The 101,120-nt window shown below is 40.5% G+C and overlaps 9 protein-coding genes across 14 annotated transcripts; 4 read left to right on the top strand and 5 right to left on the bottom strand.

Annotated features, from left to right (window-relative positions):
• Positions 1-4,125: 4,125 nt before the first annotated feature.
• Positions 4,126-5,037, bottom strand: LOC115751142 (cyclin-dependent protein kinase inhibitor SMR6-like). Its single transcript, XM_030688888.2, has one exon. The coding sequence runs from the start codon at positions 4,729-4,731 to the stop codon at positions 4,390-4,392; it is 342 nt and encodes a 113-aa protein (XP_030544748.1). The 5' UTR covers positions 4,732-5,037; the 3' UTR covers positions 4,126-4,389.
• A 9,670-nt stretch (positions 5,038-14,707) lies between these two features.
• Positions 14,708-32,988, top strand: LOC115751120 (titin homolog). The gene is made up of 26 exons (XM_030688847.2): positions 14,708-14,750; positions 15,255-15,391; positions 16,857-18,383; positions 18,494-18,674; positions 19,024-19,328; positions 19,409-19,822; positions 20,028-20,195; positions 20,365-20,520; positions 21,037-21,195; positions 21,277-22,425; positions 23,352-24,668; positions 24,762-24,866; positions 24,971-25,432; positions 25,513-25,596; positions 25,676-26,143; positions 26,253-26,306; positions 26,402-26,884; positions 26,976-27,068; positions 27,170-28,309; positions 28,420-28,539; positions 28,638-29,573; positions 29,681-29,803; positions 29,926-31,128; positions 31,238-31,393; positions 31,490-31,693; positions 31,956-32,988. Exons 1-26 carry the CDS (start codon positions 14,708-14,710, stop codon positions 32,667-32,669), a joined length of 11,901 nt encoding a protein of 3,966 aa, XP_030544707.2. The 3' UTR covers positions 32,670-32,988.
• Positions 32,989-33,909: 921 nt separating this feature from the next.
• Positions 33,910-40,956, bottom strand: LOC115751121 (pescadillo homolog). The gene is made up of 13 exons (XM_030688851.2): positions 40,748-40,956; positions 40,537-40,622; positions 39,407-39,655; positions 39,195-39,320; positions 38,331-38,415; positions 38,124-38,234; positions 37,616-37,709; positions 37,183-37,448; positions 36,100-36,207; positions 35,882-36,003; positions 34,621-34,840; positions 34,276-34,497; positions 33,910-34,181 (listed from the first exon to the last, which is right to left on the bottom strand). The coding sequence occupies exons 1-13, from the start codon at positions 40,769-40,771 to the stop codon at positions 34,092-34,094; spliced, it is 1,803 nt and encodes a 600-aa protein (XP_030544711.1). The 5' UTR covers positions 40,772-40,956; the 3' UTR covers positions 33,910-34,091.
• Positions 40,957-42,270: 1,314 nt separating this feature from the next.
• Positions 42,271-48,455, bottom strand: LOC115751122 (mitogen-activated protein kinase kinase 3). The gene is made up of 11 exons (XM_030688853.2): positions 46,915-48,455; positions 46,629-46,768; positions 46,291-46,545; positions 45,896-46,114; positions 45,650-45,787; positions 45,287-45,454; positions 44,525-44,638; positions 44,113-44,220; positions 43,318-43,409; positions 42,775-43,161; positions 42,271-42,700 (listed from the first exon to the last, which is right to left on the bottom strand). The coding sequence occupies exons 2-10, from the start codon at positions 46,728-46,730 to the stop codon at positions 42,801-42,803; spliced, it is 1,557 nt and encodes a 518-aa protein (XP_030544713.1). The 5' UTR covers positions 46,731-46,768; positions 46,915-48,455; the 3' UTR covers positions 42,271-42,700; positions 42,775-42,800.
• A 2,361-nt stretch (positions 48,456-50,816) lies between these two features.
• Positions 50,817-52,594, top strand: LOC115751072 (LOB domain-containing protein 25). 5 transcript variants are annotated; one of them, XM_048272879.1, is made up of 3 exons: positions 50,817-51,201; positions 51,821-52,215; positions 52,252-52,594. In XM_048272879.1, exons 1-3 carry the CDS (start codon positions 51,196-51,198, stop codon positions 52,346-52,348), a joined length of 498 nt encoding a protein of 165 aa, XP_048128836.1. In that variant the 5' UTR covers positions 50,817-51,195; the 3' UTR covers positions 52,349-52,594. The 5 variants fall into 5 exon arrangements, with proteins under 5 accessions (XP_048128836.1, XP_048128832.1, XP_048128834.1 ...); XM_048272875.1 differs by having other exon boundaries at positions 50,819-51,201; positions 51,821-52,594; XM_048272877.1 differs by having other exon boundaries at positions 50,822-51,201; positions 51,816-52,594.
• A 9,962-nt stretch (positions 52,595-62,556) lies between these two features.
• Positions 62,557-77,913, top strand: LOC115751070 (protein RST1). Its single transcript, XM_048272166.1, has 26 exons — positions 62,557-63,073; positions 63,198-63,482; positions 63,667-63,750; positions 64,222-64,498; positions 65,232-65,482; positions 65,876-66,059; positions 66,196-66,383; positions 66,479-66,579; positions 67,283-67,358; positions 67,796-67,927; positions 68,027-68,108; positions 68,610-68,682; positions 69,096-69,258; positions 69,382-69,512; positions 69,605-69,696; positions 69,911-69,999; positions 70,084-70,290; positions 70,397-70,474; positions 71,304-71,486; positions 72,438-73,325; positions 73,408-73,722; positions 74,691-75,350; positions 76,255-76,396; positions 76,499-76,617; positions 77,240-77,608; positions 77,777-77,913. The coding sequence occupies exons 1-25, from the start codon at positions 62,681-62,683 to the stop codon at positions 77,600-77,602; spliced, it is 5,556 nt and encodes a 1,851-aa protein (XP_048128123.1). The 5' UTR covers positions 62,557-62,680; the 3' UTR covers positions 77,603-77,608; positions 77,777-77,913.
• A 1,210-nt stretch (positions 77,914-79,123) lies between these two features.
• Positions 79,124-87,678, top strand: LOC115751071 (zinc finger CCCH domain-containing protein 41). The gene is made up of 5 exons (XM_030688777.2): positions 79,124-79,548; positions 82,087-82,940; positions 83,778-85,013; positions 86,126-86,503; positions 86,950-87,678. The coding sequence occupies exons 2-5, from the start codon at positions 82,155-82,157 to the stop codon at positions 87,391-87,393; spliced, it is 2,844 nt and encodes a 947-aa protein (XP_030544637.1). The 5' UTR covers positions 79,124-79,548; positions 82,087-82,154; the 3' UTR covers positions 87,394-87,678.
• Positions 87,679-89,206: 1,528 nt separating this feature from the next.
• LOC115751168 (pentatricopeptide repeat-containing protein At5g40400) lies at positions 89,207-91,786 on the bottom strand. The gene has a single exon (XM_048272579.1). It carries the CDS (start codon positions 91,683-91,685, stop codon positions 89,742-89,744), a length of 1,944 nt encoding a protein of 647 aa, XP_048128536.1. The 5' UTR covers positions 91,686-91,786; the 3' UTR covers positions 89,207-89,741.
• A 416-nt stretch (positions 91,787-92,202) lies between these two features.
• On the bottom strand, positions 92,203-95,455 carry LOC115751169 (probable galactinol--sucrose galactosyltransferase 5). 2 transcript variants are annotated; one of them, XM_048272560.1, is made up of 4 exons: positions 94,034-95,455; positions 93,051-93,596; positions 92,344-92,949; positions 92,203-92,305 (listed from the first exon to the last, which is right to left on the bottom strand). In XM_048272560.1, exons 1-3 carry the CDS (start codon positions 95,288-95,290, stop codon positions 92,377-92,379), a joined length of 2,376 nt encoding a protein of 791 aa, XP_048128517.1. In that variant the 5' UTR covers positions 95,291-95,455; the 3' UTR covers positions 92,203-92,305; positions 92,344-92,376. The 2 variants fall into 2 exon arrangements, with proteins under 2 accessions (XP_048128517.1, XP_030544785.1); XM_030688925.2 differs by having other exon boundaries at positions 92,203-92,949.
• Positions 95,456-101,120: the final 5,665 nt, after the last annotated feature.

The raw sequence follows: 101,120 nt of genomic DNA on the forward strand, positions 1-101,120 counted from the left end.
TTGGCATTTATCTGTCCGCCATCTCTTGGACGGTTTGAAGGATAACCCTAGAAAAATTGCCAGATTAAAAAGTTACCGAACACCCCTGCAATTAGTTTTCATCACACGGTTCGAGGGAAACGATGATGCTCTTCTCTGGCTCTCTGAAATTGGGGTCAAAACAAGGTCGAGGTAAAACGTGAAAATCTTATTATTTTTTTTTAATCTGATGTTAGGCTAAGACTCTGCCAGGACCTTTCTTACCTTATCATTGGCCTTGGCCCTTTTGCCAATTAATGCTGATGACCAGGCAATGTCGTGTGCATTAATAGATGGATAATCCAATTTCAATTATCTTCCTTCTTTTCGTCGGTACCATGGATGACCAACGCTTTTGCTTTAAAAATTAACTTTTGAAGACAAGTAATTTATTTTACTTCTTCAAACGACTTCAAAATTATTTTTAGAGCAAAAAAAATTAAATTACGTAATCAAACGGAATTCTGCTCCAAAAATATTGTCATGTGCTCTCAAGAAAAAGTTACGAGTCTAGTCATCGGTGTCATAGATATCGTTAAAGGGTCCAAAAGATCACTAAAGCCCGTAGGGGATTGACATTTGACTGGCAATTCCGGTTTAAATTAGCAAAATGATAAAGTTCATGGACTAGTGCCACGGACGCGGAAGATGCTTCTAACATGGCATTTGCCGCTTAGTCTTGTTATTGAGAAACGAAACACGTCTTTGGAAATGATTGCTGTAGAATCAATCCGGAAAAAGTTCCGACAGATTGTGTATGCGTGTGGGCGAGGAACGTTCGCAAATTGCACAGGTCATATAATTTATGTTGACCTAGTCAAGAATTGGAAATGATAGCTCGTCCGATTTTGAGAACAAGTGTTAAGATTGATGCCATGATTAGTGGCGTAGATTGATCGTAAGACTTGTCATGATAAGTCAATCTGCCCAACTCATTCCGCACACGACTTAGGACTCTTCCGCACACGTACCCACGTCAAGGTCTAGAAAATCCTTTTTCGTGTACTTGTTTTAAGAAATTTGGAAGACGGGGTTAGAAATTATTGGCGAAATTTGCTTGTCAAGTCATGATGGGATTGAGAATCAATATTCAACGTGTAACCACTGTATTTACCATAAAGATCATAGACCATGCTTAGCAACTATGCTCGACTATTATTTGTTTTAAGGCGAATGAATCTCCCGTAAGAAACTAAGTCAAATGTCGATTTCTATCGTGGCTATAGGATTTCAGGGAACTTTTTCTTAAATGACCGAACCAAGTAAAGCTTTTGTTCAACTTCTTTTTTCTTTGTCTCTTCCACCTACCTATTAACTCGCTATAGAAAAGATGGAGGGAGAGAGAGATAGAGAGATGGGAGGGAGAGGGTGGGGCTGCAATGGGGTGGTGCCAATGACGGGAGAGTTGGCACGACTACAAACAATGAAGATGACAATGCATAAAAGAGAAGTAATCACTTGATACATCGAGATGCACTCTTCTTTTCAATGAGATAAATTCAAATCGTAAATATCCATCTTAAATTTAAGGCCTTCGCAATCCTCACTAATATGATAAACTTCATTTTGGGTAATATGTGATCTCAACAAATTTGTGTTCACACACACACACACACACACACACACACACACACACACACACATGTATGTATGTATGTAACTATCTCGAAAAGGTTCCATGCAAACTGCAAACTAGTTGCAAAAGCTATTAAATTTTACTAGCATAACAGTTTTTTGGTAACTCTGAGAATAACAATATGTTGTGGGTTACAAATTCTTAAAAGAGTGGATCCCGCAATATGTTTTAATTATTTGTTTATCACTTTTTGTTGCTCACAACATGCTGTCAACCTCATAATTGAAAAAAAAACTGTGACTTAAGTATATTCCACAGATGTTAGCGGAATTGGGCCATGCATATTTATCCAATACAAAACACCCATGATCATATATAATCAAGACAAAGCAAAAACCTAGAAATGCTTACTCTAGCTTTTGGCTTACATGCTTTGATAAAAAGGGTTCCAATCCCTAGAAAGCAAACCGTATTTTGTTCCAACGCCTAAATCGAAGCCCTAGATTAGGTCAACAACAAGTTTTCATCGCTCACTTTTTCAACCAAATTCTTCCTTCGCGCACACAAATTTCCCTCTATATTCCCCCTCAAGTAGACTAGTCGGTGGCGCTTTTCAATGTGATCAACAACGTGCCACATCTTGCACAAGACTAGACGACAGGGAACCCTTCATTTTTATTCAACATGTTTTCCATATCATCAGGTCCACAGCAATGCTGCCAAAGAACTACATCAAAGAAGGGGCCTGCTTGAAGACATTTTGATTCAAGAGGGTATTTGGAACATCTCCCCCAACCCCACATAGGATTCTCAAAGATTGGTGCTGTTTGGGGTTTGAATCATGTGTAATATATGATATAAGATATGGGGGATTCAGGAGGAACTTGGGGCTCTGTGTACATGTATAATTCCATATGAGGCGGGGTCCCCATCACGAGCTTGTGGGGACATTGGGGAGATGAAAAAAAAAAAAATAGTGGACGGACATGAAATGTGGTACTTCGTGCGTTTGAACGGATAAAGAGAGGGAGGGATTTTGTCTCGCAGTCAAATTAACAATGATGCGTCCGTGCAGCATCTCTCGGCCACGAAAACGATTTCCCATCGCCCGCCATACTATTTTCACCATGGGAACTTGTCGGCCATTCTTTGCCCTAGCTTGGTCGGGAAAGTTTGGGTTGTTATGAAGTTCCATGCACACTACTATCGGCAAGAACAATTTAGAAAGAGAGAGAGAGAGAGGACGATCAATTCAACCATATCCCATTTGGTAAGACGGGACTGGTAAGAAATGGGGGCTTTAACAAATGACTCTCTCCTGCCGATTCTTCATGTTTTGTCGGGGGAGAAGAGAAGCGAACGATGCTACAGACGGTGTATCAAGAATTTGAGCTGGGACACGGATAGAAATTTTTTTAAGAGTCCTTCAACACTCGAGAAGGAATTCGTGATTACTTTCGATGAGAGAGGCTATTTTTATCTTATTCCGTTCTATGCATCCCAATAAAACAAATTTACATAGTTGCAACGATAGATGTCGCGTGGATTCCTTCCGATCAGTTTGATCAAACCCTATCGAGTTTTACGTGCGAAAGGGATCTTTTCAAAATCGATGCCTATCTATTTATAAGAAATAGTGAAGTGGAGGTTTGAAGGAACTGTGTTAAAATGGTGCCGTTTGACTACTCGTTTCGGCTTCGAATGTAAAGTCGGGCCAATGAAAGCCCGACACACAAATTACATGAACAAGGACAAATAACGAAAAGAAAAAAAAAACAAAGATGAAAATAATATAATTTGAGAAACATATTTGATATTCTTCACTACGTCTATGGGAAGGACTCTTTTTCTTTTTATATGGAGAATTTTGCTTCGACGTGGTTGTCGATTTGTATTGACTGGTTGACTGGTCTTTACCACAGTAATAATGGCCAAAGCCATTCGAATCCTAACCCCATCGAGATAAGAAGAAGGCTGAGGATAAGGAGGAGGGCAACCTGGGAGTGCTGAAGGGCACCAAATAAATATGTGTGCTCCATTTTTATTTTTATTTTTTTTCGGGGGGGAGGGAAAGCCGATTTAGTTACGAAGGGTCAAAATCGAGAACTCCGGCTATGATGTCAAATTGAAATTGAGCACACGGACCATTCACTTCACAAACTTGAGCAATTAGAGCACCACGTCGAATATACTTCATGTAGTAACACTCTTTCATTCTAGTTATTATTGAATCAATAGATGCATATGCTTCATGGTAAGTTCGGTCTCTCCAATTTTTTTTTTGACAAACGAATCATCAGCCCAATTTGTTAATTTCTACTTACTCAACCATTATGTAAAACTTTCTGAGAGACATTTATGTACGAGGATGAAATTTCGGAATAGTCGAGAACAAACGTACGAAACAGAAGCATCCACGGACCTTCAACGTTCAGACCACTCTTTTGTTTCGTTTTTCTGTGTATGGGAAGGGTAAAGACATCCACAATCCAAAATAAGAAAATAAAAATAAGAGGAAAGACCCACGAAAATTAAGCAAGCAACCCAAGAATTTTGATGAAAAACAAACTTGTCAACTGAAAAGAAAAGAAAAAATCAATACAAACTATCTCACGAAGTCATCATGACGTAATAAATCTATAGTACACCGTCAGCTTCTCTTAAGAGAGGAGATTAGAAAGACAAAGGAACAATCAATAGAAACTCATGACAAAAATATCAGGTAAAAAAAAAAAAAAGAACTGCTTCATCCTGAAAATTAACCAAAACTACTTTCTTCTTCTTCTTCTTCTTCTTCAGTTTGTCCTCTCAACATGGCGCTTGAACACTGATTCCAAATCGGGAGGGTTGAAGAACTCTCTGACGCCATTAAAATGACACCTCGACGACGATGGCCGCCTCTTTCTCGGGGCGGGCGGGCACTGCAGTTTCTCGGGTATCCTGGATTCTTTCGACGTCGGTGTCGTCGAGGGCGTCTCTCTCTCTTCCTCGTCCGCGTCGTCTCTGTTCGTCCTGGGCTTCGGCTCGGTGCTCACGGGCTTGAGCGAGGCTCGTATGGAGATTCCGGCGATCACCCACTTTCTGCTTCCTTCGGATTCTAGGCATGCGCCCACTTGTGGCTTCTCCGAGAAACCCATGATCTTCAGCGGGGAAAGAAAGAAATAGAAGAAAGCCCGAGAAAAAAAAAAAAAAGGCTCTCTCTTTTCCTTTCGAGCGTAGAGCAGGGGAAGAACAGAGCAAGCACAAAGTGAAGCAAAAGACGGAATTTTTTTTGGTAATTCGGGAATCAGAACAAAATGGAGAAGCTGGAGGGCTCGGAGAGGAGGAGGAGGAATAAGAGAAAAGGGTTTTGGCGAGCGAGAGAGAAAAAGAGAGGCAGAGACAGAGACAGAGAGATCGTGTGTGAAAATGAGAAAGAGCTTACCAAGGAGAGAAAGAGAGAGATTATATAATGTAGACTTTGACGGTGTGAAGTGAACAGTGAAGGAAAGAGAGTGCCCGTGGCCGTGAGAATTGGGGGTGATGCTTTGCATTTGTTTATTTTTCTAATGTCATTTGAACACACTTGAGGAAAAAAAAAATTTACTTTCTCTTGTGTTTTGACATTTTTGCATACCCATTACAGATTTGTCAAAAATGAAAAGGTAATGTAAATTCTAAAATATGATAAAATTTATTTAAGAAAATAGGCGTCGAAATTTATTTACATGAGAGTATTTTAGGTTCGAATAAAAATGAAAAATTAACGAGAAAATTCAATACAAAAAGGCACAAATTTTTATTGCTCTCGTTGACGAGAAATTCTCATCCTGGCCAATTAAGAGAGAGGATAAAAGAATTTCTGGCCAAAAAGAGAGAGAGAGAATAAGATGTAATTTTTGTGGCCAAAGGGGGAGGAATTTATGTAGGAGAAAAATAAAAGGAAAATGAGTTTTGTTGGGAGGGGGCTGCCCGGGGATTTCACGGGCAGGAAGAAGCGAGAAACCGAGTGAAGGGGGAGGGTTTTTTTTGGCGCGAAAGGGGCTTCGGTTTGGGCTTGCAACGGCTCTTTTTCCCGCGCTTTGACGAAATCTTTCGCCCAATTACCCATTTTGCCCCCCCTTCTTTTGGGTTCCCTTTCCGATTTCCCCTCTCTGACATTATTTCCCTCGGGCTCTCTGCTTTTATCTATTTTGGGGAAGTGGGGGTGATGCCAGTCCGGGCCCAATCACCCCGGGCACAAACCCGAGAAATAAAAAAACGCATTTGACATTGTCCCACCAATTTTACCTCCCTAAGGAAAAAAGAAAATCATATCACTTCTTTTTTGTAATTTTCTCGTGCCTAATTTAAATGGAACACGGTGCAAGCGCCGCCGACACACTTCCTATGCATGTTAAATGATCCATAGTTCGATTTAAAAAAAATGGATCGTGACACAAATGGTCTCCGAACTTTGATACAATGTGTAATGTTATCCCCGAATTTTTAATTTGATCAATATGGTTGATGAACTTTAGCCCAACGTGCAATGTGATCCCTAAACTTTTGATTTGATCAATTGGTCCCTGAATTTTTGAAATTCTTCGACTTAATTTTTGAAATATAAGAAAATGTTAAACGAAGGCCTTCCGCTAATTCAAGTCTAGGGACAACTTTGTACATTTACTTATAGTTTAGCTACTAAGTTGGACATGTTCAAAAAGTTTGAGGATCACATTGTACAAATTGAAAGTTCATGGACCGCGATGTACATTGAGCTAAAGTTCATAGACCATATTGACACATTACATATTGGACCAAAGTTTATGAAACATTTGTGTCATATCCCATTCCAAAACATCGATTACGGACTATAGGTGAAAAGCGTTGTGCTGGAAATTAAGATTTTCTATTTGATTTTGGGATAAGTACAATAGACGTCCGCAAGAGTGCGATTGAATTGTAAAAATTTTAGAAAGTGTAATCAAGTCATAAATTTTGTCAAATTTGTACAATCAAGTCTTTCGGTTAACTTCGTCCAATTTGACTAACGGAAAATACTGCCGTGATTTTTATTGTTATTTTATCTCCCATGTGTGTTGTCCTACGTGGCGTTAAGGTTAACTAAAGCATTAAAACCATGTGGTTTTGATTGGAATCCTCATTTTTATGCCAAATTTTAATTATAAAAAAAATTCAATAGTTCTTTTTTACAAAAAAGACAAATTTAAAAAACACAAAAAAAAAAAGAAGGGAAAAAAAACCATCGGCGGAAGAAGGACTACGCAATCGTCCGCCTGTATTTTTTTAAAAAACTTTTAGCTTTTTATTTTTAATCAAATTTAACGAAAATTTATGTTAAAATTTGAGATTTCGTCCCAAATGATGTCATTTAGTGCTTTAGTTAACCTTAGTGCCTCGTAAGATGCCAAGTAGGAAATAAAAATAATATAATAGCCACGTCAATATTCTCTGTTAGCTAAGTTTGACGGGATTTGATCACACAAATTTGACAAGTTTTAAGATTTAATTGCACTCGTTGAAAGTTTTACGACTCAATCGCACTTTGACAACAAATTTTAGAACTTCTGCTGCACTTATCCCTTTGATTATTTAACAAGTGTGTGCGGACAAATTCTTCTTTCATCCTTTTCTGAGGGATGAATGTACCATTGCATCTAAATTTCTTTAATCTTTATCGCGGTTCCCTTCTTCAACGACCCTGCGAGAATGCCAGTGACTGTTGTACATTGAGCTAAGTTATACATGTGGACAGTATTATAACGACATTTCGTACTAGTTCTGATTTTCACATTCGAAGTTCTAGCATTCTTCTTCTAAAAATAATTTTTCTAGCATACCTCGTCCTTAAAATCTTTGCCAGATATTTTATCCATCTAGGAATGCAAGTTTTCTTAAAAAAAAAAAAAAAACTAGCCTGGTTATTCTGCAATTCATTTTCAGCTGTTTCTTGATCTGACTTGAAATGAGATGATGGATTTTATCATCGTCCACCGTCCACCGCTCTTGCTATGTCAAATCCCTAGCAGCAAATGGACCTAAAGGCAGGACGTGAACCACGACCGTATCTGACGGGCGCACGTGAATTTACACATAGCATCTCAAAAACAATATGAAAAGAACAAAACTATATGTAAATTATTTATATACAGACAATAAGATAAAATGGCTTGCGATAAGGATTTGATGAAATCTGAAAAACTGTTCAAAAAGTTGTAAACTCGTTGCACTTTTGTCAGTTCAATCCCAAATCTTTTAATTTTACCAATCGAATCATAAATAGTTTTTGTGTTTTGCCAATTGAATCTACGCAACCAATTTTGACTAAAAATCGCTGACGTGGACGCCAACTGTCTTATGTGACACGACCGACGCCGACATGCATAATTTTTTTAATATTTTTGTGAATTATTTATTTATTATTCCTTATTTTCTTCTATTTCATTCTTTACTTTTTTCATTTTTTTTCCTTATCCCCTTTTCCCTCCGCCGGCCACGTCCGGCCTCATTGATGGCCGACGGAGGTCGTCCGTCTCAAGCGAGAGCCGCCCTCTTTGGCCTCTCCGACAAAAGGAAAAATGGAAAATTTAAAAATATAGAAAATAGAAAAAAAGAAATAGAGAAATAAAGTAAAGAAGGAAAATAAAATAAAAAAATAAAAAATAATTATAAATAATCCATTTCAGCACCGGCCTCGCCACGTAAGACTGCTGGCGTCCACATCTTTGTCAGCGATTTTCGGGTAAAATTGACTGAACGAACTCAGTTGGTAAAACGTAAAAATGGTTAGAATTCGATTAGAAAAATAAAAGAAATTTAGGCTTAAATTTACGAAAGTGTGACGGATTTAGAGTTTTTTGGACAAATTTCGTGAGCAAATCTCGTGCTACAATTTAGATAGCAGACTGTAAGCTGAGCGAAAAAGCACTATCGATTGGCCATCGGGCGTCGGGGATACTCCCACCGGCTCAATCATTGATCTGCATGAGGCCGCATTGAACGGCACCATTCAATGTCCCAAACTCCGCAAACTGGTCCAAGCTGGAAATACACCCTTTTCCTTCTTTTCAAGGAAAAATGGAACGCGGTTTTAGAGCCACAACAATACGTGGCTCTAAACAAAAGAAGAAAATCTGGCAATAATCGAAGTGAATGAACGGAAGTCGATATCGAGAAATTGACTGAATTGGGTGTTTGCGAATCAAGAAATGCGAGAACCTGGTTCGTTTCCGACGCAGACAAAACTCTTAGAGATTAAAGGCAACGAACCTTTCGAATTTTTCAATTCGCAGACGCTAGTCCCGTTGCATATTGTCCATTTAGGGTTGGACCAAAAGAATTAATCTGGTATGGTAATGCTATTGCTATTTGATTGTTTTTCGGCCAAAAGAAAATGTGTACGGAGGAAACGCAATAGAAAAAGAATATTCTCAAGAAGACGACCGTGCAACGTCACGCATTGACAAATGACGAAAGCATTAACTGGCCGCCCTTGGCGGTCTTGCCTTGCTCGGATGGCGGCATTCGTCGCCGACCACGACCGTCCAATGAGGAGAGTAGAACCACGAAATGAGCGCTGACATATTGCCACGTAGATAATGCGACCATCTCTCTCTGTATTTTTTTTTTTTTTTTGGGCGGGGGTGTGGATCAAGGGTTTTTTTCCAATTTAATTTTTTTAAAAATAATATTTACAAAAATATTTTTTAAAAATAAATATTAACGGATTTGGGCCTAGCTCGGCGGTTGGGCTGCCGAGCGAGAGGTCCGCTTCGGCAGCCTAACCGCCGAGCAAGGCTTGCTCGGCGCACTGGCCGCCGAGCGGCCGGCCCGGTGGGCCGGCTTGGCGCTCAGCGGAGCCAACCGCCGAAGCGACCCACTTGCTCGGCTAGGTTGGGCTGCCGAGCAAGCCCATCTCCTTTTTTTTTTTTTTTTATAAATTTCGTTTTTTAAGTGTTTTAATTATTTATATTTATAATATTTTCATATTTTTTAACATGCTTATATTTATTTTATTTATATTTTTTTTTGCGAAGCTTATCTTTATAACATAATTAGTATTAATTAATACAAAAAAGTATTAAGATTTATAATTCATAAATAATGTTGTAATTACGTAATTAATTGAAAATATTCACATAAGGAAAATCCTCAATACCAAACGAAAAAAAACCCTAGGGTTTTTATCTCGCGGCTAGGGTTTTTTATCTCAAAAATTGGGCTCTATTTTTTATACTGCGGCTAGGGTTTTTTTTCGTTTGGTATTGAGGATTTTCCTTATGTGAATATTTTCAATTAATTACGTAATTACAACATTATTTATGAATTATAAATCTTAATACTTTTTTGTATTAATTAATACTAATTATGTTATAAAGATAAGCTTCGCAAAAAAAAATATAAATAAAATAAATATAAGCATGTTAAAAAATATGAAAATATTATAAATATAAATAATTAAAACACTTAAAAAACGAAATTTATAAAAAAAAAAAAAGGAGATGGGCTTGCTCGGCACCCCAACCGCCGAGCAAGTGGGTCGCTCGGCGGTTGGCCCGGCGGAAGCCTGCAGCCGCCCACCAGGCCGCTCTCGGCGCACCACCGCCGAGCAAGCCTTGCTCGGCAGCTTGTCGCTGAAGGGACTCTCGCTCGCAGCCCAACCGCCGAGCTAGGCCCAAATCCGTTAATATTTATTTTTAAAAAATATTTTTGTAAATATTATTTTTAAAAAAATTAAATTGGAAAAAAACCCGTGGATCAACGGCAGTCTTGCGTCTTGTCACCGGCGGGGGTCATAGATAAAGCTCGTGGGATGAATAAACGGAAAGAAAAAGAAAGGCGAATGGGAAAATCCGTATAAAAACAAAAGAAATATCTTTGTTTTTTTTTCTTTTTTGAAGATTCGAAGGGACAACCGACGCCGACCACTCTCTATCTCGCACCGTCGCACGACGCTACATCTACTGTGCACTAGTAACTCCAAGGTCGAAGTCACCGGACTCTCGCGAGGATGCTAAGGATACGCAGGGCAACACTTTTATTTTAGAAGTTAATTTTTAGTGAAAAGTTAACTTTTTTACTTTTGTTCAAACAGTTATTTTTTAATCAGAAAAAAAGCATTTACTAACATGACAAATTTCTACTTCCGAAACAAAAATTAGTTTGATAACTATGGAAAATTTTAATTTCTGAAATATTATTAACATAAAATATTTATACGAAAAATTATTATCAAAGGTCGAAAAATTTCTAATTCATTTTTAATTTTTTCTAAATTTCTTTAAAAGTAATTTATATTATTAATTTTTTATATATTGTTCATTTTTTACTCCAATGGCGGCGATACGGCGTTGGGCTGCAGTCGGCGGTGGTCATGGGGGCGGTCGGCGGCGGACGATGGTGGGCGATGGTCGACGACGGTGGTCGTGGGGGAGGTCGGAGGCTAGCGGCGGTAGGAGGCGGTGGGCGGCGATAGCGGAGGCATGATTGAGAGAGAGATGAAAATGAAAAGAGGCCGAAATAAGAGAGATATTAAAGTTTGAGAGATTTTTACTTATGAAAGAGAAGTAATTTTTTTTAACTTCTGAAATTAGCTCAAAAACAACTTTAGAAATAGAAATTTGCTTCAAAAGTAAAAATGTAATGTTGCGTAACCAAACAGATTTTTACTTCGAAAGTTGCAATACCAAACGGATTTCTACTTTAGAAGCATTTTCAGAATAGAAATTCATTTTCGGAAGTGTTACCATGCGCGCCCTAAGAGATTGTAACTTTTTTCGCATGTGTGGATTGGACATAAAAATCAATCTCATTTCTTGTATTTGGGCTTATGTTATTGTGCAAAACAAGTGCAAAAGCGAGAAATCACTTGATTAACCATGTCCGACAGTGTAAATCACGACCTCTTTCCCATGTAAAACGAGTCGCAAAGCAATTAAGATCAATGGTTAATACCACGAAAAATTTAAATTGAAACACTTGTGATAAATTTACGCCAAATCAATTTTTTGACTACCAAAAATTTCAAGCTGATACATTTATAATAAATTTACCCTCTGTTAGTTTCCATTAAATTTTACTATCAATTTGCTCAATTAAGCGACACGTGTCGGTTGACAAGTGTACTAATTTGGAGTTTTTAGGCTCTATTTATCACGTGTCCACTAGTTTTGGGTAAATTTATCACATGTGTATTAGTTTGAAATTTTTTGTAGTAAAAAAATTAATTTAGGATTGGAGTTTCATCACTTGTGTATCGGATTGGAGTTTTTCGTGATAATAACCTTTTATCTTAATTGCTTTGAGACCCATCTTGTGTGCGAAAGAGGAAGGATTTGCAAAGTTAAATCGGGGAGAGTGACGGAAAAAATAACCAAAAAAGTCCTAAACCTATTGCAAATATTTCAATACAGTCCTAAACCATTTGCAATTGTGCCAACTCAGTCTATCTAGCCAATTTTGACTGTTCGACACTAACTTGGATACCTGTTGTCAAACGATACAATATTTTATTTTTTTTAATTTATTTACTTTTCCTTTTCTTTCCTCTTCCTCCTCTAGCACCTTTGCCTAGTCATGGCGGGGTCGGCTCGCCAGATTTAGGCAGGTGAGGTTCGGCCTCACCGGCCATTGCCTCTGGTCGGTTGCTAAGGTCCGGCGACCGGTTGTAGGAAGAAGAAGAAAGAAAAAAAAAAGGAAAAAGAAACAAAAAAAATTAAAATTCAAAAAGAAATATGATAGCGCTGGCCAACATACACATTAAAGTTGGTCGATCCAAATTGGATGGATAGAATAAATTGACATAATTATAAAAAAAAATTTAGCATTGAATCGATAAAAAAGGTTGATATAATTACAATAATTTTAGCATCTTTTAAGGATAGATTGTGCAACTGGAATTTTGTCCTGTCTCTCCTGTTTTGCGCCTTCGCTCTCTTGATCTCTATGTCACATCGATAGACAGTGCATGTCCAGATCACCCAAGTCCGATGTCCACCAAACCAAAGATAGAGAGCAAACCCCTAAAAGAGAACCAACAAAAGAGAGATTAAAAGAAGAAGAGAAAAGCCAAGGATGCATACGAAAGCGCTTCAGCCACTTCGTTGGGCCTCTCATCTCAACGACCAACCCATTACACAGTTCAGCCAGCCGAAAAACGACAGAAGCTACCAATCCCTTCTATCTATGAAAAGTCAACAAAAATGCACGCATCTACCAGCCAGTCAAAGGTGCGAGCTCAGTTTTGATGTTACGCGGGCGAGAAAACCCCGAGAGACGATGACACTTTTTGTGCTCGCCATGCAGATGAGATAGACTCGAAGCAATTCGAGTCCGACACGTATCGAACGCTACTAGGATTCGATTGTCGTTTCGCTCCGGCGAAAAGGGCTTATAGCGACAGAGCGATTTTGGTGGGTGCGTGCCTAACTTGGATGGATCATTCCTGTTTTGGTGAATCGTGCGATCGGTGATGTGCGATTTCGAAAGATTCTTCGAAAACGATCACCTTGGAGGAGATTCTGCCTTGGAAGCAAAACTCTTCCCTTCTCTATCCTGTCGAATTCCAAAGGGCCAGGGAGGCTTCTGAAGCTCGGATTCACGAGGAATTAGAATTCCAATTGCTGCCGACAAATCGCGTAATGAAAACCCCAAATCCCATCCAATTTCCCAAGATTTTATTTTATTTTATCGGAAGCAATGTTTTCATTTCACTCGAAAACGAGGCACATTGCTTCAAGATAAAGATGAACATCAAACAAAGCAAGTAAATTTGAAAGATAAATCAATTTGGTATAGCTTACAGAGGCTAGTTCATTTCGCTCATTCTACCACAAAGGCGGGTTTGTCATAGCATCAAAACTCAACCGGCAGCCGATCAATGAATCTCGCATCAATAACGAGCATATACCGAGATATCCTTCTCCATTCACGACTTTGCCGAAAAGTGGTGTGCGACTAGATTCGATGTCTCCAGCACCAGTTGGTGCAGTTGTTATCTCTAATTTCCCGAAATTCATTCCGTCATCAAACGCAGAAGAAATTTTCAAGATGGGCCAAGCTGAGGTCGCGACCGCCCAACCCATCCATCTCGATGGGCGGCCAAAGAGTATCAATAATGCGCAGAGCTTTGGGCGGTTCGATTGAGATTGTTTCTTTGTTATCTTGTGCGTTTCCACGTAGGAAAGGCATTATCTAATATCTCCTTTTCCTCCGAGCGCACATGATGTCGCAAAAATTTTTTTTTCCAGAAAATCGAGTGGCGTTATTACGTAGGATATACGGAAAAAGAAAGAATTCAAGAAGGAACCCGAGAATTTTTACTAATGGATCGGAATCTGGTGGACCCAAGTCCACGTGAGCGGTTTCAGTCTTTTGCATGATTGATCTCCATCCCAGCATGGCCATCACCCTATACATCTATATGCCGGAATCATGATCAGATCTCGAAATCAAAATTCGACGGATTGATATTTCGAGAGGAAAAGATCTATCGAATCGATCGGAACCTCCCCCTTGATAATAGTCGAATTCCAAACAAATCGAGCTAGGCAGATCGTACCCGGTGTAGCGCGTTCGATTCTCGAGACGTCTAATTGATTGGACCCCTCACGAACGGCCCCAGCAAGCCGGCCCGGAGTCGTTGAACACATCATGCTTGTGATGTATTAAGATTCCAAATAGATGATTTAGGTGGCATGCCCACCATATCTTGCATTATATGTTTTCGGTCCATCCCACCCCGCAAGAATTTCTGAGCATGGTTGCTTGAAAAGTCTAAGCAACATCATCATCATCTATCTTATCGTTAATCCCCCCCGTTAAGTACCCAAAGCACCACCATGGTCGAAAAAGGCTGGCCCGATTGAAAGCCGCCTGGAATTTTTTTCCAAGGTCTTTTGTGTCATCCTCGTTCATTTGCCTTTGGAAAAATGAAATGATTTGTCGATTTTTGAAATGGTCTCGCTGATGTGTACCGGCGGAGGTGACAAATGCCCATAGGCAAGCGAGCAACTAGCAGTAGTTGACAAGATATCAGTGAAATTTGACGTCATGCTAGAAAGTCCAATTCGGAATTTTAAACTAACACTAGTTGACAAGATATCATTTGCATTTAAGATCCGTTGTGAAGCGATGTGGAACAACGTTTCAACAAAGACGCGTTTCAATCAGCTCAGTAGCAGCAAATGCTCACGCGAGCCCGACAAGAAAATGCAGTTCCACGCATTCACCGAGTAGGTTCATTTTCATTTTTCACCACAACATACTGTTCCATAAGCTGTTCTGAGGGGGGAATTGTGGAATGAAAGAAAGCCCTTCCGTCTCTTGAACTCGTGAAGCTAAAGTGGATGGTCGGGTTGAAATGAACATTTCACAAGAGACAGATCAAGAAAAAGTAACAGGAAAATTCGGGAAGTGTAATGATGCAGTTGATTTAACTGAACCCGACCCTCTTTTTTCATAAAGTTGAGTTAATCTCTCTCTCAAGGCATGTGCACAAAATCAATCTGTAGGACCATCACATGCTTGGCCAACTCACCAAAGTAATATCAGATACAAAGTGGCAATTTTGTCAGTTCTCTCGCCTACTTTTGCTCTATCCATCATGCAATAATCACAGCGATGCTAATAATGATCTTTAAATTCTTGCAGCTCAGCTTCAAGAATTGTCATAGATAAGGGAAAATTAAGAAAGAAAAACAGTTAGCTCGCTTGAAGAGGCTTAGCACATGCAGAGTTCATGATAATCTGCTGCCCGGAGTACCACCATGTGAAGCGACGGCGACGGAAAACAAGATCGCAGAAGCGGTGACGATGGTAAGGAAGATCTTCTCCCTGCATATGACATGTCTGCCTGAACACATCATTGATGTACCATCGGGGACTGCATTTAGAATGTCTCTTGCTGTATTAAGCTTCTCGGTGCTTCTGTTAGCAAGCTTTCCTAGTTAGCATGCGTAAGACAGGTCGAAAAGTCGGCAATACCGTCACTCAGATTAATCAAACATGTTGGAACTCATGGAAATCTCGATCAGGATTGAGAAAACAAAGCAGAACTTCACGAGAGATAGAAGCTTTTTAAGGATAATGGGATATTTAGCTCAGTTACTGAGCTTTAGCACCGGAGTAATCTCCAAGCTGTTTGTGGACACCAGTCAAACAGGAAAGGAGTGCATGCACTTTAGTTCACAACCCAGATGAACAACGAGCGAATTGGTTGATCTGACTCGTGAGTGATACTGATCTGAGGTTTCCTGGCTTATGTCTCCTCTCATAACATTTCTCAGAACATCAGACATAGTGGGAGACCCTGCAGTATCCTCAGTCTCAGATTCTGCATACGAGAGAAGTCTAAGGTAGTTAAATCTTAGTGACCAGAGTGCCAGACACGAGCAAGTTAATCCAAAATCTCAAGAAATTTTCCATCTTTTTGATTAAGGAAGAAAACAAAGACTGACCCAAACGCCAGGCAGCACCTTTTTACTGGGAAATGAGCTAATAGATCCATTCAGCTGCATCAAAACTCTGCTTGATGATTAGCTATACTAATTTTTCCGACCGACAAACACTTATGACGAAACAAAAGAGGAGCCGCCTAAATGACAGATTATCATGCGATTACGATGAAATATCGGTTGTCACGTATTTTACTTGTAAAGTGGCTATGCTTGGTTTAAATAAAACGTAAGAGCAGCACGATCTCTGCAAGGAGTACTAATGATCCTGTGATTTCTTTCGTCGTGATATTGTATCTAAAAGGTTGTGGGTATTTGAGGGGGAAAACATCAGTTCGCATGTTAAATCATACTACTGGATTCAAATGAGATTTTACAGACAAACCAGCATGTATAATCATCTATAGACAGTATGTAATCTCCAAAGATGTATTCGCCGCATTTTTTTTTTTCCTTTTTTGTGTATGACTTCTGAGGGCATCTGTTTCCAACGTCGATTAAGCAGAGCAACTAAATCAGGCTAAATGACACTGGCGAGACCAACTAAAGCGTAAAATCTGTAGGTTACGTCACAAGAGTGCATCATGACACATCCAGAGAAATTCTAGTTAACTATTGGACTGATAAAAATGCGTAATCTAGCTCGAGTAAACCTTTAATCATCTCAAGTTCAGGACAAAACGCCTTAACCTTTTTATTTGTCTCCAAAACGTTTTATATGGCTTAGACAAAACTGCTACCTCTCACACTAGTAGCTTAGAAAGGTGTCCCGTCAATTTTACAATGGAGGTAATATCTCTGCAAATGATTGAAGACTCTGTTTGTAGGAAAGTGAAGGGGAAAAGAGAGGCATCACATGTGAGCTCCTTGATCCAATCCCCACCAAATTTTCCACAGAGGAACCAACGAAATCCCCAGGCATGCAGGACCTTCCTGCTGAAATCACAGAGCTCTTGATAAATGCGCAAGACCCGCAATCAAGTTGTGATTTTGCGGAAAGCACGCCTGTGGACAGAAAAGACATTGACAGAGCCTCAGAGGGGGAGAAGTTTTTAGAATCGTCTTCTGAAGCAGCCATTGTTAAGGCAGAGGATAAAAACCAACTACAGAGGGCTGGAACATTAGAAACTGATGAAAGGACGACAGATGAGGAGAAGCATTTCCAACAAGAGAAGAGTGACCAGGATTATGGTACCGACGATGTCACAAGTGCCGTTTCCCGCGTTGCAAAGACGGTGGAAGCAAATTTCAATATAATTGAAGAGCAAAGAACAGAGGAAATCTTGGACAAAAATGTTGACACAGGTTGTGGTCCTAAAGTTGACCGCACAGACAATGTTGCGGACATGGATCCTACATTTGTTTCCCAAAACGTAGGAGAAAACATCCTTGATGTAGAGAGTCAAGTATCGGAGAAATTGTTGGATTTACCAGCTGAACAAAAGGCCCCTCAATCACTGGATATATGCAAACAAACAGAAGATGAAAAGGTGGAGATAGACAAAATCATACAGAATGGAGCCAGAGATGCCTCCATCGCGGCAGTAGCAGCAAGTTCAGATACTCCAAATGAAGACAGAGAATTCACCATAACCAGCGATGAGGGAGACAAAAAGCCTGAGGAAACATCCACCATGGTGGCTGCAGACATGTCAATGAAGCACGGACATGAAGTGGATACAGTCGAGCTCAAAGAAACCACCAGCACTGAAAGCCAAGATATTACTGAATTAAGTGCGGAGATGAAACATGTGATGCCAGCAGGAGAAAATGAAGAATACAAAAGCAACTCAACAGAATCTGCTGCCGTCGTAGAACCAGTAGCACATTGCTCACATCAAATTGACAAAGAGGTTGCAGGCCATATGGATGTGGAGGAAGCAAATGATTTGACTCAGGAGACAATTATCCAAGTTGTTCAGAATACCTTGGCACAAGATGAGGATGGCATGGACCGAAAAGAAAAGCTTGACAGTTCATCAGCAAAACATGTAGAATCTATGCAGAGAGATTATAGCAATTCGTTTAGTACAGAAGCTTCAGAAGGGGAGAGAAATGATAGTGGACATTTGACAGGTGAGGTGGTCAAGAACGTCAGTGGTCAAGGAATAACTGATGCTAAAGATCACATTGCAAAGGAAATACCACCAGTCAATGCAGAATCAGAGGGAAGTTTCTTACAGCAAAGTCTACAGGGCAATGAGCAACCTGCAATTAATACTGAGGTGCTTCACGAAGCAGTTTCATGTATCAAAGAGGAGACGCATTGCAAGAGCTGTGAAGGCGGCTCTACCAAAGAAGTAGATGAAGACAAATCTGTGGACAACTCGCCAAATGATGAAGAAATACAAGAGGTTTTAATTTCATACTAGTAAAATCTAAATAAGTTCAGAACCTTTAAAATTATTCACAAGATTGGCACAATACAAATTCCAAAGCTTAACATTGTATAATTTATTTGCAGAACTCTCCAATAAACCCAGAAGGAGACCAACAAAGAAGTGAAGCGGCTGATCTGGAAATTGAATGTGAAAAAGTTACTGGAGAGTGGGAAGCATGCAAACCAAAGGAAACAGAAAATAAAGATGGATCTGAAGCATGCAAAAGCACAGAATTTCAGGATGCAGGGCATCCATTTAGAGAAGGTTAGTTCCTGAACAAGTGGCTTGTATGGTGCATTAAAAACTACAATAAATTCAAGCGTCTCAGACAACCGACTATGCTAGAGATTTGATAGAAGAGAATAGGCTGTTGTGTATATACCGAATGCAACGTTTAATGTCATCACTTTATTGTCAAGGTTTCAGATGTTACCCGTTTGATTATTGGGAATGAGACAGCAAGGAGAGGATATAGGAAATAAAACGAAAAAGAAAAACTGAATAGTGATTCATGTCCAAAATGCCATGTTGCAGATACTTTGAAAAAAGAATAAGACCTTTTTAATGGTTTGTATTCATGACTGGGTACTGATGGCTTGAGAAACATGTGCAGGACATGATCCTGAAGATGTAGCAACTGATGTAGCTGCCTCAGGTAATATCCACTGTACAGGAAGTGTTGCTGATGAGATAAATCAACCAACTTCTGAATCAGAAATTGTTCTGGAAACAGCTCCAACATCCAGAGCTGAACATGACAGCTGTTGTGGAGAGAAGGAAAAAGCTACACAAGCGGACGAACATGAAGAAGTCAAAGCGAAGTCCTGCAACACCGCAGACCTCACAGATGAAACCATCAGAACGAGTCCGGCTGAGAACTTTGATACTACACAGAAAGAAAACGAATGTGACATCAAGGTTAGCTTCGTAGCAACATGTGTGGATCAAATGTGTTATTTTTTGTGTGATAAAAGTAACCTGAAAACTTCATAAAACAGTCATCGGAGGAGTCTGAACCAGCTGGAGCAGATAGGAGTTTGGAAGACAACACATCGCAAGGCAATGAAAGCTCTAAAATGTCTCTTCAAACTTCACCGCCGATGCATGGGGAAATGACAAAGGAAGTGGAAGGAAAAGAAAAAGGGACAACCGCTGTCATTTTAGCTGATAACAGCAGCATCACTGGGCTGGATAAGGTTATAGCGGATGCATCAATGCCTGAAAAAGATTCTGAAGAAACAGCGAACAAGAATGTAGGGGCAGATGAGTTCAAAAGATCGTTAGATGAGATACCTGAACCAACTGAGGCAGATAGTCCACAACTGGGCGGAACCATTCGTTGCCATGAAGAATTGTCAGCAAAAGGAAATGATGAGGACAACGTCAAGTATGAACAAAATGAGATAAACAAGGTAAAATTAGGGCATTTTATTGCACTTTTTCTTTTTCAAGACGGAGACCAGTGATATCTCTGTCAAATGAGTTCACACTGACTAACTCTTAGCATGCATATTTAGGAAAAAACTCTTAATATCTACGTTGTCCATTCCTCAATTTTAAGCATCTTTGTCTGGTCTCTCTGATCCATATCCATTAACAAACTTCCCCTGTGTGCAGATCTATGAACAAACGGGGATATTTAGCACAACTGAGGGTCCAGAAGATCTAATCTTGCTTAATGACGACAAGGAGACTGGAGAATCTACAGGACCAGACTTGATTGAAGAGGATCCTATTCAAGAGAGGACTACCGAAGCAACAGCCCATAGAGAGGACAATGTGATGGTACAACCACAAGCACCTGATTCTTGAACTGCCTCCAGTATATCGAATAATGACTTGAACCCCCTCCTAAGCGCAGAAGACATGGACACTCCCTTGTTTCTCTGTAATCTCAATGTGTGTGCTTTTCCTCTATTACCTTTGACTTATCATGGACCATTAACTGCAACAGGGATGCCAGGTCAATCCATCAACTGAAGAAGCTGTGGGCTACACCAAAAATATCACAGAGGAAACAAATGCAGCAAGAGACTTTGAGGTACTTGCAGAGGGGATTAGTGAAGGAAGACCTTCAAAAGATGATCGAGAAGAAGATACTAACAAGGAGGTTGGCAACATCAAAATTTGATTCTTCACATCCTTTTTGAAAGTTACAAGATTTCCATCTTCCACAGGATCAATCAACTTCCAGTCTCCTAAAAGAGTTTCTAGGTTCTTATGACTTTCCACAGAGAATAATTAGTAAATATAATATGAGCTAGCTTTAAGTTCTACCATGTGGTTGAAGGAACCAAAGACAAATTCCTTCTGTCATCTCTTGCTTGTACAGGCACTGGGTGCATTTTCATGCTAAACTACCTGAACACATGCAACTCTTTCGATAACAAAATGCCATCTTAAGCAATTCTCCTCAGATTTGTATCTACATCCGTGTAATAAATGCTTGAACTACTATAAGGTCTAGTATCAATTCATGTGACAACTCAAATTGTGAAGAACAATTTTAGCAACAAAATACTAAAGCTTTTGTATTCCAGTATAGACAATCAAACTAAAATTGGTATCTTTTCTCGAATAAGTTTTCCATCCCGTTGACAAGATATTATTGATTAATCTTGTCCAGGTACATACACAATTAGTTACATTCACTTCATGCAAGAAAACGGATGATCATCAACAAGAGGAAGACGCAAAATCCAAATTCTCTCCTGCAGTGGATGAACAAGAGATTGAAAACCAGAAGTCAAAGTCTATGAGTGAAGCAATCTCCTTAAAAGAAGAGGTGAGATCACATTAAATGTCTTTGAAACCATTCCCTGTCATTTGATGTCCATAAGGCTAGCTCACGAAATATACTCAACAGGATAAAGACACGAAGGTCTTCACAGAACAGGTGGAAGAAGCGCACTCACTTGATAATATTGCCAACACTGAAAAGGACAATATGGAGGCATGTCATAAGATCCAGTCTACCAGCACTGATGAATGCACAGAAAAAGAAATGCAGCCAATGGAGCGTGATGAATATTACCAATCAGAGTCCCCTTGTGCACCTCCTGAAACCAATTCTGAGGTCATTGGAGCAGCTGAGAGGTTCGAAGTGCCTCCTGCTAACGGTTCCCAAGCTGCACGAGCTTCTGCCATAAAAGATGGCGTTCCGGCCAATGATAATGAATCAGAAGCAAAAAACCATGCAGGAAGTACTGATACTGCTTCTGGAGTAGATGAGCTTCCAACATCGGCAAAGCAGGAAAGAAGGTTGGAAAATACAGACAGCAATGTTATGGAAGATGACTTGACTGACTCAGGTCAGGAAGAGGGGGAGATTCCAGCAACAGTTGATGCTATAAAAGAATCAACAGAGTGTGAAATATTGGATAAAGAACCTAAAGATTCGAAAGATTTAGGCGCTACTGAAAAACCTGCTGTGGACACTTTACAAGGAAGCCTCTGTTCAATCCTGAAGACTGAAGCTGGTGAGGAAGAACGTGAGGCTTCTGCAGAATATGAAGGCCCGGACAAGAACGAAGACCATCTATACGGAACTCATTCAACCGAAGGTGTCTTGGTGCCACAAGAGGATGAATCTACAAAGATAGTCTCTGAGTCTGAGGAGGTTGAAACTGCAAAGGGGAGTGCTCAGAAGGAAGTGAGTGAAGATCTACACGTTGCCCCTGAGGTGCCCTTTGCTGTACTCAATACAGCAGAAGGCACATATATCTCGGCCACCAATGCAACAGAAGAAACAGAAAACCAGATTCAGGTGGACCAACATAATACTATACCAGATGAGAGATCTGAAAACACACATTTAGAAACGAAGGAAATTGAAGGTGAGACCTATGATGAAGACTTGAAGCACCAGGAATCATTTGCACCTGAGACAGATATTAAGAGCAGAACCCCGGAAGAAAAGGTTTCCACAGAGAATGACGAGGACAACTTGAAGGAAGATTATGTGCCAGATAAAGAAGCATTCCACTCTGAAGTCAGTACCACCGTTGGAGAAGAGGTAAAGAGTGTCATTTTCTTTATTGTCTTACACTAGATGGAATATGCAGCTTCAATTGCAACTCTATTCTGTTTAAAGGTTCTGCAGAGGCAATTGAACACATTTCCCATCTCTGAAATTATTCCATAGTAAGATGCTTAAGATAGATGATCCTGCACTTCATAAGACAGCTAATTTATTTATTTATTTATTTTTTGGTTAAGATAAGACAGCTAAATTAAAAAACCAAAAATTTATTTCACGTCACTACTTGAGCGCCCATATGCACGCCACGAATGTGAAGATACTGGCATAAGCTAGCAGGGATGAAAATTTTATTCTCTGCTACTAAGATATTAGAGCACAATTTCATCCAATTATGGGGATAGATACAGCACTTAATAAGAAAATGTATGAAAAATCAAAATAAACTTACAGAAACTACTAAGAAAGCAATCTAAAAGTTGAGAAGCATGATTTCACACATCCCCATGACATTAACGTCATAATCTTATGTCCAAGTGGCGGGACAAGAATAGGACTAGTAAGGAAAAAACAAGGAGAACATGAACTCAAGACTAGAGGCTTGTTCTTCATATGGATACAAGATGGTCATAAATTCATCACATTGTGTCAATAAAATTAGTCAGATAACCATAATAGTTTGCAAGAAAAAGAGGTCAAACAAATTATCCAACTGAAGTTTCAATTCTATTTCAATTTCCTTTTGTCTATATCTTATCAGACAACTGAATACTGTCACTGAAAATGCTAATGAAAGGTAAAATAATGCCTTATAGAGGAAGTAGCTAACATAGATGAATTTTACGAACTCCAGATGAAGTTAAACTTGTTGAAGTCAAAGCCTAGTTGCATCCGCATAGTACCACAATTATACTAGTGATTTCTTATCGTCAGAAAGTAACTTAAGCTACCATAATTAACAGATGGGAGCTGCTGACACGATATCCACTCAAAATCTCAAAACAATGGAGTTGACTGAACAGACAGAGACAAGGAACATGCAGATTGAAGGACATTCGAGATTGGGAAGGGAGACATTTATTGCGGGACAAGTGGAAGAAGAGGTACAGGACCAAGATAAAGAAGATCCAATCGGTCTCGTTATCACACCAATGGAAACCATTAAGGAGGATACAATCAAGGAACCAGACAGTGTTATCAATAGCGATATTGCTGCTGTGGAAATCGGACAGGAAGAGGTGAGACCACAAAAAGAACAACTAGATGAAAGACCCAAAATGGCATCTGGTATTTGCTCGGACATGGGGCCTCCAGAAAGAACAGAAACTGACCACAGTAAACATGGTGAAGAGGTTGATGGAACAAAGTGTTATGAAATTTCCATCAACTTGCAGCCTAATTCTTCAGAAAGCGATTCTAAGAGCGCAGAACGGGAGATTACTGTTGTTGAAAATCCAACTATAACAGAAGAAGAAATTGAGCTACCTTCAGATAAAAAGGATGAAACAAGAGCTTCAGATGTTAAAGAAAGTACTGAAACGGAGAACTGCTCATCTATTGAAAACACAGATGCAGAAGAAACAGAAAAGCATGAAGAAATATCTGAAAGGCTAGCTACATCCGCTACCCAAAATGGAGAACCAGCCGAAGATGGAAGCGCTCCTAATCAGACTATCCCTCGAGAATCAACACTTGAGCTCCTGACACCAGCTTCAGTCTCTCTTCTGGAAGAAAAAGAAAATGGACCTAAAACTGCAGATGAGAAGATCACGGATGACAGTGAAGACGAGGTTGAAATGCAATTGAATGAGAGTCTACAATTATCTTCTGGTACAGTGCAGACAGACGAAGCATGCTTTGATAAGAAAGAACCTAATAAGGATGGAGTTTCCAAAATAGATAGTAACGATTCTGAGAGTGAAAAAGACACTCCAAATGGACAGAAAGATGGCTGCATTCATGGAGAAGAAGTTCTGAAAGTAGAGACTCAGGAAAAAGAAAGCAAGACCGCAAATCCTGATTCTCCAGAGGTCAGAGATACAACTGCCGAAGTTAGGGTTGCCACAGAGGAAGCATCTAGCATTGTATCAAGCAAAAGTGAAAATGTGCATGAAGTCATGTCAGATGTTCAGACAAATGAAAGTTTCACAAGATTAGAGGATATTGATTTGAAAGACATGAAGGTTGAGCCAATCATTGCTGATTTCGAGCCCGAACAGAAGTGTGAGAACACAATTGAAGCAAATGACACATCGCAGAATGCGATCGCTGATGAAGTGGTATGCAGAAAATTTGATGAGTTGATCCATGAATTTGACATTTTCAATCTCTCGTTAAATGTCTATTAGCCATTCATGAAATATGTTGTACAGGTGCTTCAAGGACAATTAAAACCGGAAGAGACTCAAAATGGGGAAGAACTTGAGACAGGGAAAGGTGATAAGAAATTATTACTAGAGAGCTGCAAAATTGGTGAGGTTAGTATATGAGCACAAACAATAGCTTTGCCAGAGAATGCTGTCACATGTTGCTATTGTCTTCCTATCCAAAAAAATGAGATGTAGATTTATGTGTTAAACAGATGAAGGACTTTGTCCCAGTACTAGAAGATACTCAAGCCATAGATCAAGCTGAACAAGCACAAGCAGGAAATGCAGATAATGAGGAAATTCAAATCAGAAAAATAGAGAATGATGACGAAAGTATCTCTACTTCAAAAACTGAAGATGCTACCAAAGACGTCATGAAGGAGGTTGTAAAGGAAACAGCAATCCTTGATGATTTCAATGGCCCGACTACAGTTGCAGTTGAAACTGCAGAAATTGGCATTCCCCCAAAGGAAGCATCTAGTGGTGTGTTCAACAAAAATGTGCATGAAGTCATGTCAGATGTTCAAGAATATGGAAGTTCCATAGAATTGGAGCATGACGAAATGAAAGGTACGAAAGTTGAGGCAGTCACTGCTGATGTCAGGCCTGAAGAGAAGTGTGAGGATGCAATTGGAGCAAATGATATGTCACAGAATGGAATAACCAATGAAGGGGTATGATTTTCCCATAGACTCTTCACCACTTATGATTTATCCAATGTTCCGTTGGTCATAAATCGAAATGTGTTGTACAGTTGCCAGATGAAAATAAAAGGTTAGAAGAAACTCAAGATGGGGAACAACATGAGAATGAAGAAGGTGATATCAAAATCAGTGAGGTTAGTGCACACATAAACTACAGCTTCCCTTGAGAAAGCTTACATACGTACTTTTCTATCCACAAACATGGTTATGTAGATTTGTTCTATTCAACAGAAGAAAGACTACATTTGCCCCATACCAACTGAAGTTACTGAAGAAGTAGATCAAGATGAACAAGCACAAGCAGGAAATGCAGAAAAAGAGAAGGTAAAAGACAGTATTTCTGTTTCAAAAACTGAAGATTCAAGGAAAGACTTCGACGAGATCATAAAGAAAACAGATACCCTTGATGAGCTTAATGCCACTACCATAGCCGCTGTGGAAACAGCTGCCGAAATTAGCATTCCGAGGGAGGAAGCATTGGGCGATATGTTCCGAAAAGGTGAGCATATGCATGAAGTGATGTCCGACATCCAAACAAATGAAAGTTCCGTAGGACCAGAAGATGCTGAAATGAATGCTATGAAAGTTGAAGCAGTCACTGCCGATGTCGAGCCTGCAGAGAAGTGTGAGGATGGAATTGAAGAAATTGATATGTCGCAGAATGCAATAACTAATGAAGGGGTATGACTAAAAGTTGACAATAATTTACTTGATCTTGGTTGGATTTTCCATTAAATTCTCCATCAATTATTCAATGTATTGTTAGTTATATTTGCCACTTGTCATACAGATGACTGACGCACATATGAAGGCACCACTGCTTGAGAGCTGCACCATCAGTGAGGTCAGTGTGCACAAAAAATTATATCTTTCCTTGAGAATGCTTACAGGTTGCTATTATCTTTCCGCGATGAACATGAGGCTTTATTTGTTATACAGAAGAAAGGCTTCGGCAAAGCACTAGCTGAAGTTACTGAAGCAACAGATCAATTTGAACTGGAAAAAGCAGGACATGCAGATAATGAGGAAATTCAAACCAGTGAAAGCATGATCCATGACAGGCTAAAAGACTGCGTCTCTGTTTCAAAAATTGAAGATGCAACCAAAGACGCTGAGAAGGAGAGCATTACTGAAGCAGGTGCCACTGATGAGTCTAATGCCACAACTCTCATTGCAGCGCCAGAAACCACAGAAATCGAAATTCCCACAGAAGAATCATCTGGCTTTGTGTTAAGCAAAAGTGAAAATACACATGAAGTTGTTTTAGATGTTCAAGCAAATGAAAGTTCCATGGGATCAGAGGATGCTGAAACGAAGCGTACACAAGTTGAGGAAGTCATGGCTAATGTCAAGCCTGAAGAGAAGCGTGAGGATGCAAGTGAAGCAAATGATATGTCTCAGAATGCAATCACTAGTGGAGGGGTATGAAAAAAAGTTCAATGAACATTTAGTTGGTCATGAACTTCCCATCTAATAACCTCTTATCCAATCTGTACATTAAAATGTTGTCCAGGTACTTGACTGTTATACAAAGGAAGGAGGTGAAGAAAACGAGACTGGGGATGGTGACAATGTATCATTACTTGGGAGCTGCAAAATTAAAGAGGTTAGTATGAGCACAAACAGGAGCTTTTCTTTAGAATGCTTACATGTTGCTTTCATCGTTTTATCGATAAACATGACAATATAGCTTCATCTGTTGAACAGAAGAAAGATTTTGGCCCAGTAGTAGCTGAAGATACTGAAGCAACAGATCAAGTTGAAGAGGCCGAATCAAAAAATGCAGATAATGAGGAAATTCAAACCAGCAAAAGCAAGACAGATGACAAGCCAGAAGACAGCGTCCTTGTTTGCAAAACTGCGGATGCAACCAAAGATGTTGGCAAGAAGATGATACAGGAAGTAGATACCCCAGATGAGTTTAATGCCACAACTATAGCTGCAGCGGAAACAGAGATCGCTATGCAGGAGCCTCAGGCAGAGGAGACTCCTGTTGGGACATCCACAGTGCCACCAGAGAGTGTGACAGTTCAAAATTCAAATGCAGATGATTTTGAGAGAATCCGAATGGTTTCTGAACTATCTCATGATAGTAATTCTGCACATGATGAAACAATTGATGGAGCAGAGAAGACATCAATGAATGAAAAGCTCGGCTTGGTTGAAAATGAAGCAGAACCAGACGGGACTGCTCACCAAGTAACTGTATCCAAAACTGATCAAGGAAAGACAGTTTTTAGTGAAGAAACAATTGCCGATCAGACTCTCTCAGCAAAGAAACTGGAGTCGCTAGTTCAGACACCCGTGTTTGCATCGCTTCCAGGAGGAGGGGAGGAGAACATGGAGAAGGTTGAAAATATAGAAGGACATGACAAAGTGGCAGGAGAGATGGAACTAAAGGAGAATCTAGAACTGTCTTTCCCTGAAGAGAGGACAGACACAGAATGCTTGGAGAGGGCAGAGCCAAGAAATCCCGGGGTCACTGAATTAGAGATTTCAGCAAATGAAAGTACACAGGATACAAATGAAGATGAAAAAGAACATAACACTCATGGTGAAGCTCTAAAAGCAGCCCCCGAAGAAAAAGAAAAAAAGACAGAATTTGCTGATTCTCCATTGCGAAGTGTTGAAGACAAAGAACTTAGCGGACCATACGAGAACGCATCTGATGTAATGTTCAAGACAAGCAAAACTGCACAAGTAGACATGTCAGAAGTTCAGACAGTGGAGACCTCTGAAGAATCAGAGGGTGGTGAAATTCAGGATGTGAATTTGGAAGCGGTGGCAATTTCAAAACCTGCAGAACAGAATGAGGATGCAATTACAGCAGAAAATGTCGAACAAGAGGTATTGAAATACATTAAAAAAAAAATAATGCTAATGAATTTCTTGTTCATATTTGAATCACGTTTTCATTTCAGAGCTCATTCTGATAATGTTTGATATTGCGGGAATAGATGCGAAATGAACAAGAAAAGGCTGATGGGAGTGAAGAGACAAACGAGCAAGAGACTATGACAGATGTCGATTCAAAGGAAACTCATGGAACAACGCCTGGAAACAGCATAATCAATCAGGTAAGATTTAGCATAAATTAACCCTTTTCTTTTCTTCAAACTCATGCTGCTACTCTTTTTCTGCTGGAACTATATGGATACAATGTTCTGTTGTACAGGACAAGCACACAGGCTCCGTATCAGAAGGAGAAAAAACACACTGCGATGAGCAAACAAATGCAGAAAAGCTAGCAAGCACAAGTGAATCATATGCCACAGTAGCATTGGAAGAAGATAACATTCTCAATGGAGGAGGTACCTACATTGCACAAACCAAAGATGCACTAGAGGATTTTGATGTCACAAGAGAGATCAAAGAGGAAGCAGGCAGTTATTATGACAAGACTGATACTGCAGCAATGACCTCTCTGAGAACAGAGACCAGCACGCTGGCGATCCTGCAAGATGACAAGCCTTTGGAGGCATCCCCTGATGACTTAGAGGAATCATCACCAGAAGCAACAGAGCCTGGTCTAATTCTCAGCAGCAAAAACATTGACAAGGAAAATCTTGATGAGACCTCTTCAACCTCTGTTTGTCGACTATCTGATAGAGAGAAAGAGAATGAAACCACTCAGAATCCACATGTAAGTGAGTCCAAAATCAATGTGGCGGGTGAAAATGACTCCTTGTTGTTCCTGGTGGAGAAAGAGGGTGAAGCAGCAACCACGGATGAGAATGTTGGAGAAAAGAGCTTAGATGGAGAGATGGTGCAGATTAATGAGAACATAACATTGACAGATGAAACAGAAGTGTGCTGCAAAAAGGCAGACTCCATAAAGCATGCAGATACTGAATTCGAGATCCAAGACAATCAAGTCACCAAGGACACATCATGTGAAGAGGACAAGGAAGGGAGCAATCAAGTTGAAATTGTGAAACTAGAGCTTCCAGAAGAAGAAAGCGAGGGAAGATCTGAGATTTCTGCATCAGCTGACCAGGGAAACATGGGTACTTTGGCAAAGGCTGCAGCTGATGATTTGGAGCCTGAAAAATATTGTAACATTGCAACTGAAGCAGCTGATACTCTGAAGGACGAAATTCTTCAGGAAGAGGTACAAAAGGAAACCTGTTAGAAACTTCCGGATGCATTTTCCCTTATCCAATTGTACATGTTTTCTTATAGCTGCGTTTCCATTTGGTTCTCTTATCTGTCAAACAGGTGTTCATTGGTCCAGGTGAAGCAGATGAACATGAGAACTTGATGAAAGAGCATCAGGTCGAGGAGAATTATAACCCAAATGAAACTGTTGCCGTGTCACCTGGGAACCGTGCAATCTGTGAGGTTAGGTTTGGCATAATTGATAATATCTTTAGACATGTTATTTTACGAGAAAAAAAAAATCCTACTCCTGCTATAACAACCCCCCCCCTGCTGTTATGACGTAAGGAATTATCTGTACACAGGAGGCAGACTCCAATGCAGTATCCAAGGAACATTTAGAAGCATCATATTCAACCGAAAAGACCAGAGAAGGAAGTTTGGACATTGAGGAGATGTCAAACAGTAAATGTGATGCACAAATCCAGGGAGTATTGCATCAGGGAAAGACACAGGAAGAAGAAAATCCAGGGTCTGTTGCACCAACTGAGCATGCAAACAAAGAAAGCGAGAAACTAAAGGATCTGGATAACTGCTATGATAAGGTTGACACTGCACCAAAGACCTCATTAACATCAACCCCTAGCTCCTGCATGGCTCCTGAAGAAGAAAAGCCTGTAGATGACTCTGGTACCGGCTTTGACAAGGAATTGCCCAAAGAAGTAGAGATTGAGACTAGTCTACTCAAAGAAAAATTTGAGACCCAGCTTGAAGATGAGCATTTAGCTACAGAAGATGAGAATGTGAGGAGAGAGAATGTGACTGCTGAAAGTCTGAAGGAAGGTGGACTGGGGAGAATAACAATAGCTTCTGAAGCAGCGCTAGGTTCCAAAGATCCAGGTACGGATGTTATTGATGCAATGGAGGAAACAACTGCAGAAGAGCTAGATGTGAGTGAAATCAGATCTCATTGCCTCGAATTAGTTCATGAAGCAGACGCAACATCTGAGCAGAATACATCAGCAAAAGCACTGGAGGTGCCGCCAGTCTCTGCATTGCTTCAAGAGGAACATAAAGATGAAAGGAAACGAGACATACAGAATGTGCAAGAAACTGACACTGTGCTATTTTCCTCAGCAGCTGAAGCAAAGGAAGAAATCTGGCAGAAGGAAAATGGACAGTTCGAACCTCCAAAAGTCCATCATCCTAGAGGCAGTGAAACCATACAGGACGACCTAACTGAAAAGGATAATGAATGTTGCAGTACACAGGATGAAGGTTTGGAACCAGAGACTCAAAATGAAACCAAATGCACTGATTTTCCATCAGATAGTGAGAAACTCATGGATCTAACAAGTGCAACTGAGAGTCATGAGCAAGGAGTTTGTGATGACTTGGTCAAATCTGTCTCACAGGTTAAAATACAGGAAGACTTTAATGAACCAGAGGACACTGGAGCTAAGGAAAACCAGGTCCATGCATTGGCACGGGATTTAAGAGCTGAAGAGAAAGGAGAGGAAACATCAAAAGCAAATGAAACCTCACAGGGTGAAAATGCCGAAGAGCAGGTATGATAGACAATTGAACCAACAAATACTATTATGCCTATGCTGATTAGTAAATCTGCGAAGCTATAGTGTTTATGCTAATTATTAACTAAGGATGAAAATATATCAGATTGTTGAACAGCTTGAAGATATTGACGGCTGTCCTATGAATCAAGAAATAACTAAAGGGAGCTGTGAAGAAGATGAACTGCATCGTGAAAAGTATGTAGAAGGGAAAACACACAACACATTCCATAGCAAGGATAATGAACTGCAATACCAGGAGGTCAGCAACTGAACCAAACTTAATTTATTGATACTTTGCAAAATTCTGTGTCCATCAAGCTTCAGCCTTAATCTGTATGATGCTTTTCCTTTGCAGGACGAAAGCAAGCACAGTGCAGTTGACAAAGATAATGCTCCGGAAGAATTTGACAAGGTGCATGTTGAGAGTGGGACAGCTGATAAAAACTCTATCGATGAAGCTGAGGGAAAAATCACGTCAGAAGGAGCAACTGAATCAGAGGACCAGAACAGTAAAACAAACTTTGGAAGCGGCACGACAGATGCCACGATATGTAACAAAGTAAGAACTAATGAAACCTCAACTCACTCCCATTGCATAACATAATACTCTGTACCAACCAACAAGGCGTGAGACCTTGCTCCTGAGATCAACTTGTTCCTTTGCCTGCCAATTCCTTAGAAGTAGAATTTACTCCTTGAGAGGAAAGAAAAATGACTTGACCGTCAAATCTCAAGAAAGCACTGTAATAAGATAGTTAAATCTATTTAAGTGTGGAAAATATAAAAGGGATAATTGACATTCCGTTACATCTTATGTGTAGGAATCAAGTGTGGAGAAGACTCAAAAAGGAAATGACTTGGGTCTTGAAGAAGCAAAGGAAACCGATCCTGTTCCTGAACAGATAGAGTATGCCTCAATCGCCATGCCTGAAATGCCAGTTTCAGGGGAAGCATGTCCGAGTATGGCACCAGATGTTACAATAACAGAAGGCAATGAAGACAGATCACCTACAGCGAAGGAAAGTATTGTTGAAATCATTCAAAACTCCGAAGCGAAAAATGTGGAACTTGGGCATCCTTCGAAAGCTGATCTTGAACTGAAACCAATTGAATATGGAGGAGAGAGAACGTGCAGTTCTGATGAAAAGACAAGTGAGGAGGACATGCCGAAAGACACATCTGTTGTCTCATTGTCTGACTTCTTAGACAAGATCCCAGAAGGCAATTCGCCAACCGCTGAGCCTTCATCTAAAGAGAGAAGACCAACAGATGAACCAGACGCTGTGCCTCCTGAAGAATCGAAAATAGATGCGGAAAGAGATGAGCATGAAGAAGACGAGCACGAAAGGACGGAATCGGGGCACGATGCTCCTGTCATGGTGGAACGTTGCAAAGACATCAACGTCAAGGCGCCACATAAGAAATCCCATAACATACTATCAGGGGTCACCTCGAAGGTCAAGCACTCGATATCGAAAGTGAAGAAAGCCATAACAGGAAAATCTTCTCATTCGAAGGCACACTCACCAAAGTGAGAGTGTCGATTCCCGCCCGTGGAAAAGAACCAGAAGAAGAATCCCTCTTCATGAGCAAATGGGCATTGCATATTCCTGTCTCTAATGTCATGTCTGTAGCATAAAACCTGGTCTGCTTTTACGCAGGCCCGAGTGTGTGTGTTTACGACCAGGATTAGCGAGTGATTGTGAGATTGCGGGTTATGGTATTAGCGTGTCTAGCCATGTGTGTTTACGCAAACATGGTCTGCTTCTACGCAGGCCCGAGTGTGCTTCCAATCAGAGTTAGTGGGCGATCACGCAAACGGCTATGAGATTTGCAGGTCGGGGTGTTACCTTGCACCGCCATTTTCTCTGTTTTCGCTTCGCAGGAATCTAGTTGTGTTCATGAGCAAGTGAACTAGAGCTTCTCGACTGAAGCTAACATCCATGCAGATTTGACTCTGAAGAGAACGATGAAATCGAGCAGCGATCGAGCAAGGATTTTAGGATTTAGAGGATGAAGGAGAAGGTAGTGACGCGGGAAAGAGACCGCCCATCTTTTCGTATACTAATCATAATGATTCTTTATTATACCATGGTATTTGATTTTTGCTGTAGTGTTTGCATCTAAGAACTTTCTGAAGACGTTCAACAAGTATCTAGAGAAGAAGCTACGCCACAATCAAAGCTCCAAAGATCCACCGGGCACCGCAAACAAAATCTTAAGTATGCCAATGCCACATTGGGTGAAGAGTGACGAGCGATAGAAGGCGACCTCGTGACTCGACCTGTATGCAGTAATACCACCACCTTTGAGAGGGCGTAGAGTTTCGGATCCAGGAGAGGAATCATTTTCCTGAATTTAACCATATATTTCCATCTACTAATTTTTATTCAGTAAGTTAAACATGTCTACAACCGAGTCAAATAAACGTTGACAAATTATTGAAACAATCGAAAACCTTGAAAAATCAAATAAAGGCAGATATATCCCTCAAATTAAGTTTTGATAATTGTGTATAAAACTTAATGATTTTAACAGTAGTACTCTCGTACCAGTGTTGGCGGGTCACTCAAGTCTTGCACGTTTTCCCAAAAAAAAATTACCAAGAACAGCTCGCAACTACATGTGCTCAGAATCATATGTAGAAAGTAATGCATCAAGCGGGCAAACATATTTTTAGCCCCCATTTATTTGGCAAAATATGAATGATTTAAACAATATTACTCTAAAATGATCACTTGTATAGCTACCAAAAATGAAACAAATAGAGCCTCAGCTAGTTGAACCTCGCTCTCAATAAGCTTTATGAAGAAAATAATTTACACATTTCTATCATCCATATTTCTGCAAAATTTTAGCCAATACCTTTGATTGGCAGTACACTGTTCTTCCAACGATAAAAAGCACAATACATAAACATCAAATACTCCGGAAAAAACTCAAAATTCCAGGCCGAATTATTTCTCCTTTGACGACTGACCTGCTTCACTTTTCTTCTTCCGTTCTTTAAGAAGATCGACATTAGCCTGTTTACGTTTCTTTCCTATCTGCGTAGAGCAAGGGCCGAGTGTCATTGCATGACAAAAACTGCAGACAAGCCAACAAATTTAACAAGGAAACACAGTAAACATTCTAAGTTACCTCCATGGCTTCTAAAAGCCTCCTCTTCTTCCGTGACATCACAATCTTCGACATATTTGCACTATCATCAGCAATTTGTTGCAGATCAGGAACAGGTTTCTCCCTAGCTTCTCCACTTGCTGCATTGCTCTCCATGTTTTGATTAATCATGGATGAAGAATACTGGGCTCCCTCTAGTTCCAATTTTAACTCGTCATGATACTGTTTTTCGAGAGTTGCCATCTGGATTGACAAGAATTTATGAGTTTGACAACTTGTGACAAAATCTACAGTGCAAATCTGTCGAAACAAACAGTAATAATGCTACAGTAGAAAATCACGATCAGCCATCAGGAGATTGAATACCTTCCGCTTCTTCTCAGCAGCTTCATTTGCCTCAGCACGGTCAATGATCCCTTCAACCAACAGACGCTGAGGATCTTCCAAGTCTTCTTTTACGGTGCCTGGCATTGGAAGAACCTCATTGCTGGCAGCAGCCTGCAAGTGCTTAATGGTCTCTGCATAGTCTGGGACATAACCCTCAGCTTCATTATCGACAAAAGGCGACAAGTGTGGTGGAGGAACCCTGCTTGCAAAAAATGACATCAAATGCTAGAGAACAATGGAATAAAGATGCAAAGAGGCTATGGAAAAAAATAGCTGAAATTCATCAACTCCTAGATGTCCATCCAACTAATCTAGAGCACTAGGCTGGACTGTGCAATGGACGGGACCACTTTATGAGGAGTTTTAGTAGATATGTGTAAAATAGCTAGTGTAATGAAGGCAATGAAAGACAACAAAATTATATTTTAACAACGAGAATTAGCCTGAGAGGTGATTAAACAAAAACAGATAACGTTATTTTCATACACTCAACATTAGACTGACAAAAGTTTTTTCTACGAGTGCCCTTCTGAGTCTGGAGCAGACCTATCACAAAATCCTATAGCTAGTCCCAACAATGGATGAAATTATTGGTCAGATGTAATCCTTTTTATTGTCAATGATTGGGTCTATATTCTAATATAGCAACAAGCCCACTTTATTATTGTTGCTTTTTCCGGAGAAGATTCCTTTATTGTTGCTTTTTCGGAGAAGCTTCCTATTTCTTTCTTTGCATATACCATGATACAACAATAACCCTTACAGGCTAGCCTCAAGTCAAGTGCATCTACACTATTGATTGGAGTAAATCTAGCACTGATGTTGAATGAATCAATTTAAGCTCGTGGCTGGTTCATTGCAGGCTAGACCTAATAATATTTCACAAGTGGCAAGTTTTCCAGAGGTTCCCATCTTATCCATTTAAATTTATGGCGAGTCCCAGACTCTGGATATATTGTGAAGCGTAACTCCGACCAAGCATGCTAATATTTGCAGCACTGCATTGGCACGTCATGCAGTTTTTTGCAATCATGGTGAGTACAGAATACTAGATGGATAATACGGGAGAAAGATGAGGGACATATCATTTGAGCATGATAATGTTGGGATAAGAGAAGGACATTATTTGAGCACCAATTTAGGAAGGGAAGAAAGAGGAACAAACAAGTTTGTTAGAACGTCATGACTCAGGAAATAAAAACAATGCTTAAATAAATTTCAAAGAGCATGTCCACTTTACCTTCCCACCAGGTAACCCTCAGTTGGCAAGATAATTCTTGCATTCACACAGTCGTAAATCCATTGAGGCTGGACGTACTCTCTAGAAAGAAATATATGACCTTGAGTTGGTCTATCAACAATCTGCACAGCAAAATGAAATCATCAAGCATTGGGATACAAAGGAAATGATAATAAAATAAGGAGAAAACAGAACATTTGGGAGCATTAATAGGACACCTGGTGGGTAATGCTCTGATCAGCTTCCCTAAACGGAGCACCATCTCTCTCCCAAGAAACAATACCTCCAAAAGCAGGAATAACGAAAAGCAACGACTCTCTGGGAACCTTAATATCATATGAAAAATTAATAGAAGCGGGTACAGAATGATATAAGGTCAGCAAGGAAGATGCACCTAAGGTGAACAGTGATCAATTCGTGAGTAGCAATGTAGATGCATGTGAACAATATATACTTTCCTTCATCACTGTGACAACTGCCCACTCTAAAACAATTAAGATCTAATATCTACCGTGAATGTTGGTTTTCATAGAATTTTTACTGGATATTTGCTCTCACATCCGCTGGAAACTATTCCAGCATCCACAATATCACAAAATACCGCACTATCAGCATGCAAAACTAGAACAAGCTGGAAATTTTAAATGAAACAGGCTAACACGCTATAATAGAAAGATACTCATGTAAGTGAGGGAAGCATGCTTCTTAACTTAGTCAAAAGGATGGATATGAAAGGTAACATAGACACAATTCGGTAATATTTTCTGCGTCACATTCAACTGGGCATGCTAACGCAATTGGTGCAAATTGCAGTCACCACTTGAACCTCATTATTCGGTTTCAAATAGCACAAAAAAACCATGCAAAAGAAGAATCCAAATGTAAAAACTCATCAAAAAGAATTTTCCAGATATCTTACTGTTCAGACGCAAAATAGTCTTTTTCTCAAATGAAAAACAAAGCTATTCTATACACCATCCAAAGTGTATTCCATTCATTTTCTAGGCACAGCTTGGTATTCATTTTTCTCAAATGAATGCACACACTATGTTCACTTCTTTTCTAAAAGTCACATAACCAACTTCCCTTACCCATTCCAAGATGAAAACATCGAGTTAGTACTTATCCCTCCCTATCTATTAACAAAGGGAAGAGGGAAGAGAGACACTTTCAATTCCTAGCAAGCAAATCTACACTTCTACAAAATATCAAATGTGAGGAGACAAGAAGGTTTATTGGTAGGATAAATGTATGGACTACCAACAACAAATATCTATATGCCAATGCAAAATTGATCTCACCTCACGACCCAAGAAGAACTTCATATCCTTAAATAGATTCTCACACTCCTTCGTATCTTCATCCTCCTCGTCCTCACCAGCAGCATCTTCAACAAGGTGCATTAGAGCCCCAGGCTCATTATGAGGAAGCTGATGTTGAAGTTGTGCAAGCCTTAAATCAGATTCATCATGCTGCTTTTCATTTTCTTGACTTTCCACTTGGTTAGATCCAGAGGGCCGGGAGGATCTAGTATTAGCATCAAGATATCTTGACAATGCATAAAGTTCTGCAAATTTTTGTGCTAATTATTACCTCAACAGTGAAAAGTGCAATACCAACAGATGACTCAGAAAACTAAGGCCGAAGTACACAAAAAGATTATCATGGATAGAAGTTTCACTATTCCCCACAGATAGCCAATAGCTCTATTTAGATAACCTTTAGAAAGAATACCTTCAGCTAAAGCCTCCAGTTGGGGATCCAGGATTGGTGGATACTTCACACTGATTGAATGATAAAGCTTGAAATTCACAAAAGCAACAAGAGTCTGCAGTAATGAATGACAAGGTCAAAAAGAGAGACAGAATGCAGACTTAATAAGATCGCATATTATTGTTACGACAGGAAATACGAAACAAACAATTTAAGGCAATAACCACTTGGCTATCATGACCATCTAGCTTAAAATAGAGTTACATCTTCGATTTATGTTCCACTCAGCACAGAGGTACTGACATTTCATCAACCCATAAAGAGGCAATTCAATCTATGTACATCCAGATCCACTCTACTTGAATCAGTTTGTAACAACACACCTAAATCCAATCTAAGAGATTCAAACAAGACTCTTAATTGATGAAGCTTCTCAGGTCGAATTATAAGAAGACAAAAGAGAATAACACCACTTCATGTCATCAGCTAAACTAGAATAGGAGGTGAAAACAGAAGCTCAAGACATGACCTCATAAAATTCCAAAAAAGTTAGCATGACATTATAGTCCACATCGTCAGGCAGAACTTGTTGCAAGGCGTGAGGTGTTAACCATGTGATCTTCTGACCCTCAACTTCAGCCTGCGCAAATGAATTACCGCGGACGTAGCCTTGCTCAGTAAGAATTTCATGCAACATAAGAAGTAATACGGTTGATCAATAAGTAACCTGTAGTACCTGATAATATATGCCTTTCACAGATATGAAAACTTTTCTGAGCTTATGTGTTCGAGCAATATAAGCTTGCCATTCATGACTCAACCTAACAGAGAAGAATGAAAGTAGGTTTGATCAAACCAGAAGTGAAAATTAATCATTTAAAGAAAGACATTAACCTAGACTGATAATACATCCCGATATGTGAACCTCTACTGTTATAACAGGAAAAGTGAGATTTCAGCTGACTAATATTCCTATGACAATCCTTGCCTAGACATTTTTTGGGATTGAACAGGAAGACTACGGATTTATGTTTGTTTAGATGTTTACTTAACTCGAGTAGTCTCTGACAAAAGTAATTTGGCGACATTCCATAGTCCAATGAAGCTTAAACTGAGAAAAGCTGCGCCACCCTATTATTCTGTCCTTCCACACTTTTCATTTCATCAACGATTAAAGCCACCAATTGCCACATCATCATTGTTCTACAAAGTAAACATGGCATATCTCACAAACTTGTCCTCAATTTCAATTTGAAATCATCCCTTAATTAACCTATGTGGCTAGAAATTTTCCTTTGAGCCCTAGATGTTTCTTCAAACTCCCTTTCTTCCCCTTTCTTGTAAGAAGTCAAAACTTTTAGGACAATGTAATGCTGTCGGCATTATCAGTCCCAGCTTCTTATAAAAGTGATCAGGCTGCCCTGACCAACCACATTGGAGATTTTGGCATTGGGCAATTTATTAATTTATGCATCTACGAGATGCGAAGTGGTTCCTTCTCTTATTTCAAATTTAAAAGCACTGTGATGCATGTGGAAAGTGTGTACAAGAGGGCTAGTAACACAGTCATTGTTTTCCCTGACGAAAGTACGAAACTAACTTTCGACAATTGTGGATGCGCTTCACTTCGATGTTTTCCCGCTCCAAGGCTGGTAATGCCGCAAAAAGGTGCACCATGGACAGGCAGTCATCCAAATCTCTAAGAGCATCAGCAAACTTAGGATACCTACATTAAAAGTGCAAGCAGCCTGTAAATGTCGGATGAAATATGAAAGTTGCAATGGTAGATAACAGAAAACATATTCAACAAACCTCTCCAATATGAGTCTGTCAAGCGTGTAAGTAGGCTTTCGAGTGCGAAGACGCTCATAAAGATCCTTATTTTTCTTTGCCACAGCTTTCTTAAGTTTCTTATCGTAAGTTCGCATCTCCCTGAACTTTTCGAGCAACGGATCATGTTTAACGAACATGATATCCTTCAAGTGATAATAAGTGTGGTGGTTCCCCTTCACTTTCTTCTTAGGCTCCCGGGGAAATACACCTTTCAGGATGCATAGTCTCCTATAATTTCCAATAAAAGAAAAAAGAGTAAATGTCCGATGCATAAGCAACAAACATATATAAAAGAGAATTGTTTTTTTTCAATCAACAGAAAACTGCAAGATAATGCAGTATAACGTCTCGAGAATCTCTCCTGTTTTCTGAATCAACATTACAAGTTCAACGTTCACATAAAAAATTTCACAGTACAAGCACAGCCTCTGCAAGGTTGTTGATATTAAGAATTATAGTTTTGGTCTCCAATACATTGTAAGACAGCCATAGATTCATATCCATGAGAACATACAAAAACTTCAAACTTAGCTTGAAAGTTCAATCAGTGAGATAAGCATGGACATTAAAACCCACCCCCCCAAAAAAGAGAGAGAGAGAGAGAGAGAGAGAGAGAGATGTCTCCTTCAGTATGTGTAACCATGTAAGAAAAATCACCACGATTTCATTGGCCAAGTTGTATAAAGGACTATACCTGTCACATTTACTTGCCGAAAGAACAAGAAAAAGAGAAATGGATAAAACAGTGAAAACAAGCAGCAACATAGCCCTGTAGTACATGTTCCAATTACCCGCAGACCACATCCACCAATAAGCTTCAGTGACATGCTAGAGGAGAAGTCCGCAGAAAAATATTAAAGAACACCATTAGCGCAACTACCTATCGGCGAAAAACAACCTAAACATTGAGATTTCGAGCATGTAAGATCGATTCATGCCTGCAAGACGGATGTCCTTTAAAGGAAAAGGGAATAAATTAAGGACAAAAGTTATGTCCTAAAACTATTGTTAGCACAAAGAAAAACAAGCTACTGTCATTTCCTTTCCCCTGTCTAGGTAAAAAAACTTAAGCACCAAGAGAGAGAGAGAGAGAGAGAGAGAGAGAGGACCTGAAAGTGGAGAGATTGACTTGGAGGAGCTTGACAGCTTGGGACCTGGTGACGTACTTTGCGACGTTGCCTTCCTTTTTCTTTCCCTGAACGCGGAGGAAATTCGCAAGGCGAAATCACATGAGCTTATCGACTCGACGACACGAATCGCCACACGAAAGGATTTCAGAAGCTGCGCGGAGATAGAGAGGAGACGGAGAGATCGACTCACCGGAGGTCTGTAGTGCTTCGGCATGATCGCAGAGACGTCGGCGCAGGAGAGAAGCGAGCAGAAGAGTGGGAAGCGGCTGCTCAGAGCGAAGCGAATGCTAGGGTTTATGCAGGTTAGGGACGACCGTTAAAAATGGGCTCCGGCGACTTTTCATTTTTCTTTATTTTCGCGGAAATCATTTTTCATTTTAGCTCCTATTGAGGGGAAAAAAAAAAGGACAAAAATTTTAATTAAGGGCCGAAGTACTTTCGCTTTCTTAAATAAGGAATTAAAGCAAATTTTATTTCAAATAAATATTCGAAGTACCTTCATTTTCTCAAAAAAGGATTTGAAGTATATTTTATTTCAAATAAGGGCTTAATTTAGCTCATTTTTTATTTCTCAAAAAAGGATTTGAAGTAGTCATAAATTCTTAAAAAAGAATTTGGTCTCAAGAGCATTTTTGCCATTTTTCGCTCTTTAATTTTTTATTTATCTTTTTTCTTTTTGCCCCATCGACAACCGCCGATGGGGGTTGGTGAAGGCTAGCAATTGTCGATGCCTCAATGAGGGCCGGCGACTTCCATGCTCGGATTTGGGAGAGGGCCTAACCCTCTCCCGGTTTTGGAGAGGGCCAGCAGGCTCTCGTCGAGGCATCGCCGACCTTGCCGTTCTTCTTTGATTGCCTACTGGTGTTGGGATGGTGGGCAACCCTCCTGCTTGTATTTGTACGTTGTGGGTTTTTTTTTTAAATAAATAGAAAAAGGAAAAAATAAAGAAAAAACTCAAAAGGGAGAAAATGGTGAAAATATCCTCTAGGCCAAGCTCTCTTTTGGGACTCTATGGCCAGCCTTTTTTAAAATATGATATGTCACTTCAAGCCTTTATTTGAAACAATATTCACTTGGAAATATTGATAAAAAAAGAACAATTTTTGAACACCTATATTTATTAGGCCAAAATAACATCGTTTGAGCTTTTATATTTCATGTTTTAACCACGTCATCGTTTCATAGGTGAGAGAAACTATTAAAAAAAGTCATGTCATTATTTTTTGCTATTATAAATGGACGGAATTAACGAAAGTACTTGATAACATCAATTCGACAAGTTTTAGGAAAGTTTAAGACTTACAATGACTCAATTGCACTTTCGTGACAAATTTAGGACTAAAGATTAAGCCTAAAGATAAGCGGACAGCAAGTATGAACTGAAAAAGAATTAGATTATTATAGAAATTCGACCAATCTTACGAGATTTCTGGTAAAGATGGTACGAGGTAACTTCGTTCAGAGTTCACGACAAAATCTAACAAGCAGATCATTCAGGCAAAAAAAAAAATAAATAAGCAAGCACGACATAAGAAGTAATTTATGATTTTGTCTTGAAGCATCATCAACACCAAACTCTATCGAGAGAAGTCAATTAATGCCTCGCAACAAGTACAAAGCAAATTCTGACGAACTAGGGCAATTATCAATATAAGGGAGAGGACAAGCAGCTTTAGAAGATGATCATCGCGTTCTGTCAAATATGTATATTACAATAACAATACATTTCAATTGAGTATATTTTGGAGTATCCGACAGCATCCGCGCAACTCCTCTGCTTGTGAGGAGGACTTGACCAGCTGTTCTTGAAGCCCGGATCTGCCTAATAGGCCGAAGTCCATAGTGATAACCCCAGGCATTTCTTAGCAGGGGAAGTAATGGTTTCCCGTTATAACCAGAAGAAGAGAGAAATAGAACAAACCACTTTTACTGCAACTGCATCATAAGTATGCTGAGAAAACAAAGCAGTACATCCATGAACTCCATCAACCGTCAAATGGTGGTACACAACAGTCCCACCGACACCACGCAATGAATTCGGAGTATTGATCGTCACTTCTGAATCTCAAAGCTCAAAACAGAAACATTCCTGAATGAATGCCCACAGAATTTGCCAAATCTCATCTCTTATGGCGATGTCGGTCTGTGTAGCAAAGGTGTCATCACCAACACTTAAAAGGAATTTAACGTAAAAGCTACAATAACCAAATCACTAACCTTGGTTACCATCTGCTCTCATTTCTCTAGCTCGTTATGTAAAGCTCTTGCTTCACTATAACATAGCATCCAATTTGATTGCCTGGTTCAACCATAAATTGCTCCTGGAATCTACCCATTCGCTTAGCAGAAAGATCAATGGATAAATCTTTGAAATGTGGCATGCCTTCAACCTGGACTCCATCGCCACAGATGAGGAATTGATTCCCTATAATAAAGGAGCCTGACACGCGGATTGCAATCCCATCTTGACCATAAATACGGCACTGCAGTTTTTCGACAACATGGACAAGTCTTTCAGGAGGCCAATCACCAGCTAACGTTTTCCGGATTTTCGACAAGCTTCCAAAAATATCATCCGAACCAAAAAATTGCTTGCCTGAGAAACTAAAAGAGGAAAATTGTAATAATATCAGCAAGTTCTCTGAGTATGGATTCAAACTCTAATGCAACTTCAAAATAACATCTCTATTAAAACAGTTGAATCCTAATATGCAAAGAAAAAAATTCTAGCAACAAAATTTAGAAAGAAGAATCTCTTACCTAAAAGTTGATCCTTCACTGTAGAAGGTCTTCGTATGATGCCAAAGTTCATCAGGTCCATCGAATAGTAGGTAATAGTGTATAGACAACATCTGGTTAGAAGATCGAATTTATGTTAAAATCCATTTAACATACTGACTGAAACAATTCTCAAAATGTACAGACAGATGATCCAGTCCTCGTTCAACTTAGGAGCTACTTGACAAATAACCAAACATATTAATTCAAGCATCACTTTAACTCTGTCAGTGGTTGAAATATATGCAAAAGTCAATAGGAGAAGGATTTGACGCAACAGAGAAGAAATAACCAACTAGACGTAAACTTCAGGTCCTTGTGAGCAAATGTACTCTATTATCTAAAATGCAAGCCCAAGTAAGACGGTGCATACTCACTGAGAAATGAAATGCACTTTTTTCCTATATCTTGGGCAGTCTGGTTGAACCAGTCCAAGAGTCCATAAGAATTTGGGAAAATTGTAATACCAACTTCCCCTCCATTAAAATCACCGCGTGAAAAGGTGCCACGTCAAAACTTCATTGACAGGGTCACCAACAGGTGTCACTAAACTTTTTACAAGAGAATAGTTTTTGTATGACCTTTTATATATACGTCAGCACCAGCAGGCACAGCAAAAGATACAATGTAGTCACTGTGTTCATCATTACAAACGTATCTAGAGCTCTTGAATATTCCTGTGTCTGACAAGACAAATTGTCTATTAAGTCTAAACCATTCTTTCATGCATTTACAAGTTCACTGAGATTGTGCACACATATGTAGAAGAGAACTTACATCTGCTAGGTCTTTCATCCTTTCTGTTGGATCGAAGATGCTTCTAACAAATGTTGCTAAATCAACATTGGTATGCTCATATTTTGTGATGAATGGGTGCATGAGCAGCTGCAGAAAATGATCACACAATTCAGATCAAAGGATAAGAAAGGAGTGTCATCAGTAAATGCATCTATCCTACAAGATGCAAGACATTACCATGAGGTGGAACTTATGCAATGCAGGATGATACTAATGGCATATGGAGAAGTATGACTTCGCTACATATTTCCGCAAGGACCTCAGGAATATATAACTCATCACAAAACCTACTCAAAGACTGAAGAAGTTCCATGAAAGGTGTAAATGCCTCACAAAGCTCAAGCAGCTTTCCAAAATAGTAACTTTGGTGCCAAATTTACTGCAATCTCACTTGTTCAGCAGTTGGTCGAGCATCCGCATCCTTCTGCAGACATGCATCAATGAAAGAGCAGAACTCCGGTGAAAAATTGCAGTCCAAAGGCGATGGTGATGGGTCATCCAAAATCTGCCATAAACACGAAAAAAGAAAAAAAAATCATGTATGACATTGCATGGAGCCCACAACGTAAATCGAAGGGCACATGCAAAACTTAACAACTCTCGAACATTAACACAATTGTGCATGATCATCATTCATCAATTGAATTGTGCCACAAAAAGGGTTCTGTGAAAGAATACTCATCCATGGTTGTTAAAATACCAATAAAATATAAAATGGATTGTAATTGGCCAGGATAAACTTATCAATTAAATCTTGAATTAGCAGGATTCTATTTACATTGCCCATTGAAAGAAACCCATGTAAACTTAAACTCAATATACATCTACAAGTATAAATGCAGGACATTTTGGACTATATAAATGTAGAACTCATGAATTTTGACTTCTACAGTAAGATTTTAGAATTCCGTTCCTCTTTTTGATGCTGCACAAATCGTATCCATTGTCCATCCTATTGCATGTTACCCACATTTTTTTTGGCCAATTTGTTTAATTGGCGGGAATTTCTATGATTCCATTTCACATTCGAAGACTCCAATCCTTCAAAAGACCTCTATCAATCCTAGAATGATCTCATGTCTCTTCAATGCAATCATACATCAAATGCAAGCAGCATAAAGTACGAGTCCACTTCTTCGAATTTACATGTCACCTGCAACATCAGATTGACTGGTCCATCCGTAGCTGTATATGGGAACTCTCCAGTACCACACTCAAACAGAGCAAGACCGAGGCTCCATATATCAGCTGGATAAGAATAGCTCTTATTGCGAATACGCTCAGGTGACATGTATGTCACGGTCCCAACAAAAGTAGCACACTGGATAATCACAAACAGGAGACATATCAGCAGGCTATGGCATACCACTTTTTTTTGGTCAATAAATACGGCATATCCTTAGAGGTATGCAAAGTTAAACTTGTAGAAAACAGTGGACATCTGTTTTGACTTCTAAAGGAGCATATTGCAAGAGAATAAACAGATCATTTGTTAACTTCAACGTCTATTGCTTACCATTGCCATGGAATTCTCTAAGCCAGCACTGATACCAAAATCTGTGATTTTTGCCTCCCCTTTGAGATTTACAAGCAAATTTGCAGGCTTAATGTCCCTATGAACCAAGTGCCTAACTCCATGCAAGTAGCTTAGACCCTGCAGTGAAAGGTGATAAAGGAAATGAAACCCAGATATATAAGCTTGGCCAAAAACGAGGCACCATGTCAAATAAAGAAAATGCTCAAACTGCAGAATTATCCTTACATGGAGGAGCTTTTGAAACATAACTGAAAGGACAGGTTCTGGAATACGTTTCTGCACTCGTAAGATATCTGCCAATGATCCTCCATCCATATACTCAAGAGCTATGCTTATTTGCCCAGAGTCTGGTATATAATAAGCCCCATGAAATTCCACAAGACCTTGATCACAAGGTGCCTCACACAATGTCCGTATTTCGGTGAGGAGCTGCTGTCTTTTCTCCTAATACCAAAGATGAAACCCAGTTAAGCTCCCCCAAATTAAAAAAGATGGAGAGAGCAAAAGGACAGGATTACAAGACAAAGAGAAAGAAGTAAGAAGAAGTTTGGCTGTTTTGTCCATCAATCAATAAATAGTATATGAAGCTAACTGCTGGAAACAAGCTCGGACTTACATACCTTTTCAAATATATTGATCTTTTTCAAAGCAATAATTCTGTGGGTGGGTATGTGGATAGCTCTCTGGACTACACTGCTTGCCCCACTGCCTATTGACCCAAAAATCCTCATCTCATGGGAAGCACATTGATAGGTTTTCTCACTGCGATCCGTCTCATCTATGGACCGCGATGTGCACTTCTGCAATCCAAGCTCGTTGATGTTGTAGACGCCATATGATCTGCTTAGTAAATTAACAGCTCCGCCATCTGACAGCTTCATGAACATATGAAGCGCATAAGGGCGACGCAGGACAATATTCCCCAATATTACAAAAAAAAATAATAATAAGAGGATACCATGTAAGAATCGGAAGAGTCCAAGCTTGACGCGGTAGAGAATCCCTTCTCCGCATCAAACAATGGCGTGAGCTTTTTCTTTAACTTCTCCAACTCGGCCATAATTATTGCTGCCTAACTTGAGCCCTTCCTCGCTTTATCTGTTCATCTCTCACGAAAAAAGAAAAGAAAAAAGCAAAAGCACATGGTCGCCATTAGCCATATTCATTCAAAATCAATCCACAAAATCTAGATAATTGAAAATCAGTCCTAAAACTATTGTATGGAAACCAATCAAGTCCTAAACCTTTTGATTGAACCAATGTAGTCCTAAACCTTTGAGGGGAAGTGCAATCACGTACATTCGGCCAAGTCTCGCCTAATTTATTTGATGTGACAATTCAGTTATCGTCAGGCGGGGCAACGCATTATTTCCAACGAAACAATGTGTTTCTGCTTAGGTAAACGGCATCGTCCCTTGGTCAAGCAACTAAATCCCCAAATCCCCAAATTAATCCCTCTGACGTGAACCCTAATTCCCCTGAGAACTGGATCGCACCTTTTCCGCAAAGCAGAAGACTCAGAGACCATGAAACATCGGAAGTCTGAATTGAACAACAGAGGAACAATCACTTGTCACAGTCCCAGACCGAGGTAATTTGACTTCCATTCACTTTAACCCCTAAGCCATTTTTCTCGCACCAATTTCTGCTTCCGAAATGTTCAAAGTTTCAGCTAAAAATCTCTTCTTGTTCGCCCAAAATCATCTTCGTCTTCACGCTCATCATCCGTTGATTGATTGTCTCGTGAAATCACTTGATCTTCATTCTGAATTCGCTGTTTCTATCTCTCAGGAAGTCGGTGCCCACTGAAAAGACATAGGAAGAGCCAATTCCGTGCTTAGGTTTCTGCGCTCCTGCAGATTCGGTAAAGCGCAGATGGCGAAATTGGTCATTAGTGGCCCATCACTCCTGTTGAATGTGGAGTCCCCACTGGAATTGGGGTTTCTCAGGGATCAGGAGAGATTGATTTCGGGGTTTGGGGCTGATTAGGGCTTTAGTGCAGCCGTGACAGTGAGGATGTCCGGCAATGATTGGACCGCCAAGTCGGATAAAGAAGGGGAAACTTGACCATAGGACTAAGTTTTAGAACTCGATTGCTTTTTCGTACAATAGGTCTATGATTGGGCGATCATCCCACGAAATCTGCCGGCAAACTACGTCACATTTCGTAATCTTGCAGTAAGAACAGAACTACAGTTGGTTGGGCTGCAATCTAACTGGGAAAGCACGAACCTCATTAAGCCATGCCATACCAATTTAGCAATATTCGGCACATTCATAATCAGCAAACGGAAAGAAAGAAAAAAAAAAAGAGCGTTCATCTCAGAATTTAAATCTAAATAGCTGCCTAAAAAGGAAACAAAGTCCAAAACAAAGACTCTGCACGTTCAAAGTTCTTCGCAGCCCAAGAATTCGGACAACAAAATCCTTAACACGACAGAATGCATAAACTAACTTCTCACATGAAAAAGAGAGCAGAAGAGATAACAGAGAGAGAGAGAGAGAGAGAACAAAGAAGCACAAACTATACCTTGAACAAATCACCCGCCGGCCAATTCAATCCAATCGGGAGAAAACGCAAAAAGTACAGGAAGAAGAAGAAGCGAGTGTGTGGAAAGTGAAGTCTCCACCAGTTCGAGCTGGCCCCTTGTTCCAATTCCCGCGCAATTGGCGTTTCGATTGAACCGCCGTGCGTTTTTTAAGCTTCTCCACACGGATGATCTCGACGGAGAGAGTCGGGAACTGTTTGCATTTGACCCTCCCCCAAGGGCCCCAGTCCCCTCCCTGTCCGTATCTCTCACGCGTAAAAAGGCAAGGAAATACTCTTTGAACCGACCAGACCGGAGCGATTGAGGCCGGACCGCCGTCTTTGCCCAACTAACGATTCGGATCGGCCAGGGACTGACCCGGGAAAAAACGGGAAAAAACTGTGAGAAGAGTCCATTTGACTCGGTTCGGTTTTCCCACGATTCTTGTGCGGATATTCTAGGGAGGAGCATAAACCTCCAGTCCTAAGTGGGCTGGCTGATGCAGTTTGGGCTGTTACCGGGCCGAGCTTACAAGTTCACTCCTATCTCGCAAGTTTCGGACGAACTTTGGTCTTGCCAGGATTTCTTTTCCTCAAAATTTTCTTAGTGCCACATCATATTTCATGTACTTGTAATCATTGTTAATGATCTTAGACGGACAAGACCGTAATGAACCCGACATCATCTTCAACGGGGCAAGTGCACCGAGAGCATGTCGATGTTCACAACTAGTAAACTAGATTCGGAATGGATCTGACCAAATTAAACGCCTTGATCGGTAGGGGGTTAGCAGTTTCAAGTTTGATATAAGTTCCACATAAAACCTAAAACCTATCCATCTATATAAATTTCTTATTTTTTGGAACCCGAAACCTATACTTCATATTTTGAAACCTACCATGTCACAAGTTTCGGAGTCTATTCCAAGTTTCGGGTTTCACCCAAGTTCCACATGTACTCTTAGTTGAATGATTGAAGTGAATAATCACATTCAATGACTATTACCTGCTGCTAAAATCCACTGACTACAACTCATTTTTAGACACATGATAAATATGAAATATTAACAAAGTAAAAGTCTCAATGATAAAGTGATTTCGAATTACGTACTCATCAACGGATACCACGGAATACTGCAAGATGATGCGAAGACATATACCAACAAAAAATATAAAAACTTGCTCTAAATTCTAAGTTTTGATTCGGGTTCCACCTACCCGTAACCTACCGTTAGAATACGTTCCCTAATTTTTTGAACCTAGAACCTACTCTCCATACCTCGGAACCGATTGGTTTCCACCGGTCATGTTATCCAAATTTTATTCTGGAACCATACTCACCCTTTGTTAATCAACAATTTCGATTCGATCCAGAAGTTCAGAATATATCGGGCCGGATTAGGACGCGGCTTTAGTTAGGATTGCGCTCAGACTAGATGCGGTGGATTTTGCTTGGTCCTACAAATTATTTTTGGCGAAGGCGGCAAAACGATTAACCGGGCGAAAGGGCAAAGGAGCAGTGCAGAGGCTGAAGGCTGGAGGCCCACTGCTGTTCCTATGGTGTCCTGTGAGTTGCTGTTTCCCTCAAACTCTCTGTCAGACGATCTCTGCACAAAACGATGCTGCTTCCAGATATTACTTTTGAACTATTCTCAATCACAGCATTCAGGGAAGGCATTGGCGATGTTTCCGCCTATATTGCTTTCTTTTCTTGGTGTGCAAATACTGGGCTTTTAAATAAGCTAAACAAGAACGATTAGGGTCCGTGTTAGGCGCCAAGGTCAGAAAGATATGTTAATCAAGACGTAGCGCGGAGTATATGGTTAGGTTAATGAAATCAGTGTAAGCGTGGGATCGTTAAGCGTCTTCACCATGATTAGCTGTTCCGGAGCATTCTTAGAGGTTACTTAAGGGAGATTATGGATCGAAAGAGACAAGCCGATCAAGCGAAAAGGAATATGCAGCTGAGTGTGCACATGAAGAAATACGCAACCTCGTTTCATTTAACACTAACATTTGCGTCGGTTGAATCAGGGCGATAACCGGTTTTTCCACTGCTGCGTCGCGTGAGATTTCAAAGGGAATACACAAAGGAACTCTTTGCCCACAGCAATTAAAAAGAGATTGAGACCGGTTTTCATTTTAAATCATGCACCACAATACGTAGATGGTGCGTTGAAGCATCACATTCCCAAACAGTAGCGGCTAGAACCGGTTTCTGCAGAGACAAAGACAAGGAAAACTGGCGAGGGAAAGAAAATTCTCTCTTGGTTGGTTCCTCCATGGGCGTGAACAGTGCACTGACATTATTAGGAAAGAGTACTTGTGAGTCAGCTTGTCAAGTGGCCAAATTCAAGAAAGATTAAAGCTTTCGATACATGAATTGTACAGGAAAACGCGTGATTCAAATTAGGAAAATTGAAATATCCAACATGTTCGATAAGTGTTTCGAGTCGTGCTTGATAACAAGTACCATTATCATTGTTATCGTTATTATTGTTGTTATTAGTGCAGGGTCATGGTCATCACTTTCATGGATCGAACCCTCCTCCATTTATTGCCGGACGTGTTGTGTCTCTTTTCCCCCTTTTCCCCCCAATTCTTTCACCCAGAAAAACAAAACAGGCAAATACCCTTTGTCTCTCTCCCCTCTCTCTCATCATTTTCTCACTCACCTTTATGTCACTGTTCTGCAGGGTCTCTCTCTCTTTCTGACAGGCACTCTACTATATAGCTAGGGTTTTTGGAGAGATATATTCCTCGTTGAACTCTCACATCCCACACACACACACACACCCACAACTGACAGAACCAAGGGGGGGATATGGCCATGTGGGTGTGACTGATCATTCGACTTCGGGCTTCAAACAGACAGTCATGTCTTGAAAGAGTTAAAGAGAGAGAGAGAGAGAGTTTATCAGAGAGGGGAGTTGCGTGGGAGGAAGAAAAAAGAAGGAAAGGTAAATATGGCACTGTTTGTTCACGTGTGTTCACGAGAATGAAGGTGAGTGTCTGTGCAGGGATGTTTGGAAAGGGAAAAAAAAAACCTCCCTGGTATCCCAAATTTCGTGGTGGATCTTTGGTTTCTTCTTTTTCCTTTCATAACAGTGCATGGCCGTAGGGTCTGATGCAGGGTTTTGCCAAAAGGAATATAGGCTCATCATCTAGAGAGAGAGAGCGCTTTGTGTTCAAGTTTATGCACATGCTTCTTGTAGTATGGCTTCTTTGCAAACTTTGATCTGGAAGACTACAAGGGTCAAACCCTAGCCAGGATGAGTTCAAGAAAGCGATCTTGGAGAGAGATATGTTGAGACACAAGTCTCAATTAGGGGGATAGTTAAACTTCATGCTGCAGCGACTGAAAGCCCTAGTATATATATTTGTTAATCAGATCGCTATGATTGGTTTCACAATAGATTAGTATTTATCGTGCACTGACTGAACCAGCAAAACTTACAGCTCTCGGACTATTGTTTTCCCGGGGAAAGGTTCCAAAAGAGGAATCACATGTTGGGACATTCTGTTTTTCTACCTTCTAATTCTTGTATATTCTGCAGATGATTTGTTCAATTAGTAACGGTTGATCGTATCCTTTGACTCGAGTTTGTTTGCACGCAGTTTAGATGGCTTCTTCGAGCTATTCCAATCCGCCGTGCGCGGCCTGCAAGTTCCTCAGGCGGAAATGCCTGCCTGACTGCGTGTTCGCCCCCTACTTCCCGCCCGAGGAGCCCCAGAAGTTTGCCAACGTACACAAGATCTTCGGCGCAAGCAATGTGAGCAAGCTCCTCAACGAGGTCCACCCCAACCAGAGGGAGGATGCCGTCAACTCTCTCGCCTACGAGGCCGAGGCCCGCATGAAGGACCCCGTGTACGGCTGCGTGGGGGCGATCTCAGTGCTCCAGCGGCAAGTCATCAGGCTCCAGAAGGAGCTGGACGCGACCAACGCCGACCTGATGCGCCACGCGTGCAACGAGATGGCGAATAACAGCACGCTCCCAGGGGCTAACCCCGGCCACAACTACTCCGGATCACCGAGAGGGTCGTCTAGATTCAACGAGAACAATCCTGGGTTCTATTACCCTTCTAACTATAATCCGTGGTCCGGTGGCCCCAGTGGAGATCATGATCAGGGAGGAGGAAGTTCTGTCTAAGATTATTTGTGTGCGCAAGTTATGATGTGTGGTTCTAGGGTTTCTGGAGTATTAAGTACTGCTGGGCAGATATGGTCATATGGATATGTGGTGTGTGTATATAGTGGGATATGATACTCCTGGTGGGTAAAAGTCGATCAGTTGGCGACTGTTCTTCTGCTGTTGGATAGTGTGATGGATGATTGGTTGCTAAATAGTTGTGGCTTATTGGATTGGAATTGTGGGCAGCAGCTCTGTGTTGGTTGAGTTTCATTTCATGTCTGAGCTTTACCTACAAATCCCCATGTGGCTAGGTCAAGTTGCTTCTTTTCCCATCCGATCCTTCTGATTTGTTAGGCATCTCGATCGGCCCACTTCGTTAGATAGATTAGGGTTCATGTGATGCCAACCACGCTTTCATTGGACCAGAAAGTCCGTGCATCGGCCTGATGATTAAAGCGATAGGTGAATGCAGATCAAAGGTTTGGCGACGGTTTGCCATTTCTTGACTACCTTAGAGAGAGCCTGTTTTTGTCCGTCTCGCTTGAATGGGTTTCAACGTGGGGTTTTAGAGGGAGCTTACTTTATTTGTCTTGGTTGAATGGGTTTTAACTGGGCGTTGCGGTCTTCCGCTTCAATGATTTCGTGATCATATGGCCAATTCAATCCTTAAACTTTAAATTATGCCAATTTATTCTTAGCCTTTTGACGATTTTTCAATTTAGTCCTAACTTTTTTTTAATTTTTCCAATTTAGAGTCCAAAACCTATTATTTAGATAATTGGCCGAAAATGAATAAATTGACAACTTGTCAAAAAGTTTATGACTAAATTGGTTGTCAAAAAAATTAGGACTAAATCGGAAAAATTTTAAAAGTTTAGGACTAAATTGACAAAATTGAAAGGTTTATGACTGAATTGTCCATCGTAAAATGTTTTTAAGAATTTTTTGGCCGATATTTGTTAGCACCGTAAGTGTATGACCCTAAATGCTTCAGTAGCATATCATTTACTCTATCACTTTCAAGATTAATTTAACAATTACCCAGTAATTTTCCCCTTTTCAAGAACTTGATCAATTGAAGAGTAAAATACCAGTAAGCTCAAAGTACACATCAATCCCAAAAGGATAATTTGTTTGCAATAACAACAATTATATGCGGATAATCTTAAAGTGTGTTCGTTTCGAGGAGAACTCCATGCTAAAGAAAATTGCTTTCCGGGAAATCATTTTTCAAGAAAAATTGTTATTTTTCCTTTGTTTATTGATATGTGACCGAAAATGTTTTCTGGTGAAATGATTTCACTCTCATGACTTCATCTAAGGCAAAATAATCAAATTTTTAATTTTTTAACATTTTTCTTCTTCTTTTCTTCTACCTCGCCGGTCGATGGGCCATGGCGATGCTCGGCATCGAGCTCTCCCGAACCGGCGAGGCTTTGCCTCACTTTATACTGGCGAGGCCGAGCCTCACCGGCCCGCGCCTTTGGTTAATCACCTACCATCGTCAAGGCCCGGTGACTGGCTGAGGGAAAGGAAAAAACAAATTAACGCCGAAAACGAAAAAGAAAAGAAATTCCGGGAACATAGCAAGAGTCAGCGGATCACGCACAACATAGAGCTCGCGTAATGAAGAATCACCCGAACAACCGTACATTTATAATAAGAACTTTAATTCATTTTCAGTCAAAATAATTAAGTGGGTCTTGAAGATTTGTCGCCTCATCCACCAACCTGCGTGAACTTTTTCAAAATTGGAGGTTTGACGACCATATTTTTAATTAAAAGCATGCATCATCCTTGGAATGAGGTCAATCAAAGCACGATTTTCTCCGAAGCTATATGAGCAAAATGTGTAATCAATAACACATAAAGTTGCCCTTTTTTTTTTTACAGAGGTTGCTTTCTTGGATGAGATTGTAAGCCAATCATGCAATTTTTTTTTCCTCCAAAAAAACATCATATGCCGACAGCAAAAGATATATTTAGGAGAAAAGGGAATCAACCAGAACCAGGGGATTTCATGATTCGAAAGATGTTTTTTTTTATTTTTCCAACCATTTTTGGCTCACAAAAAGGAAAGGATGTGCACGTCTTTTTTTATGGGGTTTGACTAAAATTAATTGCTACGCTTCAACTCAAACGTTCATGGAATGAAAAAGAATTTGAAGTTCGAAACTTAAATCCTAGGCCCAAATCGAAATGCCGACACTTTAATTCTACGAGTACTCATTGCTGAAGACGGATTCGGTGATCGGTCGCCGATTTTGGTGTGAAGAAGTTATAGGTGTGCTCTTTAAGTATGTGACTCTCAACATTGTTATGATGATTTCTCTTGTTATATGAAGCTTATTTTGTTTTGAAGTTGTCTCTTGTATTTCGAGGAAGTGAATAAAATGTCATTTTGACAACAACAAAAAAAAATCCTTTCTAAAGTGTGATTTGTATGGGGTTTAAAAATAGGTTAAAATGGGTGGTAATTTAAGCACCGGAAGTTTAAGCACAAGTATGATCAAGAGCAAATTAACGAGATCTTATGAACACACATCTTACTTCCAAGTTAACTTTATGCAATATATATATATGTATATGCAAAAATCCTATAAGATGGCCACACAAATCACGGATAATGATCACTCAAATCACGGAAAAAAGTGTCCATTTGTGGTAATCTTCGACCGGTGGTCGTAAAATTTCAAATGCATTGATTTTGGTATTGTTAACTGTCGGTACCGTGTTAATGACTTTGTTAAACATGTTAGGTAATATGTACGATTTACGAAATCGTTTAATTGTAGTCAAAGTTCATAAACATCAAGCCCCCATGAACAAAGAAAAGGTGCAAACCTTATTAACGAGACCATTACTCTGAGAGACTCAACCTCAATCGTGAGATTGTCCTTCCTAATTACGCGAGATCCATTACAAACTCCATACTTTCTCGGTTCGTAATTGGCTTTGAACCCGCGATTAGCCGGTAGAACGGGGCCTGGGTAACAAGTCAAGTCAAGGGAGAGAATCATCTCACGAACTTTGTTTTTTCTCTTTTTGGTCGTCAAAAAGGACTTCCAATTTCAATTCAAACCATCGAGCACCATCCTTCGAATCGATCTCCGAATTGTCAAAAGCCTAATCTCTATGTGGTAGACCGGAATCCGGGTGGCCCTTCTTTGGAAGCTAACTCCAATCAACGGTCATTAAATCCGGGCTTAAAATCTCAAATGTCCAATCGGGTCCTCTCTTTTCCCGCAGGTCCTCTCGCGCGCTCTTTCACTGTGCCAAAACAGCTTCCGCTGTGGTGTGAAACGAGTGAAACTTTCTTTCCTCGTTGTCTTGTTGGAGCCTCTCTTTCTCTTGTCTTCGGTTTCGAGGCATGTGGGGGTTAAACAGAAAAAGTGATTCTGGATGTCAAACCTTGACTTCTCTGTCGGTTGAAATGTGTTGAGCTAGGGCAGTTTTTATTTTGATGCCATGAAATGCAGATCCGGAGCATGCATGGCGATTTCTGTCACATCTCACCTGAAAGCGCCAACAGTTGAGCTGTGCATTGATGCCCCAGGATCACCTTCGGTGGTCTAAATTTCTAATCAGGATAAGATAAGATATAAAATTCACGAATTTTATCGTATCTTATCCAATAGTTGGTGAATGACAATAATAAAGTCGGATCTTTTCACATCCTATTTTATCCACTGTTTGATATTAACGATATATCAATGTAAATGAATCTAAAAGTTGCAAAAACGGAAATGATAAGGATCTCTCGTGACTCATTTTTTATTGCTTATTTTTTATTATTTTTCCTTCTTTTTTTTTTTTATTTCTTTTCCCCTATGCCTAAAATATGTAGTAAATATTAATACTATATATATTGAATTTATATATGATAGAAAGAAAATCAAATATATAAATAAAAATAGGAATGAATAGTAAAGAAATTGTTTGTTTTTTGTTTTGTTGTTTTGGGAAAAAGTATACTAAAAGTGTTATAACTTGTATACGGCGTTCACTTAAGTGCCATAACTTTCAAAACGTTTACTTAAGTGCCATAACTTTCAAAAATTGTTCACTTGAGTGCTACGTTGGAGCAAAATCGTTCACTTGAGTACTACAGTAACTTTTCCGGCGTGCTACGGTAACTTTCCGACGTGCCACATCAGCTTTACGGCGTGCTACAATAACTTGTCCCGTGTGCCACGTTAACTTTCTAGCTGCCACGTCAACTTTTCCGGCGTCTACGTCAACATAGCACTCAAATGAACGGTTTTTGAAAATTATGGCACTTAAGTGAATGTTTTGAAAGTTATGACACTCAAGTGAACGCCGTACAAAAGTTACGGCACTTCTAGTATACTTTTCCCGTTATTTTGAATTGTTGTGTTAGAATATAGAACTTGTTCATATTCTGATAATGTTTTAATTTTATTGATTTAAGAAACTTGTTATTCCAAAAAAAAAATAAATTTTACATTATATATTTATATATGTATTATACAAATCTCACCCACCTTTATCTACTTTTCCATGGATAATTTTATCTGGACTATATGCTTCTTATATTCCACTTTATCCTGTCTTGAATAGGCACCAAATACATGATATGATAAGTTTTATCTTATCCCAATTACCAAACGCAAAGAATTTGCTAAATGATTAGGGTTTTTGCCATCTGTCTCACCTTCAAGGGCAAGCGGAAAACGTTTAGAACCGTTGGCCCGAACCGAGCTAATCCGAAATCGACAAACGACTTGCAAACTGGGCTGAACTACTTTTCGGGTATGTTTCAACTCGATTACAATGGGAGCATATTGTCTATTGGCATCTTCTTTCCCCCGCAGATGACGACGTACAAACCTAATTCTGCAAGAGAGACTTGAGACCCTGAATAGGGAGGCATCTCAAATTGTCACAAGACAGCGCCCGAGAAATGTGATCCTCGCCTTGTCCTCCCCCGTGATGTTATGCGCCAAATATTGTTTGGGAAAAATAAAAGAAAGATAAGTTCCTTTTTCGGGGAACAATGTGTTCGGTTCTAGTCTCTCTATACTTTGGACAAACCTACCTTAGTCCACATTTCAATTTATAAATTCTCCACCAATTTCTCTAAATAAGACATGGTATCTGACTTTCGGTTGCACTGATTTTCACAAACATTGCCAAATCGTCCCTTCTGTGAACATCCCGTAAAACTAATTTGAGCGAAAGATCTTATGATTCAAATGTATGATCCGATCGATTTACTCGAATCAGACCATCCACCGCTCAGTCGACTTTCCAGTGGTTAATGTTTCGACCTCATTATAGCTCGTCGTGCTAGAGGGAGTCGAATGCGAATGGACCCGAATGACAAGCTGATCGCGCAAGCACGGACCGAAACTGAAAATAAAAAAATGAAAATGACCCAAATGCAGGGGGGGCCCAAAAGGCGTTGGCACTTTTTCCCTTTCTTCTGGCCCCCCCCTCTCCTCTTCTCTCCTTTCTCAAACGAGGGCGAAGCGAAGTTAGGGAGATTTCAATTCCCATGACGTCAGCAGATTCTATTTGTCTCACTCTTTTTTGTCGTGCGAAAACGCAAAGCCCAACCCCAAAGAGCTGATCACCGAAGGGCGTGAACAGGCGTACGAAGCGTCGCGATCCAAATATAGTAAAAAGCAAAAGAACTCCCTCCCCACGAGTCCCTGCCGAGCCCCGGTCTACTCCGTTATCCACTTCGCGGGCCACCACAAACCGCCCAAGGGATCGGGTGGGCCCGATGCGCCGATACATACAGCTTCGGTCTAAAAGCTCTTCCCTTTTCAATCTCTGGGGATATGACTGATTGAGGGGACGTTTGATCAGGCCCGATCGACGCCAACGGGAGAAACGGGAGAAAGTTATTCGGTTGCCGCGGTTGGGCGGCCGACGCGACGCGTCCCGACCGATTACGCCGTCCGCGCGATCCCCATCTCGGACCAATTGCGCTCTCCTTCATGCGTCACCATCGAGCATAGGGATAAGTACCGTTTCGGGGTAGAATCGAGAATCGATTCGGTTTCGAGTTTAAAAAATTGAGGAATCGAGTTTCGGGATAAAATTGAGGATTGATTCGATTTCGGGTTTCAAAAATTGTCGAACCGGTTTCGATAGACAGATTCCGAACCCGGAACCTCTGACATGGATTGAGTTTTTGTACTTTCTTGTGTTTATGTCTTTGTGTAATCATGCGGTATTCAATAACGTCATATGATGAGTGTGTAATATAGAATAATTTGTTTAACCTTCTATTTCCGATGATATTCATGACTGAGAATTTTACTTTGTTAATTTTCATATTTATCGTGTGTTTAAATTTGAGTTGTGTTTATGATTGTCATTAAATGTAATGATTCACTGTTGTCATTCAATTAATAATGTAGGTGGAATCCGGATAGACTCTAGAACGAATCATAAAACCTATGACGGGGTAGGTTTTAGGTTTTAAGATATGCATGGTAGGTTCCAAGTTCAAAACTTATAAAACTTATTCCGACAGGTAGATTTCACGTTTCTAGACCCTTGAATTGCTCATCCCTAGTCCCGCAATGCTAGACCGGTCAAACGAGTGGATCGAGTTGGGTTTAGTCCTACCCGAATAGACCCGTTTAACTTGTTTTGATCATATTACATGCAATGCAAATATAGTGACTCATTCTAACACAATATATATATATATATAGTGACTTATAACATATCCCATCAATATTTCTAAAATAATTTCATATTTTACCAATTCTAGAAAAAGTCATATCCAAATTAAAGTAAGGGTGCGGAGTGAATGAAGGGGATAGAGAATAAAGAGAGAGTCGTAGAAGTGAATCGAGTTTAAGCAAGTTGTAAATATATTTAAATTTATGTACAACACGTTTATGACCTATTCAACGTTCATATTGTGTTTAAACATAATTATTGAATGTAACGAATTTATATAACAATTCATTCAATCATATATGAATTTTTTTAATCATACACGAATTAAAAAAATATATTTATGATCAATTTTGATATGTTCACGCGATGAAAAGTAGTGCGCCGTGTAAAAGGGGCGTGGGAATTTTCGTGTTAGTTATTAGTTAAATGCGGTAGGAAAAGCGAAACCAAAATAGGCCGAGAGGGCCTTGGCTTGTGGTCGACATGCATTGTCAAGAAAGCAACGTGGGACTGTTCTTTGTGGACTTTTCTCCTTTCCACCACCCGTCCCAGATTCCCACCATGCAACGGATGCAAAGAATGCGGGAACTTGCGGGGAGGAGTTGGCCTTTACGGGCAAAAGGACAAGTATTGACTATTCTCCGCGAAGTCTTTCCATGGGATCGACGCGAGGACCACGGGGGTGATCTTCGTTGCGGTTTCGCGGTAACGGAAGACACGACAGGTCCCGGTGCTCGTGCTTAGGCTTACACTTTTAGTAGCATAATTAATCGTTTGAATGCGACGGATGCGCAGCCGAAGTCCGACTTCTCGTTCTAGGGAGATTATCGAGAGCGAGTCTGAATCCTAATTCGAGCACTTTCGATATATTTTGTTACCCGGCGCTTGATTCCTCGTCACTAGCTCGCTCACGAGGGCATGTCAGCCAATCTCCCTTTGAACCACGAGCCTGGCATGTTAGGCTATTTGTTCTTGATCTGGCTACCCTTACGTATCGACGCATCCGGGCGATATAGCACGGGTAACAAACACCTCAATCGTCGAGTTAGATAGAAAGGGCTTGTGTAACGTTACGTGCACTCAAAAGGGCAAAACCAATCTCTATAATCATTACTCGGATACTTTTCTTTGCGGGTTTCGTCACTTGAAATGGGTTTGGTCGTCGAAACACCCTACGAAAAGTAGTCTACGCTCCGATGGTTGTGTGATCGACGAATAGATTAGGCCTTTCAATTGAGAAGGAGAAGTAGTGGGAAGTGCCTAACTTAGGGAGGAGGAGTCAACTGCATTTAGTCATCCGGATTTCTAGTCCGTATAGAATTAGATGGGATAGGATATGAAATCCAAGAATTTTGTCATATCCTATCTACTATTTGGTAAATCTAAGTAACAAAACTAGATATGTTCATATCTTGTTCAGCTCATTGTTTGGTATTTACAATATATTGATATAAGAATATGAAAATGCACAAATAGAGACTATAATAATCTTTCATAATTCATTATCAAATCTAGTAAGGGAGAAAATATAAGCATCCACCTTTGTGACTATGAAAAGTTTAGCGTCTTTCGCTACTTTTGTTAAATTTCAATATGAACCACAAAGTTAAGGAGTTTTGACTCTCTTTATGCTTTCATAGACTTTTAATGTGAACTAGAAAGCTAAGAAGAAAAAGAAATTTCAACTCCTTCACCATTTTTGTAGAGTTTTGTTGTGAACTAAAAAACTATAAATGAATCATAAAACTTCAACATGAACTAGAGAAACAAAGGAGAAGGAGATGTATACGCTATTTTTTGTTTTCAGGAATTTCATTGCCCCTCATTTTTCGAGAATTAGAATTATCATTTTCAAGTTTGAATATGTTGACTTAAAATTTGGGTTCTTCTACATCATTTTCTAATCATTTTCTAATATATTAAATCTCTTTTTTTTTATCATTATTCTTATTCCCTTGCATCATTTCGTAATAAATTTTTTATTAAATAATAAATTATACTATTATAATTAAAATATGTAATGATAGAGATACTAGATATATATACACACACAGTCTGTATATAGAGTAGAAAGAAATTAAATAAATAAATAAAAATTAGAATGAAAATGAAAATTATTTTTTTGTTATGCTGTGTTTTTTTAACATTAGAATTCAAATATAAGTTAGATATAATTATTATTTTAATTTAATTATTTAAGAAGTTTGTTATTTATAAAAATAATGTTTATATCGCGATAGAAGAAATCCTATCCACCTTTATTCCATATTATATCCAGGTTATATCTCAATTATATCTCACTTTATCCCCTTTTGAGTAGGTACCAAACACAAGATATGATAAATTTTATCCTATTATGACTTTTATACTAACTACCAAACATGGCCAAACAAGAGGCGGCTCGTGCCTGGTTTACGTGATCGGGAAGGTAGCTATGCATTGTATCACCCAAAGAATGATCGGGGTATCGATGCGCACCGCACTCCGACACCGATATAAGACCAGCATGCCACCAGGGTGGCGATCATGTGATAGGACAGTGTTGATCGAAGATGACTTTTGGGCGGTAACTTTAATGGATTGGAGCGCGTGCCTTGCGTCCCATCAATGCATCAACGGTGCATTATAGTCGCGGTCAAGAAATTTGCGCACCAAGTCTTTTTCCAAGGAGGGACGTCGCTTAGCTAGATACATGGGGTGCGTTAGCGATGCCTCTAAATTAAAGCCAGCTTTTTTTACAACCTTGTAGCCGATATAAGACGAACTCTCGTGTCTAGATCCTATTTTCAAAGAAAAGAACGTTGAAATTTCGGCATATATCGACGACTATCTCGTAAAATGTGATAGAGTCAATCGTCGACGGGTCGGATTTGACTTGATTTTCAAGTCACGATAACAATTCGAAGAAAAGCATACTCCAACAACTCAATGTGTTCTTGTAAAAGCAATGACATTTTGCTATTTTTCGGAAAAGAGATGACTCGGATATCTTGAGGGAATTTGCGCTTCGGAGGATGAATTGGTTATTAAATCGAGGAGCATGCATGATTTGTGAAGAGAGAACGATGAACAAATGGAACTAGTCAGGGAAGAATTGTTATGTCATTTATTTTTAATTTTATCGTGATTACGTCGTGAAATTGAATTCGGTGAATAGATGCAACACGAAGTCCTTTCCCTCTCCTATTCTCCTATATTATTTCCTATTCCTTTCAGCTCCGGCAGACTCTACTTTGCTTTTTGCTGCTTAAGATTAGGTCATAACATAGTTAAATAGTATTCGTTATTGAGCTTAATTAACTCTTAATGTGCTTTGTTTCGACCAAATTGGGAATGCGATTTCTCTACAAAACAAATGCAATAATCAAGTTCGGCTCTATTTCATCCGGGGGAGAAAAGCTAGGCCCAGACCGAACCGATTCAATTCTGTCCGGGCCGATCTCTACTGGATCCGGACCCAGGCCCGCTATGTTCTGGACGGGCCAAGCTCAGGAGGCGCGGCCCGTTTAAGAGTGGCACCGGACCCGGTCGAACCAGCTATCGGACCGATTTATCAACTCAAACTAACCCGCGCTCAGTCATTTCGCTGCGCTTGGTCGTCCGGCGACCCACTGAGCACCATCACGCCGATGGCTTTCTGTTCATAACGCTCGAGCATCACCGCCCCTCTACACTGCGCTTGCGGCGATGGAGTCGTATGCTCCGCTTCTGGAGAAACTCCGGCTTCCACAGCCTTCTCTCCAAAGGCTCGCTGTTATCTCCATCTTCTCGAAGCTCCGATCCGCTCCGAACCGCCTCGACTCCGACTCCGAACCCGGGCGCGAGGCCATCACGCAATGCCTCCTCTCTGCTTCCTCCGCGGTCGTCGACCAATCTGTGCGCGAGCTGTGCCGACTCGTCGCCGACTTGAAAATGGACCTCTCTCGCGGGCTGCTGGAGCTCCAGTCCGCCCTCGAAGGATCGGAGCCGAGGTTTGTCGGTCTCTTCGTGAAAGGGATTGGGCTCCTTGTTCGATTGGGATTTCAGAGGAGCGACGGTTCTTGGCGGTTCGCTTCGACCGAGGCCCATCCTTTCATTAAGGTGTGAGACACAAGTCGCTTTATTTTGGACTGAAGTCATGGTCTGAGAGTGACATTAGCGCTAGTTTCGAATTCTCTTTTTACTAGGATTTTGCGTCTTGATGCAACGTGAATCATGATGACAGGTTCTTTCGTACCGAGCTGAGGTCCGAGATGAACTCGTGCGGCAGGTGGTGTTGTTTATGGTGCAGAACAAGCAAATTGGCATGGAGGAAGTATGTGAATTCTTGAGGCCGCTTTTGTACTATTCGATTTTGAGAGTACCATTTTCCGACTTCTCATCGGCTTTGTTTGCGAGGCATTTATCGATCTCAATGGCATTGCTTTGTTGCTCATTGCCTGATGATGCAATTCCTATTCTCAAGCTTTTGATTCGATGTATGAAGTACTTCCCACAAAAGAATGCCGATGTGAGTGTTTACATTCGAGAGAAAGTTGACTTATTTTGATTCATTTGCATCCACTGTACTCTCTCTCTCTCTCTCTCTCTCTCTCTCACACACACACACACACACACACACACACACACACACACACACACACAACTTAACTGAATGCAGACAATTAGTTTATTAACTAGCAGAATATCCTCAGGATTTTGGGAGCTTAATGGATTTTGCTGGGCACTTGGTGGAGGCGTTTATAGTGGTTTTGAGACATTTTGTTGCAGCGCAAATGGTATGTCAGGCCTCCGTGTTCCTTGAATTTCCAATCCTCTATCATTGAGCTGTATAGTTCCTTAATCAGCAAATGCAATTATGAGGCAAATACCAGATTGATATACCTCTTCTCTTTTGATTTCGTATCGTCATATATTTTTGGCAACAGTATGATGGCAACTTTCATTTTACCATTAAGACCTCCCTGTGTCGAATATATAGACTAGCCATTCCGAATTGTTCACTTGCTAATCATTCCTTCTCTTCCATAATCAGGACAAACACAAAAATACTCCTGTATCCTGTCTTGTGTCAATAAAATTTGGATTGTTTAGTTGCTGTGCAAGCATGATTGTGGATGATTTCAGAGCTTTTTAGGGCTTAAGTTGATATTTGAAACAGAGGATACCGTTCAGTAAAAACTTAATTGGGTTGTCTCCCTGAAACTCACCTTCTCATTGCTAATTCTGTCCTTTTTTTTGCTCAGCAGCTGGTTACCGATATTCAACTTTGTGGAGTGGAGCTATTGGAGACTGTTCTCCAGTTAAGCACCCATCCTGTCAAGCACTCTAGATGGAGTGAGCCCGTTGTTGAATTGACAAAGCGCTTATTGCTTGTTCAGAAAGATCTTGGTCTGAGATACACGCATGAGCTAACGTCAATCAGTTTGTCCTTGTTCACCGTTCTAGTTCAATCAGAACTTGAACACGAACAAATTTCAGTACTGAAAGTCATCCTCCATCTTTTGAAGTGGAAAACTGATTCAGGTAGCAAGCTTTATCATGTCTATCATCGCTTTTATCCTTGATAGAATGGTTTCGGGATTGTGCTTGGGTGGTCCATACATTAGCATTGACTACTGAGAACTTTCAGGTTAATTACTGTATTTATGAGACTGTGCCATTTACCTCGAATGACTTGAAGTTAAATTTAGGACCACGGCCGTCAATTCTCTAGGCTGGCAGTTTTGGTTACTTATATTGGTTTGAGAAAAATCCTCTTTCAATTATATGTCATTTTGGGGTGGGATTGTCAGAAAAAGGCGCTAGGATAGCAATCAATAATCTTTTGAAATGTTGAGTTAAGTACTGAAACTGAACAGCTGATAGTTTTCAGAATTCCGTGTTCTATTGTGCTTGATATATTGATGATGTGCACTGGATATCAATTTTTGCTCTCTGTTGAATATATCTTATGGGTTTGCTAACTCATTCTATGCTTCGGAAGAGGAATACATGGGAGGTGCCAAACAATAGAAGATGGATGTCATTTACTGTCCTTAGACTTAAGTGAAAAAAATGGTGATTATTGTCTTTCTTGATATTATTTGCCTGTTTATGATGCTAGTTTTTGTGAAAGAAACCCACCTCAAATTTCTCCTCTCTTTTTTTTGGCCAACTTTGGTTGTTACATTTGAACAAATAACTTGATCACGTATGTAGTCATTGTTTTCCTCGCTGGATCGTGTCTTTCTTACTTTGCTGTCTATATGTGTTAAAGGATACATGGATGGTAATTCTGGATGTGCTTTCCATGAAGAGCTCTTATTCATATTTCCTGCTATCAGTCTCATGTCATCACCTTCTAAATCCATCAAAGAAGCAGCAGGTGAATTGATTGTCATATTGCAAAAAATGATAGAGAAACCGCTGATAGTACTGAAGAATGACATTCCTATTAAAGATCAATTTCAATCTGTCAGCGTACCAGGAAAAATAATGTTCAGGCTCTTGCAGCAACTATGGTCACAGGTTTCCTCTTTCCTTCTTGAACCTATTGTTCTTTTTCTTTTGTTTATATTTAAATTCATAACATAGCTTTTCAACTTTACAATGTTAAACAATAGAAAGCTTAAAGAAAGAATTTGAGATGCTGGTATTTTAGGTGATTTTTTTTTGGGTCAAAGTTATTTTAGGTGACGATTTGGCAAGAGTCACGAGGCTAATTAGGTTAACTGTTCTTGTCAGAGTGAAGGTTCATCGCTCCCTCAAAATTTTGTTTCATTGGGTTAATGCATCTTCTTCTATGGTTGCGATCTCTAACGCATAATAAGGAATAGGAGCATAGTTTGTTAGCACATAGGAACCCAATTTTCGTTCCTACAGTTGACAAGTGCCATCTATGGTTCCCCTTTCTCATTTCAGGATCTATCCCCATCGTCGAAATTCTTTATTGAGACTTTTGCTTTCTCCGGGACAATTGAATCTGAAGGAGTATCTCGTGTAAGAAGACCTTGGGCATCTAAATTGATAGAACTCTTTTTAACGATCGCTGACAGGAAAAAATGCTCTCTACCTGTGACACCAGCTCAAGAAGTATTCATGACCGGTACTTGGTTACTTCTTAATAGTTTTTCATAATTCGTAAAGTTTTCATATCCATCATGTGGACTTGTTTGTTTTGCATACTTAAAGGAAGTTTGTTATAAATTTTCTCACTCATTCAATTTTGAACTTTTCTATAGAAATGCCAATGAGAATCTGCACGGTGGCCAGTGTTTTGGTGACACATCAGTTGCAAGGGCCTGCTGCAGTAGATGTTTTGACTGCTATGGGTCTTGTGGACCCTAAACTGGGAATTCCTTTATTGCTAGGCGTTCTTTTCTTCACTAATATGTTTGCCAGAAAAGATGTTGGACGCGGTGATATGCTAGTGAGTTTGGTGACTCCTTTTGATTAACTATAGCGTCCACTACAACGCGCACGAGTTAGCCATCATTTGTGCTCCTGTTTCTATCTTTTTTGCAGTTGAAAGTTTTGGGGATGCTTCCATCACTTGCTTCAAATTCCTCGATGGTTCCTCTCGTTGTTCAGACTATCTTGCCCTTGCTTCACAATAACACAAATCTGTATGTAGTGAATATCTCTTCCTGATTCTCTATTTGTATAATCATTTTCCTATGGGGTATAACAAAATAGAAAAGGTAGTGTTTCCATGTTGTGTACCGTGTCAGAGATTAGCTGCTCCCGTATGTTTATAATTGTACTAAGGCGCATGATTAAGTGAACTACATGGAGCACTCCATCTTTGTAGTCACGTTTCCATATAAACTCTCCATTAGTAAAATATGTGACCATGCAAGAAAGGTTTTAATCTCCATTCCTAGTACATAAATGAAATACAGCGAAGATTGCAGTCTATTTTGTCAGTTTTAGTAGGAGACTTGTGCAAGATCATGCTTTACTATGGATTCAGTGACTTTGGCGAGGAAACTGTAGGTGTTAGCTTGCCTGATTGAGACATTATAGTACTTCACTCCTTGGTTCTGCTGCCTCATCATATTCTTTAGGTTCATAAAAATCTCTCTCTCCAACCTCCCCCAGTACCAACTGGTTCCAATTGCTTTAAACTTAAATGAGTAGTTTGTCCTGATCCTTTCCAGTAGTCACGTGGGACCTTTCTACAGATGCATTTGATTGACATGTTCGTGAATTTGATTGGCACGGCACTCGTCATATCCAAGATTATCATCTCCAATTTGCAAGGTTTATATATTAACATGTGTTTCATCCTGCATGCATGATATGCTGTTCCCTTTTAACTACATTCAGGGTTTTGTATTCGGCAGCAACCCGTTTGCTTTGCCAGACCTGGGCAGCTAATGACCGTGCTTTTGGAAGTCTGCAAGTAAGAATATTTCCTCTCTTTTTTGGTTATTCTTCCCATTTCATTGAATTGTTCTGTTCAATTTCGGCATATTTCCTGTTAAAATGTATGCAAAAGTAACCAAATAATGAGCAGGACAATTTTCATGGAGTGGAACATTTAGCCATGTAATCTGTGCAATCATTTCAAAAGATATGCATGTGGATTTGGTCCCTCCCTCAACTTGTAATAATTTGGCAGTGTGGTCCCTAAACTTATTATTCGTAATTTGATCTCCCTGTCAAATTTCTCCTAATTTGGCTGGAAGTCGTCTGAGGAATAAATTAATCCTCTTTTGAGAGTAGTTGCATTTGTCAGGATGTCAGCCTATTGTATATAATGTTATTTGCACAGATCAGGACTCTTTTAATCTGTTGTTATCTTTTGATAACTTTTCTTTGTTCTTTTCACTGACTTAGGGGATACTTCTTCCGAAAAACTTTACTGAGTTCGGACATGAAAAAGTTGTCTGTTTAAGTATGGCCACTTCCATTCGAGACATTTGCAGAAAAAATCCTGATAGGGGCGTGGACCTTATCCTGTCAGTTTCGGTATGGTTATATACAGCTATTATTTGTTGCTTTTTGCCCGTTTCTTTCTTCCTAATCTTAATTTTTTTCTCTACTTATGATGTGTTGACTGATCAACAGTCGTGCATCGAAATGCAAGATCCTCTCATTCAGGCGCTTGGTTTTCAAAGTCTTGCCCACCTTTGTGAAGCTGATGTAGTCGGTATAATCAATTTTCTGACATCAAATTATTTTTGTCTGTTACTATCCCTCCAGATTATTCTAAATGAGCTTAGAAATGAAATGTGCATGTATGGATTAATATCCTTCAGCACATCTGCTAAATGCGGTGATGTGAACTCAAATATGTTTAAGATATGCCTTTTGTAGGCAAATAGTTGAGGTTTTGCAAACATACAGATATTTACTCAAGCTTACTGGTATGTCTTGCATTATTGGGTTGCTATACCGAATTTTCTTGGTAATGGAGATGGCAGACATGGGATTGGACAGAAGTTTATATCTATTGAAAACTGGGTTCAATGTTATAGAAAATAAAAATAGGTTGAATGTCTTTAAGGCAACCAGATTGGAAGTCAGGGCTTTTTTTTGTTTTATCAGTACCTTCATATGGGATAATACTTTGAACCGCACCTGGAAACTTTACGGTTCTTGGCAAGACTATCTGAAGTACATCAAAATTTCTTATGCCCAATCTTTACAGATTTCTACACGGCATGGGATGTCATTGGAAAGCACATGCTAGATTACTCCAAAGACCCAAATCTAGCACACAGGTAAAAGTGCCTCGAGCTCTCGATGTTGGTATACATTTTTAATTGCGCATAATCTGCGTTATTCTTCTTTATAAAGTAAATTTTGGCAGTCCTTACAACTTTGTGAGGATGGAATGGGGGTAAGATTAACATAATTGCTGCATTTTCCCCCTCAGTTTGGAAAGGATTCATGGAATTTATCCCCTCGAAAAAAAGACATTTGTAACTGTGTACTATATAGCAAGTCATGTAATGTTCTTCATTGTGCTCCTGCCATCTTCTTATTGGACGAGATAGTTACTTACGCATCATATTAGCTTTTGAAAATTCTATTAGTTGCTTAATCAAACATCGATTTGTGTGATTAAGTTTCATAAAACAGTTCTATGGACAATCATTTCTTATCTATACCACAATGTGCCATGAATTTGTAGCATGTGCCTTCTCCTAAGATGTGGTGCAATGGACGCACAAGCTTACCCTGAAGCGTCAGGGCATGTCTTGAAAATGTTGTGGGACATAGCCTCAACACATGGCAATGGATTTAAATGGTCAAAGGCTAGGGCCTCCGCATTTGATGCCTTAAGCCAGTATGAGGTTTGTTTTTCCTTTTACTGATGAACTGCAGAGGATCTTTTTAATTTTACTATATCATATCATTGGTAAGTCTAGATGCTATTTCTGGTTACATCTCTTCCAAAACTCTTTATTGTTCTCCAGATACCAGATATTGAAAAAATCGTTCCAGAGTTAAGGGAAAGAAGCACATGTCTGCTCTTTTCTGAAACAAATGACGAAATACTTGGTTCTATGGAACGGTTTCAAGTCAAGATAATCGCATATGAACACATGTATGACACATTATTTACATTTTGTTTCCTTATATATTTGTCGATAAGTGGCAATGTCACCTCGTTCATTAATCCTTATTTACATAATGTAGGAATCGTCGGAGGTTCGCAAAGGAGAGAAAAGCTGTCACAAATAAGATTGAAAAGCTGCTCGATGTACTTCCTCAGGTTATATTCTCTTCAGGTATCATTGGTCGGGAGCATTTGATTCCCTGGAAATTAATTCTAGGTCTTTTTCTATATCAGATTGCCATAATTTGTTAGTTTAAACCAACAATATTAGTTATCAGTCCTCTGGTGCTGTTTCTTTTATTGCTGGTCGATTTGATTTAACTCTTTCAATTGGTGTCTGTGTAATCTGCACATAACTGATACTTGTATAAGAATTTCATTTTCAGGAGAAAGAAGTGCTAGAGAATGTCCTGGTGCAGCGCTGCTATGCCTTTCATTTACTCCAAAAGATTCAATAAAGAAAGGAGTTTACGCTGTAAGATAAGGACCATCACTAAGATTCTAATATCGAGCATAGACGGTTCTTCTCATATACTTGCTTAACTTTGATGTGACTCAGGATGCACATGCTCTGTATGAGAACATGTTGGTGGAGATCGCTGCGTCTCTTCAGCTCTCAAGAAATACTTTCGTTGCACTTCTTTCGTTGCAATCGTGGAAATCCTTCATGCGACGGTGGATTAGGGCTAATATGTTGTCTCTTGATGCTAAAGTATCGTCCGTAGCTCTAGATAAACCATCTAAAGCTGCTCATGATATTTTGAAGGTGCTCTTTGTTGTTTATTCTCTCCATGGTGGATTATTCTTTTGCAATTAACCACAGATTTGTATGACTTTGGTAAACATCATATTCCGTCGCTGTTGACATGCAGAGCATGATGAGAATTGCTGAGGAGTCCATTCCTAGATCTGCCGAGAATATTGTGCTGGCCCTTGGTGCACTCTGTGCAGTAAGAATTTATTTTATTTTATTTTTAAATTGTCTTGGACATGCTGATCCAGGATTTTTATGGAGGGCGGGAGTCCATGATAGTGTTGACTGTTGAGAGTGTGGGTCTTTATTTTGTTGTTTAGCAAGGATGGGTATTCTCTTGGTGCCAATAATCAAAAGTTGTCTGATGAGTGGAGCTGTTTATTGGGACCCAATTTCCATATGGAGTTTCAATGATTTGGAGTTTTCTTTGGTGGAGAGAACAAAAGGTTGTTTAAGGGATGTGAAGCTTCTGTTGCTACTGTGTCATACTATTTCATTTATCTTAATTGTTCTTGCTTCGGTATAATTATCTTTTGCTAGGTTTTGTGTGCTACCTCCTTCCATCAACTTATGTGTGCAGAATAATTATTTTATCTGATTTTATTTGCCAAAATAAAATGTCTTATCTATAAATTTGTTAGCAACCTATTTTGTTTATTGGAAAACTACTCTTTCCCCAGTACCACCTTAGTTTTCACATAATTCATCTCTCTAAAAAACTACAACTTCATGAAGTTCATGGTTTTTGCAAATCCAAATGATTCATACTTGGACAAATCCGTCATTGATAACAAAGAAGTGTTGAATGCATAGAAGTCCCATTTGACAATCATGATGAAGTCAGATAATTGTGGAACTGTATAATTTAAGGGCAAGATAGGTCTCTACTTAAACAAATAAGTCTACTTAAACTAACCTATTGTTAGTTGATGTCTAAGATTTCATATTGCTTAGATTCAGCACAGTTTATTCTTTCTATTGAACTCTCAACCGTTCTCACTATTTTCTGTTCTGGAAATGGTTAGGTGTTGCCTCAGTCTGCTCATACGGTTATATCAGCTGCGTCGAAGTTTCTTCTCAATTGGTTGTTCCAGTTTGAACATGAACATCGGCAGTGGTCTGCTGCAATTTCTCTTGGAGTGATCTCAAGCTGTCTACATGTTACAGATCATAAACTAAAATTCCAGAATATATCAGGACTTGTTGAGGTTCAGACTTCCTGTTTGGTGCTCTTGTTCTTTTGATAGTTTAATCGGAGAGGAAGATCATTTGTTTAGACATGTAAATTTATGTATAGACTGGTGTTAAAAACGTAATTGCAGTGGCCGGTTCAACTGGTTGGCTAGTTACTAGTTGATGGTCTGGTACAGTTTGGACTAATAAGAACCCGGACTGAAAGGGTGTGATCCAGTTCAAACTTCATTTTATGAAACTGTAGTATAATTCATGAATGAAATATTGATCCTGGAACTTCGCTTGCCTAGAAAAGACTTCCCAATAGGCTAAACATTTCTTTCATGCACAGTCAAAACTATATTAGATATTATTGTCTAAGCGAAAAAGAATATTTCATGCTCCATAAGTGAAAAAGGATATTTCATGCTTCATATTTTGTCGGTTCCAGAAGAAAAAACTTTGCAGAGGCGGACAATTGCTATTATCTAAAGCTCTGACTTTCAAAAGACTAGTGTAGATAAAAGTAGTAAAACTGTAACGAGTACCATATTTTTGTAGATCTGATCATCATTTAGCTCATGAGCTGTTAAATGGATCGCTAGCAAGCCAACCGGTCATTCATATGTATGAATTTTTCAATGGCACAAATTGACTTTTTTTGGTGTACCACATGGTCAGAGAGGACTAATGCTTTTGATGGGGATGAAACTTCATTTTATTTTTTAAAAATGCCGATGGTTCAAAACTTTCAAATCGTATAGTTGGAAATATTTTGTAATCTACCTGCTATGATTGGTTGTATAGTTTCTTTGGTTTGCACTTGAGTATCCACTTTGCATAGTGGGTGTAAATTTGAGGTCTGTCCCCATGTTGTCTATACTATTTGTTTTTTCTTAGTGTTGCCAATTAAAGTATAATAACGGGACAAGTGCAGGTTTTCTTGCTGATAATTGTGTTTTCTTCCTGATCATGTGTACCTATAGGTTTTGTCTAGCAGCAAAAGCACCTTTGTGAAAGGAGCCTGTGGAGTTGGCTTGGGTTTTTCATGCCAGGATCTTTTAACTAGGACTGAAGCTGCTGATAATCCTGACAGAGGTTCCTACAAGATGGGTGAAGTTGAATTAATAGGAAATATTATCAGGTCTTTATCTCTCACGATATTGGAGCTTACAAAATCATCATCCCAGCTTCTTCGAAATCTCTGTGAATGTTTCTCCAATGACATGGTTGAGAATGGTAGACATAAGAGTCCTGATTTCTTGAATGAGGACTGTGATCTTGTGGAGGAAGACACCTGGGGTCTTGCTGGACTCGTTCTTGGTTTGGGCAGCTCTATTACTGCAGTTTACCGAACTGGGGAAATTGATGCGACACTGAAGATAAAGGACTTGATAATTTCATGGTTTCCACACGCGAAGCCATTTATTTGGAGCTCTGACTCCTGTGATGAAGGATACAAGATGCTTTTATCAGTTGGATCTTGTCTTGCACTTCCCCTTGTTGTGGCTTTCTGCCAGAGAGTAGAATTGATGGATGTTGGTGAACTGGACCATCTGATAAATGGCTATAGAGAGCTTATATCTGAACTATTGTCTGTTAAAAAGTCAGGTGCACTCCACCAGAGCTTGTTGATGGCATCGTGTGCTGGAGCTGGGAGTCTCCTTGCCTGTGTTCTGAAAGAAGGCATAGACTCTATTGAAGTTGGATGTCTGAAAGAGTTGCTGGATTTGTTGAGGAGATGTTATTCCGATCCTCAGCCTCCCTCCACTTGTCTGGGAGGGATGCTTGGAATTGTTAATTCTTTGGGTGCAGAAGCTGGTTTCGTTCTTATTCATCCTTCATCCTCCAATTGCAGTCGTGACAGACTGAAGGTGATTGAGGATTTTCCCTCAACTAGCCTTTTAACCAATTTTCTTGGTCTTTGTTTCTTACGGTTGAATGTTCTCTTGGCAGGAATCTTCTCATGTAATCTGCGCGCTTCTTTCAAGTCCTGTCTGTGAGCCTTTGTTAACATCATCAATGCAAGAGATATTTCTTGTTGCTCAACAGTCTGATGATAATGAGCTGCAACATTACTCTGCCTGGGCACTTTCTTTTCTTCGACATAGTCTGTGGTCCAAGGAAGTAAAGGTGGATGATCATGTTCAGACTGATACCACTGTCTCAGAAGTTGTTTCTCAAAATTTCTCCAATGACAGTGTAGTCATGAAACTTTGCTCGTGGTTAACGAATGTGAACTCTTCAAATATGAATCGGCCAACTAGTGAGGTGATGAGCTCCGTATATTGTTCTTTTCTCAGAATTCTTCATGTGGAATGTTTTTTGTCACGATATATCCGATGAAGGACTCATTCTAGAACTTCAGTCAGAAGTGGTTGTCGTGGATTCATGACAGCAACTTAGATTTTGCTTTCTGAAGTGTTTGATTTACCCTTTTTGGTGTACTTCTGTTGTCGAGACTCTAAATTCTTGAATAGAACTAAATGAATACATGTCCATCATACGGTTCGAGATGACCTATACCTTGTGAATGCAGTGGTGAGCATCTAAAGATTGCACCAAGGGTTAGGTCATTTCTTGTAGGGTGCGTTTGTTTCATCGAAAATGAATGATTGGAAAATATCTTCCTAAAAATGATCGCTTGTGTCGCTTGCTTGATGGAAAATGCTTAAATACAAAATTGCTATTGATAATGATAACATTTTTCATGGACTCATTATTTCAGGAGATACAAGCATCATTTTTAGGAAAATGTTTTCCAAATCATTCATTTTCTGCGAAACAAACGGAGCCGTAATTATAATCAATTTGCTCCTTATCACAATTCTGAGAAATTTATAGTTGCCTGCGTTGTGGTATTCATTAAAGAGCAAGGCAAGAGATGACCTGAATAAGAAAGAAGCTGCATGTCACTTGATGCACGGGCTGTTTGTGTGTTCTCTGTCTTGTTCTTTGGAATAGATGATTTGCTGTGGCACGTTTGCATGGTAGGTCAAGTTCTTGGTTTGTGAGCTTCCAGGATTATCTTTTAATTACAGGGTTTCCACGATTGAATTATCAATAACAAACAAATGTAATGAGAATTTCATGAGGTGATCTTTTAAGTACCTGGTCTTTATTTCTCTTCCAATTGAATCGTAATGTCATTACTTAGGATGAATTGTTTCGTCATTTATGTGTCTTTTGTATGGATCCATATGTTCTCAAATTTTAGTATTTCACTTTCTTTACTTCAGACAGGGAACACGCCAGATGTGAGAACAATTAGAACTGTGCTGAAGTGCCTTTCACGAGCTCCAAGATTACCGAATTTCAACTGGAAGGCAATTGTTAGGCGCTCCATGAGATACGAGGTAGAAATTGGCAACGCCTTGCCATCTGATTTGGCTCCTCAGAAAGGAATCTTGAGGCTGGAATGCTTAAACTTTTCGTTAGCTCACGCATCCCTTTTTGATCAACTGCTGGAATTTCTTGATGAGCTCTCCGAACTCTCGAGGTTCAAGACACTCGAACCAAATCTACAGTGTTGCCTGCTCTTTCGTCTGGCCGATCTTGTAAAAGTTTTCTCTTCATCCAGGCGCGAGAAATTACTCTCTGACATAGCTGATTTCTTGCTTTCACTTACCTCAAACCAAGTTTACAACCTTGATCAGAAAATTTTGTTACGTATTTCTTGCTGGAAGGGCCTTCGTCAATGTTTAGACGAAGCTTTACTTGATTCTGAAGAGTATCTTTTAGGAATCGAAAGGTGCATGGTGGTGCTCTTCTCTTTGTTGCCTTCATATCATCCTACAAGTATCGCTGAGGCAGAGCACATGAATTTCAATGAAGAATGGTCCGAGGCAGTTAGATGCTTTGAGAAGGTGCCAAGGGATTGGCTATTGAATTTTCTACAGGTGAGTGAACTTACTTAGTCAATCTGTTAGATTGGTTCTTATCAAGAGGGTCGCCATGTATCCATGCAAGAATTTATGAATATGAAGAAAGAGCTGAATCGAAGTGTAAAGATCCGTACCATACCTTCTGATATATGTACCCTGGATAAAGTATTCTCTTTGTCATAAGTGAAAGGCTCTGCACAATCTATCTTGATAGATTGCTGTAGGAAATTTAATCCCATCAAAACTCTTCTATTCCTTTGACTTCATATTGGCAGGAAATAGAAGAGAATAAAGGCATGTTCACCTTAGTATGGAATCATCCCTGAGTACCTAAACATGCTCATGGTTTACCTCTGGCTAACATCTTGGTTTAGTACAATGGCTATCCTCATTGCAAACACACTGGATTAAAGCCATTTCCCTCTTTGGAGGTTTTCCTTCATAAAAGCATTCTACCAGGCTGCATTTCCAGTATAAGATGTCCGCCCTTGTGGCTTCTCTTTTCGTTTACCATGGGTGTTTGGCTTCTTCAGAGTTTTGTAGTAAGAATACAGATTGAACAAGCTACATGTATTCCTTTTCCTACAGATAGGATCCTCCTGCTGCGCCAGTGAGGCACAATTAAAAAAAATACTCTTCTCAACTTACATTCATCTGCCTGATGCAAAAACTACCAGAACTGTATCTCTTACAGAAGTTGCCTCTCGCTCCCATACTGCTTTTCCTGCTCAAAACCTTTGTGTCATTGGATAACTTTTTAGGACAACCATATTACACATCTTCTATAGGTCTTTTTGTCTGGAACTTCTGATGAGGTCACTGGTATGAAAATGAAGTTTGCATGTAACTTGTTATCATGTTTCTTTCTTGTTCAGTATTGACATCTCTAAGCTTTTGGGGGTGTCTACTCCTTTGACAGGTGGAATTGGATGAAGAAAATAGGCGGTTCATTGACATCCTAAAGAAAATTGAGGTGAAAGTGAGATTAGTCAGGAGCAATTCCATCCCATTGGCTGAGCTGGGAAGTCTGAAGGCCTTTCTATTTAACTGCAACTCAAATGGTTGGTGAAGTCATTTTGAATGTCAACCACCAATTTCAAACTGCAAGAAAATAGAAGTTACTAGTTTTGTTTGATGGATTTTTTTGATCATTTGACACGCAGACACATGGAATGTGCTTGTTGAAGTTGTAGCAACTTTACAACATGCTGAAGGAAGCATTAAAAGACAGTGGCTTGTTGATGCAGTGGAGATTAGCTGTGTCTCTACTTATCCCTCTACGGTAAAAAACTATTCCCATACTTTTTGAAGCATTTCTAAATGAAGATAGGGAATTGACTATTGCTTCTGTTCATAAGTTGTACCTGTCGCAGTTTGCATGAACTTATTTCTCTTACATCGGGCTTATCAATGCCCAGCATGTTATATTGATTGCAATTTACAATGATGAATTAAAAATGATTTCAAAAGTATTTGTGTTTACTTCCAAGTTAGATACAATGAGCAAAAGAATTCGGTCCTGCCCTCTTGTTCCCCTTAACTCTCTTAGTCCCATTCTAATAATGAACTCAAGGCACTCAAGGAATGTGAACTGAAAGAGATGCTTTTTTGTAATCGGGGTGTTGCACTGCATCAGGCTCATTGGTGATGCTAAAATGTGTAGTTAACACACCACTAGTTCTTCGTTCTCACTTCTCAGGACAGGCTTGCCTCTATTATGAGATGTTTAGTTTCCCTTTTATTACTCTGGCTCTATTGCCTCGTGATAAAATGGGCTTCTGCCCAATGAGGGAAGAGGGAGCAAATGGGATTCTCTTATCTGTTTATTCGTGTTGCTGCTGTAAGATTACTTTTTCTTGTTCATCATGCTTCTATGTAATTGTAATATTCGTAATCTCTTGCAGCCATTGCAATTTATTGGCCTGCTCTCAGGCAGTTGCTGCAAATACATGCCTTTGTTGATCCTGGATCGCTTCAGTGTTTTTAGTGATCTACCAGTTACTCTCTCTTCTCTTTTGACCAACCCCTCTTGGACAGTCATCGCGGAACATTTCACTGCAACTCTTTTGGCATCAACCGAACGCATTTACCATTGGGTTACACAGCCACCCTGTGGCGAGGGTACGCTTACCTTGCAAGGTATCGATAAAAGTGAGAACAGCTTGGCTCCTTCCCTACTACAAGTGATGCATGATGCATGTACATCCTTGCAAAACTACTTGCCTCTAGAGAAGCAGATCACGCTTGCCAACATGGCAATCCATTGAGATCAGCCAACCCGTGGCGAGGGTACACTTACCTTGCAAGGTATCGATAAAAGTGAGAACAGCTTAGCTCCTTCCCTACAACAAGTGATGCATGATGCATGTACATCCTTGCAAAACTACTTGCCTCTAGAGAAGCAGATCACGCTTGCCAACATGGCAATCCATTGAGATCACCTGCTGTGTGCTTGGAAGTCACTTCATTGTGAATACTCTTGATATGTAAATTATGTGTGAATTAGTGTTTGTTTATCATCTAGATGTACTTAATTATATTGATTTCTAGAGTTGTTTCAATTCTCATGTTGGCCCAAGAGTTAATATGAATCTAAAGCAAAACTTAAAGCTTAAGGAGCTCAATATGGCAATGTGGTGCATGACCTGAGCAGGAGCTCGAGCCCTCGTCCAACCTTTTTACTTTCTAAAGAAGCAGCTTATCTGAAAAGTCTTGAGAAGCATAAATGGAGGGAGTCCTAGCCTTTTGCCAAATTGCTTGTGGGAAATCCTGGCAAAGGGACAAATACTTTCGTACTCTTTAAAAGCATAGCCTTTAACAAGCACAAGTAGAGCACAATCAGCACCCGATAAAAAGAAAAAAAAAATTCCGGCAAGTAATTTGACCGATTCCCGTAATGCGAAAAGTGATTTTCACGGCGAAAAACTCCTTCAGAATGACTGCTGCAGGCGATAGGCTAAGAAAAGAGTCCTATCCAAGAGCTCGATCCTCGATACGTATTCGGTTCGATCGAACTCGTGCCAAGGCAGATCAAACCTTGTCACCCACGCAAACACGCTCGGTTCCATCGGAGCATCGATTTTAAAGACAAGAGGAAGCAAACTTAGAATATGTATTCTCAAAAAATAATCTTCAAAGGATCGAGTGCATTAAACTATTTACTCATGCTGATGCGAATGCTCAAAAGATCGAGTGCATTGAACTGCTTACTTACGCCAATGTCAATGCTTGTAGATTATTGAGGGAAGAAAAGGTATGAACGTGCTATTTCAGAACGGACATTTACTTCATATCCTAATTGAGCGTTCCTTTATAAGAATCGTTCTTTCTATCGTCGATATTCTTTTTTTTTTTTTTTTTGCTTTTTTACACACACTTTCCTTTTTTAACCACCGTTTGCTCGGGGACTGCGGTACTCGCGTCTCTTTTGATCCGGCGCGGAAGAAGACGAGGTATTTCACGCAATGGCTGCAGCACTTTCTTAGTGACCAACTCGGGGACATAATAACTCAATTGAACAAAAGCGATCACACTTTCTATTTTCGTCTTTTAACCGAATTTGCTCTCGGACTATGACAAAAAAAAAACAAAGTATTTCATGGGACGATTACAATGGGTCGAGTCGTGGTCGTGACATAACGAGACAGATTAAAAGATAAAACGATGGTAAAAATTTAAGCCTTGTACAATCAGAAAGCACGAGAGACATGATTGGTCGGTGACGCTCCGAATCGGAAAGACGGGAGGGGGGGGGGACGAGAGAGCTCGCCAGTAAATAAACCTTCGTCGTCTCTCCAGGCTTATTTTCTCTCCTCTTCTATTTTCGGTTCGCATAAAAAAATCTCTCTCTCTCTCTCTCTCTCTCTCTCTCTCTAAAATTCTGATTTCCTCTCCGCAGCTTCAAACCCACCAACTACGAGTGCTCAACTCTCCCGCAAAACCTCTCTCTCGCTCTCTCTCCCGCGCCTGCAGGATCCTCTTCACTCCGTGCACACACTTGCCGAACGATTCTTCGCTCTGATTCCTCCAGTTGATTGCCGTCCAGCCCCGCCCCGCTCCCCCTGCCCGGCCGGGTTTGGTTCCTCCGCGGGTAATGCCCCGCCCCGTTGATCGTCGTTGCTCCATTGCGAATCGCCGGGCGATTGAGAATCGAGGGCTTAATCGAAGCGAGCCGCCGTTCGGCGATGCTAGTTGCTCGCTTCTAGAAGTTTCTGTAAGATTTTCTTTGCTTATGTCGCTCTTTTATCGTGCTTTATCTCCGTTGTTTAACCTAGATTATCAATTTTTATTCGCCATTGTACCCATTTTTTGTTAGAGATGGAGTTCGGTCGTTCCTTTTCGTTTCATTGTTGGTTTTGGCTGCTCAATTAGATTTTATGGACGTGTGCGTGTTTAATCCACTCTGTTAAGTGATTTATGTGCATATCTTGCTTTAGACAGCGTTTAGTTCTTTCTTTATGTTGTGGAAGAGCTCTGCCCATATGCATGGTTCTAGTCTTTTGTATTGATGCCTGTCTAAGATATGCTGCTGTCGCTATTGGATGTGTCTTGTTAACTGTCACTATCTGATCCACATTTGGAAGTTATTTCCTTATTCTTGTGGCGTGTGCGCTCGGGATAGATTTTACAATATTAGATCATTCCTGCGGTAATCGGTTAGTCATACTTAATGCGGAAAGTAATGAAGTCGTTTGAAGCATGACCGTTATATGCTATACGGTAATGGTTGCCCTATTTTGCTATTTGGAGCATCATCCTCGATCTGGAAACTGGAGCTGCGAGGCATCATGAGTGACAAGTGGTGAATATGCATTTAATATGTGAGATATCTGTACGAGGTCCATATGGGTTCTGGTATGCATTGACTTGTAGTCCAAAACATATTGTTCTCTTCATTAGCTTTGCCAAGGCATGTGATGGGAAAGCATCCGCCAAAAAGAAACGGTTATGGCAACTGAGATTCCATTGGTTGCTCGTCTCTCTTAGCCGCTTTTGCCAGTACGGATGATAGTGGAAAGAGTCAAGACATGCTTACGGAGTAGAACCATATAGCCACAGCTAGTTAAATGTCCTTTGTAAATTGTTACTACGCTAATTTGTGTCACCTATTCTAAAATTGTCGACAGGAGAAGTCTCTAAAATCTGCTAGGATAATTAGATGCTAATGCCATTGTATTTTATAATACATAGTTTTTTATCTATACAAATCCTTGTCTCTCCAATGCTATGATTGTGGATTAGGTTGGAGTATTCTCCAACTTATGCCGGTTATTTGCTTATCGCTACAGTTGCCAGCTTTCATACGACTCTATGTAAGGTGGATAAGCTGTAATGAGGCTCGATCCCAGGTCCAGCATCTAGGATAGGTTGGTCTTTGTGAACTATGCGAATTTGACTCTAGAAATGCTAGTGTCCCCCCTATAGAGCATTTGCAAGGACGAGAATGGAGAGAGAAACAAATGGACCCCAACACTTAGAGGAGGCCACCAATCAAAAGGGTTCCGGAGGTGGACTGACACATTTTTATGCTTTAGTGCATTAGCGAGTGAAATATCCTAGAATGGAAAATGGAGGTCGATGTTTAGTTATTAACTTCTTCCCGGATCAGACCTTACTGATCAAAAATCCAGTTTCAAGTTTTGGAAAGTATGGGACCACAATGATCAAGGTACCTGAGCATTGAACTTTTGGTTTGACAAGGGCACTAAATGTATCATCCCTGAGTACCCATTGGTAATTTAAATTTCTAAAATAACAAAGTGCAAACTGCTTCGAGAGAACCTTTTAGCCTGGCAATCTCAAAATTCCATTGTGAAGGTAAAGAATAGAGCAACACTGATGAGGCGGAGAAGAGTATGAGTGTATGGAAAGGGAAGGGAGCAGAGATCATTTAGAACCCTGGGGAAATGTGAAAACAAATACAAGGTCTTTAGTGGCAAATAAGATAGATCTTCAAAATGGAGAAGTTACTGCTTGAACCTATATGAGGAATTTTTCAATAAAAACGATGTTATCCATACGTAGAAGCAACTTGAAACCACTTTGGTGGGTGTAACTCAAATTTGCTAGATAAAACTGTTATTATCTAAGGGTTGTAGAAGCAGTTCTGTGTCGCAAATAATAATAGTAGGGGGTACCAAAAGCTGCAGGGAAGCTCATTATACGATAGCAGGTGTTGCCGTGTTGCTATGTGGAAATTCACCTTGACCAGAATAATATACTCACTTGTGGGATCTTCTATGTTGAAACAGTTATTACTTTTTTTATTGCTGCACTCCCATTACTACTTAGGAGGGTTTAGAGTATTCATAAGTAACATGAACTCGCTGAGTAGTTTGTCTGGGTGGCTCTTTGTGATCGTAGCATTTGCCAAAGAAGTTTCTTAGTGGTAGTGAAAGAAGCCAGAATCGTGGAGGATGTTGATTTAGTTACTAGAATTTAGCATTCTTTTACACTGATTACAGGATATTTAAGAAGAATAAGTCAATAAACTGTGCCGTCAGATTTATTGATAACTATTATATCTGTTATCATTCGTTAATTTTCGTTTAATTGAGCTGTGCCGTTATTTAATCTTGCCATCGACCCAGTAGGTTGATTTGTTTTGCAAATTGCATCAACTTAGAATATTCTTAAATGCTTGTTGGAATCCTGTTTCAAGAGATAGACACTTGTACGACCCTTATTGTTTTGCAGTTTTACTTCCTAACTGCACACACTGCTCATTCTGACATTCTGTTCATGATTTTAGGTTTCACTACATTGCTAGATGTCTAAAGATTCGAAAGGTTTAGTATTTCATCTTTTGCAAGAAATCCAATGGTGCTAAAAGTTGCTTCTCAAATGTCTGGCGATCTTTCACCTTCTGATTATGCAAGTGATCCTGAAGACAAGGAATTTAGTGATGATGATGACGATGATCGTAACCATAAGCATCGACGACGGGAAACACGTTCTCAGTCTTCTGACAAAGATGCTCTGGAGCACAATCTAGCAAGGTCGTACAGAAAGCACAACAAACCTTTTGATAATGGACACGTGTTTAGAGAAAACGAAACACAAGATAGTCAGTCCTGGAAAAATTATAATGCAGTTTCTTCGGAGAGAGATTTTTCTACCAAGTTTGAAAAACGTCACCCCGGTTCTGTTTCACTACCCCGAGGTCCTTTGGACTTGAATCCGAGAGCTAGGGCAAACCAAACATTCTCCAGTATTTCTGGTCCTGGTAGAGGAAGAGGAAGGGACTCTGGCGCATGGAACCATCGGGATGCTAGGTTTAACTCCGTCGATATTGCTAGTCAGGTGATGCAGAGGGGCTCCATTCGGCCAAGCCTATTTCCTGGAAGGGGTTTGCCAGGTGCTTCAAATGCACAAAGTGCATCCTGGGGTGCGTATGGATTGATCCCTGGTGTACCAAGTGGTGGTCTAGATGCACTCAGTTCTGTTGGCCTGCAAGGTGCGTTTAGGCCTCCTATAAGTACTTCATTGGGTATGGGTATTCCTCGGCAGAGATGTAGAGACTTTGAGGAACGTGGATTTTGTCTGAGAGGAGACATGTGCCCTATGGAGCATGGTGTCAACCGTATTGTTGTGGAAGATGTACAGGTATCTCCTCTTATCAAGACCTCCATAGCAGTCTGGTAAATCATTTAAATATAATTGAACCGTGGATAATGCTAAAATCTGAAAACTTATGGATTAAATCTGAAATCTGGTCCATCTTTGGCTGCTATCCAACGAAGTCACTTCTAGGATGTGCTAGATTTATGATGGATAATTTTATTTTCAATATTGTGGTTTTTCCCTCTATGCTAGACCGGCGTTATATCAAGGTCATGGGTGATCCATGCACGCTAGTTGATCATTCTTATTTTTGGCCTAAATAATGTGCATGCCTTTGTTGTGTTTATGCCTCAAGCTACATAAATATATAAAGTGTCCACTGCCAAAGAAAAAAGAACAGAATTGAAGAGGTGCTCAAACAAGTTTTATTCTCATAGATTCACAAAAGAAATAAGAAAAAAGGAAAGGTGACTGGCATATTCAGTTTATATTCTGTTGATCTTTTACAGTTTGTGCATTTGACTCTTGAATCTGATTTCAAGGGGCATTCATGATGATTAAGCTGATTTCTGATCTTTCAATAAGTCAGCTAACAATTGATGATGGTAAATGAGGTCTGCCTGGAGGCCAACTGAAAAGGACTTTTTGCAAGTAGATATTTCTCTTTCTAATCATGCTGTCAGTTGGTTTAAGGCTGGGCTACTAGTCGTCTAGGTTGCACACCACACAATGGATTGTCCTTAGCTATTTCATGTCGTCAACAGGAAGTGCAGATGCTTTTACTTTCTCTTGAAGGTGCTAGAGTTATGTTCGATGCTTTGCAGGTATCATTTTCATCTTATATGGAAGTTGCTGAAGTATTTTCTTTTCATTTTACAGAGTCTGTCCCAGTTTAACCTCCCTGTTTCACTTCCAAGTGCACACTTGCTTGGACCACCTGTTTTACCTGGACCCATACCTTCTGGCAGTGCTTCTTCAACCTCGTTGATGAATAGCAAAGGACCACAAGGAAAAAGTGGTAAACATGGAATGTCTGATGATAGTTTGGTATTAAATTCTGCATACTCTGCTGCTGCTAATGTTGTTGGAGCCGATTTGTACGATCCTGATCAGCCACTTTGGAGTAATAATGGTCCTGAAGGATCTTCACTCTTAGCTCTACATTCATCCCAGGCTGATGAGACTGAATCCTCTTTTAATCATGATATCTCTGATCGTCATGTCAAGAAAGCTGCTGATATTGACCGCCAGGATAGGGGAGCTGGGCTTTCTGTTGCTTCACAGAATCCAACTTCATCTGTTTGGGGTAGAATTAGAAGCTCAAAGGTTAAAATGAATTCGAAAGGTGAAATTGATGCTAAATCTGGTACTTCTGATTTGGTGGGAGATGAAATCAAGGAAAATCAGGAGGCAACAGCCAGTGTTATAGCTAGCTCCCATCGTGGAAAGCTGATTGCTGGGGAGGATAAGAGCTCTAAAGCTATAGATTCATCTCAAAAAACACAGTTTGATGCAATGCGTTTTGTGCGGAAACCAACTCAGAAGGCAACACGTACTCTATTTGTTAATGGCATTCCTCAGAAAAGCAACAAAAGGGAGGCTCTTGTTTCTCATTTCCAAAAGTTTGGGGAGATCATTGATATTTACATACCGATAAATAGTGAGAGGGCTTTTGTTCAATTTTCAAAAAGGGAAGAGGCAGAGGCTGCTCTAAGGGCACCTGATGCTGTAATGGGCAATCGCTTCATTAAGCTGTGGTGGGCTAATCGCGATAGCATTCCTGATGATGGTATAAGTAGTGTAAGTAGTGCATCTTTGACTTCCCATGGTGGGACAGCCGGTTCAGTTCCCACCGGTCTGTCCATTGGCAATAGAACAAAAGAGAACGTACAATCAATTCCCCCAAAAGCTATTGCTATTCCTGTAGCAGAATCCGCTCTTCCATCCTCTGATCAATATAAGCCTCTTACCCCAAATGGCTCCAAGGTTACACCTCCTTTGCAAAAGAAATTGGACAGTTTAGAGCAGTTGAAGGAAGAACTTCGCAAGAAGCAAGAAATGCTGGACCGGAAGCGCAACGACTTCAAACGTCAGTTGGACAAACTTGAGAAACAGGTGCGCTACTTTCTGCTTGACTTTATATTGTCTTTCATTCTCCTGTCAAGATGACATATTTCTTCGTGCTTTTGTGTCTAATATTTACTTTTAGGGATTGCCTTTTTGTGGGTAATTTGTTTTCTACTTGGTGATTCTGAATTCAGGTTCTGGATCCTAGTCGCTAACTTTAGGCTTAGTGTAATCATTATGTTGGATTAGCTTATATGAACAATAAGGGGTGTGGTTGTATGGGCCAAGAGGTTGTATTGAATAGACTTCCCGTATTCTTTATTTGTATCCAATGATTTACATTTCATTGACATCTCTTGCTATGTAGACCTCACAGATTGAATCTCAACACGGCCTCCTTAAAATGGAAATAAAAGTGAAAATAGCAAAGGTTAAGACCTTGTATGATGAGGGCCGCTTTCAGCTCTGGTCCACCACTGGGGTTTCTAGGAAGGGGGTTACCGAGATGGCAAAAGGAGAATAGGAGTATGACTTCCTTGAGCATTTGTTGAAATCATGAAAATATGACATGAAAAAGGCACCCAAAAGATAACAGCTAAGCAACAGTTTTCAGTTAGAATAGAGCAGCTTGTGTGAGCCTGAAGCAGTTGACAGTTAAAAAAGGCAATGGTAGAGTAAAGGATCTGCCATGTCACAGAAAACTCAGTAGACAGGTTCAAACTCTGTAGTAAAACCTGTGTATCTAACGAGTTTCTTTTCTGCTGTTTTAGTTTTTCCCAGAATTCTTTTACAAGGTTGTGAGCAATTATAGCGAAGTGTGTTTGGCATGCATAATGTACACTTCTACACATATGAAGCACAATGAATAGGGTGCATGTGCAATCTTCCGCTAACTTCAGTAAACCGATTGCCCTTGCGGTCTTTGCTCAAACTGACCGTGTTTAAAGAAATAGACGAAACTGCTTTTGTGTTGGAGATTTGCGGATATCTTATACGAAATTTCATGTTCTTCAGAAGTTGAATAGTCTCAGTTGAACTTACTAGATAACTCGTGTTGGCTTATTCCTCTGTTGAGTGCATGTCACTTGTCAGTCAGAGTTGGGAACTTGGGATTCTGAAGTGCATTGGTTCCTTCATCCTCTCTTGTGTACACTTTGCAGGCTTCCGGAGTCAAGGGTGAGGTAATTGTTGAGCAGGCTGCTAAGAGACAGAAGTTGGGATTAGAGGCTGATGCTGCAAACGCTGTGACCCCCAGATCTTCTGATGTTGCTGCTGTGACTGAGGGGTCCTCTGCTACAGCTGATGCAATGGCATCAACAAATGATGAAGTCATGGACAATGAGAACAAGTTAGTGGAGGGTGCTACACAGGGTAGTCATGATACAGCCTCATTAACTTCAACAGATGGTTCTAGTAGCATGAAACAGCAGAATCTTTCATTGACCCCTGCTGGCTTTCCTTATATACATAGATACAAACTTGACAACCGTCCAACAACATTTAAAATTCTACCACCATTACCGACTGGTTTTGCAAGTGTGAGTCTCTCTCTCACGCACACACGCATAACAACCTCCCCCCCCCCTCCTTCCCCCTTCTTCCCCCCAGTGGGCGAGTTCACGCTGATGAGTGAGTTTGCAATAGAGAATTATTAATTATTAGTATGACTTGAGTAAGTGTCCTTTAAATAATTAAGCAGCGTACGGTGGTAGAATTATGGCCATGATTTTACTTGTAAGGGGTCTTGTAAAGAGGAGGAAATTTGCTTGCTTCCTTAACAATTTCACTTTTTTTTAAAAATTCTCTTTTATTTTTCCTGATGGGGAGAAAATAATGGGGTGGTAGCACAGGTAGTGCTTTGTTTAAGTTGGAAATTCCAGGACAGTCCTTTGGGATACTCTGTTCATTCTGTGTGCTTTAATTAGGTAATTTCGTGTGCAAGAGTTATTTCTAAGCGAACTATATTTGGTTCTACACACATCAGGTCTCTGCGTTGAAGGAACACTTCTCATCTTTTGGTGATCTTGCTATTTTGGAGCTAGAAGATGTGGAAGGGCAGGATGATATTAATGGATCGGAGACATTAAAACCTGTCTCTGCTCATATTGGTTTTGTTACTCGCCATTCAGCAGAGAAGGCATTTGCAAATGGAAAGTGCTGGCAAGGCCAAAATTTGCAGTTTGCGTGGTTGTCAACTGTGTCCAGCAATGATACGCGTGATCAAAGATCATCTGCTCGTGCTGAGCCATCAACCATTCATTCTGAAGGTAAAGAGTTGCACGTTTCGTTGCAGGAACCTGGAAATGGGGATGCTGAATATGCAGAGAGACGGGGAGACGACGATAATATCAAAGCAGCCGAAGTTTCTCGGCCTAATCCAGTATTGGGATCTGCCGAGGAAGGGTCACAAGAATCACCCGAGAGGTGATTAAAAGTGAGTCGGGTTCTCTTGTTTCCATGTACAGTAAACTAAAATTTTAAGATATTGAGCGAAATATTGAACATGCTGCTTAGGCGAATGGCTAAAATGGGATTTTCCAATAGTTTCTCATTTCATCCATTGGATTGTAACAAGGAAATTTTGGATGCCTCCTTAGTAGTTTAGCAAATGTTGTTTTTATCTTTGGACTTAAAAAATCAAGGACTGGAGAGAGAAATCTCATTTGAAATTAGCAATTCAAAGTGAAAAAAAAATGTACTTTTGGAATCTGTTAAATTATCATGTCCTCGCTTCACATTTGGTTCTCTGTCATGCTGCACTTGTTAGTGTTAAACCGCAATTGCTCGGCTGAAAGATCATCGTATGATTGCCCTGATCACTGAAGGTGGCGAAGTTGAGAGTTCTCTCGAGATGCCCTCATTGCCAGTGATCTCTGAATGAAGTGGTTCCTTCCATTTTCAGCTTGCCAAGAAATTCTTTTTGGGTTACCGCAAGGAAAAGCTCTTATCTTTGTTTTATGGGTAAATTCTAGGTCCATAGGAGCGACGATGAATTCCGTCGGAGCGGCTCAGGAATTTTTTTATGTTCTCAGTTACTCCAGACAATGATGATCTACCATTTTGTTCAACAATCATCTATACGTGCCCGCAGGCATTTCTGTTTATCTTTGCCTGAGAAAACCACCTGTGGTAAGATTTAGATTGCTTGGGCTAAGTTAGGATCCAATATCAGAACTGAAGTGGCTCTTCTAGGAGTGTGTTTCTTCTTTTCCCTGAGTACATATTAGAACTTCGTTCTTCCACCGAGAAGCTACAACTTAGAAAACCCAAAACCTCTGCAGGAAAAATTGTGGACCACCCCCTCTACTCCTCCGTTTTGCGGCCAGTCTCATTCCAATATGTCACTGAAACAGGCAAAATTAAACATCGGTGTAGTGAAGCTGAATGATGCGATAGTCGCTTCCGTATGATGCCACGGGTGGTTTTGGTTGTTGTCAAGGGTACTTGCTTCGGTTTGTCACAAAAATTGATTATTTCCTTTCCCTTTGTCATCCTCACCGGGTTCGAACCAATCTATATTGCTGCGTGCACTGACGTTTTTACTTCACCCTCAATTTCCTGATAGATAGTGCCAATATACGCGAGGGCTACATCATTTTCTCTCCATCTTGGAAAGCAAATTAACATCGCAAGCCAGAAGCTGGAGGGAGCAGCTTGAGCAGTCTGCTTCCAAATTTTATTCTTACGATTTGCGTGTTGACCGACTTTTGATGCCATATAGCTCACAATATCGAAAGAGTAAAAAGCCTTTTGTATGTATAGGAATAGAATTTTTCTTTCATATGAAGTTGCTGTGTTGGAGCCTACTAGGAAATATCATTTGCTGGGAGAGGCAATAGGATCAATGGCCACAATACAAGGACCAAAAAGCACCAAACCAAACACAGCATGTATGATCCGGTGATCTTAACGAGACATGCCCTTAATCCACCCTAGACAAAGCAAACCCGTCTTCAGGTTGACATAAATGAAATCGGATATGTTATCACCACCCTGACATAACAAGCACTGAAATCCTCGGCTAAATGCTCATTCCAAATTACCAACTCTCCAAACTACTGCCAGAGCTCTTTGATCATAAAGAACCATTCTCTGCAAAAAGGAGGAAGGGAACTTGTAGAAAGAACACGGATTTGTATGAGCTCAAACTCCACATGTAGCCCCCGGCACGCTTAGTGGGTAACATGTAATTTATCTCGACCACTGATGTTCTATTCCTTAAGAAGTCTGTTTTGTCAAAAATTCATGTATTACAGCTCCCAGATATGCAGCCAAAGACCCGAAACTGGAAGAAAAAGTACCCATTTCGGCAACTTTGAAGTACTGCCTCATGCATCATTTCAGGAACAAACTGTCATTTCTCCAGAGGATGTTCTGCTTCATTCAGTATTCTCGTAAACTCTTAGGGATATTACCTGCAATCAAGAAATTTGCAGCTTCACTAATCACCAATCCGATCCCACTCAGCAGTGATCTGCCTGTTCAAATGGTTCACCCACACCAACTTCCCAACTTCTCACAAGGTCAGGTCCCCAGGAAGGTTGCATAATAAGCCAGAGCAGCCTTGTGCATAACATGATTATATGCTTGCATGATTGGCAATTCAGCACAAAGCCCCTCTTTAGAATTCTGTCCCGTAGAGCCATCAGCTTAGCCACATCCCTTTCATCACCAACAGTACCGGTTAGAGCATTGTAAGTCAGAGGCTTGAATCTGAAATTTCAAGAGACTGGGGCTATTTGGCTGCTTCATCCACACCTACTCCTCGCACAATCCTCAGGAAGGTTGCTTATGAGCCACAGCAGCTTTTCGTATTCCATCGATTATATGCTTGCATGATTGGCTGTTCGGCACAAAGCCCATCTTCAAAATTCTGTCCTGTAGAGCCATCAGCTTAGCCGCATCCCCTTGCTCACCCACAGTACTGATTAGGGCATTGTAACTCTCAGAGTCTCGAATATGAAATTTCGCAGCAATGAGACCTAACAAATATTCGGCCCTATCGACATTTTTTTCCTTACAATACCCACAGATTAATGCCCTGCATATATCTAGATCAGGTGGAACTCCGCCTTTATCCATTTCTTCCATCAGTGCTTCACTCTCCTCGCTTCTTCCTGTTCTGCATAAGCAGCACATAAGAGTCCTGTATACTTCAAGATCAGGTTTCATGTTCTTGCATACCATTTCACCTTTCAGAAGTAGTGCCTCGTTGGCACCATCACACTCGCAGAAAGACTCTATAAGCTTTTTATACATTTGCAAAGTTGGGATATAACCATACTTCAATATACCATCAAGAAAATTCTTAGCTGCAAAGGGTCGATTCTCTCGGCAAAGGTAATCTATTAGATAATTGTAGATTTCATAGGAAACGGAACACCCAAATCTCCAAAGCTCCACGACCAAATTCAGAGCAGAAACCAAGCTTCCCTTGTTCCCATATCCTTCAACAAGAACACGGCAAGTGAAATCGTCAGGGCAAATCCCTCTTCCAATCATTTCATGCAACAACAACCTTGACTCCTGCATCTTCGATTCCTTGCAGTAACCAAGTATGAGAGTGTTATATGTCTTAACATCCGGAGTCAGCCCCCTATTCACCATCTGATGAAAGAGCTTATGAGCCTCCCTGACCTTCCCTATCCTACAAAGCCCGTTGATTAGGGCCGTGTGCGTGATCAAATCCGGCTCAACCCCTCTTCGGAACATAATCCTATACAAGTAAAATGCATCCTCTAACCTCTCTTGCTTGCAATAACTATATATCAAGGTATTATAGGTCACAATATCCGGCTCGAATCCTTCTTCTTCCATCTTCTCCAAGAACTCATACACCATAGTGATATCTCCTTCCTCGCACAAGACGTTGGTCAAAATATTGAAGGTATGCAAATTTGGGTGTATCCCAACTCTCCCCATCACTCCATAAACTTGCCAACACTCCTTAAACCAATTCAACCTCAACAATTTATGCAGAAGGAAATTGCAAGAAATCACACTAGGGACAAAACCTACCTCAATCGCCTTCCTAAATGCCCTGAGACCTCCCTTGACCATCCCCATTTTCAAGTAAGCCTTGATGAGCATGTCGAAAACAACTGGGTCCCAGTTACAGCCCTCGCTAGACAAGAGCAAAGCGCCGAAAACATCTCCGTCGGGAGCCACAACATCCTCAGCCAGCTCAACCAACTCGGTCAGCAACCTCATTGCTTGAGGAAATTGTCTGGACCAAGCCACAACGTGAATTGCGAGGCAATAGTTGCGAGCGCTGAGTCTGAGACCCAAATCATCCTTGACCCAATTGAAAAAAGTGAGAGCGGAGGCGTGATCAGATTGGCATCTCAACAAAACCCGCGAGATTTCGTCATCACCCAGATGGGAAAGGAGCGACTTCAGGTCGTTACGCAGGAGCGCAAGATGGGGATTTGGGTTCTTGAGAGACGAGCAGATGAGGTCGACCAGTTTGCTGGGGTTTTGTGTCTCGGAAAGCAAGTTATAGAGCGGACTCAAGACTGGTTTTTTGGGAGAATTCTGCAGACCTTGGAGGGATGAAGAAGAAGAAGAAGGAGAAGACGATAACGACGACGACGACGCCGATACGGAAAAGGACGTGCAAAACGATGGCGTTGAAAGGGGCGTTCTGAGATGGCTGTGAGATGTGAAATGGGTTGAGGCGCTGAGAACTTCGCTGATCGAATTAAGGTGAGTTCGATTCATCAGTGGACGGCGAGCGAGCGAGCGAGAGAGAAAGAGTCTGGAAATGTTGGGGAAAGACTTCAGCCGCCGGCGCTCCAGGGACCTCTGAGGGGCGTACAACTACACACGGCGAAACCGAGTACCGTTTTGGGAGGGAATTTCCTCAAATTTCTCCTTGCACTTTCAACGAATATTAGATTCTTCAATTGCCACAATCCCAAAAAGCATGAGGGAAACATAGTTCTTCCTGTTATTGGATAATTTTCACTGGTCTCGCTTCAACCAATCGTAAAGAAATTATTATGTTAAAAATGTCATCTTTTAATTTGCGCTGCATCGCCTTTGCTAAGACATACGTGTTACTAATCGAATATAAATCAAAGACGATAGTGAAAAATTTTAGCTGCTTGTGTATGAATTTTTGAAGGACCGTTCTTCTCTTTTCTTTCTTTTATCAAATGTTGAAATCAAGCTTGCGAGGAAGAAGATGGAACAGAAGATTGCACTTCCGAGAGAGAGAGAAGGCGGGGGGGAGAGATTGTATAGTAACTTGAAATACTTCATTACTCAATTTAATCTTTACTTTGCTTCTTCCTAATGTACATAATCCTTACAATAAAATGCCCCTTTAATTGGTAAAAGAAAATTACAAGAGGCAAATCCCGTGAAAACTAAGGTTAAAAAAAAATTAATCTGATGTGGTCGATTTTCTCTAAAACAAGTACTCAACCACGCTAGCCATGCCCGAAGAACCCGGCCACGCCACTTGGATCACCACCATCTGCCCTTCGTACTCGAACCCCACGCGCCTCCCGTCCACCCTGCACTCCCTCGGCCTCTCCGACGCGAACGCCCTGAGCTCCCCGCCTCCTCTCACCGCGACCTCCGCCCAACCCTTCCCGTGCTCCACGCCGTGGATCGCCCCGCCGCCGTTCAGCATGTTCATCAGCCCGACCGGCGCGAACTGCACGGGCCTCGCCCCCGCCGCCGACCTCAGCTCCCTGACCGGAGAGACCGTGACGAGCTCGAACTGGAACGGCTCCAGCGAGATCTCGAGGCTCTCGGAGGGCTTCGAGAGGACGAGCCTCTTGGACTGGGACAGGTAGAGGGCGAAGACGCGGACGCCGTCGACGGAGATCCGGGACCCGCCGGCGCCCCACTCGATGTCGGTGGGGTTGGTGGTGCAGGCGACGGCGTGGGAGAATTGGGAGGCACACTTGTTGCGGCGGGACTCGCGGCACCAACCGCCGCCTTGGCAGTTGAAGGCTCCGATCACTCCCGTGAACTGTCGCAAAAGGTTCAATTTTTTTGAGCTTAGGTAAATAAACACGAAATGCACTATGCATGCTTGACAAAATTCATGGCGCAGAGTCAATTTGTACTCACTTTGTTCAAGTTCCAAATCTTGAGCATGGTCTTGCCATCGTGGAGAGGGTCTACGAAGATGCAGTCTCGGGTCGGGAGGGCATAATGCTCACACCGCAGGATCGAGCCGTCCGGCAGCACCAGCCGCCTGAGCAGCTCGAAGTCGTGCTGCCCGACCTTGTCGCTTATGTAGATCGGGCCGCCCGAGATGGCACGGGAAGCGGCGTGGAACAGAGCGCACGGGTGCGTGGACTGGAACATGTCCCAGTCCGGTTGGATGAAGTTGCCCATCCACAGGCTGTTGTAGGCGCAGTGAACCATGTGGCACCCTTGGAGCCAGAACGTGCCGTTCGGGTCTCCCGACGGGTCGGTGCACCAGAAATCGTCCCCGACACGGCCGAGCGAAATCGCCTCCGTCCCGAGGAACATGAAGTCGTTGCAGTGCTCCATGCTGGCGATCACCCCGTTGCCTTTGAAATGCTTCCTCACCGAAGCCGTCAAGGCCTTGTAGTACGCCTTCGCAAGCTCCACTCTTCCACCATATTTCTCACACAACATCTCCAACAACTGTTCAAGCACAGACATCGATCAGACCCAACAACACCAAAAAAAAAAGCGGGGACACGTGTCATCCGAGATTTTTTTTTTTCTTTTTTCATTTTGAACATTGTAAGATCGGAGTAAAGATCGGATAAGAACAGGATGAAAGTGACCCGTGATTGTGTTGGAAGAATTGTACGTGGGCGAGAAACATCCTGGAAAGTTTCATAGGATGAGGAGGAGATAACGTGCCGACCAAATCAAAATTAGTTGAGCGCCAATGGTCAAAGTAACCGAAACAACCACCTAAACGGTGGTGCTTGTCCTACTTCAATGACAAATGCCTAGACGTGAAAATGACCCCACATCTCCGATTTGTTTCTACGTTCTTCCCATGGGGTATTAGCATCCCACACGTTATCGAGTTAAAAACAGTTAATTGAAAAGGCGAAGGGCCCACTTACGTGAATAACGTCCACCTTCACGCCGTCAATCCCAACCGACTCCAGGTGCGAGTGAAGGCCCTCGTACATCCGCTCGACCAACTCCGGCGGCACGAGCCCCACCCCGTTGTTCACGATCTTGTCCACGGCCAGATCTTCCATCCTCGTCTCAAGCCCTGGCGAGAGCTTGGGCTTCACCACGCTCGACTCGGGCAGGCCCGGGGCGCCGGGCCTGAGCCCGCCCCAGTACCCGCACAGCGCGTGCCACACGTACACGTAGTCCACGCTCCCGAACTCCTCCTTCAGGTCCCTAACGAAGGCCCCCATGCCCTTACCCCGGGCCCCGTTCGCCTTGCCCCTCGGGCTCACGTAGTCCCTGAACTTGTGATTCTCCTGGAACTTGAGGAGCCGGCACGGCATTTGCTCCCCCGCCACCGCGTGGTTCATGCCCTCCTTGGTGACGGGATCCTCGTCATGGCTGATGGACTGCCACCCGTCATCGATCAGGACGAGCCCGGGCGGGCACCCGCCCTCCACCAGGCCCTTGACCCCGTCCCATATCCCCTCCGGGTGCACCGTGAGGTAAAACGCATCCCACGTGCACCACCCGAACTTGTCCACTATCCCGGGCGGGGTCTTCTCTTCGAGGAGCTTGAACGTCCCCAGGTGGTCCTTCGCCACCTTGATCGCGTCCTTGACGAGGGCAAAAGGGTCATCCCCCGCATGCATGTAGAGCGCGGACCGGAACCCGGCGGCCGTGACCTTCGTGGACCCGCTCTCCAAGCACAGGTCCACGAAGTCGTCCGGGCCGGGCTGGATGGAGGCCCGGAAGGGCCCTTCCAGGAGGGGCAGCAGGAGGACGTACGGGCGGGCCTGTCCGGTCTCCGACTCCTCGTCGGACCTGTCGAGGATGACCATCTGGGTCTCCTGCTCCAGGTCGCGGCCGTTGGTGCCGACCCAGTGGGTGGTCCACCAGACCTTGAACCGGAATATGCTCATGAACCGGATGCCCCGGAGCTTCCCAATTGAGGTGACATGCCGGCTCCGGGCCTTGGCGGCATCAAACCCGACGAAGCAGCCCGGGGGCACAGTGGCCACCGCCTTCTCCCCAGAGGCATGGTAAGCCGAGGGGCTGGCCGTGACGTCCGGGGGGACCTCGGAGAGAATGACGTGGCCATTCACCAAGAAGTTGGAGTCCTCCAGATTGATCACGGAGCCGGCGCAACCATCGACAAGGGAGGTCACATCAGAGCCGGCTGTGCTCAAGCTCGGAGCCATTTGATTCTCGAAACGAATGGAAAAACGAAAGAAGAGGACGGAAGTGGGAGATTTTTCAGGGGGCAGCAGCCAAAGAATCTAAAGCAACAACGGCTCGTCTTACACAGGAACGGAACGTCGGAAGTAACAAAGCGACTGCGTTTTGGACTGGGAACTGGCTTTGAGTTTGATGTTCTGCGATGCCGAGAAGCAGGAGGCAAAGCGCCCGTTTTTATAGGGGAAGCCATGGTGGGGATGATCTCGGAAGGTGAGGGGAGGTGGTTGGTTGGTTCCGGCACAGTGAGTCACAGTTTGTGGCAGTTGGTTTGATTTTTCTTCTTTTACAGATTAAATAAATAAAAAATAAAAAAATTAATTTCTTTTCCATTGTTATTATTTTTATAATTTATTTATTTTGGTGGGTCATTCTAGTGAAATCTGAAAAGGGCTATGGTCAATGGTGATAAGAAGCTGGGGTAGGTGTCATTTCACTTTCGCAGTCCACGGAAAGAGAGACATCGGACATTTCCGGGGTTTTCGGATAAAACGGCGACAGATGTAGATCTAGAAGCCCCCCCCTCTTCCACGTCGCATTGGACCAAATGATAATAAGTCCTGTCGAGGCGAAGGCTGTCTGAACAGAGAACTTCCTAAGTAAATTACATGGAATTTGAACCCATTTCGGGAATTTCCTCTTCTTCTTCTTTTTTTCCATCTTTCGTGCTTTTTTTTTCTAGTATTCTGGGGTTACTATACTTTTCTTTCTCCTTTCGTCCTTGTCACTATTCATGTCACGAATTTTCCAAAGAAATTATCTAAAAAGTCATGAATCTAGAACTCTATGTACAATTTTTTTTTTTTTGGAATTTCCCTTTTCATGAACTACTAAGGCTGTGTTTGATAATCGAGATAAAATTCAGGATAAGATAAAATTATCTCGGAGGGATAAATTTATCATATCCTATGTTTGGTGCCCGCCTAAGACTAAATATAGTGGAATATAAGAGAAATATAGCATGAATAGTATTAGATAAATGTGGATAAAATTTATGATAACCCTAATGCATAAGGTATTTTTTTTAATAAAAATTTTCTCAAACCAATAAAATTAAAATAGTATTAGAATATAAATAATATTTGATTTCTACTACCAAAAATTCAAAATAACGAAAAAATAAAAATAATTTCATTATTATTTATTCCTTTTTTATTTATATATTCAAATTTATTTCCACCTTATAATATAAATTCTGTGTCTATAGAAATTTTTTATATTAATTACATATTTTAGGTATTTTAGTAATTTAGGAAAATTAGTATAGTTTACTATTTAGTAAAATGTTACTAGAGAATGATGGAAGGGGAAAAATAATAGAAAGAAAGAAAGAAAAAAAAATGGCAATAAAAATGAAGTAGGCAAGAGTGTCACGAGGGATTCTTATTATTTTCGTTTATGCAACTTTTAGGTTCATTTACACTAATATGTCGTTCATACCAAATAATAGACAAAATAGGTTGTGAAAATATCCGGCTTTATTATTACCAGTCACCAAACAATTGATAGGATATAGAAAAATCCCCAAATTTTATATCGTATTCTATTTAGTCATATCCTATCTAGAAATCCCGACAACCAAACGTAGCAAAAGAATTAAAGATAAAGCCGGCGGGGAGACATGAAACAAAGGTCAGAGGTCCATACTCCATTTGATTGATCATACGTTATTTGATTCTCCGATGCAATGTTTGATTGCTAGGAATCGAATCTAGAATGCCAAGAGCATGAAAGCAAATGGACCCAACTTCTCGTTTTGCTTCGCCGTGAAGTTTTTTCTTCTCTTTTTCGAGTTGCTCAAGTTCCTTTTGCATTTTTATTTAAAAATTGGTGACATCAAGGTTATTGCATAGAATCCATGGAGTTGCAACCGACCGCGACGGGGCATCGAGCAACCGCTATAGTGCAATCGGGAATATTTTGGAGCTTCATCTTTAGGCGGTTGTATGGGTTGTCCTTCTGCAACATTCCCCGACAAAATACCAAAAAAAGGAAAAAGAGGTTATATATTCTTTATTCTTTTAGGTACATTGCAAATAAAGCGGCCCCTCTCTTTTTTTTTGTAAGATTCTTCTTCTCAAATGGCTCCATCATTTTTCCGTGGATCTTGAGAATGACACTTGAAAATCTTTTATAGCCTATCGAAGAATGAGGGAGAGAATTATCAAAAAATTCCTCATTCTCTTATAATTTTATCAATTTAGTTCTATTTTTTTTTATCAATTGAGTCTAAAATCTTTTGCATTTTGTCAGTTCATCACATCTAGCTAACTTTGGCCGCGCCGATATTGATGTGGATGCCGGCCGATGCTAACATGACAATTTTAATAATATTTTAATAATATTTAACATTTTATTTAGTTTTTCTTTTCTTCTTCTCCTTCTTCCTCTAGTTGGTCGCCGGACCGGGGATTGCCGGAGGAGAGAACCAACGAGGCCGGCCTAGTGAGGTCGGGCCTCACCATGGCTGGGTGAGGTGTAATCTCTCTTAGTAAAGGTGAGGTCCGGCGACCGGCTGGAGGAAGAAGAAAGAAGGGAACAAAAAAATAAAAATAAATAAATATGTCAAATTTTGAGAATATTAAGATATTATTAAAAATTGCCTACGTCGGCGCCACCCTCCCAAAGTTAACCGGATGGACTCAACCGACACAAGTAGAAAAGGTTTATGACCTAAATGGTAAAAAAAAAAAAAAGTTTGAGACTGGACTTGCACAATTGCAATAAGTTTATGATTTTTTTAGTAATTTTTCCAAAAAAATGAGTTAACCAATGCCACGCAAAAATAGAATATGGTTTGCGTTTGTCAAAGAATTTAATTCGAATTCGAATTCAAAAACCGAATTCACAGAGAAAAAGGCAACTATTCTAAATTCAAACCATTGAAAGAACACAAAAAAAAATAAAAAATCGTTTCCTTATTTTATAAACCGCTACTTTTGTGTTTTAGTAAAACAAAAGAGAATTCCCACTGTTTCAAGGGTTTTGTGTATGAGTACGTGGGGCACCGATTAAGTATTTTAAATGTTCTCGTATCACGTGTAACTAAAATTGGGATACTCCCGGCATCATCGTGTAAATTGATTTTCGCGTTTTGAATTTCCAATAAACTTTAAAATTCGGGATACTCCTGGAAACGTGTAAATTAATTTCCGCGTTTTGAATTTCCAATAAACTTTGAAATCCCAACAATGGTAGCTGCAAATCCTACAGAAACGGTACCTTATTTAAAATCGAAATTTACCAATTGACCTGCTTTGTCGAATGTCGCCTATTTGCAAAGCACCACGAATCCTGGAAAAAGGGCAAACAAATTTAAAAAAAGAATATTCGGATTGAAAGCGCGTGGGCGTGGGCCCAATCGCGGGTCAAAAAGTTAAAATATGGGGGCCCTCGGTTAAATCGTAGCCTATAGCACCACGCCAACGTGAATTTCGCTCTTTAACTTAATTTTTCATTTTTCATTTTTAACCAAAGTTTATGGTTTCTTTTTAGGTTAATTTTGCGAAATTGTCGGTGATAGCGTGCCGACAGTCACCGCTTGAGACCCCCCTCGTGGGCCCCACCCAATCCCCACCGACGCCTACCCTAGTAAAAGGATCCACGTGGCACGTGGCGACTCGGACAACGCGCCACGTGTTGTCGGCGGATGTCGAGAATTCAATGTTGGCGCAACGAACGTTGTACTGGGAGACCTAGAAACTGCCGAGGCTCGTAACTAACAGGGAGACACGTGTGAGCCTCCTTATTCGACACGTCAATGAAAAAGGTAATCCCTGTTGGGGCAACTGCTTAAAGCTTGAACTCAACTGCGTGCACCACGGCGCTTAATAAACCTGTTAAAATGGTAAACCTCAAAACATACGGATCGAATTATTATACCGATTTATTATTGATCATAAATGAGTTTAGAATGATAAAATTCAAAATATTATGGGTATCAAATGGGTTCACAACTCACTTACGGGCGAGTAAATATATTTATGTGTCACTAGATTTGTGTTATATGAAAATAGTTCAAAACGAATTAATTCGAGTTAGTCTATTTTTTCATTCGACTTACCTGATTGACAAATCTAACGGCGGTTGAGCCATTTTCGCGAAGAATAAGCAATGTGCAACAATAACTCACTCGATTTTAGACGGCCAAAAGAAAAAACACTTTCTTTGATGTAAGTAATATGATTAACGATCATCGAAATGGATCGATTCTCATTTTTGCCGCTTTGTGGTTCAATTTGACTTAAGATCCCAACGTTACACGTCTGTTAAGTGAATTCACAAGCAAGACTATTGGTTCATTAGCGACTTCTCATTCAACTCCTATCCATTTGTAATTAATTGTACCATCACCCAAATTGGCATACCCAAATTAATTTTTTAACCACAAAAAAATTTAAACTCATATACATCTAACAAATTTATCCTCCGTTCTTGTCAAAATTTACCGTTAAATTGCTCGGTTAGATGACACGTGATAGTTAATATGTGCATCAATTTGCGATTTTTACCATCTGTTACTTTCAAATTTTACCTTCAAATTGCTCGGTTAGAAGACACGTGATAGTTGATAGGTGCATCAATTTGTGATTTTTTACCTCCGTTATTTTCAAATTTTACCTTCAAATTGCTCAATTGAATGACACGTGATAGTTGACAGGTGTATCAATTATAATTTTTACCCTCCGTTTGTTATAGGAGTATCGGTTTAGAGTTTTTCATGGTATTAACCCAATTTGTCAAAAAGTGTATTAATTTGGGATTTTTTTTGTGGTAAAGAAATTAGTTTAGAGTAAATGTGCTACATGTGTAAAACTTTATATTTTTTTATTAGAAAATTAGTTTAGAGTAAATTTATCACAAGCATACCAGTTTGCAGTTTTTCATGATATTAATTCAAAAAAATATGAGCGATTCTTTTTTTCATATTTTATGATGTATGTTGTATTTCGATATATTGGAATGATATAAAATGAGACTTTGCACTTTACAAAATCATGATTTGTCGATATATTTGGAGGTAATACTGTAATTAACAAAAACAACAAATGGTGATATCTACCAATCCAGAAAAATTCTTCAAAGACATGGTTGGATCAAAACATCTCAAGATCACATAACATGTAGCGTCTAATGATTAACTCACATGTGTAACTATGACTCGAAAAATTAATTTAGATACTCCGCCAAATCTTATGACTCCGATTTAGCAAACTACGGTGCTACTCGGCATCTGCCTACCACGATTGAATCCTTCAAAATGTCAAAGTGGGTAATAATAGTTCTGTCGCGTGCATAAAAAGAATCGAGACATACCTATCATCGTGCGAATTGATTTTCACGTTATGCAATTCCGCAAAATGCGGATCCCGCGGAAATGGTACTTAATTAATCTCAGAATTTTTTAATTAGCCTACTCCTTTAAAAATTGGTTTTTCAATAGAAAAAAAGAAAAGAAAAGAAAAGAAAAAAAAGGGAGAGAGAAGATTGATTTTGCTTTGTGGCCTTATGCAAAGCACCCCGAGACCTGGTAAAGAAAATTAAAAGATATTCGGATTCCCAAAGCGCGTGGGCCCCGAGGGTGGTGGGTCAAGGAGGGCAGCGCGAAGGGGGCGCAATTTGTTATTGTGACCCGACCGACCATAAGGGACTTGACCCATTTATGCCTATGGAAGTTTGGATAGATGGACGGTGGCGCCGCTCCCAGTGCGACGCCGCTTCAGTGGGTTCTTGTGCAGTGGGGCGGTCAGAAAACCCGAAGGGGCCACGTGCCGTCCCATTCGGGTCGGACTAAGC

This window comes from Rhodamnia argentea, chromosome 11 (assembly GCF_020921035.1).
Source record: "Rhodamnia argentea isolate NSW1041297 chromosome 11, ASM2092103v1, whole genome shotgun sequence".
NCBI classification, from domain to species: Eukaryota; Viridiplantae; Streptophyta; class Magnoliopsida; order Myrtales; family Myrtaceae; genus Rhodamnia; species Rhodamnia argentea.

Excerpts from the sequence above, each read along its gene's own strand:
- LOC115751142 (XM_030688888.2), bottom strand. The coding sequence starts at position 4,731 with ATGGGTTTCTCGGAGAAGCCACAAGTGGGCGCATGCCTAGAATCCGAA.
- LOC115751120 (XM_030688847.2), top strand. The coding sequence starts at position 14,708 with ATGTGGAACAACGTTTCAACAAAGACGCGTTTCAATCAGCTCA. Across the intron at positions 20,521-21,036 it reads AAGAAGATACTAACAAGGAG|GTACATACACAATTAGTTAC; the intron begins GTTGGCAACATC and ends AATCTTGTCCAG. Across the intron at positions 26,885-26,975 it reads ATGCAATCACTAGTGGAGGG|GTACTTGACTGTTATACAAA; the intron begins GTATGAAAAAAA and ends AATGTTGTCCAG.
- LOC115751121 (XM_030688851.2), bottom strand. The coding sequence starts at position 40,771 with ATGCCGAAGCACTACAGACCTCCG. Across the intron at positions 37,449-37,615 it reads ACTGGAGGCTTTAGCTGAAG|AACTTTATGCATTGTCAAGA; the intron begins GTATTCTTTCTA and ends AAAAATTTGCAG. Across the intron at positions 36,004-36,099 it reads ATCAGAGCATTACCCACCAG|ATTGTTGATAGACCAACTCA; the intron begins GTGTCCTATTAA and ends TTTGCTGTGCAG.
- LOC115751122 (XM_030688853.2), bottom strand. The coding sequence starts at position 46,730 with ATGGCCGAGTTGGAGAAGTTAAAGAAAAAGCTCACGCCATTGTTTGAT. Across the intron at positions 46,115-46,290 it reads AGATCAATATATTTGAAAAG|GAGAAAAGACAGCAGCTCCT; the intron begins GTATGTAAGTCC and ends CTTTGGTATTAG. Across the intron at positions 45,788-45,895 it reads TGTTTCAAAAGCTCCTCCAT|GGTCTAAGCTACTTGCATGG; the intron begins GTAAGGATAATT and ends CTTTCACTGCAG.
- LOC115751070 (XM_048272166.1), top strand. The coding sequence starts at position 62,681 with ATGGAGTCGTATGCTCCGCTTCTGGAGAAACTCCGGCTTCCACAGCCT. Across the intron at positions 68,109-68,609 it reads TTGTGAAGCTGATGTAGTCG|ATTTCTACACGGCATGGGAT; the intron begins GTATAATCAATT and ends CAATCTTTACAG. Across the intron at positions 73,326-73,407 it reads GCAGTCGTGACAGACTGAAG|GAATCTTCTCATGTAATCTG; the intron begins GTGATTGAGGAT and ends TTCTCTTGGCAG.
- LOC115751071 (XM_030688777.2), top strand. The coding sequence starts at position 82,155 with ATGGTGCTAAAAGTTGCTTCTCAAATGTCTGGCGATCTTTCACCTTCT. Across the intron at positions 82,941-83,777 it reads TTGTTGTGGAAGATGTACAG|AGTCTGTCCCAGTTTAACCT; the intron begins GTATCTCCTCTT and ends TTCATTTTACAG. Across the intron at positions 86,504-86,949 it reads TACCGACTGGTTTTGCAAGT|GTCTCTGCGTTGAAGGAACA; the intron begins GTGAGTCTCTCT and ends TACACACATCAG.
- LOC115751168 (XM_048272579.1), bottom strand. The coding sequence starts at position 91,685 with ATGAATCGAACTCACCTTAATTCGATCAGCGAAGTTCTCAGCGCCTCA.
- LOC115751169 (XM_048272560.1), bottom strand. The coding sequence starts at position 95,290 with ATGGCTCCGAGCTTGAGCACAGCCGGCTCTGATGTGACCTCCCTTGTC. Across the intron at positions 93,597-94,033 it reads TGAAGGTGGACGTTATTCAC|TTGTTGGAGATGTTGTGTGA; the intron begins GTAAGTGGGCCC and ends GTGCTTGAACAG. Across the intron at positions 92,950-93,050 it reads AGATTTGGAACTTGAACAAA|TTCACGGGAGTGATCGGAGC; the intron begins GTGAGTACAAAT and ends CTTTTGCGACAG.